At 41.9% G+C, this 144,179-nt stretch overlaps 3 protein-coding genes across 4 annotated transcripts in view; all 3 read left to right on the top strand.

Moving 5' to 3' along the window:
* Window positions 1–47,070: 47,070 nt before the first annotated feature.
* Window positions 47,071–102,705, top strand: trpc7b (transient receptor potential cation channel, subfamily C, member 7b). Its single transcript, XM_030397375.1, has 12 exons — window positions 47,071–47,552; window positions 55,236–55,998; window positions 63,326–63,508; window positions 66,781–66,945; window positions 71,695–71,911; window positions 73,360–73,593; window positions 76,560–76,824; window positions 93,933–94,128; window positions 95,562–95,783; window positions 98,386–98,466; window positions 99,293–99,368; window positions 99,727–102,705. Exons 1-12 carry the CDS (start codon window positions 47,071–47,073, stop codon window positions 99,864–99,866), a joined length of 3,024 nt encoding a protein of 1,007 aa, XP_030253235.1. The 3' UTR covers window positions 99,867–102,705.
* A 13,744-nt stretch (window positions 102,706–116,449) lies between these two features.
* Window positions 116,450–118,654, top strand: smim32 (small integral membrane protein 32). 2 transcript variants are annotated; one of them, XM_030395643.1, is made up of 2 exons: window positions 116,450–117,144; window positions 117,555–118,654. In XM_030395643.1, the coding sequence occupies exon 2, from the start codon at window positions 117,589–117,591 to the stop codon at window positions 117,928–117,930; it is 342 nt and encodes a 113-aa protein (XP_030251503.1). In that variant the 5' UTR covers window positions 116,450–117,144; window positions 117,555–117,588; the 3' UTR covers window positions 117,931–118,654. The 2 variants fall into 2 exon arrangements, with proteins under 2 accessions (XP_030251503.1, XP_030251504.1); XM_030395644.1 differs by having other exon boundaries at window positions 117,480–118,654.
* Window positions 118,655–121,779: 3,125 nt separating this feature from the next.
* Window positions 121,780–144,179, top strand: part of diaph1 (diaphanous related formin 1) — a 98,732-nt gene continuing 76,332 nt past the window's right edge. The window contains 1 exon segment of the mRNA XM_030396534.1: window positions 121,780–121,885. Coding sequence (XP_030252394.1) covers window positions 121,787–121,885 — 99 coding nt within the window. The 5' untranslated portion in view covers window positions 121,780–121,786.

Raw genomic sequence — 144,179 nt, 5'->3', positions numbered from 1 at the left:
TCTCCACAAAGCGTCCTCCGTCCTCTCACTTCCTCTATTTTTCTTAATTACTGCGTTAATGATCCCAGACAGGCTGGGTGAGTTCCTGTTTGTGTGAGATGAACTCAGCGTCATCTCCACACCGAGTGTCACCCAGAATGTGACTGTCTAATCTGTTACGTAGCGCGACAGCTGCCATTGTCGATTAGCTCTGCTGTCGCATTTTGACAACATTGTTCTCGAGTAGGAAAACAGTGGAAACCTAAAAACACGGCGGCTTTAAGCGCTGCAATTTATTACATTTAGTAATAGTGACCAATTTTTTAAAAAAAGTCTCAGGTGTTCAACATGACTAATTAGGATCAACTGATATCAGTCTGTGTTATCATTCTTTCTTCTTTTTTTCCCCTGACGGTTGATGTTCCAGCTCCAGCCTGCAGAGTGCAGTGTTGAAATGTGCCACCGCTGAGCTCTCCCACTCTTGTTTGATGAAGGAAGCCAATGTGTTAGGAACATAAACTGTTGAATAGCCTACACAACTCCATAAATCAGGCCTGATAACGTGCCAGTTATCAACCTCCTCTCACCCGCTTCTCCTCCTACTGTCAGTTCACTTTCCTCTCCCTGCCTCCTTGTAATTGTCTAGTTCTTACTTCCCCAACACTTCATCCCTCCACGCGCTCTTTCCAGCCCATTCTGCCCTCCCCTCTAACACTCTTGGTGCTCTCTCCATCTCTCTGACAGGTTTCCCGCAAACAGCTGATGGGGGGGGGGGGGGGAGCAGAAAGTGGAACAGTGCTGCTGTGAGTTTTAATGGCGCTCCTTGGTAATCCGTAATCTGACAGCTCATCAAAGCAGCGTGCCGCTCACAAGGAGATGTGTGTGTGTATGTGTGTGTGTAATGTACCACATATAATCTGTGCCTGGAGGCTTCTTAATACGGTTTATGTATATGTGTAATATACCGTAGCACATATATACTGGATGATACACTGCGGCACATGGTTCAAATCGCAAAATTGCAGATGGCAGGGTGTCGGAGTGTGTCGTCGGGGAATGGACAGGAAATACATGGCAGCGTTACAGTGTTTGCAGAAGTTATGACAGATTTCAATGCACAGTTAAGCCTCAGCCTCAGATTTACTGTAATGAAAGCTGACATGTGTAAACATCTGCATGTCTGCTTTCTGAACGATAACTCAAGACATCATTTTACATATGTCCTTGTTTATACACTTTGTTGGGGAACAGATGTACTGTCAGGTGGGGCCGCAACTAGTGACTAATCTGTCGATTACTTATCTCTGTCGACTACAAAAAATTACGTTAAATAGATATGTCAATTAGTGTTTTCCAAAGCCCAAGATGACATCCTCAAGTGTTTGTTTTTTTGTCTACAATCCAAAAATATTCTATACACACACAAAAACAAATCTGTATTTTTATGGAACTTTTTCACAGCTGCCATAACATCAAAACTGTTATTGACATGCTGTTGATGCTTTAAGTTAAGTAATGAATGTTTTCAGCCAAAAGTCTTTGACATTGCACCTTTAAACTGTTAGAGCCAAAAACCCAAATGTATCCTAAATACATGTAAAGTATGTGACTCCTGAAAACCAGTGACTTCCCAGGACTGAAGTATATCCAGGTAGTATGCATTAATCAATGCCAGCTGATGTACGTTTGCAGCATGTCGACAGCCGTGGTGATGATCAGCAGTATGTCGTGCCTGCTCAAAAATATGCGTATTTATCTGAGAATTTTGGAAATGCTATAGGATACAATATATGTGTCAGAACCATATTTGCTTCAACAAATAAAGTTTAACTGTTGATACAGAGATTGCAATACTGCAGCAAGAGTGAATCTATGAAACATTAATACTGAAGTCTGTAGAGGGCTGGGGTGGATGATGGGAGAATGAAGTTTTCCTCATGATGCAATTCACATGTGACAAACTTTTGTTTAGAACACAGGGCCCTGCATCATATCCATGACTAAGATCATACAAATTGGAACAGATCTCCAGACTCAACCTTTCCTGGCTGTAACTCTGCAGGCGGGGCAGAGTCAGACATATGCTTTCTACCAGACAGGAGCGGTGAGGGCGGCCGTGCTTCTTCTGTTCGACTGGGTGGATCACTGGAAGCGGCAGGAGAAAGTTTTGAACGTGGAATGCATGTCACTCATTCACGTTTTATATAAGTGAGACTAATAAGCATGACATTCACAGGCAGCGGCAGGACAGTTGACGGCAGAGGAGGATGAGTGAGTCTGACATCTCCAATCGAAACACCTAATTGGTGACGAGCCATACTGTATGTGAAACTTTCATGTGGAGTGCCAGTGCGAGTGTGTGCTGTGTCTCTCTGCACGTGTGCTCTGCGGCAATACATTTTCCCATCAGATATCTCCTCGGCCTAATGACAGTCTGTGTATGCCAGAGACCGGCTGCAGAGGAGAGGAAATGGAGACGGAGGAAGATGGAGGGAGACGGAAGGGATACAATATTATCTGTTGGTGGACAAGAGAAGTAGCCGGTGAGGTGAGTTGTGTTGAGAGTTTTGGACTCGGATTATATATTAATCTTACATGTATATATATGTTATAAATTAAAATGCGTATTTGATCAACACTGCGGACAGTGGAGGTCCTAGATTCCATGATAGATGTTAAAATGCCCCAGAAGGATAATCTGGTTGCTGCTCTTTTGGTCTGTCACTCAACGCTGTGACCTCTGATCTACCCTCTGTCAGAGGGAACGGTTATCACAGCCACGAGCCTGGACCATGCAGCATTTCTAGTTAAGATCACGACTTCAATTAAAAAATGAAATCCCTCGAGGGCCTGGATGGTGCTTGTGCTTGCAGCCTCAGGGGCCAGTCGACTTCACCAGTGTCACAGCTCAGGGGAGCCTGACCTCTTTAGTGTTTGCATTCTTGGATATAAGCAAACATTTATTAATTCATCTATTAATTTGTCTACATTAGACCTGGTTTCCACCGATCACAGGTGTCTGGAGGGTTAGCGTGCGATAATTAGCTAACTGCATCCTGGGAATTGTAGCTTCAATTGTGGGAATTTTACACCACAAGGACAAATCGTCATGTGAGAGTTGGACACCACTTGACATGTAGACCTTTCCAACCAAAGTACAGAAAGTTCCAAAGAAATACAACAATAATAGTTTGATATTTAAAAATAAATTATATTCTCTCAGCGACTCAATAAGGGGCACGCAATCTTTATTCAACTCACTGAACTGGAAGGAAATATCAAATAAGAGACTTGGGATGTACCCCAAAATTAAAAGAAAATATGGCACAACAGCAAATCTACCAAGTAGAGGTTTTCCACCTAAACTGATGGACAGGCAGAGAAGAGCATTAATCAGTGAAGCAACAAAGTGTTTGATAATAATTCTGGAAGAGCTGGAAAGATCCACAGCTCAGATGGGAGAATCCTTCCAAAGCTGTGCACTCCACAAATCTGGACTTTATGGAAAAGTGGTGGGAAGAAAGATGTGAGAAATCTTTATAGTTATTCCCCAAAAAACAAGACGGAGACACAAAACACAGATAGACTGGTCAAATGAGACCAATACACTGCCCGTCACCCTGAAGCTGCCATCCCCACAGTGATGGCAGCTTCAAGCTGGTACTGGGAAACTGGCCATTATTAAGAGCGAGATGGATCCAGCCAGTTGTGAGCCAGTTCTTCCTGAAACTGGGGCAGAGGCTCACCTTTCAGCAGGACAATGACCCTCGGCTTACAGCCAGAGTGGCACTGGAACGATTTAATACAGAGAATAATTGACTCGGTCAAAAAGCCCAGACTTCGTTCCAATTGAGAATCTGTGTCAAGACTTGAAAATGTGCTGTTCACAGGCTGCCTCCATCCAATCTCAGGTAAATTGAGTGATTTTACCAAGAAGAATGGGCAGAATTTGCAGCCTAGATGTGCAAAGCTGGTAGAGACAAACTGTACCTACTGCGGCAATTCAAGGTGATTTAACAGAGTATTGACTCAGTGGGGGGTGAATACTTACAACAGTTGTCTTGATTATTGTTTCTGTCAAAGCAAAATGGAATTTTCACCCTTAAAGCACTTCTCGTGTTTTTTTAATCCAAAGGTAAAAATCCCAATAAAACTAATCTAAATTTCAAGTTATGAATGCAAAATGTGGCCTAAATGGTGCGTGTGCTCACAGCCTCACAGCCTCAGGGGCCAGTCGACCTCACCAGGGTCACACCTCAGGGGAGGCCGACCTGTTTAGTGTTTGAATTCCTGAATTTAAGCAAATGTTATTTAACACATCTCTTAATTTGTCTACATTAGACCAGGTTTCCACCGATCACAGGTGTCTGGAGGATTAGCTTCCGATAATTAGTGGACTGCACCCTGAGAATTGTAGCTTCAATTGTGGGAATTTCACACCACAAGGACAAGGATAACTTGAATTTCAAGTCAAAATATGGAAAAGTCCAAGGCACAATGCTGAATGGCCCTCTTTTCTTTTCTTAGAAAAGTATATATATCTATATATAGTGTGGGTTATAAGTTTTAATGAGTTCCTTTGGTTCAACTTCTCTGGCACATTTGTAGATCAAATTAATTTCCAACTACCTGTAGCTATTTTATTTTCAAGCACTTTTTAAATTGTAAAATAAAAGAATCTGAAGTCTTGTTTACACCAAAGTTCCAACTAATTAGACTTAAGCTTTAGTTTAACAAAGTGTGCGTTCAGTGGAGCAGCAGCCTTTGTCTCGACTTCTCTTAAGGGGATTGTGTGAAAAGCCGCACACTGGCCATTAATGTAAAACAGTTCCAGCGATCCTCATGGGAAATGAGCACAGGTCTCGTGGGGATCACCCCGGCTATCGGACTGTCCGCCCACTGATTAGCCGGTTGTCACCAGAGGCCTGGTTGCCGAGGAAACCGCCCTCTGTCACCTCCTGTTCTCGTTCGCCACCCCGCCCCTCTCCACTCTCTGCTGCGCCCTCACGCTCCTACAGTGGCCCTTATCTTCTTCCATGCAAAGGGCAAGGGCTTCGCAAACTTCCTCATGCATGCATCTATGTGCGTATGTATGTGTGTCTGTGGGTGTGTATGACTGTATGAACGTGTGTGTGTGTGTGTGTGTGTGTGTGTGTGTGTAACAGTAACAGCGTGTCTGTGTCACGCAGGGTGGCCACTGTCTCCCCTGGTGATGGATTGTGATGCCAATCTGTTGCAGCAGCTCACAACAAGTCTGTCATTACTGAGCTGGAAAAACCAGAGAGAGAAAGAGTTGTTCTAAATTCACCCTTCCTCTTCCATATTGTCCTTCTTTTCCACATTGTTTTTTACTTCCTCCAATCTTTGTTTTCTTTTCCCCCTCAGTGTTTCCACCCTTTTTCCCCATCCATCACTTCCACTCTTTTCTCTTCAATGCTTTGCTTCCTCTCGTTCATCTTTTTCCTTCCTTCCATCAACCCTTTCGGCCCTTTGTGTTTTTGTCCCTTTCCTCTTTTATGTCTTTACATCCATCGTGTCCTTCCGTACTTCACTGCCTCCTGTTTCCATTTCCTTAATCTTCCATTACTTTCCACATTTCCTTACACCCCCATTCCATCTCCCTCCGCCTCTCTTTTACACTTCCTTTCTTGCTTATCTTCCCTTTCCTCCTCCTTAATACTTATTTCCTCTCATCTCATCTGTAGGTGGGGAGAGGAGAAATGGCAAGAAATTGCTGCAGAGGTGGAGAAAGAATGAGCAAGAATTGTGTTGAAATGGAGATGAGATGAGTCAGACTGTGGCACCAGCGGTAAGTATAACCGGAGAAGCGGCGAGGGATAATGGAAAGACTGCAGGGCGGAAGTTTGTGCAAACGACCTAAGTCACATCTGTCTAAAGCCAGTAAAACAGCTTAGACAAGTCCAAAGCTCCTCTATCCTAGTGGTGTAAACACCAAGATTCCGCTGGCAAGTCGTGTTCATCTGTAAGTCCGTTTTTACTTTTAGCTGCGTACCGTTAGTAGGCTGCCTTCAAATGCTTTCAGGGGTTCTTGAGATGGTCAGTGGTTCCGAGGATTCTGATTACGTGCAACTTATTGTCTCAAGCCTTTCAAACATCGAGGCTTTTCTATTTCTAATCTTTCTCTCCTTTAAGACCTCCAACAAATAAGTTGTATCAGACCACAGAGCAGTTTTGTTTTGCTCCCGCCATGTTATTGTGACACACATCATATGTGACATCACTTTTTTCAGCGTTTTTCTCCCTAGCTGAAATAAATATATTCTGCCTGCACATGTTCAGCCGACATGGGGCCAGAGAGAAAAACGATCTGAATAAGTGATTACATGTTGGTGAAGGTTCTCAGTCATTCAGGTCATGGTAACTCCACGGGCTAAATCATAGGCAGCTGGACTACCATTCAGACGAGATGAAGTGTTTACATGGTTATTATTTTCCTATTGATGAGAACATCAAAGGTTTGCACCTTCTCTCTCGGTCTCATTGGATCAGTCTCTTCTGACTGAGGTGTTAACACAAGGCATTTCTCTTCTGATTGTTCGTCTACTTTGATTTTCACTGGAATATTAGGGTCCATGTAAACGCTAACGAGATACGCATAAATGTATCTAAAATACCCCAAAACACAGAGCTAGTGTCGAGAAACTAAAGCACCAACAGTTACGATGGTCTGAGACAGAGGTGTAAAATATGGTCTATTTTGTTAGAGCAAAATCCACTTTAACGTCGGAGACAAATTGTACCAGAGAGACAGAAAAAAAAAGAAAAAAGATTTGTGAACCTGGGCACAGATAGACACCTGACCAGTCCATCTCCAGATGAGAGTGAGATTGCTTTCCAGCGAGCAAGGCACACTGCTGAGAATAACTGCAACCTGGAGAGAGATGGAGAATAAAGAGAGAGAGGAGCTGTGAGTTCAGACTCACACCCTTTCAAAAAAGCTCCAGGACATCCAGATCCAGGAGTGATGGTCCCTGACCCCCCCCCCCCTCCATCTGTGTGTGCCTGGCTGCCAGATGGATGCAGAGCTCTGCTCGGCCCGTAATCAGAGCAGCACAGACCCTAACTCACAGCACACCACTTGGACCTGTGTGCATTGCTGAATGTATTCCTCCTTGTTGGAGTCCTGCCGGTCGCTGCTCTTGTTCCGTTTCATTCTCACTAAACTGTTGTGTGTTGAGCTTATCACTGTGTTTGAAATGTAATTTGCACTGCTGGCTGTAAAATATGGGAGGAAATAGAAGTGACAACGTCAGCAATCTGCAAATGTGATGACAAAACGTAAAGAAAGTCGTTTTAAATCTGAGCTGTTGTGAATGCAAAGTGCAGTATGTGCTCTGCCCACGGACAGCCAGAGCCTTCCCAACACTTTCACCCTCCTCCATTGTTCCCTCGCTCTCTCCTTTTGCGTGTTCTTCTCTTAGCAGAATGGTAATTGGTGTAAGACTTTATGAAGGAAACTGGCAGGTCCCGCCGGACGGCCAGCTCTCTGTATGAGTCTAATTAAACACAGCTTTCTCGTTGGTGCCCCTCCTTCTTCTCATCCCTGTGTTCTTCCTCTCCTACCTCTCACGTCCCTGTGATGCACAGTGGGCTTATTAATTACTCTGGAGTTTACAGATCAGCGGGCTCCATCTCAATGTCATCCAGTGTGAGAACATACAAGCACACGTTGGAAATGTAAACTCCAGCGCTGACGCTCTGTTTCCATCAACACTGCTGAAAGGCTGCTGACTGAGCTATTGTACATGTTTGGTTTTTTTTTCCTTCCACCAGATGGTTTTCTTCTCGCACTTTCCCAGAAGCGGGTGTGCGTCACCGATGTAAAGCGTGTATCAAACAGGTAGAGTCGCCGTCCCCTGTTCTCTCTGATCGAGATACAAGTGCACAGCCGTCTCTCTTCTCTGACAACCAGCAAGATAAAAGGAGGTAGACGCAGAACAAAAAAAAGAAAAATGAACAAAGGCACCTGCAAATGAGCGATTCAGTGGCTAGCATGAGTAGAATACATTTAAGAGTGAGTCTTTGTTTCAGATGCTGCAAAGAATGCATGACAAGAAAAACAAGTGTGTACCAAGGACAACGCTGCCAATAGTAAGACAATAATGACTTTATAAGATTTGTTCTCACAACCAACAAAAACACAACCACTGTTTGGAGTTCAAACCTATTTAACTCCATGGAAACGTCAGAGAATTAATTCAAATATGCATCACTGTCTACTACCCCATTCACACCAACACTGTGACACAAGTCAGTCTTCTCATTGGCTGTGAGTGCACGTTAACCAACCCACCTCCTGGGTTCCACAGTACAGTACTGTCTGTACTGCCTCTTCAATCTATGTACAAAAAACATCAAGACAATATACTTTCAAATAATGCGCAGTGCGTATGCCAAACTACAACTGTGAGCTCAGTTGATGCGGCAATAATTTCCCATTTACTTCTGTTGAAAGCAGATCTATTGTGAGGTGACCTTCATCATTATGGTAACAGGATTGAGCATATGGTTAGGGCTCTGAGACGGTCACTGTTTGACTAGGTTCAGGAGAAGATCATGGTTTGGGTTCAAAGGAGTTCATTAACTTTCTTTACATGCATATAAAAGGCTCTATACCTACTGTGTGGTTAACAAGTTGGGTTTGTCTTGTAATTTGTGTGTGTCAGTGACAAAAGTAAGTTGTAATCCATGTGCTACTTGTCCTTTTACAATGCTTTTAAATGCTGTTTCAGGAGAATCTACTGCATGTGTGAGTGGATCGGAACCATGAACACTTACAATCGTTTGCATTAAAGCCAGTCAACAAAGTAATCAGACGTACTTCATGCTGTATATGTTTGGCTGAATGTCATTGTGTAAGAGTGGCTACCTCATATTCCCCTTGAGAATTATGTTAGCTGTATAACTTGCCTGCATGCTGGGCTAATAAGAGGAGCACTAACCAGCAAAAAGATCAGTGAAGTGTTTATATTGCACGTCAGGCTGTATACTTCTGTTCAGCTAATTGATAGGCCTGTTGCTTGATGTGCTGTACGTGATATATTACTTGGAACATTATTGTACTCATTAATTTTCTTTGTTAACAGAAAGCCACACACATAAATACAATCCGGTGGAGCCGTCCTTCCTTCTTGACTTTATTACCCTCTGTTCCTGAGCCAAGTCCTTGCCTGTGTTTGTACTCCCAAAAGTGCATCCCAGCCTTAAGTATCGATCTGGCTGACAATCCACTGATGACTTACAGTCAGCTTTAACAAGCTGAAGTCCAAAATCCAAAAGTGTGAACAAGAAAATGGCGGGTGACAAAAGACTGGCAAGGAAAGAGAGCAAAGAAAAATACAGAAATAAAACAAGACTGAGGAAAAAACTGGAAACTACGGGGAACAAATCAGGATGATGCTGGGACTGATGGCCGATGCTAGGACACAAACAGACAAAGCTTCATGGAGTGAGGGAACAACACAGACTTAAATGCAAACAAAACTAACAAGGGGGTGAGGTATAGGTGAGGGCAGGGCTAACAAGGCTGATGTGAGACAGATTGTGGGGGATAATGAGGCTGAGGAGGAACACAGGTGAGCTGGAAGCAGAATGTGAATACAAGACACAGGAGGACATAATTACAAAATAAAACGGGATGTCAACAAAACTAAGGACCCAAACCGTGACATTTGCTCTCCACAGATGATAACAAGAAGGAATAGCCACAATGTAAAAGTCTAAAACTGTGTAAAATGTACGCAGATTGAAGAGACTTGGCACACCAGGTACCGTCTGTTGGCTCAGGAGCAGCCCAGAAAGCCCAGGTGTGTGAAGCTGGTACCATGTTCATATATCTAAAGAATGTCCACAGCAGCAGGGCAGATGATAATACAGAAACATTCTCTCCTGTAAGCTGAAACAGAGTTATTTGTCTGTAGAAATACAAGTCTGTCAGATCACTGGACTGATCCAGCGGCTGCATTAGGGCTTGTATTCTGCAAGCTTTTTCGCAGTCAATGTGGGCAGTATCTCCTGACTTCTTGGAAACAAGGAAGTATTCTCCTTCAGGACTCTTTCTTTGTCGATACATTATTGTCTTGAGTGAAAGGGCGTAGCCTCATTGACGTTTTATGTGGTTTGGTACCACTGATTGATTCTCTCTCAGGGCAGCGATAAAAAGTCCATACTGAGACTATTTAAAGGATAAAACACATATGAAATAGAATCAGCTTAAACATACAGTGCCGTCACATCAACAAGCGAAGAGGTAGAAAACCTGGCCTGTTTGTTTTGCTCTCTAAATGTATTTTGTGTTTGGCTCATAGTTGTTTGGGCTGGGATTTATACCCTTATAATACTTATAATACCTTAAAGGAAAGCATCTCCCTGAAGATTAAAAGAAACAACTTTTAATTATCTGTTCGCATTGTCAAAATAATAAAAGCTTTGAGCAAATCTCCCGCTGAGAACAAAAAAGCATTACCGAGGTGAAAACCACCCTGAGCAAATTGCAAGTAATGCGTAAAGAAAATAATAAATGGACAGTGGGTTATTTCAGGGGTGAAGAGGAATAAAAGGTAAACTCAGGGGGGGAGCTCAAAAACACAATACCTTGAAAAGGCTGGCTCATGTCGGGATCAGCGGGGGACTACCCCAGAGACTTTGTCTGTTTTTTTGAAGTTTCTTGCCAGAGGTGATGTGCTAATGTGCTTCAGTGTAGCATCCGAACAGTCCTGCTGAGCAGAGGGCTCCTTTCACTCTGACACAATTGAGACATATAGGTGATCCTTGTACTGTGCATGCTGCTCCTGTGGCATTTAATCTTACTGAGCCTTTATCAAATATGTAGATCATAAAATGTATAAGATCTCTGCAATCAAATGTCCAAAAACTACAATGCTTGGATGAGCTGTGCACTTACATTGTCCCAGATGTTTCCAGCAGTGTTCGTATCCACATGTTTACTAAAGGTAATGGTATGTCTCATTCGGTCACCTGGTGCTGTAACTCCCAGGAGAGAGTCAGAGAGGATCCAAGGAAGAAGGCAAATTGGACTAAACTTAAACATTTGTATCTGAGTCATATTAGACAGTTTCTCACCAGCAGTGGTGGTTGTTTAATGGTGTGTTCGCTCAAGCATTTATCCGCCCCTGATAGACTAAATTGCTGTACATTAGCCGTACGATAGCGAGCGATGACTCACACAGAGGATGTGTGTGTCTGTGTGTTTCCATTCAGTTCACACACCAAAGACTCTGGTTTCCCTCCCTTCTTTTTCCCGTCTCTCCTCCGTAACGTTATGTTCGTGACATACAGGTAATTTCCCCTCAAGCTCAAGGCGGCAGCCAACATTGCGGTTCATAAATACCCATCAATGGAGGTCATATCTGCGGATCGCCGCTACAGTCAGGTTGATAAAAGAAGTGAAGTTGAATCTACTTTTTTAATCCCAAAAGTTAGACCCTAATCCCTTAGCCTATGTGAGGTCTTTGGCTCAGGATCAGAGCAGAATCCGATGTGACTCTGTTTATTCCTCCACCGGGTCTGGCTCTGCCCTCGACCACAGCAGAGCAGCAACTCTGCCGCCCTGCTCTGCTGACTTTCCCTTACATAACAAACAGCAATTCAGTTTGTTTTGATTGAGGGACCCAACTGGCAGATATTAAATATTGTGCCTTCAATGTCAGTAGTTACAACCTGAGCTTTTTTCTTGCTACGATGAGTCGACGTATCTGCAATGAAAAAAGGCCTGTGAAATGTAGCTGCTGCAAGTCATCCTCTTCACTCGAGAAGGTGAAGGAGGATAAAGAAGAAGAAAGTCTCGGGCATGTGTCAAAGCCCCCATGTGCAGCTTTTGAAATGTGGGAAGAAGGTGAAGGGTGAGGGAGTTCGAAAGTGACAGCAAGTGAGCCTGAGAGTGAGGAGATAGATGTTGACGGATCAAAGAATGACATGGAGGTGAACAGAAAATGTCAAAAGGCAGGTGACAGAGTTGGCGAGAGAGAGAAACTGTGAACAAAATGTGGGAAGTTTTTTAAAAGAGGATGTGTGTCCCTGCTGGAGGAGTTAAGAGACGAGGTGGTGAGTGTGTCTGTGTGTGTGTGTGTGTGTGTGTGTGGGGTGGGAGGAATGGAGGGAGAGCGTAAGCGTGGCAGGACATCGGCCTCTTTGAAAGCAATTATCCCCGGAGCAGGTGTCATCAGATTGGTGACAAGATTTGCCGGCCCTTGCCAGCACATTTCAGGAACAAGGGATCAAATCTGTGATCTGCCAATGCACTTCAATTTCAGGCCTCAATAAATAAAATAATACTGCTACCACAAATAAATGAATAAGGCTTGTATCGGGGGCAGACGGGAGCAGGTGGTGGAGTGGCCCGCCGGTCGTCCAAAAGGCAGGTAAGCAAAAAGCTTTCTATCCAGCAGTCGAGACAGAATTAAAGACGGAAAAACCCACGGAGGATGAACATCGAGTGGACTTGAAGGAAACTGTCAAAGTTTAAATAAGAGACTGGTGATAGCACAGGCGCATTCCCAAAGACATGATTTATTCATTATGCAGGAGATTGATCCAGTTGTTTTATATTCAAGGTCTACATAGTTGCATATTCACAACAGAGGATGTTTCCATTGATTTGAGCATGTAGTTATTTCAAAAGTAAATGGAAGGATACATCAGTGGGCATCAATTCACTCCGACGCAACATTTTCTATAAAAACCTGCCGGACTGGACATGAATCTTTCATTCATAATGTGCATCAACACTTCAGCAGCAACCGCAACTTTATCAAAGTTGCACACCAAGGCCACCAGACCTTGACTTCTTCTTCTTCTCTAAGTTAAGGGCTTCGATTTACACACATTAAATGGCATGACACATGACAAGGATGGTGTGTGAACCCCAGTCAGGCCAGTGGCTAAGTGACACGGTGAGATTCATCTTCATCAAACTATTTGTTAAAGGGCAAATCTGCAGGGAGTAAAGAGCTGAATGTCAGTTACAGTTGGGGGTGCTGAGGCATCAGTCTGTAGAATGACGTCACAGTAAATGTCGCGCCACATTGTTATTTTTTAGATGAATTTGAACGACCAGAATAACTTCATTATAACAGGACAAAGCAGCCACATCAACTATGGAGTGAACAACAGCAAGGAGATAAGCAGGGAGAGAAATTCCCCAGACCTTCTTAAATAACTCAGACTTGTGAGTTGTTGGGTCAGCAAAAAACTGGATAAACCTCATGAAATGCTGTCTTTGACAAATGTATAATTATTTGGGCCGTAATTTAAATTCAGCAAATCTGATACATTTATTTATTTGTGTAAAAAAATCATGTTTGTACCAGTTTACATGTTCCTTCGTATATAGAGTGGGAAAGTGAGATCCAATCACAAGTGGTCACTCGAGAAGCGTGTCGCGTGCAGTATACTTGTGATTGGACTGCCAAAGTCCCGTGTTTACACTTGTGATACACGGCCTCGCTGCTTACAATAATGCAGCCAGGTGAGGATACAGATGTTTCACAGAGGAGACAAGCGTACGTAACGCAGATCTGCCTGTTTGTCACTGTTAACAAAGACCCCAAGCTAAAGAAATGATTATATTATCAATCAGCGCAAATCCATGTCAAGACTTCTTTGTGGATTTGTCATGCAAAGTGCACACAGTTTCACACAAATCAATGTGTTGCTTTGAGATAGACGGGATCAATGCGCGAAAAGAGGCCGATTCTATCAGCATAATACGATCGATAACTAATTAGGTCTGAAAAAAAAGGTGTATCCCTGCTTGTGGATGCAAACAGTGTATCTTAAACATGCTTATAGGAATACTAAGTGAAGGTGAGACCGTTAAATGTGTTTTGATGAAGCTTCACGCACCCCGAGGAAGCAAATTAGCTCAGAATCAATTTATGCTTCAGGTAAAGTACACAGATTAACCGAACCTGAAGAATTTAACCCATTAAATCCTGAATAATCCCTTGAAAGACTTTCTACATGACCATCCTCTCCAAACCTTTAGTCATCAGTATAAGACAGAAAGTGGAGGAACAACATCAGCATCTGCAGATGAGACGCCGTGCTGCTCTGCACATCAATAGGGCTGACGTTTCGTATCCACCAGTGGATCAGAACTGCTGTGGCAAGTAGGAGGAGATGGAGACAGATTGCGTCGTTCCCTCGCCCAGCTCCTTATCACAACAGCCACACTTATCTACTCCCAGTGGAGTGATGTTGTTAGGGGGCTGAGTGAGTGACGGGAAGAGAGACAAACGACTGGAGACGCGGAGCATAAAAAACGATGAGGGCCGTTTAGATAAAAGTTTACAGCCGAAAGTCATGAATCAGGGATTAAGTGCAGATGGAGGGAGCTGAGACAGTAAATGGGGCTTACTGGAAATAAGTCAAGCTCTGGGTATTGTTCTCCAGGTATCGATTGTCAGATTGTCAGATTGTCAGCGCCAACTGAGGCAGGTTTGTTAAAAAAAAAAAGTGCAGACAAAAGGGAGAAATAAATCCTGACAGAATCACTGCTGTAGTGTTTCAGAGGAGAAACGCTTGCGTGTTACTGCCCTCGTCATCGCCGTTCTTTCTCTTTAGCATGTTCCCTCGATAGACGATTCGTCCCACCAGTGTTTCATGTAAGAACAGATCTATGGCAGAATCTTCAATCACATGTAGCCCGGTCAAATTTAAAATAACACAGGACACAAACTAATTTACGGGATCTTTATTTCTCTGAATACTCTTTAAAAAATGAGAGTAGTATTAAATTATCTTGGAGAGTTAAATTTGGTTTAGGTTTTAACAAAGATTTCATTCACAAACAAAAATGGACATCTTCAGGCATGAAGAATCTCACTTCACGTAATATCTTACTCTTCAAAACTCAAATGACTTCACCTATCTTGGTTAACAATATCTCTGACTGAAAGTGCATTAATGCCAGTGCATTAACAACTCATGAACAACTCCATGTAAATACATGCATCAACATGCATCAACAGCTTGATGTGAGTACAAGAACAACTGTAGCGGTAGCTCTTCTGTTAAACAAAATAAAAGAAATAAACAAAATCCACATAGTTATTTCCACAGAATATGAAACATTAGTACATTAATATGAAATTAAATCATACAGCTCATTAATATACTTACAACACTATCTCTGTGCTAACTCAGATGCACATCATGCGGCGACAGGCCGTCAAACTCATGCAGCTCTACACACGAAAATAAACATCATTTTCAGTAAAATGCATAACTAGTGAAAGTTATCCAGCATGAACAATGGCAAAATGTAACTCTGTAAACTGAATTTACAATACTTTGAGCGTGTATTAACTTTGCTGACAACTTAATTCATTTCTCCGCGACCGAGCACATGTACTCGAAATCTGTAAACATCTGAATAACTACGTCGCTATCTGCGGTAAACATTACATGTTACACTTCTATACGATCTCAAAAGTGATTATTTGTCAAGCGTTTCATACAGAAAGTAACATTTTAAACATATTTACCCTCTCGAAAAACAGCAAATATCCCTCCTGGTGAACAGGTGAGTCTCTCTCTAAGCGGACGCGGTTCATCACTTCCTGTTTCTGGTCCGCGATTCTCACTATCTCTCACGTGATCTCCTACAGAACATCTCACAGTCTGGGGCACAGCGCCATCTAGTGGCTTTAGTGTGAACTCTTATTTCCACTTGGCTACACACAGCTGGCTTCATTGAATCCACAGTGTCACCGGCTGAATCACTACCCCTTTGGCGGTGGACCTCCCCTGTTGTCATCTCAGCTGGAGTACACAGCGCACTGCTTCCTAGTTGAAAAGCGTGCCGGAAGATCACACATGTCGCAGAAAACAATCATAACGTGATAAGTCTGTTGTACGCTGCTGAGCTGCTGACCTTAGACAGAAGAGCTTGGGTGTGTCTGGATTTCAGCTCAACTGAACCGAACAGTGTGAAAAAAGCAAAAGACTAAAACACTGAACTGAAGTCAGACGGAAACAGCGCATACAATGTTTTTTCCTTGTGCGTAGTGATAATGCGCCCGCTCGGACTTGAAACAGTAGTTCGGATGAATTTGCCGGCTGACTTCTAACCATAACGAAATGGGCACGACTTTGAGGTCTATTTTCCATGCCAGTAAAAAAAAGGCAGAACGCATCAGTTTACATGGATGTTTCAAGCTTCTGCCTCTCACACACAGCTGCTCCTTAACTTTTCTGTATTCGGAGCTTAACAAGATACCTAGCTAGGATGCAGGTAGCCACACAGTGACTCTCTCAAAGGGACAGAAATGTGGCTGTCAGTGCTCCACCAGTCCCCTCTGTTTCTTTGTTTTTTTTCTGCAGAGATTCAGAGAGTCTGCCTCTCTGCCTGGTCGGCTCTGTAGATCAGCTCTGAGCGGTGTCTCCCCATGAGCCTCCAATATGTCCACTCTTCCTACAGTCGTTGCTCTTCCCTCACTCCTCCGTTGCTTTATTTAATTTAATAAACTTGGAGAAAGAGTTCCTAGGGTGTAGACGCTCATTAATATATATTGGATTTTGTTTTTTGTGCTTTGAAAGCTGCGGTGAAACTTGCAGCTCTGTGTGATTCTGCTGTTGACTGTGGGTCCAGCAGTAGACCGGTCTCTATAGTCTGACAAATAAACAAAAAAATCCTCAGATTTTCATAATTGAAATATAACTGAAGCAGCGGCAGCGCTCCGCTTCTGAATAGAGTTTTAAATGAGCTGAATTGCAGGACCTTCTGAGAGTGATTGGTTTTAACTTTTGGCAGATATTTGCGTTTGTTTTTGTTCAAGTGTGTGTCTGTTTGCGGGAATGTGAACCGAGGGGACACACCAGCCCTGTTGTTGATGCAAATTAAATCTATCCGCAGTGATTTCCGAAGTAAAGGAATAATAAAGTAGAACAACAGTGGAACGGCACACTGGCTGCCAAGTCGAATTGGAAGTGTGTAAGTGTGTATTAAACACGTGTGCACCTGGGGACTGTGCGTGTGCCTTGAATTGCTTCATTCCCGCTGATGCTAAAAGCTCATCAGTTGTGAACCAGGAGGTACACAACGGAGGGGTAAGTTCATTTTTCTTGCTGTCAGGATGTTAATAGAGTGGGAGGGCTGTGACAACAGAGGACTCATCAATCCAACCAACACTACACCCACTTTACAATATCTCATTTATCCACACAAAACACGGCAAAGGAAAACAATACAGCATGTCCTGTGGGGGTGTTTGTGTTTCTATCCTGCAGAAGGTCAATAAGGAGGATAAAGAACCTTATATATTATACTGGTGATCACATTTTCTAAAGGACCTTTGGAAGGCTCCTTACAGGTTAGCCTAACATGTAACACATACAACACCTTTCCTCTCTTTACATTTGAGTATTAAAAGAAATGTTTCTGTAGCACTTGAATAATTATGATATTATACACAATAGAAGTAATGAAGCTCAGCGTAAGTTCAATCAGGAAGACTATCTTTTCATTGACATCTCTCCCTGTTCCCTCCATTCACCTGACGTGGGTGTTTATTCATGTACTCTCTCTCCATTCAGCCAAACAGATTCTGCCTCGAACACTGTCAGCCAATCATGTCTCTGCTGTCAAACTTCAAATCGCTCTCCTCTCTTCCTTCAGCTGTCATTTCAGGCATTCGTGCGACCCTCCTCCACCCCATCCTCCTCCAGCTCTTCATCCAGAGGATACGTTCTTCTCTGCACAGAATCAACTTCCCCCCCATCATCAGATCTGCAGGATCTTCCTTCCTCCACCAGTTGCAGGCTTTACCGGTTGCTTGTCACCAGGAAAAGTTTCCCCCCGGCAAGGAGGCTATGTTATAACCCTTTTTCTTTCCTTGGTTGGTTTGTGATCAGGTTTACACCAAAACTACTGAACGGTTTTCCACGAAACTTGGACTGAGGATGGCTCTAGCCCCAGAATAGACCCCATGAAATTTTGGTACGGATCCAGACATTTTTTCTCACTTTCTTTAACATGCAAGACACTTTCCTTAAAGGTCCACTTTGTAGGAAAGATGATCTTTTCCAACTGATCAAATACTGATGCAGTATTTGGTGAGTTGGGAATGAGACTCAAAAAAACAACTTTATTACAGAGTGGACCTTTCATTTCTTAGGGAATCATGCATGGATCATGATGAGGCGCAGGTGACTGGTATCTGTGAGTGAGTATAAAAGGGGATCGTTGTAGTTCAGAATTTCCCTGTAAAACAGCAACTTACGCTTATAATGTTTTACATTTTGGTTTGATTACAGACTAAACAAACAAAATATATTGGTATGTGTTAATTAAAAAGCCTTAAAAGGGGTCATAGGAAGACATTTTCCATTTCACTTAGCCAGACCAGCTGTGTCCCTCTGTTTCCAGTCCTAATGCTAAGCTGGGCTAATTGACTCCTGGCACTCGCACCATGCACAGTACAAAAACACAAGAATGGAATCAATCTGTTGCAATCATCGCACTCTGAGTATTAAGCATATGAGCTTATTTCCCAATAACTGTCAAACTACTCCTTGATCTTAACTTTTGTTAAATATGAAAAAGGATTTTGTTGAGAAAAGTGTTTATATTCCTCAAAATAATGGATTTACAAAATGTTATTTTGGTATCCGGCCCTAATTTTAGTGGGGTGAGCCAACACACAGTCATAACCAGCCATGAATGAGATTGACTTCTACGTTTCATTTAACTGAAATTCAATACAATATAGGAGACAGTCTTAAAAGCTGCGGAGAAAATGAGGTCCGTGTTGTGTTCATTTCTTTTTGTTTTAATCTTGCAAATAAAGTCAGTGTCTATGAAGTGTGTTTGAGGGTGACTTCCTATTTGATAACAAACCGACACTTATATACTGTCGGGACCTCATACTTCTGTTTTCTTTAGCAAACTGTGTGTGTGTGTGTGTGTGTGTGTGTGTGTGCTGGGTACCTGACAGTGATAATGGCTGTCATAAATTACCTGTGGGTCTTCATAGGGCCTGATAGCTGGTTAATCAGCTGTTACTTTCATCTCCAGGGGGTTATGAGCACTTAGAGTTTATTATTGCAAGCGTGTGTGCGTGTGTGTGAGTTATGCATGCAAATAGTGTGTAACTTTTCCATAATGCAGGGTAATGACCGTAATATGTTTCTCAGTAAGTGCACATTACCTGCTAACCTTTCTGTCCTGCGCGACGTGGCTCGTGTAATGACTCTATTTCTTTGTGTCGGCCCCCGTTAATTAATTCCCGCTTACATTTCCTTACATTCGGCTGCGCATGCCTCCATTTTTCCTGCGCGAAAATGACGGAGTCATCAACCAAATCACTCCGTTGACGTTAACTTATTCATGAGTGGCCATCTGGAGCATGTAGACACACTGTAACACATCTGTGTGCCGGAAGGAGTCAATATTGGATATTAGATATTGTGCATTCAAAGTCAATTCCCCCTCATCTAACAAGTACTGTAATCTAGTTTAGTGCATTCACTGAACCACTGGTCTTCCTCCTCTGTCTCTACTCGATGTGTCTTCCTGTCTGTATGTGTGGAGTCTGCATGCACATACATCTAGTATCCAGAGATATATATAGACATGTGGAATCTCTTTTTGGCCTTTCACACAGTCACTATATATGTTGTGTGTGTGTGTTTATGTGTACTGTACTTCAGTCATTCTTGCTTTCTGTGTTCATCTGTGTTTATCTTGTTTTTGCCCCCCACCATAGCTGTCGACCCAATAAACTGTGGCAATCAAGACAGCCTACTGTTGTGCACAAGCTCCGAGCTACTCCAGCAGCACAGCGAGAGCGCCGCTAACGCACTTGCGCGAAATATAAAAAAGAGAGAGAGAACAACAGGGAGATCTGTTGAGGGACATGTGGGGTCTAAGTGGAAACACAGACAAGAGAATGAAAATGACGTGGTTACAAAAGCATGCAGTCATTTTATTTAGCATTTCGGTTCACGTTCCCAGTTTTCACATGTGCATTCGCTGTGAGTCATAGCGCAGAGACAGGCTTTTTTTCTGTGTGTCTGCAGTAAAACTAATGAGCAGTCAGCCCAACAGCAGCCGTGTCAGCCTAACTACCGAGCTGAGCTGACATTTTGTTTGTCTGTGTTGTCTAATCAGTTGATAGCTTACCAATACTTTGCTTTCATATTTCTCCCTCGGGATAATAAGTCATTACGCTGGCTTAACTAGGGGGAAGTGCCGTTTGTAGTTTCGGAGGCTTTGTTATGCAGAGCAGTTACATCAGTATGCGCGCCAGCAATGATCAAATATTTATTAGCTGGAGTGTGCAGGTACACATTTGCAAAATGATGCTAACACGCAATGACAGTGACACATGCAAAACACAGCCGTGCATTTGTCTGTTTAGAGATATCATTTATAAGAGTGAGTACTTGCGAATGCTCCCGCTCATTAGACGTAAAGTGCGTGCCTATGCACACACATGCACGCACACAAAGGGGCTGTGCATTCATTCATCTTCATTAGAGCTGTGATTAGGAAATGAGGCCTGGGGGTGTTATTGGTGTACTGATTCTGCTCTCTGATGTCTCTCACTCTGTCTCTTTCGAATCAGGAGATATTCCCCTTTCATCTCCTCTGTTAAAAACTGTATCTGCGCCTTCTGTCTCATAAAAACGGAAATCTCATCGAAACACGGCTGACATGAGCCCAGACAGACCAAGGCTCTGAGTTTCGCTGGGAGGGTCCTGGGAGGCTTGTTTTGATGCAATGCAGATGGCTGCAGCTGAAATCGACTTTTTTGTGTACTTTTGTCCATTACAGTTGTGAATGTTATCAGAAGGGGTGGTTATCAGGTGGAGCAGGCAGAGTCTACGTTGTGTGGGAACCTTTTTAAGGTGATTAATGTCGGCTAACTAACAATTCTTTACCTTTCTGCAGCCGGAGCAGATAGAGCTGTTTGCTCACAGGGTGTCTCTCTCCAAAACACAGTTCAACATTTTCTATAGGCTTATATATCTTCTTGCAGAGAGTTAAAGGTGCTGTTTGTGAGAAAAGTTGATTTTGAGTCTCATTTCTAACTAGTCCAAAACGGTGCTGTCTAAATAAATTGACTATTTTCAGGCAAATTTGAACAGTTTTGGTTGTTTGAGAGACGTCAGTGCTCCGATTGTCCCTGTCCTCCTCACACGGGTTTGAAGTTGGTGGGGTCAGCTGGAAAATGATGATGTCATATGCGTCTGTGCAACAACTCATGTGAAGATTTTATTCTTCTTCTACCACGATGGAAACATAGCACGAAGGCCTACAAGCACACAGTAGCTTTCAGCATCATTGAAGACACCAAGTATCTTAAATGTTGACAACTTCTTTTGGATCTTGAATTGAATGTTTTGTCTTTTTTTCCCCCCTTTTCAATAAGTAAGGGTTGGCATGAGAAAAAAAAACAGAGCACGTGTGGTTTGGTTATCCTCGTCTCTCTCTGTGGAGGCAGGGTGGCTTAAAGAAATGTTCATTAGGCTCACAGGGCACCCATGGTGATTTAATTGGATGCAAATGTGAGTTTTAATGGTCTGGTGAACACACTTGTTTGTTTTTGTGTTAAGCAGAATCCCGCACACATAGAAACACATGCATGTTCTCTATAAACACATGGAAACACACAGAGTAACTATGGCCACCAGTTTCACTGTACACACTGGTCTCGCCCTGTGTTAATCTCTCCCTCTCACCAGGCTGCCTTTCCATCTATAAACATGTTTTTAATATCAGCACACTCGTGCTTTGTTTGTGCAACACTGCCCAATTTCCCATTCATATTTGACCACTCTCCATGGTTAAATGATAAGGATAATTGAGGCTGCCAGTTAGCATTGGCTCTGATTCAGCAGCAGAAACTGGAGCTGCCGGCAGCAAAAAAACCCCCCAATACCGATCAGAAATGTGATATAAAAGCATGTTCCACCCACTGGTGCTGTCGAACCGACTCTTTGGGGTTGGCTTCATCACATCATCTTTGTTGAAAATTAAATTCCAAGGCTGAGGAGCGTGTACATGAAAGTACGACCGATGTCCAAGTCTGTTTGCTCAGGGTTCATAGAAAAGTAGACAGAAAATCAGCGTAGTGTCTGATTCCTTTTTCACTACATGTCAAGACGTGATAAAAAGCCTTGTGTAAGAATCTATGTGCTGATTGGGTGGAGCATAACCCAGCATTAATTCATGCATTGGTCAAATCTGCACACAGTATAAAAAGTCTAATTAATGCACTTGAGACAAGAGTAATCATAAATGTCGTACAAATCCAAAGGAAGCTGAATAGATTTATTCCATTTACTCAGAGATTTGTTTCACTGCCAAGCAACATGTACTGTGAGGCTCAATCAGAGAGTGAAGGCTGAGTAAAGAGGTATTAAGATATAAGATTACGTAATGATACACGATTCCTTTGAGACAAATTTGAAATTGAAAAAAAAAATTAAAAATTAAAAAAGAAAGCGATATCAATTGTAATCCTCGCATAGTGATTCACTCTCAATTTTATAATCCTGAGCTTAGACTCCATATCTATGTAAAACTGAAGCAAATAATCAGTCACCACTCCACACTGATGTAGATCCAAGTCTGAGTCCAAAAGCTTCAGTGCTTTTCAAAATCAATTGTACGGCTGCAGCTCCGTGATTGGATCAGATCCTCTCTGATTCTTACCTGCACCTCTACAGGTCTTAACATCGACGGTTTGTTGTTGTTCGTTCCTTTCAAACGTTTTCAAAACAAATTTTCTTCTTCGTTTTTCTTTTTTGCTCAACAAGAAAATGGTGATTGTACAATATAAAAATCAAATCATCTGTGTTTAGATTGGCTCCCTATAAACCTTTGCTTTCGTTGTGCCAAATCTGTCTGCCGCTGATCTCAATTTTATCCTGGGAAAACGAAGCCTGACACCTACTCTAGTGGCTTTGAACACTCTATTATAAACAAAGAATTGAATGAACTCATGTTTGGTCCTGTGTGGTTGGTATCTGCTGCTCTGGGGAAGATGGAAAGTGATCTCATAGTCTGATAGGTGCATTAAACCACTTAAAAATAACAGGGATTTAAACTTTAAATTAGCTGAATCTGGCTAAATTATTCTCCATGCACCCATATTTCTGTATATAAAGCGATGGTGCAGTTTAGTTTTATACTTGCAGCATTCTAATGAGGTCACCTAGGAGTTGAAATACAGGTTTGATGAGGAACAGTGTACTTGCCTTTATATTATGTACCAGTAATGTCTGTGCTGATCTTTTGAGTATATTTAATACGACTGTTTTACTTCTAAATCACTTTAGCATGAGGCCTCCTTCAGAGCATATGTAAAAGCAGTACACTTTAAACAACAGATCACACCTGTAAGAATGAACATTTCTTTGTTATTTTTTATTTTAAGTACAAATGAAAATAAATACAGTGAATAAAGAATGAAATTAAAAACACAAGCCTTACTACAGACTTTGCATAAACTAGAGTGGCACTCCACCAAGGCCAAACAGTCCCCTCTAATTCAATCAAGCCTAATCCAATATCAGAATCAACAGCCCTGCATCATCTTAAACCAACAGTAACTCTGCATCAAATACTACTCACTCGTAGATTCCAGCTACCTGAAAACGACTGATTTTTTTTCCTTCAAGATTCACGTTTTGTTTAATTAGAAATTAACAAAAAAGCTCTATCTCCTAATGTTAAAGACACCGTCCTTTTATCTAGAACCACACCTAAAATTAATGGGGTCTATTCTTGGTCGAGACCCATCCTCCACCCAAGTTTCATGGAAATCTGTTCAGTAGTTTCTGTGCAATCCTGCTGACAAACCAACCAACGGCAAACACTGACACACTGGTTGTACCTATTTTGGTATCAGTATGATCATAGGCATTTCTTACTCTTGTTTTTTTTTTTTTTTGCCCTTAGCTTTTTAGGGGCACTGTGTATTTGCCAGTAGATACACAATTTGTTGTAACGATGCAGTGAGAGTGGCAGTTAAATCCCAGACATGTCAGAAATAGAAACATTGGATAGTTTTTAACGAGGGGGTGCAGAGGTGACTTACAAGAGCTGTTGTATAACTCTTTTATTGCTCTCGTGTATAGCGCCATTTATCACCGTAAAAGGCTGTTATTGGCTTCTCCTCTTCTAGTACGTTTCCTGTCTCACTTGTTCAGGTGGTCAGAAGGATGATGCTATATATACAGTGCAGCCTCTCATCTCCCGTCCATCCTTATCCCATATGTTCTAAAGTGCAGGGTGGGGGTGGGGGGGGCTCCCACGCAAAAAACTATAAACGGACACGTCTCTTTTCTGAAGGGGCTGTTTGTGTGTATTTTCCCGTGGGAGAGCTTGTAGTTTTTTACTCGTTAATTAAATTTGGCTGAAGGAGAAGGAGAAATGGGAGAGGAGAAAGGACAGGCTCTGAGCGGCTGCGAGTTACAAGTTTGTGATGAGCGCTAATGAAATATAATTCCGGCTGGAAATAAGATCGGATGGGAGACAAGACACTGCAAGCGCCCGTCTCACTCACGTCCTCTTTTATCATTCCTCCCCTCGTCTTCCTCTCACCTCCTTCCTCGCATCGTCATAAAGTCCTTCCATTTCTGTCTTGCCCCCTCTCTCTGTCTCTCTCTCTCTCTCTCTTTCTCTTTGAAGGCTGCAACCAGATAAAGTGCAAAGTGGAGTCGGGAAAAGAAAATGAGGGTTCCCTAATACCCCTGAATGTGCTATTATATTTATCAGGCCTGGACACCAAGCTTGACAAATTGAATTAGCTGCGAGGAAAGACTCTGTTTGCAAAGAGAAGGACTCCACTTCTTCCTTTGATGGGGCTTAAAAATCTCCTCTGTGTCACTCAATGGGACATCTCAAATGGTCGCATAAGGGAACAGTGATCATTCTGGATTCAAATATGCTGCATGCTAATGACTTCGCTCGCAGGAATGGGGGAGGGGTGGGGGGCGCGTAGCAACAAGGTAAGTTCAATAAGGACAGAGGGTGTCGTTCACTGTGCAAGTCCCTTGAGGCAATTCTTTTCCTTCTGAGTCGTACAATTAATTGTCTCGTTTCATCTTGATTTTGTTGCCAGCGAGAGTCGACAAATTCGTCAAGTTGCATTAAGAGATGGATCTTGTAGAACTAATGTTGCAGTAACTGGAAGTGCAGCGAGTGAAACATCAGAAGGTTTCGCTTAATTGTATATTAATCGGCCCCCGACAGATTGGATCTTCTTGAAAAAAGGAAGAAGAGCAGACGTGCTATCTACAGGGACGCATCTGGAATAAATGGTTGATATCTACATCGCTTTCATGTCAACATGAATGAGTGGTTGGTGACATTGTGCAAGATTTGGTATGTTTTCTTGCTACTTGTCACCACGACGGTTAACACAGGCAAACATCGAGCGACCACAGCAACACAGTGGATAGCAGGTTAGCTAATATTTCTCACAGGGCCAGCAGCAAGGACGCCACCTCAGCGTCTGTCTGTTTCACATCGATCTTGCACACACTCACACTTTTATGGCAAAGGATGCCTGCTTACCTTCCGTAGTGTCCGGATTTGCCCATAATCCTTGAGGAAAGTGTTAGTCACTGGACGACACGTGTTGCTATCGTAAGTATTTGTAGGAGAGGCTAAGTTAACAAGTCAGGCAGTTCCCAGCGTTCAGGTAAATAGACATAGGAGACAGTCAATTATTCATTGTGTATACAGTGATTTGGGATTGCCTGGTGCTCTCGCTGACGTCCTGCATCAGACAGATCCAATAAGTGGAGCGTTATTTACCCTCGTGTTTCCTTGTTGCCTTGGGCAGATCATAAAGATAAGTGACATCTGCTGACGCGAGATTGGAAGCCTTATTCGAAATGTCCCGGGGCCTTTCATGTAACTTTAAATTGCAGTAAATAGATTGTGATGTAAAGATAATTAACCGTTGTATTGTGTCTCTGTCTCGCCCCCTTTGAAACGCAATATAATGTCAGCGCTTAACTTAGAGAAGACAAAAGAAAAAAAGTTTAATTTCCAGCTCAGCAGGGGCAGCCAGTGTTAATTAAACTTTGCGTCTTGTTTAACTCAGTTTAAATAATTCATTAAGGCCATTAGAGAGGGAGAGAAAGAGCAGGAGGAGGGGGAGAAAAAAAAATCGCTTTCGATTCATCATCCTGAGAGTCATTTGTTTTCTCTTTTATTGCCTTCAATCAAGGGTAAAGCTCGTGAAGTTAATGAAGAACAAGTGAGTGATCCTCTGAACTCACAATCAGATCTGACGTAGCCTTAGGGGGCGTGCGATCAATCGTTCGTTCTTAGCAGGTGAGCAGATGTTGGTGGAACCTCCTCATCTTTTCTTTAGTATTTCACATGCAAATATCCCTCTGACCACAAAATGAGCTGAAAGTGTGACTTATTCCAATCAAGTCTCTCAGTATGTTAATCAAAAGTCATTTGATGCATATATAAAACAGTTTTTGGTCTTTTGACTGTGGCCTCTAATTGTTTAAAATGTCATTTAAATCACTGGTTGGATCTTGTCCCAAACGAAATAAAATAAAGAAAATAGCAATTTCTTGGACAGATTTATTCAGTATTTTCAGAAAGTATAAATGATTGTATTTGTGTGCAACCTTGTCTGCCTTGTTTTGGGAAGCAGGAACAGTTTGTCCTTGATGAATGGTGCTGCGTAGTGCAGAGGATTAAATGAGCTCTCCTCTCCGTAGAGAAAAGACAGCCTGTATGCCTGAATGTGTGTGTGTGCGCGTGTGTGCGCATGTGTGTGTGTGTAACTGTTCACACACTGAACAATCTCAGAACGAAGCTTTTCTCTCTTAAAATGTCAGAAGTCTGACGTCCTACAGTGGCAAAACCTTGAGCATCATTATTACTTGGCTGCCGCCTCCTCTGCTGATCAATACAGCCTCTGAAAATATCACACTGTGTGCATGTGTGTTTGTAGTGAAATAGATGTGTTTCATAACTCGCAGCCGTGCACTTTAATCTCCCCCTTGCCTTCTTTCACCTCCTGTCTCTGTCTGACAGGGTGCCACTTGTGCTGAAAAATGTGATTTGAAGGTCAGTTTGGGGTCAATTTGTCAATTTGTTGCCTCCACAGAGGAATTATGCAAGATATGCATCAGTCAGTGTAGAACGCAGGGCTTTGTTTTGGTGCAGTTTTTTTCTTGCATATGATGTCTTGGTCTTGATTATAGTTTTGATGGTGTGTGGTTTATTGCTGAAACACTGAGTGGCAAGAGATCATTTTTTATGGTGATCAATTTTCAAATCCATGATAATGTGAAAAACATAATAATAATAATAAAAAATCTGGATTTTTTTTCCATGTGTGAAACCAAGTAAAAAAAAAAAAAGTAATATTTTTTTCATGAGTACAAAAAAAAAAAAAACCTTAGATTTTTTTCTTTTTTTCTGGTGGTCAGTTTGTCTCCAGACCAAATCTGTTTTTCTGTTAATCTATAGAAATACATACATAAATAAAATATCCAAAAATTAAAAATTAAAAAATTCATGTCACGTGTAAAACCTAGTGAAAAAAAGGCGATTTTTTTTCTTGAGTAAAAAGAAAATAAAACAAAATCTGAAATGTGTTTCTGTTGATTTATAGAAATAAATACATAAATAAAATCTCCCAAAAAAAAAAAAAAAAAAACTGGATTTTTTTTGTCATGGGTGAATCAAGTTAAAACACAAACGATTCATGAGAAATGTTTTTTTTTTGTTTGTTTTTCAGTTGCGTGAGATTTCTTTTCATGAGTAAAAATCATTAGAAAATGGATCACCAGAAAAAGAAATCTCCTAACAAACACATGAAACAAATGTTACATGTGTGTCCACAGATGTGTGTCCAAAACACAGGAGAGAAAAAATTTGAGACCAGCCTTAGAAAACCGATCACCAGAAAAACATGTGAGCTGATAACTCCAAGTCGAATGGAGGCCATGTTTCCTGAAAATGTGCTGAGTCTCTCGTGATGCGTGGTGAAAAAATAATTACTTATAGCAAATGGCTGTCCTGAAGCCAAAACCGAGCAAACTCACAGGCAAATATACAGCCACACATGGAAAACACACCTCCTTTCCTCAGATGTTCAATTTGCAAATGAGGTGAAGTGTCACTGAGAGACAGTGATAAGAGACAGTGGTGTGCACAAAGTAGAAGACAGAGAGGGAGAGAGAGACAATGACAGTCAGAGAGAGAGAGAGAGAGAGAGAGACAATGTGACAGAGACAAGTAGCTGCTCTGCGCCATGATAGATAAGCCACAGCAATTCAAGGCAGCTCCTCATAGCTCCTCTTACGCTTGATTGTGGGGACAGAATAACCTTTTCTGCAATAACCCCCCTCTCCTCCTCCTCCGTCTTCATTTTCGGCCTCTAATTCAGAAACACTGAATGTTTTAATACACCGGAGAGGGCTCTGGATTTTTAATTCTTCAGGCCTTGGTGCTGCTCTTCCATGCTCATTCCCAATCAGCCTTTCTTCTTCTTCTTCTTCCTCGTCTATTTAATTCTTTGTAAATGTGTTGAACCGAAACCACTAGAATCTCGGGGAGAGAAGTAATGTGATTGCGATGAAGGTGGAAGTGGAGGTGACTCGAGAGAGATGACAGGAATGAGAAGATTAGTTTTTGTAATTCATTACCGAATAATCTGCCTCCATTAATAGTAGGTCGCCGCAGTTTTGCTCCTCCCCCTGATGCCGTGGAGGAATATAAGACTGATCAGAGAGCTGCCTCCATTTCTGCTAATGTGAACTGTATTTCAGAAGATCAACACTTACCAATATGGTTTTCATTCTATTCACATTAAAGTGACTTACAGTGATTCATACATGCATTCATACACTGATGGCGGTGGCTGCCATGCAAGGTGCCGACCAGCACATCAGGAGCAGTTGCGGGGTTCAGTATCTTGCCCAAGGACACTTCGACATGCAGACCAGGGGAATCAAACCAGCGACCTTCGGATAACAAGACGCCAGCTCTCCCCCTGAGCCACAGCCCCCCTCCAATTCCCTTGTATTGCTTGTTTTCGTCCTTCTGTTTCCTCATTTTTCTGTTTTGCTTTTTCCTGCTCTGTATCTGTGCTTTCACTGCCCCCCTCGAAAAAACTCCAGCAGATCACAGTGTGTGTTGTCTGCATTAAGAAGTAAGTCTCACTTACTTGCTATGTCTCCCTCCCTCTCTCTCCCTCTCTGCCTCCCTCCCTCCCTACCCTCCACCACGTCTGGTGTCGGAGCTCAAATAATCCAAACCTTCACAGGGCAATCTCATCCATATTTCACACGACACGCCTGTCTTTTTTGGGGGGTGGGGCTCTGCAAACTCTCTCCTTTCAGTCCAGGGTACGCTTTGAGGAGAATGAGGAAGAGGAGGAGAAAATGACAGACCTGTATGCTGTGTGAATGTGATGGACAGAGGAGGATTCAGGGGGGAGCAGAATGGAGGCCGGCGAAGGAGGCGAAATGATTGAGAAAAGGATGGGGAGGTGGAGGCAGGAGAGTTGAAAGGAAATGTAAGCAAAATGCAACACCTGTGCGCGTGTTTGTCTCTTCGGGGGTTTACATACGTGGTGAAAGCAAAAGTCCTGGCCCCAGTCTATGAATGAGCACCTGAGCCCCATTAGTTGCACAAGCCGCCGTTTCCTATTTACCTCTGAGAGGAAAACACACACATCTCCTCTCTTTCAGCAACTAGCTACAGAGAAGCCGGTAGTAACAACAATGAAAGCGTGTACGTAGGCATAAATCTGAGCGGGGACATTTGTTAAAGTGATTTTTGGTGAATTGTTGTCCATTCTTTGCTCATTAAAGGTGCATTATGTAGTTATAAGACCAAAAATTTAATTGGAAGAGAAAGATCTTAACTGATTGATTTTCACTCTTAAACTAATTAAATAATCAAACTCTTCATTTTCCAAACTAATTGCAAAGAACAGCTTGTTTATCCAGCAATAGTAAAAAAATAATATTTTTTTAATTTGTATTATTACCTGGCTGATATTGTACATACAGTGGCAAGACAAATTATGTGAACCTTCTGAAATGTCATTGTTTTCTGAATAAATTTGTCATAACTGTGATCTGATCTTCATCTAAGTCATCAAACATTATCAAACATAATGTGTCTAAAATAATAACACAAAAGAATTCTTATCTTTCATGTCTTTATTGAACACACTCATTCAACATTCAAAATGGCAGTGGAAAAAGTAAGTGAACCCTTAGCAGCAATAACCTCAACCAGGCACTTCCTGTAGCTGTGGATCAGACCTGCACATTGTTGAGGAGGAATTTTAGCCCATTCTTCCTGGCAGAACTGCTTTAGCTCTGTCATATTCTTTGGACGTCTCATTTGTATGGCCCTCTTCAAGTCAATCCATAGCATCTCTATTGGGTTGAGGTCTGGGCTCAGACTTGGCCACTCCAAAAGGCGGATTTTGTTTTTCTGAAGCCACTCTGTTCTCACATTATCCTGAAGAATTGTCTGTTATACTTGGGATTTCATCTTCCCCTCAATGATTCCAAGCTGGCCAGGCCCTGAGGAAGCAAAGCAGGCCCAAACCATGATGTTTCCTCCACCATACGTTAAAGTTGGAATAATGTTTTCATGAGGATATGCCGTGCCCCTTCTACGCCAGATGTAGTGCTGTGTGTTTTTTCCAAATAGTTCAATCTTTGTTTTCATCAGTCCACAAAACATTTTTCCAACATCACTGTGGAGTGTCAATATGCTCTTTTTCAAACTTCAGGCGTGCAGCAATGTTCTTTTTAGTAAGCAGTGGCTTCCTTAGTGGTGTCCTGCTGTAAATACCCTGCCTGTTCAATATTTTACGTATTGTAGACTCATTAACAGAGATGTTAGACAGTTTCAATGATGCCTTCAAATTTTTGGCTGTCATTCGGGGTTGTTTCTTTACCTCATTGATGAGTCTTCAAAGTGATTTTGGTGTCATTTTGACTAGGGGCCCACTTCTTGATAGAGTAGCAACAGTCCCAAAGTGTCTCCATTTGTAGATTGTTCGCCTAACTGTAGACTGGTAGATTTTCTAACGTCTTTGAAATAACAATTCTTGATTGTAGATCCTCTGAAAGCTCTTTTTGGTGAGGCATGGCTCACATAAGCGTGTTCTTCTTGTGCAGAGCAAACTCCAATTGTTTGAGGGGTTTTTATCAGTCAAAGTAGCTGTAGTCCACACCTCCAGACTCCAGGTGTGCTAAAACCTGACTCCAATTAGCTTTTTTGAGGTCATTAACTCAAGGGTTCACATACTTCTTCCACATGCACCATGAGGTTTTTTTTGGTTGTTCTCAATAAACACATGAAAGATCAAAAAAATGTTGTGTTATTATTTTAGACACATTATATTTGTCAATACCCTTGACTTAGACAAAGATCAGATCACATCTTATGACAAATCGATTCAGAAAACCATGAACTTCCAAAATGTTCACATACTTTTTCTTGCCACTGTAGTCGAATTTCTTCGTCAAAACAACAGAATGCCCCTTTAAACATTTTTTGGAACCCAACAGAACTCAGAAAAATACAAGGTCACCTGACTTAACAAACAGCTTTTTTTGTAAGCACCAGGAAACATATCACTCTTTTAACAAATACAGAGTTTTCATCTGACAGCTACAATTTGTTAGTCGGTGTCAGCTCCCGTCTTCTGCTCCATGGGAAGACCGACAGTCGAGACAAACACACACACACACACACACACACACCTGTTTAACGAGCAGGAACCTGGAGCGTGCAGTGTGTTGGCAGGATAAACGACATTCGTGTTTTATGGTGGAGATGTTTGCTTTGGTACAGCACCTTGAACACACTGTGCAGATACTGCGCTCTCTCACCACCTCAGGCAGACGAGTCGTCATCATTAACCCTCACACTGTGCTCATAAAATAAGAAAAGTGCACACGGTGTAAACTGGCGTACACTTCTTCCCTTTCCTTGTCTTCAGCCCCTAAAACCTAAACTTTATCTACACACAGGGATACAGCTGTGCAACCTTGCATGCTTTCCTTGTTATCTGGCTGCCATTATAATTCCCAAATCCTTTCATCTAGATGTGATTGAACACTTAACCGTACACAGTATTGATTCACTTTGTGAGCTACTTGGTATACATTGTATATGATGAAAAAAACCTTAAAGGTTTGAAGATGATCCATGGGATAATGATGCTCTCAAGTGAAAGTCTTGCATCTGCAAAATGTCAATACTCGGGGTTGTGGGAACATGTGATGAACTCCAAGTATACATTTACTGTGTAGATCCTATCTAACACGAGAGGAGACGCATTACTTCAAAGGATGAGTTCACCCAAAAGGGAAACTTTAGTCTATAGCTACTCACCCCAGTGCGGCTGGAGAGTCGGGTGTCTTGTTTTAAAATCTAAAACAACCAGGGGAAAAAAATAAAATGTAATGAAATGTAATAAAATATACAACTAATCCCATCCCTAAATGTTCACCTTTGGCTGAAGTTTTTCCTTATTATAAATTATATTGTAAAACATTAAAAACACCAATACTTCAACACAGTGGTTTTAACCCTGGTCCTGGAGGCCCTCTGTAAATGTGCATATGTGTCCCTGCCCCAGAAACACCTGATTCAAATGAAGGGGTCGTTATCGGGCTTCAGCAGAGCTTGATGACGAGCCGATCATTTGATTCAGGTGTGTTGCTGCAGGAGAACGTCCGAAGCGTTTCCCTTTAGCAGACCAGCAGCTGTTCCCACCAAATGGATCTGAGTAAACGTTAGCGATAAATGGTCAATTTAAAAGACATTAATGCCACAGCATACTGTAGAAATTGGCTGAAATGTTTTGATTGATGCACAGTTGCACAGAGATGTCTTGTTATATTCAGAAAATATGCCTGTGAGCTTTAAGAATCCAAGAAACACGTCGAGGGATTCTGCAGCGGGCACTATATCCCCCACTGTTCTCGCCTGGTAACATATAGCTCACATACGGGGTTAGATTACATCTTGACATCATAGCATGGTGGCGGAGGATGTTGGATGGCAGAGGGAGCTGCAGCTATACTGAGGTTTGCAGAAATATTAGATAAGAATCCGTTTTTCCTAGTCAGCTAATAGCACATGCTGATCTGGCAAATAATGTAATCTCAATAAACTGATGCCTTCGAGCGAAGGAGAACGAAATGTAGCTCTCATCCAATGAGCCGGTGCGTGCAGAACATTAGAGATATGTTGGTTATGCTTTAAGAGGTTTTAGGGGTGACAAGTGCCTCGCTGTTGGGGAAATGTAGTGTTAGCTGTGGGGGAAGCAGACTCGACATTGGAGCGTACGATCATAACAGCAAGGCACTGAAGGTTAAAGCTAAACCCACAGCACAGAAACATGATATGAAATGCTCCATGGTCTCAGTGTTTGCATGCACCATTTCATAATGAAGCATGGCCCTTCACTTTCTTTCATTTAACTGCCTCGTGCTATACTGGCATGATCATTAGCTGACACTGAAAACCAATATTTCACCTCATTTAAATGGCTGAGGAAAAAAAAACAGACATCTCATTTGAATTTCAGCAGCCGCTGCGAGATAGTTTCTCAGTCTGCCAGGTAGCCAGCGGAGCGTTGGCTAATGCAGTCCGTGTATTTGAAACTGCTACTGAAGCTTGGTATTAATAATGGGATCTCCTGCCTGAATATTGGCCCTGCAGACTTTTGTCATGGTGTTGATATTTAAATGTGTGTGGTTATAAAAAAATGCGTGAAAGGAGGCTGAATTTGAATCTGTGAGCATTTGAAATTTAACAATTTTTTAAAGAAATGAAATGACTCATTTGATTTGATTTTGTATGTCTGATGTTTCATTTTACGCCTCGACTTTGAATTATGGTTACAGTGTCGACCTGTTTTATATGCTAATTAAACAGCTCCGCAGTCCGAGACAGCATAGAAGAAGAACGCTGAGAGAATAGCAGATTAATATACGCCCAAACACACAGTCTGTACATATAGTAAACCATGGAGCAATAGGGCGGTGGATGGAAGAAAAAAAAAAAAGCTGGCAGCCATAAAAATGTTTTCACTGACTAATGAAATCAAGAGATAGTCGTAAGATCAAACATTCATTTTAGAACAAACTTATCTAGTTCTGTTGAGTGATTGCTTTTCATAAGCTCCAATCCTGATGAAGCTATTATTCCACTCATCTAGGGAGAGAGCTGGAAATTATTAGAATTGATGCTCAGTTTTGTAACAGGTGTACGTGCACATCAAAACCAAGACCAAAATACAGGAGATATCAGTGAGCAGAGGGCAGCTACAGGCTGGAGATTGATTGTTTCCAATTGGTTGCATAAACCAACTACCAGTTGTGTTTTTTTTTTCTAAACTTCAGGTCAAGTTGAGTAGAACCTTTCATTTATTGTGAGAAACATAAAAAAAAGTTGGCTGAGTTAAGTGTGTACCTTTTGATTCATGACCGCCTCCCCTCCCTGTTTCCTCTCTGTCTACCCTAATTCTTTGAGATAAAATCACAGAAAAGAATCTCAAAGTGCAGTTTAACAAGACGCCCACACTTGCAAATCACCATGCTTTCCAAGCCATAGTGTCATCAGATGCCTGAACAGTAGTGGCAAACTTCTTTTTGAAATCTTAGTGTAAACTAACATGTTTTCTTTGACAAATAACAGAACTCCTTTTAAATTAAACGTATTTCATATTATTACAGTGCAACACAGTACAGACTGCAAGGTTGCAGTTCAAAGAAGGACAGCAGGAATTCTCTCATGCTTGAACAAATGACTGCATCACGTTCTCAGACTTGACAAAGCTCCACACAGATGAGCCACAGAGGACTATTTTCACAGGCTGAGTTGTACTAACCCTGACTAATAAACTGATATCTATGTGTAAAAACACTGCAGTGTCATTTTAAACAGGCTGGTCTCACCAAATGTTGTATGCATTTTAAAATACATTTATTTATTTTCATGTGTCTCGGTCCTACAGTTCCTTTATATGTGGATGTTCATACGCAGCATCGGGAATATCTTAATTGGATATTCAAAAAGCATTGCAGAAAGAAATTTTACTCCTCTCAACCATCTTTATTCAGCACTTCTTTTCCATGTCTGACCATCAACCTCACACTACACAATTTTGTGTGCAAGCATCAGGTTTTGCAGGTGACTCAGCTTCACATAGAAACCATCAGCAGGTCCAGTATGTGGTAAACAATGCAGTGATATTTCTGCAGTTGTTGAGGTTGTTCAGAGAAGGCCAAATTAAAATGTGGTCGATTCCAAGACAAGACCCCCTTCAAGAGGTCTAGAGACTAGTCTTGACACAATACTAATTGTGAAAGATTAAGATAAAGCTCTATAGTTGATTTGTTGTTTTTATATTTTCTAGTGTTCATATTCCCTTCTCATCAGTTAAATGCATTTAGTGGCACCACTAGCTGTCATGGAAAAGTACTCGCTCCTGGACTCACACGCCACTGCAGCCTTGTGACACTTTCACTGCTTTGCACAGAAGTGTGAAAAAGAAAATGTAGCCACTCACCTCATTCTCTCAGGACCTTTTTCAATTTACAGCCATGGATTTCCCATGGCTGTCAGGGCTGGGTGAGACTGAAATGAGGGGCTTTTGGCAAACAAGCCTGAGATGTAACAAGGCAGTGGGGTAAGGATTGTGTGGGTTTACCACAAGGCTGGCAGCAGATTTATCCTGGAGTCATTTACAGTTCAGAGAGAGAAGCCCTCTTTCACTGATGGGGATATTTTGTGTGGAGTTGGTGGAGTGGTACTCCACCAGAATCTGTCCTTTTTAGGATCAATTACTCACCACAGTGCGCTTGAAAAGGGGCTGTAAAAAGTTTGTTCTTTCACTAAGAACAGCAACTGGGGATTATATCTTGTGGACTGAAGCGCTGACAAGTTTTGACAAGTGCACAGACCTCCAAACTGTGATGGATGTACAAACAGAAGGGAGACGAGGGCTGAATGAGAGGATAGCTGAGTTTGTTCCTGTTGAGTGCATTCGGATGATAGTGAGGTACATTCAGGAATATAGTGTTGGAAATGCATCTAATATGAGTTTTTATATGAAAAAAAATCTGCAAATATTCAGCGTCAGTGTCCTCCAGTTGATTTAGCTGAGTAGGGATTTATTCATTGAGGTTGAGGAAACTTTTGAGACAAAAGCATCACGAAGGTAAAGTGCCAATCATCTTATGAAAGACTTTGCATATATTAATACATTTTTAGTGGACAAAATGAGACCTTCCCCGTCTCTCTTAGTTGCCTATTCAAGCTTGTGGACTGTTTATTGAAGTTGTCCAAGGGATGCGACTTTACGCAAGTCCTCAAGTCCCTCTCTGCGCTCCGCTAACAGACAGCAACAGCAGCTAACGTTTGTTTAGAAATGGAGGCCAAATGGCTTCCGGCACAACACAGAAGCTCCACAGAGCCCCTTTGAAGTTAGTGAAATATCACGCTCTCTGTTGAATATTGAGACAGACTCTGCCTCTCTGTGTCAAAATATTATGAAGTACATAAAGTCCTGCATCTGTTTCCTCAACTGCACTCCCTTACATTTACCTTCATTATAAGACTGTCACACGGCAAATATGTTTCACTTGATGACAATTGAGAGGAGAAAGGGCTGGTAATGCACCTCACTTTTAATGTACGATGCCATTACTGAAACAATCACAGATTTCAGTGATGAAATAGCAGCACAAAAGAGTGTCGTATCTGATTTATGAAATCCAGTGGAGACATTATAACAAGCCTATGTTTCTACATGAGAGATGGAGTATTCCTAGTAAATGTTAAATTAAATGAATGGAGAATGTGCCAGTTTCCATACCAGACTGGAAAGAAGGGTTTCGATGTTGGCAAAGGGTCTCCTTACCCAAAATAAAACAACTGAACATGTTTCATCCAATGTTGCGTGACAAATAATGTGTCACCAGCGCACAGAGTCTACCGTGGATCCTTTGTTGTAGAGGGTTTTTGATGACAATATCAGCCAGCCGCTTCCAGATTTTCAGCCGATCCTGCTGTGACATCAGCGCTGATTTGTAAATTAGATTCTCGTTCGAGTTGACACCAGTGCACATTCATTTAACTTCGACCCAGTTGGTTTGTTTACTAAGTAGGAGGGCTCTCATTCGATGCCTCTGTGACTTTAATGTTTTTTTCCCCCCCTCACATACAGCCACTGCTCCAGCTGTTTAGCCGAGGGAGCAGCCTCAGTCCCGGAGGTGGTGTTGATCCCCCCCAGCATAGGCCACTGGTGAGGATAATTGGTGGCAGGTATTACTCCAATGATCCGCTCTGCATGGAGGAAAGAAACCACTTTCCTGACTTCACGTGGACTACTAGTTGGAGTCTGTGATAGCTCTCACCCTCAGAGAGCAAAAATCAGCCGCCGCTCCACTGTGAAGACACTCTCTGATTGTCAGCAAAGTGACACATCAGTTTGCTCTCAGTTGGAAAAATTGATTGTCTTAGAATTGGCTTTGTGTTCTGATTGGCTTTGTGCATCCTAACAAGTGTTGGAATAGACAAGGATGTCACAATAAAGAATTCTTGATGAGAAGACGCGGCATCGTCTCCATTCAAACCATGTCACAGTTTTTCAGGGATGCAAAGAACAAAATTGTGATTTACTCATTGTGTCTAATCAGGGAATGACACACTAAATCGTTGGACTAAATGTTTACTAAGTCCATTTCTGCAAAACCACAGATAAGTTACAACTTGTCACAACACTGTATTAATCCTCTACTTAGATTTAGGCACAGAAAAAAACTCTTGGTTAGTGTTAGGGAGACAGCATGGTAGGGCTTGAAATTCACTACCTGTTTTTGGTCGCCACAAAACCAGCTAGAAATGTCCCAAGGCAGCACTTGGTTTTGTCACTTCCAAAAAAGCTGCAGATGTTTTGCCTGCTTGTTAAAAATAGCCAGCAAGCATAAATACAGCTTGAAATCTCCCCACTGATTTGTCTGTCTTCGGTTTCCAACTTGGCAGGTTTTTGGCTTGTGATAACACCACCACCACCCCTTTACCTCCCCCCTGTAAGTGAAAGTCAGCTCACAAGTCTATAATGTGAACATGACATGCCACGTTTGCTACTAATGTCAACCTCGGATGTATCTGTGGTTCCCCGAAACGTTAACAGCTAACATTATATCCGAGCGACTGGGCTGGGGCTAATTTAATTTTTCAGGTTGTCTTTCGGCCCTCTGGAGGCAGCATTCACTGGGCCGAAAAGGGGAAATTAATATTCACAACAAGCAGTGACTATTAGTTTTGGATGAATGTGACAAGTGTTGTAAATCACTTTTGGTAGTCGGTAGATTAGAAAAGCTCAATACGAATGCAAGTCCATTTACACCTCACCATTTACTTTGGCTGTGAGCAGGCTCAGGTTTTTTGATATGCGTTTTTGATCATCTTTTTTTTTTCATCCTTGAATTGTGCTGAATGTTCCCCTTCCAGGGCCAGGTACAATAACACACACACATTCTCACACGTATGTACGCACACGCTGCAAAGCCTGAAACACTTGCCATCACTTTCCATAATAACTTCGAGGCATGTGTCAAGGTGAATGCACCGAAGCAAAGGAGACACAAATAAGGGTATCTCTTTTTAATACCTAAAAGTCTCATATTAGCAATGCTCATTAGGTTGTAAATGAATTTAGACGCCAGCTGTGTGCATTTGGATCGCAATCTAATATAATGTTACTGCCGGGAGTGTGTTGTTGCCGTATGGGCACCCACGAGTTTGAGTGTGTGTATGCGCAAATAATAAATGCCAATTACTGTAAGCTGGATGGGGTGTTTGAACAATGCGTGCCATTTGAAATATTTTTGGTGCATCAGAAGTGGCTGTGAATATATTTCTGTAATAACGGAGGAAACAGAAAAAGAGGGACATTTTTCTTAGAGCATTTATTTTCATGGATTTGCATCGTTTTGTCTGTGTGTGTGTGTGTGTGTGTGTTTACATACTAGCTTTGGAGAGGGTCTGTGGTTCAGACGCCTGCACACGAGCCACACACAAAACCGTCTGTTATGTTTAATAAAAGCCAGTTGGCAGAATACCTCATTAAATGCTCTGTCACAAGTCATACATCAAACCCCGGCAAGGAGACATAATAAAAAGTTTCAAACCCTTCAACGCCTCTCCTGCTCTGTACCAATAAAATATGCATAGAATATGGATTGACTACAATATTCGCCCACTATTTCAAACCCAGCTGTGAAGGTGCCACACTGGCCGGAGTCGGAGGGAGAATTTAAACATACAAAGAGCAAATCTGTAGGGAAACATCGCTGACATCTGCTGTCCTCAGGGGATCGCGGCCCCCCAATCATGGCAAGATGTGCTATTGATTAAGTAACCAATAAAATTATCATGAGGTCGATGGAGGGTGTGACTGATTGGCTTACATGCCCTTCCTCCTCCGACACATTAACACTGATTGGCGTGTTGAAGTCAATAGGACACGAAGCCTTGTTGCCATGTTTACTGCTGATTGATGGTACCATGCTAGTACCAACTTAGCCTTATTCAGTCACTTAGACTGAATGTGATTACAGTCAACAAATCCTGATCACTCGCCACCATTTTTTTTCCATCAAGAAGCCATCTCAGCTAGATATTTGTCAACCAACAACATTTAGTAAAGGGTAAGATGTTGAAGCCAAATGAGACAGATGTTTCTAGCGTCTCCTGTGATTTGAAAACTTGAATCCTCTATTGGTAAAGTCTCAAAACCACTGGATTTGCATAATTTGGAATTTTCCAAGAATCTCCACATCAGTGTTTCCCCAAAGCACATTTTTTTAGTGAAAATACTGTTTTTCTAATCTATACAGGCTATAAAAAGTATATTAAATGTTAATTTTCAAATGAAACCCTGTATAATCCTGTTAGGCTTTGTTCAGCATGTGACCGACCCAGAAAAACTTTCGCCTCCAGACCTGATGGAACAATGATAAGAAATAAAACTGGACAAAATGAGGGGAGGGTGAGAAAATGTTTGACAGCTAGAGGACTCGAGGAGAGGGTGTGAAAAAGAGAGGGACAGATGCAGAGATTAAAAAAATTGACACTGGGGCTCAGTGGTGATTGATTTTTGTCACGCTTTCTACCATCTGTCACTTTCTCTCCGTGGGCAACTCTGTCTTCTAAAAATTATGTTCACATGCAGCAACATTTGCATATGCAAATATGTTTTTCAACCTTGATTAATTTTTTAGTAACACGACAAGGAAATGTTTGCATCAACACATCCTGCTAATGTTTAGGGCAACTCAAAGCACACAGTTCAGACTGGGTGAAGGTTGTGGTCTTATTCAGAGATCCCATCCAGACATGTTGCATATAAACGACTCCAATTTGACTAATAATTTCAACAACAAATGTTAAAATCAAATTCAAATAAATGTTTATTTAAATAGTCCACAATCACAATGCCTCAGTGGGCTTGACATTATGTACAGTGAACAGCATCCTCTGTCCTTAGACACTCGATTTGTGTGAGGAAAAACTTGCCATGTTGAGAAAAAAAGATGGATGGAGATGGAGGAAACCTCAGGAAGAGCCACAGAAGAGGGATCCCTCTCCCAGGATGGACAGACATGCAATAGATCTCACATGTATGGAACAGAACTACAAAATCCCTGTTTACAAGCTGAATTGACAGAGTATCTGATACAAATTATAGCATATGGAAAGTGTGTGGATCCAAGAGACGACTGAGACATCACCAACATCACCAACAACCTCCTTCCACCTTGGAGATGAAAAAGATTTCTAAAATTAGATCTACTCCATCTCCATCATTTAAAACTCCAACATATATGAACATGTTTTTCTCACATTTCGGATGTTTAACTGTTGGACATAAGATGACCCATGTTCCGTATTCAACATGTTGGCTTCCAAATTTCACATCACGCTTTTGTACGTTGAATGTTGGATATGACCTGTCTTTCAAACTACTTAAAAGTTTTCTTTCACTCAGAAATATTCCATTTTCTGCAGATGAACATGAAACTCTGAACAAACATCATTCTGCACAGTGAAACATTAAGCCGCAGGAACAAGAAGAAAAATACTTTTTGCAGTTGCAGGAGGCCTTTAAACATTCAGGTGGTCGGTGCTAATTCAAACAAAGAAATGAGAGAACATTTCGCCAAAACAACAATCTGTTCCTTACCTTGATCAAGTACTTTACAAGCCTTCCAACATGTTGGAAACAGGAGTCAAACTCTACTCTTCATTTTCAGAGCCAGTGATTTTAAGATTATAATAATATCTGCTGTGCGTCAACATTTTCACAATATTACTTGTTCAGTAAAGGACCTGTTTCTTTAGGTTGCATCCTTGTGTTCCATGTGAAAGCTTCATCTGACCTCCTGCTGTAGGTGAGAACATATTGAGCTTGAATGTACAGTGTCTGATCCACTGCTACCTTTCTGCCAGTGTGCAGGAGTGAAACAAGGAGATTATCTCTGTCACTTTATCATATGCAGGTGACCTTTTTTATTCTAAGAAACGCTTTCTGAAAGGCTGACTATACTGGATTTGTCTGTAGCTGTATGTAAACACACCTTTCAAAGGCGCAGTAGGCAATTCTGGACTTTGGGATGGTCAGCCACGAACCCAAAGAACCGATATTTGAGGAGCCGGGGATTGGCATTTTATTAATATCATTATAGTTTCTGTAATAAGAAACTATATGAAGCCCTGGTGAAAGTTCATTCAGGAAGACTACTTTTTCATGCTGCTGTTTTGAGTGTGCTGCGTCATTCATCAGCCTCTCTGTCTCCGAAGAGTCATCTGCCACCACCACCAGTGTGTGGACTTCATGTGGGGATTTTTCTTGCTGCTGGTCAGTGTAGACGCCCTTCGATCACAAAATGTCCCTATAGAGTCCAAGTGCCAGAGAGTTTCTGAAACAAAGGACTCATGATCACATATCATCCGCTGTAACAACCATTTTGTTCCCACATAGTTTTAGAGAGGCACAAGCGATGATTGAGAGGAATTACTTTTAACACTGTTTTATAGGAAAATCCTGCATAGTACACCTTCTTAAGACTTCAAATGTGTATTCTTGTGTGTATGTGTGTAAGCATGTAAAACTGGCATGTAAGTATGTGGCTTTACTTTTTAAACTTTGATTTAATCATTCAGCTTCTAAAAACATAAAATGTAACTGACACATCAGTTGCATCATATAATGCACAGACAATGTTGAAGATCCATTATAATCAGGGACACTTTCTGTGGTCAGAATATCAGTGGTGGAGACCTGCTGTTCAACCTACCTGAAGGGAATGAAGACCATGTCAACCTGCTGGGACAGCAGGGTTTCAGCTTTCGTTCGTCAGCCAACAACATAAACAGCTTAGGGCTTCATGGACTGTCAGCTCCTTCTGGTGAAATTTCTGCGCCACATTCGCTGACACCTAAACCTGTGAAATGTGATGCACAGGAGTGTGACCCTTAAAACCTAAAACCCTTTGTTTCCTCTGGAGGAAGTGATAGCTGGCATCAACAAACTGGCACATCTGCTGTCCGCTGTCACCAGAGTATAGAAACACCCCAAACAGGTTGTCCAACAGACTAGACTGACTGAGCAGCCAGAGGGGGTGACGGAGTGGGGCGCACAGTCTGTAAAGAGAAATGGGGTCTGCTTTGACACCAGATCTGTGTGTCTTTATATGTGTTCTTCTGCCATCTAACATGTGATGGCTCTATGTTTTAATATGAACAGTGAGAGGAAAGTGTTTAATGTTTGGGCTGCCAGAGGGGAATGGAGTAGGGTTTAATGCGACCCTGATAGACCTTTGTTCTAGAGATTTGTTTTTTTTAATCTCTGTCTTTATAGGAATACGATATCTGAACTCCAACTTCTGAAGCAAATGAACTGGTTGCTGTCTTTGCTCAGAAACTCACATACATCACAAAAAGACTGCTGCACCGTTTCTCTGTTGATTGATACTTTCAATCATGTAGCTTTTCCAAACACCTGCAATCAGTGACTTCTCAGCAGGAGTTCTGTCTGTGACAGAGTTTTTGCTAAAAAACTCCTACTGTGGCACCAGTGATTGACGTGAGACCAGAACATTTAAACGAATCGAGAGACCCTACATTATAGACTACTGATGAATCCTATTTCTGGGTGATTCCATTGTTTTCATCTTATTAACATTCCTAAAGGAGTGTGCAAATCTGCAGCGACTTACTTGAGCGAAGCAGGAAGATTAACCGCGTGTCTTGGACAACTGGAGTACTAAATAATTGTTACACTTACTCACAAAGACAAAGGCTCCCCTCTTCAATATTGTGCTTCTGACAATGGCACTTTAAATGTCCTATCAGCTTGGCTGGTTGTCAAAACAACAACAGGAAAAAATAGTCAGGATAAACCTTTTTTAAAAAGTATCTATTTGTAATGTAGCTCTGTAATCACACACATACACTCAGTGCAACCCTTTTCTACTTCTAAAGCCCAACGCAATATGACACTAGAGGTACAATGGCAGACCTTTACCTGCACAAGCAAACACACACACACACACACAAGGGTAGGAGCTTTGTACCTCTTGACATTCAACTGATTCCGGACTGAATGTACAGTGTTACACAATTCATCACCCTTATATTGGCTCAAACTTAAGATGGATTAAGGGCAAACCTCAGCACTAATACATAGCCATTAGATGTTCTTCCACTCAAGGTTGCAAGTTTGAATATTAAAGCCCGAGCCGGTTTCATTTTATATATCTAAATGAAAGCTTGCCAAAATCGAACCCACAAACTTTGGGAGTGTCTTGTACCAGGTCTACAGTATCATTAAAGCATTCATTATCATACATGTAATTAATCCTGCAGGGCTGCTTCATTGGTTATTTCATTTTAAGCCTTATCACTCTAATGTGCAGAAAATGTGAAAATCTGACATGAAATTATTTTATGGCTGCCTTGCTTTGCTCATTTCCTAGAAAAGAAATTATATATAGCTTTTATTTCCTGGAAATTACTTTGTCATTTAGTTGAGCAATTTCAAGCTGCTGGAGTGAGGCAAAAGTCAGTAGTGAAACCCTAAGGCCTAATGGTTAACAGCTGAACTCATCAATCTAAAAAGTTTGTCTTCCTGTGAATTTGTAACTTACAGCAAAGCAATTCAAGGAATATAGAGTGTAGATTTATATGGGTAATGGGCATTTGTTATTTAATAGGAACTAGTGCAGTACCATTCAAAACATGCAGTTTGGTATGGATTATCTAGTAACGTGATGGGTTTACAGAACCAATCTTAAGCCTCCTGAACTGCTCAGAGAGTCTTCAGGGTCACCCTGATAATATCAAACAAACATCTGAATCAAAATCTAGATGAATAAATACATACTCTCCAAACCAGACCCCTATAACCAATGATAAAGGCATCCCGGAGCAGTTGACAGTGCTGACAGGCAACAGTAATCATTGATCATTCATCCCTTGAGGATAACGTTAGCTAGCATACTGCTCTAAAAACCTCTCCTCTGGTTCTTGCTGAGCAGTAGAAAACCTGTGTTGAACATGTCTGACCACTCATCCAAACCTTCTGCTTTGTTTTTTTCAAGGCATTTCTACAGCAAATTGTTTCACCACGCTGATCTACGTTTTGTTTATGTCTGCTTCCCCATTAGAGAGGGATCATATGAAGTGGTGCATTCTTCCCACTGGTAGAATAACCTTATCTGTAGAGTAAGATGTTAGAATCTAGTATGTACATGTTTAAGATTCTATAGGAGAAGATGTGACTTCTATATGTGACACAACCCAGTTCTAAAATGGGCTTATTCAAAAAGTGCTGTAGTGTGAGTAGCTTCAGTCTGCAGAGTGCTGAAGCCAAATCCCTGCTGCTGCACAGATCGGTGTTCGTTGTTTATTCAAAACGTATGAATATTGAACGTGTAACATGTTCAAATCACACCAAATTCGACACTGCACTTCTCTATGGACCTCAGCAACACACCTGCCAGGTGTGAAGTAGATCAGATGAAGAGTTCTTGAGATATGCAAATAAAATACAGACAGACAGATATTCCTTGCTTTATAGTCAGATTACAGTATCAGTATGTTTTTAAGAACTGTATAATCATTTTCTCTTTTCATTAACAAAACCTCTTTTCAACTTTTTTCCCCCAGATATAAAACACTAGTGAAAACAGTCAATCACGTGGGATGTGTGTTAATTTGATTAGTTGTAATCTGTGTGTATGTGTCGGGTGTCTGTGTGTATGTGTGTATGTGTGTGTGCAGGGATCAAAGGGTTGGGATGGGACTGCTTATTGTCTGCGTGGGGGGTGCAGGAAGTCTCCATCGTAACTAATGGGTCTCTGACTTTAATTACAGGACTGCACACACAAGGATACACGCTAACAGAGTGACATTCAAACACTGCATTACCCTCCTCTTTATATCTGAAGAACAGGACCTTTAAAGTCTGTGTTCAGATTTGTACAAACCTGCCAAAGAGCAAGCAAGGGCTGAATGTATCCTACAACAAACCCACCCCTGACCTCAAATGTGGGTTACTTAATGTATTAATTGCTTGTTCTCTGAAGCAGTAACAACATTATGTCAATCCCAGTAATTGGCATACAACTGGCAGGCATGTTAGCTCCTTCACTTCCCAACCAACCTCAGACTATTTCAAATGGATTCCTTTTTTTCTCACCCCTGCAAATGGGTCTTACAGTAGAGTGCTACATGTGCACAGTAAGTCCTAAAAACCATAAATGGGTGAATTTTTTCACTTCCTGTACCGTGGTCTCAAAGTCAAATGTTATTTTGAATAGGTTTTTATTTAAATATCTGAAATAATGTCTGTGGTTAACACAGTATTAAGAGATGTTTCATGTTTTGTTCTATGAAATAAAATAAGCCTGTTTATACCCCATTAGTGAATTGAATTATGAAGAATTGTGTGTCTCATAAACAGTGGTTGCTAAGTGAGACAGCAGACATTGTCTGCGACGTTGATCATTATGCAGGACACGGAAACTCATCCACTCACTCGTCCCTCTTTACAGGCAGACATTAACTAGTTTATTTCTAATTTAACAACTTGTAGACTGATCGGTTTAAAGTAAAGTGTGTATACTATAGCCTACTAAGATGGTTAGTGGCGGCAAAGTTGAAGTCCTGCCACAGCAGTCTAGTTTGTACAGCCTAAGTTTGTTGATAGCCTTAACACACGTTAGCTTTTTAGCTACATTGTTCGGCTATATACGCTTCAAAAATCTTAGAAGTGCTGTTCATCTGTGAAGATTATTTTGCTGAACGAAACAATTTAAGCTTGAGTTTGTCACAGAGCTTATTTGTAATCCAAAATCCAGTTCAGTTTGGTCGAAGCAACCAGGACTTAGCTAACTTTCAGGTTTCTTCAAAAATATGCCATCTCTGCAGCACAGAGGTTCATCATTTTATATTTCCAGTGTTTTTGTTTGTTTTGTTTTTCTTATTTGGTAGTAGCCTAGCTCTCAAAAAAAGAAAGAACATAGAATAGTCAGTTATGTTTGCTTGGTCTTTGCAAAGAAGACACTTACATCAACTGGCCTCTTACTTTTTGTTAGCTAACTAGCTTAATTAGCATACCTAACCATACTCCCTTACAGGAAAAGTGTAATGGGATAAAAACCTGTGTTTTGAAAACCGGCTAAAGACTGAAAATTAACAGCCTTTTTGTTTTTACCAAAAGTAGTCTAAATGTACTAATGTGTGTGAGCAGGTGTGATGTGTACATTGAGTTAGGTTTTCATGTTGCCACTTGTTCGTTTCCCCCATTTTGTAAGGGGCTGGCTCCCCTGCGCGTGCTCTCTAATTGGCGCGCGCGCTCCTGTGTGAAGGTGGAGGCTCGGCTCGTCTCTGCTGCTCCGCTCAGGAGAAAACTTGTACGGTGGAAACTTTAACAAACACCGTTAAATGTCCGTCACATAGGTCAGATTATTTGAAGTATATGCTGGTCACGAACTCTTCCAATGTCTGACGAGGGCGAGGAAAGCGACAGCGGCGAGAGAGGGCACCTCTCGGAGACTCCCTCCCCGACTCTGTCCGTCTGTCTTCCCCGAGGATCTCCTTCCTCTGCGCGGCCCCTGGACCTCTTCTCCTCCGCCTCTCCGCTGCTGGGGGACACGGACCCGCCTTACCTCGCCTCTCCGGAGTGTCGTCACCCGTCTCCAGAGAACCGGGACTCCCCTCACCTCACGCCGCCAAAGTTACCCCATGGCACCGGGGACACGGCCGGCTCCCCGATTCGTCCGCGGCGGGATGTGCGGGTAGACGCGGTGTACGACCGCTGCGATGACCCGTACCCGAAGTGGAGAGGACGAGGCGGCGCGAACTCTGAGCGCATCCAGCACCACGGACAGAGACTCCACCGGGCTCCGGAGCTCTCGGACCACGGGAACCACCACTCTGCCGAGCACATCGACACCGAGTTCAACTCCGAATCCAGGCACACGTGAGTCACCCTTTTAATATTAACACACAACTTTTGTCAATTCATCCAGAGATGTGGTAAACACAGTAAAGTGACCATTTTCGTGGCCCTGTGTAGAGCCCATGTGCGTATTTAGCAATGTGCAGTGACGCAAAGAGGCTCCTGGGTGATAGATTTTAGAAATGGCAGAGCTGAGAGAATTTAATCAGCAACTAATCCACCTGGGATGTCAACAAGTAGAGGTTAGTTCTGGAGACAGGATTTTCACTGAGCGGGCTGCATCACCTGTGTGTGACACTCAGCTGTGCTTCTATTGATCACATGTACTGTAATACAGTAGACTGGACCATTACTGGATTTTCTTTCTTTTTTTCTTGCTGCATGCACTGATTCAATTACAGCATCGTGTAGGGAACATTTGCATTATGTGCATTAAGGAAATTAACTTTTTAATGTTATTTCAGCCTTGTGCTTCTCATTTTAAATATCAGCTCCTGTGACTGAAGCTTTCTCTTGCCCTCTCCCACCTCATCATATTACGCGGACTGTGTGTGGTGGTTGTGTTTGGACTGCAGTGTGTCCCCTGAGAATGCATATATGTACAGGAAGTATACATAAGGACGTGGAGGGTGTTGGAGATTGAATGAATTGGTGTGTCTGTGGGACTAACACTGGGTTGAAAGAAAGCAGGGAGAACTTGATTGGTTCCAGTGCATGAATGCATAAGCAGCAGTCAACAGGGATTTTGTGTGTGTGCGTGTGTGTGTGTGTGTGTGTGTGTGTGTTTAAGTCTGAGTAAGAGAGAGACACTGGGGCAAAAAACTATGTGACACTGAGCCGGAACAGACTACATAAATCAGCTTGCACAGTACGTCCCCACAATGTCACACTCATCTCAACACACAAAATATGCACAAACACACTCACAAAACTCTGATGAGGAAACCTCTCCGCCATTTTGCAAAATAACGTCCCATGTAATTTCACCAAAGCGTCCTGTACATTTAACCACTTTGCAGAGAGATAAGTGATCTGTAGACCATTTTGTAACCGATGCAGTCCGTTGTGTCCATGAAAGACACGTCCACAGACACATATTGGGCATAAATGGTGGTGCTTAATGGGTATTCACGTAGTCGTGCCAGCTTGGCTTTGACAATAAGATTTTGAGGATGGCAGGCCTCGGTGTTGGCTCTTTGATCTGGTCTGTCCCTTTGATACACCAGTGTTCAGCTTAAAAGGCCTTGCATGGGGAAGAAGCATGTATGCTCTCACTAATAGTGTGTGTGTTTGTGTGTGTGTGTGTGTGTGTGTGTGTGTGTGTGTGTGTGTGTGTGTGTAAGAGAGGGTGAACATGCCTGTTTCTCATTACCAGCAGAATATGGTGAGGGAAACTCACCTTTGATCTCAAAAATTGGCAATTTGCTGCTTGAAAGAGTGTCTGTGTCTGTGTATGATGAAGAGAGAGAGTGCTGAGAGTGTAACTCCTCTAAAATATTCCGCTCATGTCTGTGCACTGATAACGCACTGTCTCATTAGTCAGTTTCTGTAAATATTCCTGCTGAGTCAAAACTTCTTTTCAGTCATTATCCTCAAAATTTGACTTCAAAATGTATTTACTTTCTTTTCTTTGTCTCTAGTTCACAGACAGCCGACATAAACTAGAGTGTTTAAACTGAAAATAATTAACTTGGTGGGTTAACCTAAGAACATTTAGCTGGAGAAAAGAGGATGTTGTGATGAATCTAAACTGATTATAAAGAGTTCACAACAGAAGAGCACACGGTGAGATAATTAATTTCTATACTGACGCTGTGCTGAAAGTCCTTTGTCTACATTTCCACTACATATTCAGTGCTTTTCAAGTAATCTTCTCATCAGCAAAGTGTGGGGATTTTCCAAAAACAGACTTTCTATTTGCTAATATTCAGTGTGAAATAACTGCAAAAGTTGTACTGTTTAAAAGACCATGGGCCTGATTTATGAAAACTGACTTACCACCAAAAAAGCATAACTTTAACTGAAAAACACACATAATTAGTTATTGTTAAGGGTTAGGGTTAGGCTTACTTTGATGTGGACATAATGTTATCTTTCAACAACATTTAGGTGTGATTGAAGTGATTTCCCTGCTGGTTATATGGAGGTGTTGCAGTTTGGGATGCATCTGAATGTATCGAAGCCTGTGGAGAACTTTAAATGAGGTTTTTGAACGAATCGACCCCAATTGGTTTACTGCAGCTGCCAAGCTGCATGTTTAGATATGTTTGTCAACCCACTATAGACTCTTTCCATAGCAGACATTTTGACTTGTCAAGGCCAGACAAGCAGGGGTAGGATTTTAAACATTAATGAGGGCTGCATTCCATTTAGGTGAGCTTGTTCCAGAGCACTGGTATGGTGCATGCTCACTCACTGACATGGCCTCTTGGGACACTTAAAAGAATTGAACCAGTGTCAACATTATTGGTCAAATTTGTGTCTTTCCTGCACTGACAAGTCAAACGTCTCCTGTGAAATGGGGCTATTTAGTCCACCGAAAAACAGTGAATGATGTCTGGTTCAATCTCCTCTACCATCGCTGTGATCTTGTCTTTTAAAACATTTGATTTTCTCTTTTGGTTCGTGGCTATTCGTGACTAAACCCTCATTTATGCTGCCTTATATAAGGGGAAATAGGAAGGCAGGGACCATGGATTGAAGCTTCTTTGAGTTTCATAGATCACAAATGCTCAAGTTACACATTTGATTCTTTGATTTTATGAATCCAATGAAAGCACACCCTCGGAAATTATCTTCAGATCAAGTTCATGTATATATATATCACAAAACATGTCAGGGGTTTTGCTTGTTTGAGCCCACTACTCATCACTACTGCTGATTTCCGTAAGAAGAAAAATCAAAACACATTTTCAGATGGGTTTATTTATTATTTTTGCATGTAGTAAGGAATAGTGATCTTCTTGCATTGATACTTGCACTACACCTCTCTTAACTCTCAGAAATCAGAACTCTCCAAAGGCCCCATGGCACATAAAATTGAAGTCATACTGTATAACTCAAAGCAGAGCCAATTTATTTTTACCCTTATCAAAGGACAGCTTACTTTACATTAGTAATGCCTGCCAATATAACATAATAAAAAAATACATTATTATAGTAATGAAAGACTTACAGCTTGGCTCAATAAAGGACTACTTTTGTAATGGTGTGTTGTAATATAGCTGGAATCATCAGTCGCAGTGGTGCAAGATCGTTTCTCCCTTTTCTGACAGTTTAGTTTTTAATAGGAGAGGAAGCTGCTCGCTTGGACAGGGGCTGTGAGTGATCTGCAGCCACCTTTGACTTCGATACAGTAGCAAATGAGGAGCTAGTAACAGCTGAACTGGGGCAGTTGGTGGTTTGGGGATTAAAAAACTATTGACATTGAATCACATTACAAGTTACTTCAAACAGTCCATTAACATGAATCAAATGAACACTGCAAATCAAGACCCATTTCTACAATCCATTACAACTTTCACCGACTTCCAGCTCATTATTCTGGTTCTGCTTTCAGACAGGAAGTAATTAGTGAGGATGGTCAAATATCTAGAGAGCTTTATAAACCCAGATATGTTTTTTAGGTGTCAGTCAGGCAAAGCAATCAGTAAAGGTGGGTGAATATTGGACTCAACAGGTCGACAGAGAGACAAATCTACTGAGATGGGATGGATTAAAATGTAGCTGTATTTTGGGAGCTCTTCCTTCGCTGCATGACATTATGATCTGCTAGAACCATTTGGCAAACAAAGTAATGGTTCCAACGATGATAATGTAACAAATCCTTCAATCTTAACTTATATAATAATGTATTATGATGTTCGAAATACAATCACAATCACTAGGTTTATAAGCAGATACACAAATATGTCCTCCAGTTGCTCATTTGTCTCCTCTGTCAGCTGTTTATCTCCATCCCCTCTCCCCCTCTTGCACACACACACACACATACACACACACACGCTCTCTCTCCATCCATCCATCTCCATTGTGTCTGCCTCCTCCTATCTTTGTGATTGTAATTCCGCACAGAAATGATGCAGGTAAATTCTATTTCAGATCAGAATCCCAAGCAGTCAGAGATGGATGGAGAAGAAGATAGAGAGGGATGGAAAATGGCGATTCATTACTCGACTATGAGGTTATCTAAATGGGCTGGCAGCCAGACTGTCCCGTCATTTATGACGATTCCCCCCAATGCTTACAAATATGCCTGCGTTTGTGTATAGCTGGGGCGGTTTGGGGATGATATGAGCTCCACCCTACAGCATAAGGCATTGTAGTAAACCACCAACACAAAGTATTTCCTTAAGAACCAATAACTTTATACATACATTTATGTTCTTGATGCTTGCTGATGGTTTTAATATTGCCGAACGCGGGTGAACCTTATGTCTGCATTCGTATTCTTATGTGTGTGTGTTAATTTGTGGGATAGATATCAGTTGTGTGTGTGTGTGTGATGAAAGAAAGAGACAGAGGGAGACTTTGCCATGTGCCATTGATTGGCAGCCTGAGGCACACACAGCTGATTGTGTAAATCGAAAATCAATCAAGAGCTGCAGACCTTTTAAACCCTTTAAAACACACTGGGACACACACTGTCTCTGTGTCTCTTGCACACACACACACACACACACACACACACACACACACACACACACACACACACACACACACACACACACACACACTCTCTCCCACAGTGATGTGCCTTGGTGAGTTCTCTTCGCTTTCTCCACATCCTTCACACCCCCAGGGGAATCTTTTCACCATGTACAGGTTTCCATTTTCACCCCCTTCCTTCAGTGCCTGGTCTTTTGTGCATTCACACAGACAGACACACATACCCACACAGACACACACATACACACTCACGAAGTAAAAAAAAGAATTTCAAATAGCCTGAACCACCAAATAACCTTACATTTTTGTTTTTTATTTTGGTGGCAGGTCTCATTGGGAAGCTGGAGTCACACCGAGTCATTTTTAATGTCACTGGGCCAATTCAGAGAACACAGTCGTTCTATTTAAGTTCGCACGTTGGTGTTTTTCCTTTTAGTCCACTCAATAAGACGCGCTTCACTTGTGCTCTGAGTGACACAGTATCATGGTAACTTTTACAAATTAAATCTTAAGTCTAAATTGGTTATTTCACACTGGAGAACTAAACTGTTCTGGGTAATTTTCCCGCAACACCACTACTAATTCACCCTTCTCACTTTCCCCATTTCAAAGCTTACCCACATCCAGTATCTCTTCCTCCACTCCCACACGGTCTCTCAGTCTTCCTCCAATCTCTTTTGTCTTTCCAGCTTTGGGGAACATCAAGGCTTTTCTCATGATGTGGGTCACAGTGTCAGGCCAAACAGCAGACAATGTCACTGTGATAGATCTTTGTGTTTCTGAATACAATAGGAGGGTGTACAATGGTGCCAGTAAAATGTGTTTTCCAGTAAGAGGGGTGATTACCAGTGGTTCTGTGAAAGGTACAGCTAGTTATAGATTAGTATTGATGAATCCAGCATGTTCTGCTGGGTTGAACTGTGAGGCACTGTGAATAATGCTCCATTTAGAAAGAAAAACAAAGGAAGACATATGACGTGTGTTGCAGCGCACTTTTAATTTCAGGAGTCAAATATCATTTGAATTGTAAAGAAAATAACACTCATCAAACGTTTAAATTACTATTTGATGGGCTGAAGTCATGATTCGGTGAGTTCTGTACAACAGGAAAAAAAGTTACAAAATCTTCCAAACACAGGTCTTTTAATTTATATTCAACAGACAGCAGTGTAAGTGAAGTTTGTTCCAATTAGCGTCAACCTAGTTCCACTAGATAGTTCGTACAGCATGTAGGCAAGATGAGGCAACTTACTTATACAGCACCGTTCAGAAACAAGGCAATTCAAAGTGCTCTGCAGGGGCATAGCAATGCATTAAAAAAATAAGACATCAGAAAATGTTTAAAACTGCATTTAAATGACAGTAAAACAAAGAATAAAGTCAGCAAATGAATAGTTTCAGATTAAAAAAAGGTTTTATATTATTGGAGAGCGAGGGTAAACAATTATGTTTGAGGCAGTTTCAGCAGACCTTGGGTGTTCAGGTAGCTTGTTCAACAGGTGGGGAGAATATAAAATGCTGCTTAACCTTGCTTGGCAGTGCAGTAAGCAGTAAACATTGGACAAACACTCTCACATAGGTCATATTTTTATGCAGGGCTGTTAAAAAAAAAATAAAAAATGTAAATGTGATGTAAATGTAGATTGCTTTGGTGATGTCTTTGGCCCCGTCTGCTGTTACATCTAGAGGCTGCTTTAAAAAACAACAGGGATACGCTGTTCGACTGCTGTTTTCTTGTTTGTTTTTTGTTTTGTTTGCTGTTAGATGTGTTTCCACTTGATTTAAAAGAAACGGGTGTTTTCTAGCTCCAGCATTGCGCTTGAACTCATTATACCATCACAGTATCCTTTTCTTTGTCAAGTTTTTTGTGTCTTTATCTTATGTTTTTGTTGTTTAATGGTGGTTGGAAGACATCTTTTGGGGAACACTTAGGGAGAGCTGGAATGTAGCACTTGTGCATTAAGAGAAATGCTGAATGTGTTTTTTGATAAACATTAGCTCGGTAGCTAACTTAATGCTATGATAACAGATAGTTGACGACACAGCTATGAACAAGCTTACAATACCGAGGGTGATAAAAACGCAACACTCAACAATGGTCAGTGCCTGAATGGTCTGCTCGCACATATGGACTTTTATAGTCTAAGTTGCAATAATGTCGGGCCTACTCACATTTGAAAACAAAATGCTTTTGTTATGTCTGATGAATAATCAAGTCTCTGAATCACAGTCTTTATCAGCGGCCTCAGGTAAACCTTGATGGATGGTTTGTGACACAGAACCATTTGGAAAGAAGCCACTACTGTTTTGATAAGGGAAATGGAAAAACACTTGGTAGCTGATTGAACAAACCATCTGAATTCCCCCCCATTGGACAGAGTGTATAACAACTACATGCTGAGAGTCTTTGTATTGGCAATGCATAAGTCTGTGTACACAGTGTGTAGGCTCATAGTAAATAATCATAGGCTAAATCTGAGCATTAAACTTTCAAATATGAAGATATTAAAGATGATAAACAGCATTTGAATGGGATCATAGTGGAAGAAAGTCAGCACTAGTGTGTTGACAGATAAAGACGATGGCTGAAGAGCTTCGCTGGATGACCACTGACTCATAGTGTGAGTTTGTCATACTGGAACCAATTAAGGCGACAGCTTCATCTCTCTCTCTCGCCAATCAAAGCTGTTGACCTTTGGTGGCCCTGCATTGAGTTTTGACCCTGGTAGAGGGTCATTGATCTGGCCAGGGACAGATACATCATAAATGTCATGGCGGGCCTTTCTCTGGGGTCATGGGAGAAGTCTGTGTTAAGCACTGCTGATTGTATTTGACCAGTCCCTGTCCGCGTAGGACGTCCACATGGAGAGACAGTAATGATTTTGTTTGCCTTGTTACACCAGTTTGATGTAACTTATGAGCCTGTCTTATCCTCTTGCCTCTGTCATTTGCTCTCTTGCTCTCCACATTTCTTACCCGCACCTTTCATCACTTCATTACTCCTTCACCGACTGCTCTCCTCTTTTCTGTCACCAGGGTGGAAGCCATGCATCGCCGGCACACCACGCTGAGAGAGAAGGGGCGTCGCCAGGCAGTGCGAGGCCCGGCCTACATGTTCAATGAGCGCGGCTCGCCCCTCACTGCAGAGGAGGAGCGTTTTATGGATGCTGCAGAATATGGAAACATTCCCGTGGTCCGTAAAATGCTAGAAGAGTCCAAAACCCTCAATTTCAACTGTGTGGACTACATGGGCCAGAATGCTTTGCAGCTGGCAGTGGGGAATGAGCACCTAGAAGTGACTGAGCTGCTTCTTAAGAAGGATGGTTTGGCTAGGATTGGGGACGGTCTGCTTTTGGCTATCTCTAAGGGTTACGTTCGAATTGTTGAAGCCATTCTCGGTCACCCCGCTTTTCGAGGAGGCCTCCGACTGGCTTTGAGCCCACTGGAGCAGGAGATGCGTGACGACGACTTTTACGCCTATGACGAGGATGGGACACGTTTTTCACATGACGTCACGCCCGTCATCCTGGCTGCTCACTGCCAGGAGTACGAGATCGTCCACATCCTTCTGACCAAGGGGGCCCGCATAGAAAGGCCACATGACTACTTCTGCAAGTGTTTAGAATGTGTGGAGAAACAGAAGAAAGACTCGTTCAGTCACTCACGCTCCAGGATGAATGCATATAAGGGCCTGGCCAGTGCCGCTTACCTGTCGCTCAGCAGTGAAGACCCTGTACTGACTGCCCTCGAGCTCAGCAATGAACTGGCAAGACTGGCCAACATCGAGACAGAGTTTAAGGTACAGTGGTTTCTGTATATTTTTCCTGACATCTTTGCCAGTTTATCAGTATTTTACTTTTTGAATCTTCCCCTTTTTTAATGCCCAAACATAACAAGATTATTTTATATGGGTTGGAAAATGGTTGATTTAGCAGAGTGGTATATAGAAGGAAGGTGAAAAAGAGGAAGAGGAATGATAAAGCACAAATACTGTAAATGTAAAATAGTGTGATTCATCACCTCAAGTATGAGTACAGTTTGACATTTCTTCTTTCTTTCAGGGGTTTATAGACAAACCAGGCCTCTTGCTGAACGGAAAATTGCAGCTCCATCTCTGCCAATGGTTTAAAACTATCACTTGAATCTCATCTTGAATGCATTTCCCACTGCACCCTCTTATTACTCTTCTCAGTTTCTTGTTACCAGTGCAATCTTTCCTCAGCCTGTGGTGAAAAAATAACTTTAAAGGGAAACACTTACCGTAAAATATGAGATGTGTACATGCTCTTACTGAGGAAAAAGAAAGCACTCTAGATGATGCAGTCACTAAAATGAACCTAGTGTCCATGATAACGCTGGTGATGGAAGAGTGTGCGTGTGTGCGTGTGTGTGAAATGAAATTGCTCGTCTGTAACAGTTAATGATGTTGTTTGAAGAGGCTTAATCTAAGGCCTTTACATCTTTGACTCATAACAGTCCACATACACACACACACACACACACACACACACACACTTTGTTTTTTTCTAGAAATCAAACCTGCCCGGATGTGATGCTTCCGTCCTGAGGCAGGTTGATTGGCTCGGCCCAGGTGCTCACTCACGATGTGTGACAGGTCTGGGCAAGCTTTATGTAACGGCCTGAGGTGGAGAGGGAAATGATTCTCACCTACTGTGCCAGCTGGTACACCTGTCCCAAATCAGTTGGATTGGGATATTAGGGCCAACGCACTCACTGACAAATTAGAACCACTGAGAAAGAGGAGCAGCCTCAAAATGCTGGTCACTGCAATCAGAAACATTATAACCTCCGTTTCCTGTTTGTTTGTTAGTTGGTTGGTTTGTCGGAGGGGTTACTCAGTCCCACATAACTTTTGGTGCAGATGGGGAAAAAAGGGCACTAATCCAATTAATTTCATTCATTTCTCAGGGAATAAGGCAAAAAAAACAGGCATATTCAGTTGGCTGGCTATGATTGAGTACAATTTCATGCAGATCCTTGATGATCCTGGTGAGTTTAAGTTACGGTTAAGCAGTCATGGGTGGTGTCAAATTTAGAATTATACAAGGCTATTGAGTTTGTTATCCGATTAGGCTTTATTGAATTAAAGGGGAGTGTTTGGCTTCAGTGGAAATACTGCTGAGTGCCATGAGTTCTATTTGATATATTGATAAGGATATGTTAAAAATAGCAAATCAATGCAAAATCCCACAGAAAAGTGAAACTGGGGTTGTCCTGAACGCATGGTTCTGTAGGTTGTAGTTAAAGAGTTCCCGATCTTCTGACAAAGAGATACACCATCACTTTCTCTACTATCTGTCCACACTGCTTTGGTGATAATGATATGAGATTTGTGACACAGAGACCTGTTAGAAGCCACTTTACTGGCTCTATGGTGCTGTCATTCTTGACACTCACATGAGAACATTTCCCCTTTCCTGTGTATCATCCCTCAAAGCCAGCAGAACGATCCCCTTCTATCCCAAAACAAATAAACGGTGGACAATGTTCACTGTTAAGAATACGCACTATTTATTGTTTCAGATTTCGTGGTGTATTCTCTTTCACGATTTTCTCTTAAGAGTGTTTATATTACTTATACCAATGTAAAGTTGTGAGTGATCACTAAAACACTTATCAGATAAAATACAGGTATATTTGACCTCTGAGTTTAACACACTGCTCTGCTTTATGTCTTCTTGTGTCTGCCCTTGTGTTGTTGAAATTCTGAATTTCTGTTTCTCTCTGTCTGTCCTTATTTCTCCATTACTCAAATGTTCTGCCCTCCTTCGTGTTTGTCATTCCACCTCTCTGCTTGTCACTCTGTTTCCCATCTCCAGACACGTTAATGAGACCGGCTCACCTGAGGGACCAGAGTTGTGTTGGAGCTCATCTGTCTCATTACCATCTCATTATCACCCACCTGTCTTCTCTCTTTATTTGACTTCCTGTCCCTCTTCACATCACCCACTCATTAAGTTAAAATATCAAATAATATTAAGACGGCGCGCCAGCAGCCCGAGACGGTCATGTTCCATATGGGGAAATCAAACATGGGGAATGAGAGTTAGGGCATGTCACTGAATGTAACATGTAATGACACCTTTATGAGACCCAATCCCTCAAAAAGGTTTCAAAACAATATGAGATTTTCAATCCTGATGAGAACGCCAGGAAGTTTCTTGAAGTATCATATCAATATCAAAAGCCACTGAAGCAATATTTCAACCATGACAGGGCCATGACATGTTTTCTAGTCTTCTCATTTTTTTAACAGTTGCCCAGCAGTTAATTCTCTTTCTTGAGTGAAAAGCTTGATGAAAGATTTTCTGGCAACTGATAACGCCCGGCCCAAAAACGCTGTCTCCAGGCCTCTGACACTGTCTGTGACCCTGTTCTGTGGCATGTGCTGCGGTTCATTAATGTGCTGTGTGAACGTCAGCCTTTTTTTCATGATGGAAGCTTCCGAAGACACATCTTAATTATGAAAGTGATGTTTCCTTCTTCTGTGCTAGCTGCCCGATTGGTACTGCATATGTACAGCTCTCAACAGAGATGAGAAGGAAGTGAGACGGCTCACTTATTAAGCTACTTCAATCATCATCTTTGGAAAAAACAATATGTTTAATTGGCAGCCTCAACAGCGCCGGCTAATGTTTTCACATCATCAGCGTGTGTCACCATCACAAAATGTGGGCCTGGAGACACATTTTGTAGCAGCAGCTAACACAGAATTGGTTTTAAATACTTTGCCAGGTGTTGATATGTCTGTCTCTCTCAACATCATAGCATCTCAAACACAAGATACCTTATAAAAACTTTACAGCTGTGTATAGTTGAAATTAAAATGAAGATGTCTTTAGTTCCAAATGCCATTGATCAAGATTTTCAAAACAAAATTAATTGTCTGTGGTTGCTTATTGTTTATATAATCTAGGTGTAATATTGAGTGATCCATCTCGTTGTCTTCCCTCTGCTGAAAGTTGCACATCACAGTACTGGGCTGCCATTATTGTTGACTCTTTCTCATCATCATCACCTTGAGTGTTTTTGCCGTCTGAAAGAGCAGTCTAAGGTTTCATCGCTTTTACTTTTCTTCCTTGACATCATATCACACATGAAGTAGTTATCTGTGGTGCTAGATAAGGTTGCTAGGTGACATTAGCTTGTGAAAGTAAAAAGTGTCACGTTGATACTCTGGCACAATGAGGGTGTTCGCCTGCTGTTTTCCTATACTGTGTTCACGTTTTAGCCAACAGATGTCTCTGGCTTTTCCAACCATTATATCTGTTCCCAGCCGAGCCACCCTACTGCAACTAACATCTTAAAAATAGGCTACATTTTGTAAAAACATTCCCTTATCCATAGCCCGACGGGGGGTAAACTCAGGCCCGGCAGGCAGCACACTAACGGAAACCCCCACACAGTCAAGTGCAAGCAAACACCACGTTCTCACACATATTCAACCTGTCAGTGTGCAAAGATAAGAGTGCTGCTCGTGCTGCACATTGGATGTTTATGTGGGGACAGCTGAAGGCATATCAGGGCCTCTTTAACAGTCTAACATTTATCTTCATACATCTTCCTTCTCAAGACAGCCCATGAATTTCTCAAAAAGAGCCTCTGGTCACACACACACACACACACACACACACACAGACGCACATACTACACACACCCTCCACATAGCCTAAGGAGAGACAGAGCAAAAGAGTGAAAGAAAGTAAAATTGGAGGACGGTGTTGTTTAATTTTTTAAAACCACATTTTACTCTGCGCTTATGCCATTTTAGTTTGATTTAATTTAAAGGAACACAGCCACAGAGAAAGCAAAGCAAAGAAGTACACTGATGGTGGTGAATTTCCAGTGAAGTGCAGTAATAAATACTCTCTCTGTCCTTCTTTTCTTCTCACCCCCCTGTCTTACATGTCCCTCCGTCTGCGTCTGATGCTCAGCTCATGTCCCCCCTCAGTCCACTCACCCGTAACCATTCTCACTCTGCTTCACGGTGCTCCGTCTCCATTTTCAATCGCACAACATCATTCCCCTTTTTCCTTTATCTTGGCCCGCGAGGCACACACCACCTACACGCACCTTGAACTGTGATTGGATTTTCACATATGCTGTATGTGTGTGGTGCCTGTGCACGTGTGTTCTTGATGTGTGTCTTATAATCGTTGATTAAGATTTTTTTTCTTGTACACGTACTTCCCCGAAGCCTTGCCTTTCTCTGAATGTAAACATGAGAAAGGTAATTGATTTTCATTTTTCACTTCAACCCTGAAGGTAAAATACACCACATGGTGCCTTTTCCTTCATGTCCCAGACAAGCTGATAGATGCTTTAATCCTAGAATTTAGTTTTTTATTTGGAGATAGGACTTTTGACAATGCATGAATGAACATGCAGTTCAGCCTTTTGGGTTTTTTTCCAAATCCAAGCTAAGCTCCAAGATATTGCAGCTGTTTGGTAAGAGTCTGAACACACCGTGACGGAACTAAACTGATTTTGTGAACTATTTTATATTCAAGACAAGCTGTACGCAGCAAAATAGAAAAATAAAGTACACACTCTACGTTAATACTTTATAATTTCTGATTACAGCAAAAGTGTGTGCTAAACAAATTCTTATTTGGAGAGACCTGTGTGAAATTTCTGATGAGAGTGTGCATCATCTAACACACTTTTACGGTATGTTTGCGCACAGAACAAACGCTGGTGAATGCAAAATGAAAATCAGTCCATTGGGACTCCGAAGCTGGCAGAAGCTCCAATCTGCTGTCTGTTTACCTTCTCAGCTGACTGTTAAGGAACAGAACAAGGGAGCAGAACAAGGGGAGGTGGAGGAAGGGGGAGAAGTGAACTGTGGTGGCCTCAAGACAGAGGGGCAAAGGGTTGAAGGTGTGTGAAGGAACAGGAGGAGAGAGTGTTGGAAGGTCTGGCAGGAATTGTGAGTTGTAGTGGAATGGACAAAGCCATATTCGACCTGCATATTGCCGGAGGTAAAAGGTCAAATTACATATTTGCATTTAATATTGGTAATCACCACTTTGAGCAAGTTTTTTCAACAAGTCATTATCTTGTTCACAGGTATTCTTTCAAGGAGTTGGGGGCTCCCGATGTTGCAGTGCCGATCACCATCATCAAATGCAAATAGAGGATTTGGTTTTCACTTCTGGGACCCTCGTAGTCACTCCAGCAGTTTTACACATTAAAGTGTGTTAAGAGTTTTTGGGGAGTACTACTGCATATGTGAAAACGAAAGTAGCATAAAGCCCTTTGGGGCTCCAGAGGTAGCACCCTGTAGTCTGTTAAATGTCTCCAGTGATGTCACTCAGTGGCTGTGTGTTATGCAGAGACCAGGTTTTAAAAGGGAAGAAGTATGAGCAGAATCATACAGTACACACATCAGACAGTCCAACAGTGTTATAGGAGTGCAATGCTAGATCAGTGGATTGCGTACCCATAATTCAACTTAACCACTGTGTAAAATTACTGGAGGCAATTTATCAGATTACATGCAGCTTCCTCTGGATCCTCAGAAGGCTTTATACTATTTTTTTTTTTACAAGCAGTAGTACTGATCTGTAAACATACTATATTTAAAATGGTGGAATTACCCTTTAGATATGACTTTGTCCACTTCACTACAATTTGCAATTCCTGTGACCATTCAACTCTCCCTTCTCCATTCCTTCACACTCTATCAGCCCTTTGCCCTTTTGTCTTCAGGCCACTACAGTTCACTTCACACACTCCAGTCTCACACTGCCTCCCCGGATGAGGACAGAAAATTAACCTTATAGATCCTGAAAGATGTTTTTTTTTTTTATCTGGTGTCCACGAGTCATTATCTTGTTTATCCACAAGAGAAAAAAAAATGTGTCTGTCAGGACAATGGGGGCTCTGGCATCACTGTATTCTCAAAAACTCACAACTCTCAAATGTGCAACTTCAATTTATTCTTTATTCCACCAGTCAATCAAAAGGTGTATCGATAAATAATAATAGGGATGTTTCCATAACAAAACGTGGAGGAAAAGCACACACACCTATCCTGATGAAGTGCTTGCATGTCTTATATGGACTCGTGTTAGGCCGTGGTCTGGCTGCATGTTTATTGCCTTCATCTGTAAGTATATGTGAGCGTAAATGCCCATCAGGTCACTGTTATTATTCTGTGAGAAAGTGTTTGCCCAAACATTAGTGTTTATAACTTTAAATAAATGCATTGCCCTTATAGATATGCAGAATTACCATTATCTTTTTTTCCCTATTCAAGTAATACACATTTACTGAATTTTGAAAACACTGGTTAATTAAAATGCAAATCAACAACTGTTATGCAAATGTTCTTTAGAGAGTGTAACAAGACTGCAACAGTAACTCCTGTATTTCTCTGCTAAATGGTGTTCCTTTGTTGTCTCCCACCGAGGAAGACAGTTATTTGAAATTTCAGGCACTTACATTGAAGTTTTTCTTTGTTGTGAAAATTCAAACTGTGCATAAACTCAGGTGTGTGGGAATGTACTTAATGAGCCTTTAACATTAGCATAACAAAGCACATGGATCCCTTATTTCAGTGCATTCTGTTGTGCCTATGACTGTTTCTAATGATGTATGAAATCACGGAATGTAACAAAGACTATTATTGTGGAATAGATTGGCTATTAATATAAAACAAGTGAAGCGGTCTGCCTCCAGAGACAAATATCATTTGTGCTGATAATCCAGCTTTTTGCATTAGACATAAGGTCAGACATACACCCGACTTTTTTTTTTTCTTTTTTGCAATGTTAAGCTGATTTATTTCTAAATGGAAAGGTCATGAACAGCATCACAGTATCTCCCCTTCAGTTTATTACACTGTAGCCAAATTATAATTGCAAATGAGAATGAATGTCTCCACGAGGTTGACATTTCTCAAATCCAAACTCCAAGGTGAGGACCACCAGGGGCAACTGAGGCGCAGTCACAAGTTGATACATATGTTCCATTGTCTGAAACCAGCTATCTGAATGATTGTGATTGAAGTCAACGTTCTTTTCTCCCTCCTGTCCTTTCTTCCATCTTCTTCCCTCTCTCCCTGTCTCTTTCTATTCACATCCACACCCTTACTCGTGCAGAACGACTACCGCAAGCTCTCCATGCAGTGTAAGGACTTTGTGGTGGGTGTGCTGGACCTTTGTCGGAACACAGAGGAAGTGGAGGCCATACTGAACGGTGACGTGGACCTGTGCCCTCCGAGCCCCTACAACCGACCCTGCCTCAGCCGCGTCAAACTGGCCATCAAGTATGAAGTCAAGAAGGTGAGACATTTTGTTCACATTCAATGAAACTACACATGTAAAGTCTAAAATCGTGTTGCAAGAATCCAGTCCTCCAGGACCATCAACAACCACTATGATGTAACCATGGATTATTTGTTCATGCTTTGGTAATTTCCTCCAAAGCCAAAGACATTTTATAACTCTTTCACATGCTGAGTAGTACTCCCTTTAATAAGTAAACCTGATGTTGATGTGTAAAAATGGCATAGTGGCCCTTTATGATCAGGAGGGAGTAGATGATGGCCGTAGGATTTTAAAAGCACTGACCAATAACCTGTTTTGTGGTTCTGATATGAGGCGTGGTTGGAGGATCTACACATCCACCCTGCCAAGAATCCCTGAGCAAGACACTTAATCCCTGCCAGGTACTTTAGATGATGGTCAAATGAAGAACATATTAAAACATATTAAAAACATTGCAACCACATCCTGTTCTCTTTAGGATTATTTGGTTTATTGGGTTCATTATAATCTGTGGGTGCTCTTAATTATAACTTTAACTTGAGCACATTATTAAATGTTGGCTCTAATTATTTCCTCAAAAGTCAATTAAATACAATGCATGCCGTAATCTAATAATACATTTTGGGGAGGATTACATGTGTTTTATTGCAGTGTTTAAACGTTTACTTTTTGTAAGCTAGTGTCTTTTAGACATTTTATGCACATGCACGCACAGTATGTGTTATTTTCATGCGTGTGGCCTCTGAGGGACCTCTGTAAACAGCAAACTGGCCTGTATGTCAGAGAGCTAATCCCTGCTGAGCAGAGGTGTTCTTACAAAATGTCAAACCAAATTCTTTTTTCCCGATTTCTCCCTACAACACTCGCTCTTTTTCTCACTCATCTCTGTTTGACCTTCATGAGCTAGATATTTACTCTAAACAGGTATATCCCAGGTGTGTGTTCCTGTGTGTGTGTGTGTGAGTGTGTGTTTTCATGTGTGTGGGTTGGGGGCTACACAGCCTTTTCGAGCTGTGTTTTTATCCTGTACAAGAGAGCGTGACCAATACACAGAGAGCTAATTATACAGGAGGCAAGCCAGAGGAGAGGAGGGGCAGATCGCCATGGAAACCAGGTGGAGACTGACTTCATGTTGATATGTTGATGTACTCAGGCAGGGTTCATGTCATGGGTCAGTGGGTTTATAGACCGGTCACTGGGCATCACTGGAAAACTACACTGTTAACCACGATTTGGTGTGCAGTGTTTATGGTTTCCCTCTGAATGCAGAAATGATTGATTGGGTGCACATTATCACATCATGTGTATGCCTTTTGATTGGTGGATGGGAGCAGAGGATGTCGATCGTCAGCTTAGATAAATGCTTCCTTTTATGCAACGACCATGAAGGGTCGGTGATGGGTGGGGGAAAAAATTGATAAAGGGAGAAAACAAAGGGAAAATGAAGAGAGACCAGGTTTGACCAGAGCAAACCTGTTGCCCAGATCTTAGATATGATTGATAAACAATACGCAGACTCAGAGTTTGATTGTTACACTGGTCGACCTCCTACTGAACATCGATCGCTCTGTCGTCCACATCCTTCCTCCAGCTGGAACAAAAACATCTATCCTTTCCTTCCTTAGCAGAGCAGCGGAGGCTTTCATTTATCACGTCCTGTCATGGAGTGAAGTCGTCAGTAGATCCTGAAATACCAGACCGAGCCTTATTTAATAAAGCAAACATGTTTAAGTAGCGAATACAAACACTCAGTGCTTCTCATTCGCTGCCTGCTCTCTTTTGCGTACTGTATGTTAAATGGATTTTTCCCAACCTGCTGTTGATATTTTTTCATTCTAAATGAAGTCAAGTGGCAACCGTGAGTACAAACATGTTGTGAGTAATATACTTTGATTGTAATAAATACACAACAGATGTGAATATAAAAGCAGCCTGCACACTCAGCTGTGCATGAATATCTTTATTATTAACATAGAGAGGAGCCCCAGAAGACCACTTCATGAATATATAGTTAATCTTTTAACCATATTACTTTTATTGTCATTGTGGTGACGTAATTCAAAAGCACATGAAAGTACCTTGTACCTTTTCATGGTTAGTGTAATATTTTATTCAGCGATTGGCAGTGGTTCAATTCCCCTGGTCTGCATGTTGAAGTGTCCTTGGACAAGATACTGAACCCCAAACTGCTCTTGATTTGCTGGTCGGCACCTTGCATGGCAGCCACCGTCATCAGTGTATAAATGTATGTATGAAATACTGTAAGTTCCTTTGGACGAAAGCATCTGCCAAATGCCCTAAATGTAAATCTCTACAGAAATTTAGAGAGTACATTTAATCTGCTGCTTTTTGCATTAACATCCAAACAGGATGTTGGAGTGGGACATAAAGAATGCAGCGGTTGCTCAGATGCAAGTAGGACCATGAAAAAAACAATACTTCGAAGAAATAAACAATCCTGCTCTGTATAATAGAAGACAGAACAATCAACCATGTTATATAAAAAACACAAAAAACTGGATTTTCAGAGGAAAACAACAAAAAAACTGCATCATGTTCCAACTTGTACAGCTCTGCTGAAACAACCACTGGTGTAATTTGTTTACACTGTCCCTGGAGTGTTGTTTCCTCGGGTAAATCCAGTGGTGGTAGAAGTATGAGATCATTACCGAGATGTAGCAATACAAATACAAATGTACCTCCAAAGCAGCAAATTCTGAAGTATGAAACATAAATGCACTATTGCAGAATGACCCCGTTCAGAATGTCTCATATAAACTCTATATTATTGGATCATTATTAGTGAAGCATGAGCCTGTTAAGAGCATTAAATGTTTGTGTGTACAAAGGCTCCAGGATAGTTTGTGAGATCAGATTGTTATTCTCAGTATGTTGTTTATCCACAGGGTTTGTTTTTCTTCTTTTTTTTTTTACAAAATATTGAACCCGAGATAACTACGCCCGCTTCCAGCTTGTTAAATAATCCTACCTCTTCCTGTTTGTGACCACGGGGCCATTTCAGTGTAGCTGCCAGAGATGCAGCTTCACGTTGTTTTCTCAATATTCTGCTAAAGACATTACACACCCCTGAAAGGATCTGTAAAATATTCTGAGCGAATTAGTATTGCTTCTCTGTGAATGTCCTCACTGATGCTGTTATGGCTGTTCCTCTCTCTACTCTCTCTCCTTCTTTCTTTCTCCTTTCTCATCTTTCTTGCCCCATGTACCCATCGCCTTGCCCTTCATTCTGCATTGATTTTTATGTCTCTTTCTGTCTGTCTCTCCAGTTTGTTGCTCATCCCAACTGCCAGCAGCAGCTGCTGACTATCTGGTACGAGAACCTGCCTGGTCTGAGGCAGCAGTCCGTTGGGGTGAAGTGCTGGACAGTGCTGGGGGTCGCCGTAGGTCTGCCTTTCCTGGCTATCGCCTACTGGATAATGCCATGTAGCAAGGTATGAATCACACATGTGCACAGGGAGTCTAAGAACAGATGGTGTAGGTGGCTATATAGACCAAAATGTACTTGACTTGACATGGATACAAGCAGAAGACAGCAACTCCCCCAGGAGGTAGTTAAAACAATCGCATACGGTTCCCTCCTTAGTTACCATTCAGAGCTTATATCGTCTGAGCTTACTTCATCGGTGGCCTCAATTACATCTCCATGTCCAGCTTTCGTCAAAACCCTCCAGTTTCAAAGGAAATGATGCCATATGTGACACCCAGGTGCTGCACCAGTATGTCACTCTGACAGTAGGCAAAGATAAACCTTTTCATCTCTGTGTGTCATAGTAAGATTTTAAGTAATGTGCTATGATGATACAAAAAGACAAAACTTTATCGGCTACTCATAATAAAAGTCTAAAACAAAGTGAATTAACAGTTTTACATTCCAAAGGTCTGTAACTTTGAAGAGAAAAGCCTTTTAAAAAGTTTAAATGTTTTTTAGAATATCTTTTACATTTACAAACTAGAGGACCGAGTTTAATGCTAAAGTCCTGAGTCGCTTAAGAACCAAGGTAAGCATTTAAAGGGTTAGGTGGACCTGTTGCTGTTTATGTACTATGACTTCTAATAGGGATGCTCTTATGCTTTAGCACGTTTTTCCACAACATGCTGTGTATATGCCTGTGGCAATAATAATGAAAGTCAATTGCAAGTGAGCAAACCTTGGCAGCTAAACAACTCATTATACATCAAAAAATGATTGTATGGATTTAAACCCGAACACTCTAAGTGCAGATGTGAATTGGGGTTAATGCTTGCATGCTAACAGTCCCATTCCAATCCTTTTACAGCGTCTATGAACATGCTACCAGTAGCCATTCTAGCATAGCTTTATGCTCAAGTCATATTCCATCCAAACTCTACCATCTGTATGAGTCAAAGACACATTCTGTACAGGTGGCTTGTTGTTTTGTACCCAGATGTAATGCTAATCCATCCAGTAGTTAGAGTAGATATTTAAGTCTAGACCAAAGTGTTAGCGGGTCAAAACAACAAAGACTAGCGTGGCACACACTACAGATCTGCGACTTAAAGAGAGCCATATAATCACCATTTGATTATGTGGCCCTACAGCCACATTTTGTTAATGCTCCATCAGGGAAATTATAATCTTTAAAATGACACAATATAAGAGAGGCCACACACACACATATACTCATACAGAGACTGTGTGCAGATCTGCTCATCAACCTGGATAATCCTCTACCTCGTCACCAAGTGCTGTGTGTGACTGTGTGTGTCTGTGTGCGCACACTGTGGTGGATTTAGAAACAGTATGGAGGACTACTGAGTGGTGTGTGTCAGGTGCGACTGTTGAATTTGTCATTTTGTAAGCTAATCACGAGAAAGCAGCTGATCTTAAGTGTGCGAGGGAGAACGGGGAGCAGTAACACTGAGAGCATCTCCACCATCCCATGCCACGCACATCCATGCACACATATGCACATGCATACATGTGCATGGATGTGTGATTACACTTGATTAAAATGATAAGCCTGTGTGCAACAGTCTGTCATTTTGTGATGCAGCTGAGAGAGCAGAATGATAGCAACGTGGAGAAATGAGGAATAAATATAAGTTTCAAAGCACCTTAAAACTGTGTATTGTTATTAGCAGTAGTAGAAGTAGTATCATTATTAAAGACCAGCGCATGACTGAAAATACTGAAAATAGGCATTTAGGATGATGAACAGGCCCAACTTCAGACAGTGGAATAACAATTTAATCAAACTAACAAACGAGAGACAAAATTAATGTTTATTCATGCTCTAATAACAATGTGACAGAAGCTCAACAGAGACACAAAGGTATATTAAATTATTCTGATAATGAAATAGATAGAGACACGATGACGGACACAGAGAGAATGCTTTGATGTGTTTTGGTTGACTGTGTGCAGTGTGTCCCCCCCACACCTGCCGTTAATCATGCAATTTTCATCTGCTCATCCCATCAATTGCTCATCTCTTACAGCTCATAATATTCTCCCATTTTTACGCCACAGCAACAAGCCATTATCAGAGGCCCGAACCATATTACATTTCATATCAGCAGGGGAGATGAAGAAGATATTGGTATTTTTTGTTGTTCAAAAACAAATAGTAAGCCATCAAAGAGATAGGCTTTGAGGGTTGGTGAGAAACAGATGCGTATTTGATACTGAATGTTTCTCATTGATTAAAAAAGGTGACAAGCGATGAATACATGCTGGGAGATGGGACACATATTGGTCGGATCTCACTGGGGTAGCTGATTTCTGTCACTCTTTCCTGTGGGACAGAAAAGAGATGAAACATAGAATAAGAGAAAAGAACAAGGGACTGGTAAAAATAAAATAAAAAAGTGTTGCCTGGGATTGGCCGGCAGGTTCCTCTCCTTCTAGACAAAGCTTCGTGCTTACATCAAGGAAAAAGTCAATAATCTCAATATTACATTAGATATAAACTGCACAGCTGCTTACCTGGAAGAGTCAACTTGTAGCATTTTATTATTAATGGACAATTATATTGATTCAGTCAGTGACTAGAAATAGGCTAATTAGACCTCTAGTCAGGGTGAAATTTAATGGATGCTGGAAATTAAATGAAGAAAGAAAAGAGTAAACAAGAAAATAAGAGAAAGAAAAGGGAAACAAAATAAGAAAAGAAAGGGCAATCCAATTAAAAAAAGAAGGAAACAAAGAATGAAATGAGGGAAACAATTACAGTCATGAGGAAACAAGGGAAGAAAGATCTGAAATAATGAAAGAATTAAGGGAAGGAAGGAAAGGAAACATAAGATGGAAACTAGCAGTCAAGAAGAGGAGGAAGGAAGGAAAGGACTAAGTAAAGGAAATTGAAAGAAAAAAGAATGAATAGGAGAAGGAACAATATTAAGTAAGGAAACAAGTAAAGAAACAAAGAAAGAAAGAGAATATGAAAAAGAAAGGAAAGATTGAAATAATGAAATTAAACAAGGACACAAGAAAGGGGTACAAAAGTAAAACCAGAGTGACAGGAAAAATGGGATGGACCCCACTGTTTATGGGTTGTGATTATTTTATTCACATCTTGAGTTTTCCTTCGCTACCTCCTGTGTGCTTCCTCTGTCCTTCTCTTGGTCTTTTCTTCTCTAGTCTCTTGGGGTATTCAAACCGAGGTCACTATGAGAAAAAAAAGTCCAGTCGATATTGATACACACAGGAGAGGCTCACAATTCATTTATCATTAATGCAATGACATCATTGAATAGTCCTGCAGTATATTAACCCTTGTCGTTAAGGATTCAAACCTAAAAGTGATTAAACTTGGTAAGAAAAGCAAAAGGTTTATGGATCTGAGCTGTAATTCTGTGTGATTGGAAGTCAGATCGAATCACCATTTAGATAATCTATGTTTGTTAATAAGATGGCGTATCTGTGTGTGAGGATAACGAGAAAAGAGACTCAAAAGTGACACATTTTCAGGAGTGGACATGAAATATAATCCACAGTATGCGCACAGTGTACGTCAGGCCTGATTCTCCCAGGTGAAAAGATGTTAGGGAATAATAAAGGACACAGTGGCTCCATTCTGGCCTGGTGAGATTCCCATTTTCACACCAAACCTCTTTTATTCAGTCCGCATGCGTCTGCTGCCGGCAGCCAACATTTCGAGAAGATCAGCTCTCGTCACCATCACAATGATAAAAAAGAAACCTGTGGGGTTTGCAGTCGTCACACCGCTGCAGGCCTGATCTCGGAAGACCATCTCATTTAAACTGCGGGTGGAATGGATCAGCCTTATCAGCGGCGCAGATGGGGTAAATGGAGGAGGCAGAGTCATCTCAGTGGCAGGAGGAGGTTTGGAGGAGGGTTTGCAGGGTTAAGATTCACCAAACAACCTCTTCCCACAGGGGATAGTAGTGTGTGTGGCATGGGGACAGCTACTGAATCTGATGTGTTAGTGTGCATGCAGAGAGTAGAGCTATCCTGTAGGTAGTTAATATTGAACACAGCAGGCTTAGAGAGTGGCAAATGTTGGGATCTCAATGACGTCTGTACGGGGTTTGAAGTATGTGTGTATGCGTTTCTATGTGTGTGTGTGTGTGTGTGTGTGTGTGTGTACGTGTGTGTGTGTGTGTCTTGGCATATTTTTGTGCAATTATAAAAAGGTCCCTCTGTGCGGCAGCGTGTTTAACGCTCCTTGTGCAGCACCACCTCGCGTCACGTTCTCCCCATATGGTTCAGTTCCACAAACTCTGCTGATTGTTTGGCATCGAGTTACTCTAGCATTATGTTGCTGCGAGAGTGATCGGTGGTTAAGCACATCCATGAATTACAACAGATGCTGTTTTCCCGCTATGATGGTTGTGTAGTGGTGCTTTACAGATTTTGATCTCCTGAGGGGCGAAATCTCAGAAACTCTGCAAAAAGCATGAACACAGTTATCTCTGAAATAAAAACAGATGTTTTGTTTGGCTGCTCTTTTACACTTGTGTATAGTCATTTCTGTAACTGATCGAGTAAATTACGAGTCTAACATGTATCTTCAGCCTGATTCCCCCGCACAAAAACTGATTTTGCAAGCTTGTGCTTTAAGGAGACTTGTTATTGTACATAGAGCAGCGGTCCAGATATACATTTGAATACAAATGATGCTCTGTGTCAACAAATATTCAAATAGAAAACTCTTTGTCAGCAAATCAACTTTGTAAAATTATCTTTTGACCTCCAGATTGGTCAGATCCTACGAAGCCCGTTCATGAAGTTTGTGGCTCACGCCGTCTCCTTCACCATCTTCCTGGGTCTGCTGGTTATCAACGCCTCCGACCGCTTTGAGGGTGTCAAGAACCTGCCCAACGAGACCATCACGGACCACCCGCGACAGGTGTTCAGAGTCAAAACCACCCAGTTCTCCTGGACAGAGATGTTGATCATGAAGTGGGTGTTGGGTGAGTCGCCTTGCCACACACACGGTGCACACACACTGTGACGGTGTTTAAGATTCTGCACAGTTACAGCCCATTAAAAAGCAAATAGATGTGAGATATTCGCTGTCAAGGCAGATTCTCCATCACGATAAGGAATAACCTTGATATGGCATAGAAGAGAGTTGAGACAGGACATTTCCTGGAGGGTTTTTCTTTTAACATTTTCATTTTTAAATCAGTGTTGATGTACTCTTTCAGTGTGCAGAAGATTTATGTAGATTTTTTCCCACCAAGGTTTTAAACAGTTTTTGATGCTAACCCAAAGGAGTTTTTCTACAACACAACACCTTCTGCACAAATTGATAAAAAGTAAAAGAGTCTGTGACCCTTCTTGCACAGCTTTGATATGAGGGAGAATTAAAAATTAACACAGCACCATACTAACTGAGTGGATGAAAGCCAATGTTTTGGCAATACAACAGTCTGTTCTCTTTTATCCTCCAAAGATCAAATACAAGTTTCCTAGGTGGATGCAGCACAGCTCAGACTTGCAACAGTGGCCATACTGCGTCCTTAAGATAAACCTGAGGCGAAATTTGGAGGTTGACTTGAGATGTGGTGCTGAATTAACGAAAGAGGGAGGGATGAAGACAAAAGGGAGAAGATGGGTGAAAGTAAAGGGAAGGATGGAGCATACAAGAAGGCAGGCCTGAAGAAACAGGGAGACACACGAGATGTACAGACAGACAGAGACAAACACAACAGATAAATAGCCTATGGGCAATATCTGTCAGACCTCAGCTGCTTCCCATCTGCTGATGTTCTTCCTTTCATCTACACACACGCCCATGTAATAACATTATGTGAGTGGTTTGTGTATGTTGGTGCACATGGTTCTGTTTTTATCTGTTTACGTGTAATGGCACCATTCTTTTCCCATCCGCGGTCTTTTTTGGCAGCAGGTGCTTGTCTGTGTGTGTGTGTGTGTGTGTGTGTGTGTGTGTGTGTGTGTGTGTGTGTGTGTGTGTGTGTGTGTGTGTGCGTGCGTGCGTGCGTGCGTGAGTGCGTGTGTATGAGCAGTGATTGGTGGCTTAGGTAGAGCAGGGTAATTGTAATTCCAGCAGCATGTTTTGAAGGCTCAGTAATTGTTATAGAGATGGTACTGATCAGAGGGCTTTTTTCAGTAAACAATTTTCTCCTTGTTTTGGCTCCAAATAGAGAATGACATAGTCGTTGTGTTGGAGGAATTAGTTGTGTGTGCACCCGAGCTATAAGTAGGGTTGTTGGAGTGGTTTTGTTTGAATTATAAGCTTTGTTGTCAACATTTGTGTCGGTGCTTGTTGCTTTTGTGAGTGTGTCTGTGCAATATAACCTTGTTTATGATTGTGTTAGAGCCTGTCAGAGCCTCTTCAGCTCTCTTGCGTTTTCCATTTTTGTGCACGGTTACATTCATGTTTTCTATTCCTCAGGTATGATTTGGTCGGAATGTAAGGAGATCTGGAGTGACGGGCCCAGAGAGTACATCATGCACCTATGGAACGTTCTGGATTTTGGCATGTTGTCAATCTTTGTGGCGTCCTTCACGGCACGCTTCATGGCGTTCCTCAAGGCTACCAAAGCCCAGCAGTATGTGGACATGCACGTACCAGACGAAGACCTCAGCAATGCCTCGCTGCCTGACGAAGTCGCCTACTTCACTTATGGTAAGTAGTTACCATCTAGTTGATATTTGAAAATGTATTACACGATTAAGGTCTGGTACTGAAGTCAGTACTCTGAATTATGATGAGATTTAGAGTATAGAGAAAAAGAGAGAGAGAGCGAGACGCCAGCCCTGGAACAAGTCACAGTGAATCAGGCCAACACACGCTGCAGTATTTGTAATGCTTTAAGAAACACCTGCTCAAAAACAAAATATGAAAGCTGAAGAGGGCACCGTGTTTGATTTGATGTTTGATCCAGGTTCTATGCAGTAGCCACTGCTGATGTAATTGTTAGCACGCCTGCAGCCATTACTGCACTCATTAATGAAGAGTGAAACCCCCTCATGAACAGTGAAGCTTTAAGTGTGGTATCGATAAGTTCATTGACATCTTCAGGTCATTAATTTGCTAGTTGTTTTGGGTTGTAGATGGAGATAACTGGTCCTTTTCCAATGTTGATTGATGTTATTCTAGCATTTTAATAGCATTAGCCAAAACTCAGCTACTGGCTGCAACCGAAAATGCTCACCATTAGTTTGGTTGCATAATTTTACAGGCAAATACTAAAGTATACCGCTGTAGTGACAACAACAACATGACCGACAAAGCTGGTGCTTCTTCTTCTACTTTGGCTAAGGCTGAATCGACGTTGCAGTGGCATATTGCTCCCCTCTATTGTCACAGTACTAGTGCTAACGTTCCTTTTGACAGTTATCTCTATTTTTCTATTAACTCTTTATTTTAGTCAATGTATCTAGGTTGGGTTAAGTGCACAGAGTAAAAACTGTTTATCCAGCTGCTTTCAGGTCCCCTTTTGGCATACACTTTGGCAACACACAAAGTTTCACTGCTGCGTCTCGTTGGCTCGTTTGTCATAAGCTTAATCTCTTTCCCGTCAGGATTTTAAATGTGCATGCAGTGCCAGGCAGCCAGAGTTAGATAGGTTACCTTGAGGCAAACGATCATGGGAGTAAAAAAAATTAGCATTAGTATTCCAGTAGTTTAAAGATGTTTTTTCATGAATAAAAAAAAAATCATTCAATCATTAGTGAATTATTTTAACAGTATTTGTGTAGGAAGGATTCTGTCCCAAGTCTAAAATACGAATGTAAGTGATGTTTGCATTTGATTAGGTTTTCAAGATTGTTCTGTCATTTCTCCAGTGTTGTTGCACTCCATTTCCCAAAGATTACAAATGTGACAGTCTTTCTCTTTGTTTTCCGAGCCATTGTGACTATTTCTATTCGTGATAACTGTTCTTATCCACTAATCTTCAGTCTTGAAAACACTCACTTAGTCTGAAAAAAAACTCACTTCTCATCTACCAGCACAATGTTTCCAAAAAAACAGGCCCGTTTGACACCATATAATAGATTGTAAAGGCTTTAATGAGGTACTTGAATCACTGTTGTGCTACATCAGTCACTGAGAAGGAATAACAAATCAGATGAGTGTTTTGTGCAACAATGTAATGAAAAACTAAAACCTTGAGCTGCAGCACTGGAAGATGGAAGTTTATTCATCGTTTAGATAGAAATGTAATTGTTGCATATTTATTCTGACCCTCAGCTTGATGGCAACACGCCAAATTCAATGATTTCACATGCACACACTTAAACACATCCACAGGTTTGAATGATATTCTCACAATTACAAGTAAGCATAGATATAGATATATATACTACACAAGCAGACATGAACTCCACCGCTGAGCACAGTCAGTAAAGATCACAATATATTAAAGCTCAGAATACTAAGAGGAAAATTTAGATTCAAAGCCCACCTCAGAAAGTCATTAATAACCAAGGCAGGTATTAATAATTGTCCCTGAGTTATTTTAAAAGAGAGAGTGAGAATTTTAAACAAGTCTATAAAACCTGTAACAAATCGTGTACGTTTTGCTTCACTTCCACAACAAAAACTCCTCTACAACATGTTGAAACACTGCTGCGGGCTACATGTTACTGGACTGTACACTTCACAATGGCCTACTAAGGGAACCTTCATCAGTGCTGTCATCTGGTGGACTGACTCTGTCATGACATGTCAGTGAAGTGATGAAGGTGTATATTGCTACAGTGTCTGTTCATATAAGCTGTTCTCTGTAGCTTCACTTTAAAGACGTGCACCTACTTTCCTAGACTTTCACAGTTTATCGGCAATCTTCAAATTAAGTCTTTCATTCTTTTACTACATTTTTATCTGTTTTTGGTCTTTGTGTTACTTCATCAATCTCTTTTGTATCTCATTCCTCCATCTAGCTCAATTTTCCTTTCTATCTAACCTTGTCTTTCTTGGTGCCCCTCCTTTACGTTCCCTCTCTCTCTCTCTCTCTCTCTCTCTCTCTCTCTCTCTCTCTTTCTGTCTCTCTATGTCCTTACTTCTCCTTGGACACACTATCCCTTCATCCCTTCTCTTTGCAATGGCTCCCTCACATCTCTCCCCATCCTCACATAATCCATCTACTTACTGCGTCTTCTCCTCCATCGGTGTTCCTAAAAGCCAAGATTATGTTCTTTAGGGACATCTCTTTCAAACACTTAGATCCTTCTTTAACCAACAGTCTTTTCTGCACATAACCAGAAAAAAAAAAATAAAAGTGTGTAACATTGAGCTGAAGGTATGCAGAATTTTATAAATAGGATATTATGGCACAGTAAAAAAAAAGAACTGCGATCAAGTGTTTCAATTTGATATCATAAAACTATTAAAATTTATCCTAAATCCACAGATAAAGCTGATGATTACAATGGTTATTATTGTCCTTTCATCATTCATTTTACAGCTATGCTTGCTTACCTGATGTACCAGATTTTATTTAGTGTGAAAATGTCTGCTGACCTAACTCCTGTTTTACTCAAACAATAACACAACCATCTCTGGTTTGACTCTGCAGGAGTTTATTGAAATGATACATCAACAGCTGTTACTCAGCCGCTACCATTTCTCTTTTTCCTCTTCTACAGCCAGGAACAAGTGGCGACCCTCCGACCCCCAGATCATCTCGGAGGGCCTGTACGCCATCGCCGTGGTGCTGAGCTTCTCACGCATTGCCTACATCCTGCCGGCCAATGAGAGCTTTGGCCCCCTGCAGATCTCACTGGGGCGCACGGTCAAAGACATCTTCAAGTTTATGGTCATCTTCATCATGGTGTTTGTGGCCTTCATGATCGGCATGTTCAACCTGTACTCATACTACCTGGGAGCCAAGTACAATCCTGCCTTCACCACGTGAGTTCCTCCTGCTGTCGGAGTGATTTGGTAAATGTGTGTGACTGTGTGATTAGGTGGTGGTTGTGTGCCCTTTGAAAAGAGGTCGATCACAATGTAGCTGCGTGACGGCTCTACTCTGGTCATTTCCTACAAGAATTGACTGCAAAGAAGGAAAAAGAATTCATGTCAAAAGTATCTGATTTGGCCCGCGTTTTGCTATAATTGCCAGACAAAGCCAAGGAACAAGGAAATCCCAGGACAATATTAACCGTCATATATCCTCCTGATGAGACTATGCTGGGTTCATTAAATCCATGGTTCTTTATCAGTGGCGCAGATCGAACTTTAATCTTCCCTGAGGTATAATGCAAGCAATCGGTCTATTTTGTTGAATTTAATAAGAAGAATAGTGAAGGGGATGGCTCGCTAACCAAAATCTATAACAAACACTGGTGAATTGTGGTTTTGTCTCACAGCTTTAACAAAGTTATGGGTATTCATTTGGGCTTTTCCCCGGCACCATTTTATTGTTCACTGTGTTGTAGAAGAGAGATCAACTCTGCTGTGTCTCTCCTAGCGCAACTATGTTGGACTAAAAATGAAAATGGAAGTGTCAATGAGAGATTTGCAGATTCTGTCTGAGCCGTGGGAAAAATGTATCAACATTGGTGTCCTTTAAATGTCTCATGTTTGACATCGACATTTAATTTTAGCTCAGTCTGGAGAAGCAGAGGAGATTTTGGAGATGTTTTGACAGCATCTCAAAACAGTCAAACCATTTGGTGAACTTTTTCTGAGGCATAAGAACTTTCCCTACACTGAAAAGAGACATTTTGGGGTTCATAATTTTATTTTGGGTTACTACTAGAATATGTTAACAATGCTTATACCATGGTCTGGGGGAATACTCGATTCTGATTGGCTGCAGGGTGTCCATTAACCCCTGATATATGGACACCTACTAAGTAGTTCCAGTCAAATTGACTGTTCACCGCTGTAAATTAATGCGCTAGCTGGCGTATCAAATCTGAATATGTTATTTCCAGCACTGAGTTCAGTCCGTCAGTCCTTCAGTGTCTTATCCTCTGAACACCACAGGGTGGCGACTGTAACACACCGGCTGCAGAAAGTTCACTTCCCTTCTAAATTTACTGATAGGCGAATAATCTCACATCCCGTTCACTGTTCAGCTCTCTGCCTCAGGCTGCCGTCACAGTAACGTTACACACGGCCGGTCATTTGTTCGTGAAAATCTTGCTATTGATTTGGGGACAATGACATGACTGGTTAGCGAGCTAATCGTGTTAGCTAGCATACTGTCAGATTATATTTACTGTTTGTCAACCGTGCGCAATTTTATTGACTTTGAATCTTGCTAGCATAGCGTTAGCTTTCTGGCTCATCGCTAAGCGGACTAGAATATCTCCCGTTGCCAAGTCGTATCTATGGTCCGTCCTATTTACTGGAGGAGTGAACAACGTCTCCGTTGCATAAGAACCTTATGGGAGGGTAATGATTGTTCCAGGTATTAGTCAAACCCTCAGGCGTTACCAGGGAAACTAAGTTCCGGCTTGTAAAAAACTTTATATTTTGACTGTAAAATGCAAGAAAATGTAAATTAATGGTCCGAATTTCTTTTCTTTGGCAAGTGACCATGGCATAAGCGGGATAATAACCTTCGAGGTGTCCATAAACAGGAGTTAATGGACTTCGCGGAGGCAACTTAGGCCTCCCGCGTCGTCCATTAACTCCTGTTTATGGACACCTCGTCGGGCATTATCCCTTACTTAATGCTCCAAAAACACATCAGTTTTGTCATTCTGTCCATAGCTGCAGCGCTGTATTCCTAGTCTGTCTGACCTGCTGTGTTTTAGCTCCTGTCTCTTTAAGCCCCCCCCCCCCCACCCCTCACAAATACCCAGTCTGCACTGATTGGTCAGCTCACACATGCAAGACCCTGCAGCACTGAAGACAACAGAGCAGTTGTGCTCAGTGGCGTTTTCTTGCAGAGGCCAAGGGAAGCCAGGCTTCCTCACTTTTTTCAGAATATAACCGTCATTTAATAAAAATACTTTTTTTAACAGTTTACGTAATCCTTCTGTGTTTTGTCTGTCGTCTCCTCCTCGTCTCTCTTCATTAATTATTGAGCGTTTCATAATGTGTAAAACAGCGCCCCTCTAAATGTTACGTGGTGAATGAGCGTTGAAAACATGGTACTGCACTCTGTTCTCTGTGAGGAGGCCAAGCTGAGCTGGCCTCCCTTCGTGAAAAAAAAAAAGAATGATTGACCAATCAGGTGAGGCGTTTGGCACGACACTGCTCCCCTGTGATTGGTCAGGACAGTGTTAAGGGAAGCCACAAACTCGTTGGCTTCAGGCCAATCAAATCACAGTACGTTAACGTCATTGAATGAAATGACGGAAGTTGTTGTTTTGTGTCAATACTTGGTAAGCTAGCAAAAATATTAAGCGCAAGTATGGAGGGTGGAGATTTGGAGTATTTAGTAAACAATAATTTTACTAAACTGCCTCTACAGCAGCAACTCAAATCCGAATTAAATCTGACGGCAGGCTAACACCAAAACTAGAGCTCCTTACTGAGATGAAGAAAAGTTTTCGGACTTTTAATGAGGAGAATTACGTCCGCACCGAGTGGCTAGCTGGTAGCGCCAAGCTTGGATTAACGAGGCTCTGGATTTGGCAAAAAGTCTGAGCACAAAGAAGCACAATGAGCAGGTGAAGAAAAAAACGGGATATTTTAATGAGACTCATCGTTGCAGCCCTGTACCTTGCGCGCCAAGAGCAAGCGTTCAGGGGTCACAGTGAGGCCACTGGCAGCGCAAACAGGGGCAATTTTGTGGAGTTGGTGCATGCTTTTGTGGAGTTTGACACCGAGGTCTTCAAACTGCTGCAGCGTATGCTCACGATTACGGCGACCAGCGCATCAGCAGAGCGCTCATTCTCCTTTCTAAAGAGGAACAAAACTGAGGAACACATGTGGACAGGACAGGCTTATAAACTTGACCAAGATATCCATTGACTCTGTTGTTGTGGAGGACCTAAAAGCCAGTGGGAAGTTATACGACATGGTCACGATCACTTTGCCACCATGAGAGACAGGAGGATGGACTTCCTCTACGAATAGGGTGAGGAAAACGCATTTATTTTTTCCATGCGCATCACAAAGATGTGACTATAGTCCGTATTGTGTCTTGCTTGCTTTGATTAAGCAGCATGTGAGTCCACTGAAGTTGTTGGTTATTGTTTTGTTTATGTGGAGAAAATGAGCACCACGAGGCCGGGCTGTCTGAATACATGCACATGTCAGGTGTGCTGTTTACAGCCACTGGTACTGGGTTGTTGTGTTGCTGTATAATGAACATTTACATTTATTATTATGTATATAAACTGAAAAGTGAAAAGCATTTGTGTATCTCACATAGAGCGTACAAGTCGTGTTTGACGTGGACGTAAAACTTAACGGCTTCTGATTGAGTGTGTGAATGAATTCGCATCTTTCCAATATCAAATGTGTGCTGTGCATTAAGTAGCTGGTTGTGCTTTTGGGAGGGTGGTTGCATATATTAATGAGACGTTTGTCAGGACTGTGTGTGTGTGCGTGTATGAGTGACTGACTGACTGAGGGACAGAGAGAGAGAGAGCACGTCGGTGCTCAAAGTGTCGGTCAGATAACAAGCGTGTGTAAGTCCTGGTAAAATGATGCTGGGCGCTCTAATAGTTCATCCGACTACATGAAATAGCAACATATAAATTGCAACATACGATTTTTTGACCCCACCCCCGTAAAACATACACAGCTTAGAGGTTATGTCTCACTTGGCTTCCTCGGAAATTTTCATCACGCCACGCCACTGGTTGTGCTAAGTCAATTCTTACATTTCAAAATAGCTGCGAGGCATCAATCATGCAAATGTGTGACATGGTGTTGTAGTGTGATGTCAGGAAGTCACAGAATTAAAGGCAGGAGTACTGATGAGGCGTTTCAGGAGCAGTGTTTTCTGTGGGAGAGAGGAGCTTCTGCTGGTGTAGACAAGAATGGATATAAAACACTGAAGGAAAAGAAAAAACTCTTTATAAAGCTCCAGGGTACCAAAGCAGGATTTAACAAACTCTCTTCCTAGACAGTTGTTCAGGCTTCAGCAGTGTGGTTAGAAAAAAAATCAGGTCAGACAATATATGATAATTGAAAATCATCCAACTGAAATTGCAAAGGCAATCATAACAACACTCACAGTACTCTAAATGCGTTTTACCTGCTTAAGTGCTGCATTTAACTACATTCTCATTCATTTCAAATGGTCAAGTGCACTTTTTAAATGATATGCAGATTGCACGTGAAGGCTGCAGTGCATAAAAAAACAGCCATACATTGCTTGGATATGTATTTGAATGTTACTCTCATAGACGTTCAAAGTCTATACATTTTACTTTGTAATCTCTACAGACATGTTGTGTTGTTATGCATCAACCTGCCTGTAAAGCAATCAACCTGTCCAACAAGTCCTGCAACACATCAATCTGAACAATCCGCTGCCTCCCCTCATTTTATCTTATCGGCGTGTCTGAGCGCTCATTCTTTCACACGACGGCAGATCTCTCACTGTCATTGTCTCATATTTGTAGGAAAGTTATCCATCTCTGGCCGCTGACAGAATCTCTCAGCAGGTCTGTTTATCATCATTCACGTCGAAATGAAAACTCTCTCTGCGGTCTCTCGCTGTCACATGTCATTATTCATTTTCTCAGAGGGCGACATCTGCAGATTTAAACAGATGACATTATGCCAGTTGTGCTCGATCCAATAGAGCAAAACATGCTTTACAAGTTGGTCTATGATAACTCTATCACACTCTGTTCTTTCACTTGCTAAACAGAGTAGTTTATTCAGTAATGAAAACGAAGAGAGTTTGATTATTTAGTTTGTTCAGCCATAAAAAAAAAATCACTCAAGGAAGTTAACATTTCTTCTCCAAAACTATATAATGAACCTTTAAAACTAATGTAACGGGCCTGCTTTGAAAATGTAGAGTAGAAAGTCATTTAAAGTACAGATATATGAAATGCCTGGACCAAAGAAGAAGTGACCTCAGTATATTTCTCAAGATGGCATCAGGTTAGAGCCAGGCTTTTGTTTTTTGTGGAGCACGATGGTTTATGTTCTTTGTGATAATTCACCTGAGAGGCTTTTGCACACATAAAAAGAGTGTGACTGTGAATTCTTCCCCTTAGTTAATTTTGCATCCCCAGACTTTCCAACCATGACAAACAACCACCAGGCATCAACATCTGTCTCCTCATCAGCACAGACCCTGCGCTGTCATCGTCTTTGCTGTCGCTGGTTGGGATTTCTCCCAGTAAACCACACGGTAGTTCAATGCACCACAGATCTTTTTCAGATTCTTCTTCTGGTCCATTAATTGGCTTCCATACATGCTTCCTCTCTGTAATAGAACCAAACTGAAGGATTAAATATGAAAAAGTTGGAGTGACCTGGCAGCGTTGACACCACTTTGTCATTTGGAGTTGTTTTGGCGAGTTGCACAGCGAGTCAGATTTAGTTTCGTTGGCAGACTTCATCGTGCAGGACCGCTTGTCCATCTGTCTGGCTGCCTGTTCTCCTTATCTGGTTTCACACCTGTCTGTGCACCTGCCTGCACTTGAGTCTATATGTCCACATGATGCACAGGCTTTACTCATGGTACTGTAGGTGTGTGACTGAGCTCAGCCTATTAACACAACTTTGTTTCAGATAGTAAGTCACATATTTACAGCTATTAAGGCACATATGAATATCTACTGTATGTTACAGCTGTGCAGCCCTAGTTGTTTAAATGCTCCAGATGTTTGACCGCCATTATCCTCTGGTATTGCCGTCACGTGTGAGGTATGTGACGCCTGGGAGCAATTTACAAGCTAATGACCCGCTGAGCCTTCACCTTGGATAGAATCACTGATGATAAAGGTGTGTGATTGGACTTCTAGTGTGAAGACTTGAGTTTCCCCGTGCAGACTTACCCTGCACCACTGTGCTGTGCATATACAGCAGCTCCTCAGCTGAGCCCCAGCGCAGAGAGGGTGTTAGAGGCTGTGAGTTCTGCTTGGCTGCCCACACGGAGCCAAAGATCCAGGCAACGTGATGAGCAGACGGACGGAGCAGTGGCATGAGATGGACTTAACAGACAGAAAGGAGGGCAGATAGACAGGTAGAAACAGAGCCTAATGGAAGTTGAGGTGGACGGTGAGGAAGATTGTGGTCACAACCCCTGAGTCAGACATAATGAAGACTTCTGAGAAAGCAAAGGACAAGTGCAGAAAAGACCCTGGGCCTTGCAGATGGAAATGCCTTATCGTCTCCATTACGCACCCATTTCCATCATGAGTCTAATAATCCAGCTCTCTGTACATTGTCCCTCCATCACTTTTCCTCTCTGCTTTAGAGATCAACATCAAGGCTGACTTCAAAAATCAGCATTAACACAGCCGTGCTAAAAATAGAAACTACTTCGGCTCAGCTGGAAAACCTCTGACTGCATTTCTTGTTTTCTGGCAAGAAAATGTCCCTGAGTTCCTCCTTCTGGCCGACAGTTTTTCCATTGCCTACCTCTGATGGTGGGAGCTGCATAAAGATGTTCTAGCATGACAGACAGCCCTTTAATTCTCTTGTTGTTGTCAGTCTCTCCACCAGGGGTCAGTCTGGTTCTAAATCTTACCCTCTCTATGATGGCTTACAGAACAAATGTCTGACTGAACTGTGCAAAGAGACATTTATTTTTTGTGTCAATCCAATCAACCCTTTTCTTCATTAATATGTCTGTAAATGTGACAGAATTTGCTGTCTCTGCTCATTTTTGTGTCTCTTTTGTGTCCCTTTGTGCATGTTTATCTTTATGTGCCGCTCAATTCAGTTACGAGGTGTGACTACAACGTGTTTGGCACAACTCTTAATAAGTCTCGCCTGTGGTTTGCGCCAAAGAACAATCTCCCGTCTGTCTCTTCTCTTATCTTTTCTCCCTGGTCCCCCCAGCAGATGTGCCTGTATGGATGTGAGCTCTGTGTGTGTGTGCGTGGGCTGTGTGACTTCAGCTATCTGACAGGGCGTGTTTGATGGAGGGCAGAAGAAAGGGCTGGTCTGATGGCTCCAATACAGGAGGATGAGGAGTGAGCCAGGTGGAGGTAGTAATGATACCCCAGGGGGGGCCGCTCGGGCTGGGGGGGACGGAAGGAGGGATGTGAAGGGTAGGATATAGTGAAAGAGCGAGGAGGAGGAGGAGGAGGAGGAGGAGGATGTCAATCTTTTTCATACATAGACTTAACCACACAAGCTTAAACTCACACTCACACATACATGCACAGCTGGATAGGGCTTAATGAGGACTGAGCAGTAATAGCCACACATGCCCCTGTCCCCAGAGGACTGGATATCAGATTCACACACTTCCAAAAACACACACCACATGCTCTTTGTTCAGCGCCCGCACATTAATGTTTTTCTCAAACGTGCAAACACACTTAAGTGGCGACACACACACACACACACACACACACACACACAAGGGGCACGCACATTCACACATCCTCGCCCTCGCTGTTTGTTTTTTGCATATGGTGCTGCTGAGGTGGGCAAACAAACATTTATGTACAGATCAGTCCACACACACAGACGCTTATCAGGATTCTGATTTGGACAGCCTCGGTCGGGCCAGTGGACCTGTCTCCATGTTCTAGTCAACCATGCATGACAACACTGCACAGAGAGACAGGCAGAAAAGGAGTGGACGGACAGGGGAGGTAAAAGCAGAAAAAAAGGAGAGATGGATGAAATAGGAAAGTGACGCTGCCCATGTTTTGGGGCAGAGTAAAGGGAAAGATCAACGTGGGGCTGCAAGGACCTTGGTAAAGCTAAATAGTGATAATGTTGATGCTGTAAATATGCAGAAATAAGACGATTAAACGATCAAAAGAAAATTAAAAGGCAACCACTTTGAGGAGTCTTTGATTTTGGTCTTTAAAGATGTCATCTTGGGCTCTACCCTAAGAAATTGGAATGAGAATTTGGAAACATTTTGAGAAATAGATCAAACCATTAAACACTTAATCGTTAATTATTTTCAAACAACAATGAAAATGATTAGAGATGCTCAATATGGATTTCTTTCTTCCGATACAATAACTGATAATTACCTGCTTTTCATGCCTGATAACAAAAAGATAAACAATAATTTTACATTTTCATGTTTGAAAGTAAACTTCCTAACCTGAATCTTATGCACAGGTGAGAATTATTGAGAAAAGTCTACTTAATTTTCCATATTCCGAAATGTTTTTTGTTTTTTTTTACAATGTAGACTTTATCACTCCTCCTAGAACTCGTGCAGAACATGTATCGCAAATTGTAATGCATCCAAATGTCAAGACTTCACTGCACTTACAGACCCATGGACCTTGCAGGTACATTCACTGGAAGTCTGTGAGTCTTGCTGTCCAAACTCACAATTCATCCAATCATCTCAAGCTTCTTCTTCTTCTTCTTCTTCTTCTTCTTCTTCTTCTTCTTCTTCTTCTTCTTCTTCTTGTGTATTGGCAGTCAGCAAACCAACTTGACTAAATATTATGTGCTTTTATTATCTGACATTGACACGAATAAATGACGGATAATATAGATACTCCAGTATAGGGCCAACAACATCAGACCAGTATATATTGTGCATCTCTAGAAATAAGCATTACTCATAAGTGAAACAGTGGGAGTGATAGTGAATGAATGCAGAGCAGCATAGCTGCATAGCGACCGGTCCACTGGCAGGAGGAGAAGGGTGGAGGGAGATGGAGTGAATGGGATGAGGAGAGGCCCACAGGGAGTGATGCCAATGCAGATGGGGGTGTTTTTGGCTCGGATGTTTGTTCAGGCAAAATGTGGTAGAATGGCCTGTATACATATGGAGGAAAAAGAGAGAGAAAGTGAGTGGATGAGAGAAAGTCAAACAGGCAGAACAACAGACAGCCACACAGGCTTTGGACAGATTTAGAGTCCATTCATTGAAAACAAAGGAAACAAAACAACTCATAGTGTTTGCAGTATAAAGATTTTGCCGGTAGTTCTTTTTTCCAGCAGTAAGTGAATATTATCTGTTCACTTCCCGCTCTTTATGTACCATAATGTGCTAATTTAGGTTACGTTGGTTTGAGTCATTAAGTTACTTTGGCAACATGGGCCTTCTTTTCATACCAGCGAAACATGATTGAATTAAAAGACACAATGAGCGCCGAGACGGTACGGCTGAGATCGGAGGCATATCAGATTAAAGCCAAGGACAAAGCCATGTAATGCAATGTAAATGGAGAAAGACAGAGAGAGAGAAAGACAGAGAGAGGGTAGGGAAGCAAGAGCAGACACAAAGGAGAATGGTGGAGTGGATAAAGGATGGCACATCGAAATGCAGAGATGAAAATGCGAGCTTGAACTGAAGTTGAGGCTGCAGTGAATTCCGAGAGAAAGTGTCAGGAGGAAGAAGAGAAAAAAAAACAAAGGGTGTGAGCTGTTGAGTCTATTGATGGATAGAGTTGGAAGTTGGTGGCAAGACTGAGATCCTGGTGAGAGAGACGGGTCAGAGAGGACGATGAGAGGCGGCTGAGAGAGCAGAGCTGGGTGAGCAAATGAGAGGACTGATTAACTCTGAAGGCAAGGCAAAGGTGCCATGTCAGAGACACAGATGAGACAGAGAGACAAATGTAACAGAAGAAGGTAAAGCATCCTTGATGCATGACAAATATGGACTTTTGAATGTCAATGCTTTTTCAATATTTTTCTTTTATAATCATGACAAATGATGTCGAAAAATTCAGTTTTATCCCTTTGAAAACACTGAGGCTGTCATTTCACACAAATAAAATTCATCCCTTGAGTTGAGTTAAGCTCCAGAGCATCATCACTCCACATACAGTCATGTAAATACATCATCACTGTTAATTAAGCGATCACATGAAGAATTAATTAACTATGGGCACATGAAATAACATAACAGAGTCATAATTGGCTCATTCCGTTCACCACTGGAGGAAAAAGAAAGTCTGCATTCTGCTAAAGTAAATTTATGTGACAGCTTTTCTTACTTGTTACTTGTCAGATTGCAATTTTTCACACCCATTTGATTTTGAATGTGAGTGTTTGTCATCAACCTAGGGATGAAGTTTTCCTTTCCCCAGCTTAAGCTAAATACGCTATTTAAAAATCCTTGAGGATGAGCTTTAAAATGCATCCTCACAGCGCTGAAAACAGGCTGCTACTCTGAACCTATGAAAAGTTGAGATACGTGGTTCTTACAGGAGACAGCAACGCTATGATGAAGTGAAAGAACGTGATGCATTGCTCTAAATCAAACTATCCAAATACAGAGGTTAAAAATGTGCTCAACCTCCAACATCCACAGAAGTAAAATGCAACAAACACATGAAGGCTGCAGTAATTTAAATCCAGAAACACCAACAGTAAAACACTGAAAGGGAGCGATTTTCTGCATAATGAGTACTTTTGATTAAATTCTGCTGAGAAAACTGAATCATTTTGAATTTTTGAATAATAACAAAAAAAAGTTTTGAATGCAGTTCTTGTATTTTCAGTTCTTTGAAGCTGAAATAGACAGTTTTTCAACAGTTTCCAGTTGTTCCTCTGGCAGATCATTGTCCTTTTTTTTTGTCAAAGAACAATCTCCTGTCTTCGTCAGTAAGCTTGTTGTTTGGCAAGAGTACCTCTCCGGTAATTATAATTTATCAGATTTAGCTGGAGTTGCCGGAATGATCATTTCCCCAAATCCTTGATTTTTTTGGTTTTGTAAAGGCTGATAAAAAAAAAATCACCTTCTAAACCCCCCTGAATATGGTCTTACTATAGCCCCATGCAAATGATGGAGAAATCTGAAGCTTGCCTGGTTAGAGGTGCTAAGCTATAATTGGACAGTTTCTGTTCTGGGTGGTGGTTTGACAAATCTTTACGTTGACAGTTTCATTGGTTAATTAAAAGTGCAAAATCAAATACATACTGTACATCATCAGAGTTGTCAGGCTAGTATCACAAATAATAGTCAAAATAATAGCAAAAATCAGTCCCAACACGTTGGTTTATTCGACAACACAGATGACAGAGAGACAGAGAAGGAGACAGACAACGAGGGAGCAGGCAAATTAAAAAAAAGTTTCTTGATGTCGAGCTTGATTCGGTATCAAAACACTGCTAATTGCTCATCTTGTGGTGCTGTATTCCCCGCTTAATAAGATTTCTCTCACAAATTGCCTGAAAACACACAACAAAACCGCTGCCTTCTGCATTGCTCTCTTTCTGCCTCAGTTTGTGTCTCGCTGTCAGTCTCACACACACACACACACACACACGAGACACACATCAGTTTTTGTTCAGTTCGCCCTTTCGCTTTCCCTGTCTTTTTGTCCTCCTATCAAACACAGGCACACACACACACACATGCAGGCAAGCATCTCTTGGGAGCAGCATTCATTCATTCATTCATTCATTCATTCATTAAAAGCTGAGGTGGGCAAGGCCCTTGCTGTCGCCATGGTGACAGCTCCTTTGGTGTGAGAAATAGAAAGTTAAACTCAATTTAATATTTAAAGATGTTTCGTATATTCTCGCCTGTCTGTCTGAACTCTCGTCTCCAGGAGAAGAGGGGAGAAAGAAAACACACAAGAAGTGATCAAGAAGCAGAAATGTAATATCTCGCTGATGACCAAAGGGCAGAAAAGAGGGCGACAGAGCAGACGACCGACCGCAGACGTCACAAAGTCTACATTTGCATTTTGCATTTACATTCGGCCAACGTGAGAATATTGCTGCAGATTAAACAAAGACGAGAGAGATGTGAGAGAGGGGCGGAAAATAATGGGAAAAAATAGAAAAGTATAAATCAAAAGAATAGATTGAGTGACACAGAAATAGCTAAAAGCTGTTGGGATGAAAGATGGAAAGAGTGCGAGGGAGGGAGGGAGGAAAGGGAGGGTGATGCGGAGAATAGATATAAAAGCAATGGCAATGGGAATATAATGAGAAAATGGGTGAGAGAGATAGAGAACACCAACAAGAGGCAGAGATTATAGTGGGGGGGGGGCTAAACAACGGCAGAGACAAACATAAATCGAGAGAGAGACTGAGAGCATGTCTCTGGGGGGAAGCGCTTGATTTGGGCCTTTCGGTGATTGGGTTTGGACTGCTCCCGCGGTGCCGAGGTGACTCACCAGACTCCCACACACACACACACACACACACACACACACAGACACACACCAGGCTGTATGTGGGGTGAGTGTGTTAATTTGTGTGTGTGCTAGAGAGGAAGAGTGAGTAGTTCTTTACTGCCAGTGTCCTGCAGGGCTAAGAGTGAGTGTGTGTGTGTGTGTGTGTGTGTGTGTGTGTGTGTGTGTGTGTGTGCGTGCGTGCGTGCGTGCGTGCGTGCGTGCGTGCATGCGTGTGCGTGCGTGAAGGCGCCATGTTGCGTTCAGCCTATTGGGAGCTGCCAATCTTAATAACAGATAATAACACACTGTCCGTCTCCGTCTGCAGATGCCCGTCGTCCCTGCTGATTCACTGCCAGCCGTACCGCTGTTATAAAACACACACACAGACACACAGGTTCGATTTGGATTAATCTTATTCCTAGGTTGTTGTTATTGTAATTCTCCCATTATCCGGGGCACCGAGCGTCTCATTTGTCTCACTAACAGCGTATTGCATAATACACACATGACCAGTGCCTCGGCTCACAGGAGCCGACAAACAAATTCTAATTTATCAATGTTGGTGATCTCCAAGGATACATTTTGGATTTTCAGTAATTGCACTTCTTCCCTGAGAGGCATCTCACGCTGATTTTCGGTGAATTAAATAAGCAGAAAACAAGGTGAGCAAAACAAATGATTATGCAGTGCAGCACTGGCTGCCCATGAGTCAACATTATCCAGAATGGAAGAAGGCCTTCCACTCTCATATATACACCTATCCATATTCATCTTCACCTGTGTTAGTGTGTTATGAATAGAAGCTAGGAGGCAAGATGTATGTATGTACTTGCTCAACTCAGATGGTGCTGTCAGGACGGCGTCTTTTATGTGTTGCCAGGATCACCGCCAACATAACGTTTGAATTTGCTTTATAGTCAACTGTCAAGGTGAACAGATGAAGAGCGTATATGAATAGTCCACAATGTGAGTTTAATTTTAATTGTGTGCGTGCATTTGTCCCTGCCAGTATCTGCTTTAATGGCACATTAAAGTTGCCTGGAACAGAGCCCTCCATCCATGTCTGCGCTCATATTTTCGGAACATGAAAATCTAAATCGGGCGAGCGTTTCACACGGGTGGGAAGGGAAAGCTGGATGACTCAATAATTTGATTAGAAAGATAATTAGGCTTTAACACAATCGTGACCAGATAATTGTTCCCCTTTTCTATTTAGTTTCTTATTTCAAAGCCGCGAAGAAGCATTTTTTATCTTGTAACAGAGGCTCCAGATAAGTGATGAGACTTTATTTAAAGAGGGAAGGCTTGAAATAACAGGTTTTCGAGGCAAGTCTACCAAAATCACCTTCCACAGCTCTCCTGATTGCACGATAGGCGGCTGGATGTGTGTGATGGGAATAGTGAGTGAGAAGGCTGTATTGCTGATAACAGCCCTTCGGTTGCTGCTTTCTCACAGCAGTCTGATGCCTGGTGCCACCTATTACAGCAACACAAAGAGGAAAACCACTCGAGAAAAGCTACTATTAATGCTTGTGAATGGTTTCTGTTCACACAAACAGGTACCTCCCCTGCCCGATGTTAATCTGATGTCTTGGCAATTTTGATAGTGATATTGATTATATTGTGTATGCCTCTGCATCCATGTTCACTACCAAAGAAAGGCTAATTTTCTCAAAATAATAATAACAAATGTTTCTACTTTTTTGTGGTCGGAAGCACATCAATGTTACTTTTAGTCTCAGTTTATGATTCTTGCTGTGCCTTGTTTAGTAAAACTTGTGTTGCACTTGTTTAAAGCAGCTCCAAAAATTGTGATTTCTTTTTGTTTATTTTGGCGTCCCCTGTGGACAAAAGTAGTATGAACATCACCACCTCCTTTAGTAAAGATCTTGATCTGGCTAGTGTGTGAATTAGTTTTTGGAGCAGGTGTAAGAAAGATGCAACTTATTTCAGTACTATTTTTGAGCCTGACTTGGAAATGTATTGCTTTCGACAACTGTACAGCTAAAGTTGATATGACTTATCAATCACAGATTCAACTTTAGCCGATCATCATTGTTACATTTTTAGCAAAAACATACAATTTTGAAGTATGAGCACAAAATGTAGTTAATTGTCAAAAAATATTTTCAAGGGAATGACAATGGCAAAATACTCTGTAGTGCGACTTTAACCTGTGGGATATGACCCAGTAATGCTTTAAGAATAACTACATAGATGTAGCAAATCTTCTCGCTGATGGTTGTTTATTTATTTATTTATTTTGCTTATGTATCCGTATCAAATGGAGACAGTCTTACAACCAGTCAAAGGTTCTGTGTGGTATGTGTGAATCATCTTTTCCTTGACAAGACAAGATTAAAACAGAGGTCAGGGGTCAAGGGTTTAAAGGGATAAAGAAAAGGGCAGTAATCACAGCGTCAGCTCAAGTTTTCATTTCCCCTCTATAAACAGACACTGCAGGTCACAACACAGGCTAACATGATAGGCTAGTATTGAATGGATGTAAAGCAATATGTTCCCAAAATGTTAAGCTGTACACTACATAATGATTAGAACTTCTTAAAAAAGTACAGTAAATAAACAAAAAATGTGTTGATCATGACGGTAGCAGAAAAAAGAAATGGACTGGAGGTGATAGAAGAATTTAAATCCAAACTCAAAACACTGACAGGTGAGTTGTCTAACTATCCTTCAAACTGCAGCGAGAGTCTTGCCAAAGTCAACTCGTAGCCAGGAATAATATCCACAGGCGGACAAGCATGAATCTACCACGCCGCCTGACTCTAAACAAATTTGGAGAGTCCTGAATCCTCCGAACTGTCTCTTTTGTACTGTTGTACAGGAAGTGTTGAAAGAAGCAAGTTAATTCAGAAGATGGTCACAGCAGCAGCCGAGTTGAGCCAGGACGACTGAAGTTAAAAAATGCTTCATGTGAAATGTGAAATAACAAAAAGCTGTTGTAACAAAATTGTGTTTTGAAACATTTTCACGGTCTTGAGTTTGTGTGTGAAGAGTCTTCTGTAATTTTTAATAGCGACTGACAGATTTTTGGTCAGAGCAGTTGGTTATTTGCATAATACGTAACACAATGTGCAGCACTCGGGACAAACCTTTGTGAATAACCTCCACACATACACCAAATATTGACTAGACATAATATCCTCAACACATCAGTCATGTTAGCAGGTGAGCACATTGGCAATACATGTTAACCAGGAGAAATCGATGAAAACTTGAAATGATCTATTCAAAGGTTAAAAGCTGTAGACACATGATATGTGCTGACCATCAATCATACTATGTGAGGTTCAGAGATCCACAGGGAGCAGTGAAAGGAGTGACAGTGAACACGGTTGAGCTGAATGCTTGATAACATGCAGAAGACAGCAAAGGGTTTTTTGTAATATTACAGAGTTTAGACAGGGCTATTCTACCTGGAAGGAGCCATACTTTCCAATTTCAAAAAAGATGATTGCATTCTGTTTTTATCTACATTTTTAACATGGCATCCAAACTGTTTTGGAATCAGTGTTAGTAGGAAGCAATGTAGTTTTCAATAAATTATGTTGTGTAAGGGCGCAGCATATCTATCGATGCATTACACCCGAGTTAGAGCGAGAGAACACACACCGGTCTGGTCTTGAAGGTTAAAGAGTTTGTTTTGGTTTCCTCCTGAAAGGTTAAAACTGCAGCATTCAGAGGAGTATCTGCTTGTGTGTTAGGGAGAAGAAGAATGTATGTGTGTGTTTTTAGTCTGTCTCTTCTTTCTTTCGTGTGTGTTTTTTTTTTTTCTCTCTGTGCCTTAACCAACTCTCTGCCTGCCAATGAAACCATGTCTCTTTGAAAGAATTTAAGTTGGAAGACGCCTACAGCTCTAACCAGGAGCCCACAGATCTTCTCTCCCCGCAGCCTCCTTCCACCTCCAGCCCCTCCAGCAATCTGAGCAGGCGGCTCCTTCCTCCCTACTGAGCCCACCCGCCTCTGTCATCTCAAGCCCATGCTTGCAAGCTCATGGAATATTTAACAACAGACATGCACCTGAATGTCAATGTTCATAGGTCTTGCATCTTTGTGCTGTTTTACCTCAGCTTACACACCGGGTCAGTGTCAGAGAACGATCTTTTTGGCTGAACCGAGATTTGACTGTGGACCTCAGGAAAAACACACATCCTTTTCTTTTTAATCGAACAACAAATAGAGTGCTTGATTTGTCATATATTGATGGCCGGGGGGGGGGGGGGGGGGCAAGTGTTTCTGCTGTCTATAGTCTCTACAATGAACATTCTCAGAAATTTTATTCACAATGACATTCAAATGAAATTGAATTAAGTTAATTTCGCCACCATAAGTTTTTGAAAGTGTTCCGTGAGTTTAATGAGCCCTGGGTTGAAATGTGTCTTCATTTATCTTTTTAAATACAGACGGAAAAAACACCACGGACACATTCATTTTAAGCTATCGAGTGAAAGCTTTATTGTTTTTCTCATTAACCACAGCGACATTTCAGTATCAGCTATGCGTAAAGGTCACCACAGGGCGAGGCTACAGACTTAATTAACTTTGTTCTATAAACCAAATGATCTCTCAGATGCTGAAGTTTTGTAACTTCCTGCTCTTTCTTTGTCTTTATGTGTATGTGCAGTAACTGTACAAGTGGGTGTATGTGTTTTTCTATGTGTGCGTGAGTGTGTGTGAGAGATAAAATTTGACATGACTCATCAGGTATTTAATCAGTGCCACCTCATAAACCTAACAACATTAAACTGCCTTTTGTGTGTTTGAGTGTAAGAGCGATTAGCTGCTAACACGCTGGTCCTTTATGTGTGTCATGTGCCATTTTCTCTCTCTTCTTGCTCGCAGGGTGGAGGAGAGTTTCAAAACTCTTTTCTGGTCAATCTTCGGGCTGTCTGAAGTGATCTCAGTGGTGCTGAAGTACGACCACAAGTTCATAGAGAACATCGGCTACGTGCTGTACGGCGTCTACAATGTCACCATGGTGGTCGTCCTTCTCAACATGCTCATCGCTATGATCAACAGCTCGTACCAGGAGATAGAGGTAGATAAATAAGACTGCCCTTCAGTACAGAAAGGGTGTAATGCCGTCAACAAGTCAATAAGGATCATTGTTTGATCACCTCTGTGGCTGCAGGAGGCTTAGAGAGCGAGATGAAAATGCCACAAGCTGTAAAAATCAATGCAGTGGCAACCAATAAAAACACAGAATGGGAAATTAATGCAGGAGTTGCATTGCAAAGCTGTCACCACAAAAGTAAAAGTGTTTTCACCACATGGATTCTCACACAGAAAACTGTCACTTTTTCGCCAAAAATCTGAGCTGTTTTGAAAACCAGGGAAACAAACCTTCTTTTGTTCGTGCTTCATCCCAGTAAGACAAAAAGACAGCAGCTGAAAATCAGTGGACAGATAGATGTTCAGTTGTTTATCTTCAGCACATCAAATGGATGTCATGTTCATTTCTCCTAGACAGAACAATGCTGTCTTTTGTTGTGAGTTTGATACTTACTCTACATAGTTTCTGTCATAACTGTCTAGGTGTAGTTATGGTAATTATAAATTATTATAAAACAACAATCATTTGTCTAAATTTGCAAACATCCACATGAACTAATAGAACACCATTTTAAAGATAGCGTTGGTAACTTATTCTTGGAGAAATGTTCTTCTATTCTTGAAGAGGATCTCTTAATATCCCAACCAGATTCTTCCACAAGGCTCAGCAGATGTATTGGTAAATCTCTTAGTGAGCTAGTCACACACAAATGGCAGAGAAAGTGACCCAAATTTTCCAAACACTGTGACATACTAGCTTGGTAGCTGTGAGAACTAACAATAACAACAAAGGCCATGCTTGTTGTTTATGTTCATTATGATAATGTTTAGCGTGTTCTTACATGTGAGTAAAGACGTGAGGTTGTAAGATATGGTTAGCATTGACAACAATGTGCTACCTTAACAGTTCTCAGCCCCTTAGCCTAGTTGTTCAGCTGGTAACTCAGTAGCACAAAGCACACATCCCCTGAGAGAAAGAACAGAGCTATTGATGTCGTAACGGCCTCCTTCGGCGGCTAACATTAGCAAAAAGCTCTCTGCGCAACCAGGTGTTTCGAAGGAGTGAATCTGGAGGAAGGCCTGAAAGGTGGAGGTTGGACTTTTTCAGTTGGATGCATTTAAAATGTAGACTGGACTTGATGGTTTCTACAATTTTACCAATGGCAGCTTCAGTCTGAACATATGTTGTTAAATCTTGATTAATTTGCTCTCAAGTAGCTTTGATTTAATTTAATTTGATAAATAAAATAATTGATAAAATAAATAATTTGATGATTAAAAATGTGTCTAGTCCAAGAACTAGAAGAAGGTAAGTCTTTTCCTCAGTTTGATGAGGTTTCTTCAGTTTGATGAGTTTCTTCAGGTCTTCACCCATTACCAGCCTGGCTTATTTCTGTGTCTGCCCGGCTGTCTCTGCAGGAGGACGCCGACGTGGAGTGGAAGTTCGCCCGTGCCAAGCTGTGGCTCTCTTACTTTGACGAGGGCCGCACCCTGCCCGCCCCCTTCAACATGGTCCCAAGCCCTAAGTCTTTCTACTACCTGGTCCTCCGCATAAAGAACTGCCTGATCCACCTCTGCAAGGCCAACAGCCGTCGCCATAACAACGAGCTGGAGCTGGGCATGATCAACTCACAGGCCAAGGTCAGTCCGGGGAGCTCTCCTGACTCCTAATCTCAAGACAAATTACAGACGCAAAGTAAAAAATATGTTGCTATTTTGCATCTATTATCCTGTGTGACAGGGGGACAACTACAGGGCTGACATTGTTTTTGACAGTGTGAAAAATGGCAGATTAATGATTTTCCGCACCAAAACAGTTTTTTGTCATTCCAGTAGGATTTTTCTTTTGTAAGTGATTTGATTCAATTATTCTGACAGTTCCAGGAGCTGCAACAGGAGTGAGTAATTACAAGCTAATTACTGACAAAATGCAACTTGTTTCTCTGGCCTCCCATTCGGCATATTACTGTCAGACAACAGGAAATTGGCACTGTAAGGTGGCAATTTACACCGTAAAAGCTGCAACCAGCAATTTTGTAATGGTGTTTGGTTCAGTTCACCTTCAATTTGCTTCCTTTGCTTCTGAGTTAGGTGGACATACTGATTACCATGAGTGTGTTTGCCATCTAGATATTCGCCTCTTGCAGGTTTCTTCCCACCTAAATGAGGTTATGTTTTGCTTCCCATGTGGCTTCAGTAAAAGGACTGATGAAACTGCAAAAGGGAGCAAAGGACAAGCTCACTAATTGGACTTGCTTTCTTGTAGAGGCCTGGGTCAACTGTTTGTAGCATCACTGTCTATTTCTGAAACGTCAGCAACTATAATATTTCTCGTGTGTTCGATTGGCCTTGTGGTTAACTCACAGGAAAAACATGATATTCCCACCGAGGGTCTGGGATGAAGCTTTTTCACACTTCCCCCCCCCTCTGTCCATAGCATTCGCCATTTAACAGAATCAATCTTAGCGCCGGCCTCGTCCGCCCGCTTTTCCTCCGTCTGATTCCTCAGCTCAAACGGCTCACCTCGGCTAAGCTATTAGTCAGGCCATTAGATCTGCCTGCGTCTGCTCAAATGCCTCGGCAGGCTGCAGACGGGGACAAGAGGGGTTACACCCTGCTGCCTCTGTGAGCTCCTAAAGTTCTCTGCAGCCCTGACAATGTAACTGCAGAGTCAGGCAGGTGAAGCGAGCGATCGATACGTAAGCTCACCCTCGACCACAGTGCAGCTCCAGAAATGTCAAGTGAGATTCAGCAAAGGCAGCGTTGGCTTTCTGAATCAATTTATCTTATTTCAGTCATGTGGTCCATGTGTCTCTCATGTGGGACTTTGAGAAAAGTTAATGCACTGAATGAAAGGTCATTATGTGAGTTTTAAAGCAGCATATGTTCGGAAAGATAACCAAGACAGTGGTTGGCAAAGTTTTAATGACTGAGGCTTATATGTTTGAGGGAAACTGACTGAGGAGCTTCTGTTGATATATTTCATAATGAAAGTTTGTATGTGGCATGATAAAAGTTGACATATTTCTGTGTGTGTGTGTGTTTGCTCACATGCTATTAGTGGATGCAGATGGCAGATGCCCTGTGGTGAATATGGCAATATTTCAAATATTCACAGTACAGGAGACAATTAATTTCTTGCCATAAGCAAAAAAAACAATAGAATATAAATTAAACAGAGTCAGCAGAGGCCAGCAGAGCAGGTTATTGATAGGGCCTAGATCAAAATACACAACAAAGACCATTAAGCTCTGTCAGCGGGGCTTTGGCAGAGCCTCTGCATAAAAGATTCACACGAAGCTGAAACAGTAGTTCCCATCTGGTCGTGTGGTTCAATAAAGCAACGACTTTATAAAAACGCTAATTTGCCTCTCTTCAGCAAATCATTGGTATTAGCGGTAGGTGTTCTCTGTCCTACAAAGTCCTAAATCAATTACTGTACATTCAGTTCTTTCAGGGGAACAAAATGAGTTTCCCTGCAAAACAAAGAAAAGAAACATAATTCAGGAATATGAATGTAAAATCAATGAGAGCATACAGCCTGAATGGTCTCTACTGTAACTGACATATAATTCTATATTATGGATTTTCTGTTCAGTGTATAACTCTGGGAGTTGTTTAGAAGGAATCCTTTTTTTATTTATTAAGTGCAGACACTTTCAGTGTTTCATTTATAAATGCACATTGTTTATGTTTTACATTCATAATTGAGAAAAATTCTGCTGCCTTCCGAGAGAAATCGAACAGTTCTTCAACATTAAAGAAAAAACACCAGGATTTGTCTTTGTCAGGGCTTTAAACTTTAAGGCTTTATATAAAGCATTATTCATTTTCAGACTGTTAATATTATTCAGCCATTATGTTTGGAAATCTCCATTCGTCTGCAGCTTTTGTGCGCACTGAATAGCAGACGGTTGCGTGTGTCCACACTTCAGTTAGAAACTCAATTTGACGGTGCAGCGCTGAAATGACACACAAGCTCCAAAGCAAGGTCGTGGAGTTAGAGCTGGAAGTCAGTTGATAGAGATTCGCTCTGGTCAAGTGTTGCTGTCAGTCCCGTTTGAAGGCATCTGTGAGCGCTCGATAACAAACACACAAAGCCCTGCCTTCCGTTGTTGTTTTGTTTTGGCAGTGCATTGCCTCCTCTAGCATGGTTTTCAAACGCTTCCACTATAGAGGATCACTCGAGCCTGAAATGTGACGTTAACTCTGGACTCTGTTCTTTGTACCACTGTTGCAACAGGATGAGCGCTTCAGGTCTCATCTGCGCCCGGGAGAGGAGTTCATCCCCAGAAAATCTAGAAAACACCCAACGAGATACCAGGTAAGAAAGAGGAAGCGGAGGATGGGTGGAGAATCTCAGGAAAGATCGAGGAATGAAAAGACGCGCATGGAAAAAAAGACCAGGACAAAAGTAGAGGTGCAGAGAGCAGGAGAGACGGAAAGAGAAAATGAGAGGGGTGGAGGAGGTACAGAGAAACCAGTATAAACGATAGAGGTAAAGAGGAGTGAGGAAGGAGACAAGAGAGAGGAAAGAATTTAACAAGCGCTGGGATGAAAGGGCAGCAGCTGAGAGGAAGGCAGGATTGAACATTTGATTGCGAGCGAAAGGGGAAAGAGGAGGAGTGGCAAAAAGAGAAAGAGAGCGTCGGGAGTGAAGCTGAAAATGCCTCTAATGAGCTGTTTGAAGGAGACTGAAAGCAGACGCTCTGTAAATGAGCTGAAAATATCACAGTTAGGAGCTACGAGATGCTCTCCTCCTGCGTCTGCCCTTCACCTTTTGCCCCGAGGGGGATCTTAAATTCTTTCTCTGTGCTTTTCTCTCCCAGTTTGTGTGTTTTTTGTTCTTTTTTACAATACACAAGATCACTCACACCATGCACTCACATAGATGTCACTCGATTGGACCTTTGTATGTGCGCTGTATGTGCAGTGACAGATATCGACCAACATCCAGATTGCCTACATGCAGAGCTCGACAGCCGGAGGTCGGTAGCAGCTGTGGGACGTCCCTATAGGCTGCAGATCAATACTAGACATTTCACACACAGTCTCTGAGACATTCTGCTGTTCTCTGTGCTGCCCATTGTCATGTCACACTTGTCACCTTCTCCCTATTTAATCTTCCTCCTTTCCTGTCCTCCTCGTAGAATATCATGAAGCGTCTGATTAAGCGCTACGTCCTGAAGGCGCAAGTGGACAGAGAGAACGATGAAGTCAACGAAGGTAAAAAAAAAAAAAGTTCCTCTTCATTAAGCGCCCTCTCTCACTGTGTCATTATTTGCTCAGGGCATGTGTGTGCACGAGTTAGTGAGAAAGAGGTAGGACTTAGTGTGTGTCTGTGTGTGTCTGTCTGTGTGTGAGATAAAGTCCACGAGAATTCTGATTCTCAGAATTCTGAGGAAAAAAGTCCAAATTCTGAGTTTAAAGTCAGAAGTCAGGGTTGTGGAAAAATAAAAGTGTGAACTCAAACCTCCCACTTCAACTGTAGCACAGTTTCATGGCTCCGCTTACCCGCGCACACGTCCATGTACGTTCATGTTCACGTGCCCCGATTGAGTGTCCGTGTTTGACTGTGTTGCAGGCGAGCTGAAGGAGATTAAGCAAGACATTTCCAGCCTCCGTTACGAGCTCCTGGAGGAGAAGTCCCAGGCCGCCGGGGAGCTGGCTCTGCTCATCCAACAACTTGGCGACAAGTTTGGCAAGAACACCATGAGACACTGACAGGACTCGCAAGAAGGAGAGAGAGAAGGAAGGGGGAGAGGAGGCCGGAGGAGGTGCGCACAGAAAGCGGGGTCAGATTATTTATTTTCAAAACAATGATAGGTGAAGAAGGGGGGGGATGTTTGTGAGATAGAAAGAACACACTGGGTAAAATGTGCTAACTCAAGGCAAAAGACAAGTGTTTTGTACATGCAACGACCAATTAGGGGGGAATGTGAGAAGAAGATAGCGGCGGCTGCAAGTGAGCGTGAGGTCACGGGGTCAGAGGTGAAGTAAAGGCAGTCGGAGGGGGGGTTTGTGTTGACAGCTGAATTCTAATTAAAGGCAACATCTTCAGGGAGTGAGAGGGAGGGGAAGAAGACAGCGGCTCGCAGGCTGGCAAGGGCGGCGGGGGGGATAGAGGGAGACGAATGAGGAGGAGAACACAAACGCCATGAGATATGAAGAGGCACCACAGGGCAGAAGACTGAGGCGGCGCAGCAGTGAGGGCCCCCGCATCCGCTTCTAAGAGATATCAGCGCATCACCCACTCGGAGGAGAGAGAGGGAGACCCAAGTGAAGGGGTGACTTAGAGGGAGGGCTGGAGATTGGTGGTGGTGGGGGGTAGATATGAGAAAAAGTCTTTTACTTTGTCAGGACGAGGGTGGCCATACCTGTTGAGATACTGTGCACCCCTTTATACACCAGGCTATCTAATTAATGCATTTCCCTCCAAGATGCACAACTTACGATCAGGAGTCGGATGATTCAGGAAAAAAAGTGGGAAACAAGTCATTAACGACCACCGAGAAATGTAACGTTATCTGCTCATTTTAGTGTGTATCACAGACCTTTGTGTGTTGATTAGACAAACGGTACTGCAGCTCCGTGTCGAACCGTCTCCAAGAGATCTGAGAGATTATTAGTTGCAAAAAAACAAGTTAAAATAACATTACTCCAAGCAGCATGTCTCTCATCTCACTTAGAATGAGATGCGCAAAACCAGTAATAGTCCAGGTTTCATGCATATTTGAAAAACTCCAAGCCAATTAAACATATTATGACCTTGATCACTGCTTTGGATATTCTGCTTTTCACTGTGCCCTTGCAGCGCACTGCGTCGGCGTGGCCAAAAGTGGCGGTGGAAAATCACCAAAAGTGTCTCCATGCTACACATTTTTTATGAAGTAGAAAACAAAAAGCGACATGTCCTCGAGGAGTTGTGTTCACAGCTGTAAAAATGCATGAGGTCAGTGTTTATGAGGTGCACAAGAGGGAAGTAAAAGCTCCTCCGTCTGACTGCTTCAGGGCGATCAGACATTTGCGAGATTAGAAAATGTGGCAGATGGAGAGATATGACGAGTGATGAGAGATTTTAAACTTTTGGAAACAACAGTGCAATCATTTGGCTATAAAACGCAGAGGAACACAGAAGCTGTGTGGAGTCATTTTATGGTCTTGTTTGTGTCCTGGAGACTTATTAGGCATCCAGCTGCAGTACGAACCGAGCTGTGGTAGACTTCACCAGTCATTCTGATGACATGAGGATGAGTTGAACTGCTTTAATTGGAGAGAAAATGTGATCCCAATAATAATACGCAGTCTGTTTATTCTGCCCATTAGAAATGTGTCTTTTTTATCGTGCTAAGTGGAAAACTTTCTCAACAAACAAACAATTTACAGATGTAGATACAAATAGGGTGCTAAAGTTGACCTGTGGGAGCAGCCACAGTATCTGTCCTTCCTGTAACAGCAGCCTATTCTTCGATTTTGTCAACAGAAAACAGCCACTAATCCACTGTTTATATTCTGTTCAAGTTGCTGAATTCCAGACACAGTCAGGATTCAACAACTTGAGCAAGATTCTGTCAGATTGTTTTTATTTCTAGTTAGAATGCTTCAGTCATTTCTTAAAATCCTCTCATGTGATGGCTCGCCATTCTGTTTCTTGCTGCCTCTGGGAAGCGGTCACACAGCACTGGTCCGTGTGTATTGTCATTTTAAAAACATTGTGAGACAGATTTGGTATTTTGAATTTAATCAGCAGATTGAATGGGTTCCTCCAAGGATTGAGATCATTTAAATGCGTCATACGAGCCCCTACATCGCCTTCAAAAACAAAACATCAAGATAAAAAACCTCAGTTTTATTATTCTGTTATTGTATGGAATCAGCAGGGGCCTACTGCACCAATTAGCACATTTAGAGGGCTCTCATTATACATCAAAACAATTCAAATCTTGATTTCATTATAACATCATCCTTTAAGACTTTCAACTTTCAAGACTGTGAGATAAGTCATTTATTTTACAACAAATATATCCACATTTCAGTCCTTAAATGTATAGTTTCTAGAACTTAAAGCCTCACTAGCAGGTGTAGTAGGCCCGAGCACACTTCATAGCACCATTGAAGTTGAGTGATAATTCTACATCTGAAGGCTTTAAACCATTATTATAATATTCGTCTCTTTAGACATATGAGGTTTTCAGCGTATAGTGACCGAGTTCTGTTTCCGATACACAAAATGTTGTTTAGAGTCAAGTTTTCGTTTAAATAAGTAGTGGGACTTGAACTTGTGTCTGTTTATTTGTTCTGTGTGTGTGTATGTGTATGTGTATGTGTGTGTGTGGGCGTGTGCGTGTGCGTGTGTGCGCACGTGTGTGCATGCGTGCGTGTGTGTGTGTAAGAGAGAGAGAGGAAGAGCAACTATTTTCTGTGTGCACAACCAGGCTACTGCTGAAAAGACTCCTAAAGAGGGGTTTAAGTGTCCCACCTCCTGTAAGACAAAATTACCTGAAATACTGTATTTTTAACTTGTGCGCAAGAAATATTGATTAAAGCAAAATCTTGTACTGTATATTGTCATATTTTTGATCCTGAACAAGTGCTTTGATTTGAGTAGCTGGGAGGACCCAAACTGCACAAAACATGCACTTACACACTGCGTTAAATCACATCGTTTCTACACAGTACTGCAATCATATACAAACATTTTCATATTCAAACTGTTTTTAGAGTAGTTACAGGCATGTCCGTGTCGTTGATTTAGTTATTCAGACAGATCTTTTTTTTCAAACAAACACTTAACACATGCCTAAAAAAGGTCAAATGCAAAAAAAGTCTTTCTGAAGATGCAATAACAGCAGGAAGCATTACAGAATTCGTGTTTGAGGTATTATTGATTTTTACATTTAAGAGCAACTCTTAACACTGTCCTACAAAATCAAAAGATGAAAACAAATGTGCAACATAATCCTCTAACAAAATACAAAATACACGACAGTACAGGATAACGGAGCTGTCATGAGGCCTGAGTGTGACAGAGTAACAAGGCAAACACCACTCTTTTAGCTGCTTCACTACGGCCAAAACTTTAACAAGGTTCCTGGAAAGGTAAAAGGTTTTGCAGACACTCAGGAGTGCAAAAAACAAATAACAGCATGACAGAATAAACTTCAGTTCTGCACAGTGGTTAGCAAATGAGCGGCTGGGCTGGACAAGCAGGTATTCCATCTTAACATTACATCCCAAACACCAACACCCCTCCTCAACCCCCCAACGGAAAAGTCCAAACCCTCTCATGTGACGAGGAGCTGCGCTTCAGGAGCAATCCCGTAAACAAAGTACATTCCCGCTACTCTACTGCAGACTCAACATACAGTCTGTGGGAGAGTGGCACTGCCTTTAAGAGGATCTTCAAACCCCTCTGTGACTGAGAGAGTGGGTTTTTTTAAGTGCGTGTGTCATGCACCTATGTGTGTGTGTGTGTGTGTGTGTGTGTGTGTATATGTGTGTGTGTGTGAGCATGTGTGTGTGTGTGTGTGTATATGTGTGTGTGTGTGTGTTGACCTTAAAAACACACATGGCGTGTCAGAGACATCCTGAAAGCTGCCCTCTGCAGCACCGGTGTAAACACTCCATCGTTCCAACATGTGTCCAGATATTTATCTGTCCCCACTTAGTCCGCACCATTCATTCACACTTTCTCTCTGCATTGTTTCAGGCTGTTGGCTTCCTTTTATTGTCTCGTCTGCCATTACACAAAGGTCATCGACCCCTGCAAAGGCAGTGAAACCCGCCTTAAAATGTTCATCTTTCAGGCCATATATGACGAGGGTCAACAGATTTCTAGTTGTCTTTGTTTTCAGTGCAATTTTCTTTGTGTGTCAACTTTATTGAAACAGTACTGGGTTATGAAGAAAGTGTCCTTTCACCGGGAGAGGTATGTTAATTAAAAACGGTTCTACATTAATTTCAAACTGACAGGTTCATGCCCTAGGTATTTGTTTTGTGGACTTTGTTAAGCATAAATCACATTATGTGGATCTTTCAAACGCACAGACCTTGGCTTTTCTTCTCCTGTGCAAGTGCTGACGATGAAGGTGGAGGAAAATGGGCTTTGTGCGAGTTCAGCCTCCATCTGCAGGTCCTGCATCCTCTGGATGAGCTCACACATGGAAATACTGCCGTTTCAGAATAAAGTTTTGGATTCATGGAATAATAAATGAGTAAATCAATCAATTCGGGGGGGGGGGAGCATCCTTTCCTGATCACGTTGTGGCGTCTGGTTTATAACCCTTTGTCACATCCTCTCCCTCTGTTTCCTCCACTCTTCCTCTCTACCCCCCATCACTCACTGCTGCACTATATATGCAGGCCAATAAAGCAGAAATGCCAAAACACTGTCTCAAAAAGAAAGAACATGTAATTCAGTCCGAGAAATGCTGCACAGCACAGTCACACACACATAAACAGAGCTGTACTGTAGCTATCACTGAGGACACTGAGGTCATGTCCTCAGTATTTTTTCTGGGTCTTTAATTTTTTTTATATATTTCCTAAAATGTTAAGTGATGAATTGCTAAAACTACTGATTTGTATAGTGTGTTGTGAACAGAGGTTGGCATCCTCTCCCCAGCAGTCACATACTGTATTTGTAACAAGTTGCACATCAACAGTTTGTTCCTGTCGTGCACTCTGTGGGGCGAGGGGCCGTATTTCACCTAGCCTACAATACACACAGGAACAGATGCAGGAACAAGTTTTCAAGATCAGAACTCACAAACTGTAAACCTATATAAGAATATGATGTGTCCAAACCTTTGCATGCGGAATCAGTCAGGAGCTTCTGACATTTTCTGTGGAAAAAAAATATTCATGGGGGTAAACAGGCTAACACATGATAAAGAAAACACAGTAAAGTTTAGTTTACCTTCGCTGCAGTCACACTGTCTGTTAAGCCAGAAGTGTCCCTTGCAAGGCTTTGTCACGGCGTCCGAGCATGTAGACCCAGCTTCAGTGCAGTTTTGAGGAACTTGTGCTTTACTTGAGTATTTCCATTTTCTGCTACTACTGAGCGTCCACTCACCACATTTACTTCGAAGAGTACAGGCTGAATCAGAGCTAATGTAGTGCATTTGCAAATACGCTTATTTTACTGTCAATAGAAACAACAAATAAAGAAAAAAGAAAAACACTGATTCCAAATCACACACTGGATAGCTGTCATTAATGATGTGTTAATCAGACGTGTTGTGAGTGACTGTGTGCGGTTTACAGGGAAACCACTGAGAAAAATCAGGCTATGCAGTGAATATGACTTCCATTAGTAACTATATAAAACAGCATAACAGAGGAACAGAGGATGGCACATGCAGATTAGTGATGGACTTTACCCTTCTGAGGATATTAATGATATGGTTAATGAACTGCAATTACAGAAACACTGAGTCATACTCCGTACTCGTGTTTTTTTCAGGGGGCGTACCACGTCTCAGTCTACTCAGCCTGTCAAAAGCGAGTCAAAGTTTTTCAGCACCTCTTTCTTCCCTCACTGCAGCAACCTCTACATTTAAAATGAATTATTTTCCATCCCTGCCTGAAACCCAAGAGTAAAAAAAAAAAAAAAAAAAAAAAATTACAGTCTGGACAGAAGGGTACAGTACATCGGGTAAGTGGCTGCTGCCCGGCATGTAAACAGCAGACAGGATCCTTACTGGACTATCTCCATAGCAACAAAGACGGTCCATGGGAGATGTTCTTTTGGAAGTTCACAGGAAATTATCTCTTATCTGATTTCACTGAGTGCTCTCCGCCTGACTCTTGATATGAGTTTTGGCCTTAAGGGTGTCTGTCTGTGTGTGTGTGTGCGTGTGCGTGCGTGTGTGTGCGTGCGTGTGTGTGTGAGTTTTGTTTGTGCATTGGCTGTTTAAATCACAAGATGACATCTTATGGAAGTCTATCTGTTCATGATCAGTTGTGCATGACCTGTGTGCTGCTTGCATTGAATAATGTATGTGTGTGTGAATGTGTGTGTTTCTTAGAGCACACACACGCACACACACACACACACATACACACACTCACAGTCTAACTGACATCCCTTCTCTGGTGTAATTTGTCCCAGAGGCCCAAGGCATGGAAGTGTTTCCAGCCCACCCTCCCTCTCTGCTCCCACACTCCCTCCTCCATCCCTCTCGCCTCCTCCATCTGTCTTTCTCTGTTTCTGTCTCTCCTGGCAGAGCACTGAGCGATGTGACCTCCTGCCTCGGAAAAGACAGAGATTCCAGGGATTTGGAGAGGGAGAGATTAGACTCCCTCTCCAACGTGCCTCCCGCCTACTTGCCTGGAAGCCCCCTCAGGAGACAAACTTAGCAGCATGCACACATGTACAAACAACAATATGCTTACTTGCTTGTATAAACACACACACACATAGCAGCTTACCCGTCCACGTATATATTATTAGAAGCTTGAACAAACGCACACGAAGGTGGGTTTACACTCCCCCTCACTCTGCCGGAAAATCTGCGCACATTACGCACTTACTCAGGCGAGAACACTCGCATATGCGTGCACGCTCACACACCAGACTGTCTGTCATAAACACTCTCATTTAAACAGTGGAGCGCTAACTTGTTTGAATACAAACAAACGAGAGCTTACACTCACATGTTAATGGAGGCTTTAACACAGAAGTGGGCTTAGACTGCAAAGTCCCTATGTGGTTCTGACTCTCGCAGACAAATTATGTGTCATTCATCATTTTTGCCACTGGTGCATCTTCCAATCCGAGGCATCAATCTCCTCCTTGAGCCATCTCGGTCTCCTGCAGTATGTCATTAGAAAGCCCTCCGGTGAGGATCTAATCAAGACACATCTCTTGTAGAACATAGAGATCACATAGAAATGCAACCTTTGTCACAGTCATAAAGAATATAACCCAACCTGTTCTTTACTTCTCTGACATGAAGATCATATATCCCTTTGTCCCATCATTCATTCATTCATTCATCACTGAAACGCCGATGTCTAATTTCTGGGGTAGGCGGAGGGCTGATGGAGTGGAGTAGGAGGAGGAGGAGGAGGAATAGGGCTATCGGGGGTCTATCAGAAGAAAAAGGCCCGTCGAGTGTTTACCAATTCTTCAAAGCAACAGCGCGTCAGATCAAGACAGATGGAAGTATTGATATGACAACTCCTTGACAGACCCTCCAGGTGGCTCCACCGGCCCTCGAGGCCGCGCTGAGGAATGGGAGTGCACAGCAGCGATGATTGCACTTATAATTGCGAGTGGAGGGCTCGGAACTGCACGTAGGCACCAGATAACTGTGTCAGGTGTGCGTCTCGCATGAGGGAGGATTATTTTTTTCCCGAGATAGCATCATCATCATCGTCTCCACCATAAAAACAAAGTGTCATTGCCGTTTTTGTTTGGTAACTGATTTCAGTGGTTTGCAGAGCAATTCACAGAGCCCGACTGGCAGGAACATTGATGCTTCTTGCTGTACAAGGTAGCTTAATCAAGCATGCAGCCTTTGACCTGCAGTTTCACCTAATCTGAGGGATGGTCACGCCTGTGATAATTCCTTCCTCTCTAGTGGGATTCAAGATTTATTCTGCTCTTGAATTCTCCCTCAGAGTGAAAGACCTGCTTAAGTGTCGCTGTTTCCCACAAAGTAAATCCTCAGAAACCAGTAAGGTTTACCACGAAAAACCACAAGATACATCAGAATCGTAGCTTACGTTACGAAAAGTCCAAAGACTCTCATTTGACGGACGGATCCAAATCCAACTGCTGATTATTGCCGCTGATGTCATCAACAGAGATCATCCAGCATCTTAAAGGGAATCTGTGGAACGTGTGTTTTGCTTTGGAAGCGAGCTGTTGGCTTATGTTAGCGGACTCCATTTCTGAACCAACATTAGCCGCTGTTGATCTCTGTTAACGGAGCTGAGAGAGGCAAAGACGACGCACTCCAGGACATGCACAAAGCCGCACCCTTTGGTCTGTTGAGGAAAAAAATCTGACCCAAGTTATTAACAAAGGAAATCTAGTGTCCAGCAGCATTATAAACAAATCGTCCACAGGCTTCTGCAGTCAGCCAAGGACTCATTTTTCATGTCATGTCACAATCTGCTCACATGAGGCCAATAAAAAAGTGATTGATACATGTAACTACTGCAAATCGTTACATAGAGCATCTTTAAAAGTGTGGTTCACTCCAAAGGAAACTGGTGACATTTCCCTCTTACCTGTAGTGTAATTTATCTAACTGGATTGTTTTGGTGTGAGTTATGAGTTCTGGAGACAGCGGTCATAGAGATGTCTTTATCTGTATTTAAAATCCATCCATCCATCCATCCATTTTCATCCGCTTATCCGGGGCCGGGTCGCGGGGGCAGCTGCCTGAGCAGGGACACCCAGACCTCCCTCTCCCCGGATACTGCCTCTAGCTCTTCAGGGAGGACCCCAAGGCGTTCCCAGGCCAGCTGGGCGACATAGTCACACCAGCGTGTCCTGGGTCTTCCTCGGGGTCTCCTCCCGGAGGGACATGCCAGGAACATTTTATCTACGATAAAAAAAAAAAAAAAACTGCTGTTAATTTTGCACTATATCATGTAAATATGTATATATGTCTATTTCTTCCCTTTTTAATTGTATTGCTTATTTTTGCTATTGCTTCTGTTCTTGTAATATGTTTCTGTTTTTGTAATATTCTGTCGCTGCTGTGACAAACAAATTTCCCCATCTGCGGGACATTAAAGGATTTCTGATTCTGATACTTCTTTCTTTCTAACATAGTGAAACTAGATGTCCCTCAGTATCAACTTTCCAGCGATCATCAGACTTTGTTTCGAGCAGTTTCACAGAAGAAGCATTTACTCATGGATGGGAGGCCATGCTAAGTAAGCTGACTAAGCTAACTAACATTACAGCTCAGCTGGGAGGATGTCTTCAACGTCAGCATGCTGCACCGTCACAAACACAAGCCATCCACGAGTAGATACACGTGTTCTCTGCGGTGATACAGTTCAGTAAAGGGGATAGTTCTGGCATGAAACGGCTTCCAAGACGGTCTGTGAATCAGCGGTCTGTGAAAGAGCAACTGGGTCAGGATTTCTTCAAGCAAAAAAAAAAGATGATTAACATCTAGTTTCATGATATTCAAGAGCAGGCAGTCACCTCAATAGAGACAAACTCTGACTCACACCAAAACAATCCAGATGGATAAATAATACAACAGGTAAGAGGAAAAAAATGTATACTTTCGACTTTGGGGTGAACTGTTCCCTTAATACCTGCTGAACCCTGCAGCTACCGTTGGAGCACATATCAAACAATATCCCTAGAACGAAAAACATGACAGCGCACTGCATATCTGAATGTTTCTATTAACTTGTGTCTTAGTGTTTAATTGGCATGTGCGAAAACAAAGAATATGCTCGTTCAGCTCATTTTATTTGACTGATAGAAATCCACTCAGAAAAAAACATCTTATTGTAGAACTGCAGCAATTCTGACAGCAGGCATCATCATCATCATCATCATCTTCATCCTTACAGTCCGCATTATCACAGCTTTGTGCCGTAGCATCTTCATCATCCTTGGCGTCACCTTCAATTCAGCGCCAATTGGTTCACCGCCGCAGGACTATCACCGGTGCCCTCCTCTGTGTTCCTGTCATATCCACTGTCCCGTCTCCATCTCAGCATCGGTGACAGCTGTGAATAATGGATATGGAACCCAATACAGGAACCGCCACGAGGGTTCCTGGACTGCAGATATTCTCCCATTCTCTCTGCGTAGGAGCCACTGCGTGACTGTGAAATGAGTGAGACGTGGAGAGGAAGTTATGTTTACAGCAGCCTCGGCGCTGCTGCTCGTCATATACAGCAACATTTCCCCTCAGTGTATTTATGTACCTACAACATAGTTTCCCTTTTATGGGCCAGCCATAGCTGTTACTCCTCCATTCATCTTCTGACTCACTTTGCCGTTTTCTCTCTTTGTTCTCCTCTGTGTGCTGAGCTTTGTTTTGGTCATTTCTCACATTCCCTCTCACTCAACTCGCTCGGCCGCCTATTTTCTGTTTGTCTCCTCGTCTTCTTTTTAATCTGCTGTTTTGTTTCTGTCCACCTCGGCAACTTATTTCCTTCGCAGCCTTTTTGTTGAACCTCTTTTTCCTGTCACATTTTGAATCACAGGTGTCTGTTGCCTCACTCTGGAAACAGGATGTTACTCAGTTGTTGGTTTGTTCCTGTCTGTTTTTCCTCTGTCTCCTGCTGCTCTTAGCTCATTCTGACTCAGCCAACAAGCAGCAGAGTGTCACACCACAAACACATGCACGCTCACAGTGGGATCAGAGCTAACCTTTGCGTGTCTGATGCTCTTGGGGTGAGTCTCAACTCTATTGCACGGCTACTGGACCAGAACCGCTCTCTCCCGTCCCCTCCAAAAAAAAAACAACTCCTTTGCTGATACTGAGCACAATTTCCCCGAAAGGATTCACATTGAAATGCAGATGAAGAGGGATGTAAAAAGTGAAGCTGGCTGAGCCTCAGCACCTCCACTCCTCTCTTGTTGTTTGTTTACTGTCCTTAAAATCACACTTCACATCGCACAGAACACCCTGGTGGCCTCAGATGGCGGAGTCTGCTTTGTTTGCTATAGAGCTGAGAGGCCACTTGACCTGCACTGGGATCTGAGCCCACGCTGTGTACATAGTAAAATAAATGAGTAATTGATCCCATCTTGCAGTAAAATAGAGAATAAATAAGGAATACAGGCTGGAAATATGTGTCACGTTTGCAAAATATGTGTTGTAATATGTTAATTTTACTTTGATTTTACTGTAGACTTAAACTGTAGACATGTACTTTACTTCACTCTTTTCTTTTTCATGCCACTTTCTGCTTCTACTTCATAAGTACAAGTACAAGTTAGTTACACATACATACATACATGTATGTATACACTGTATGTATACACTGTGTACTCACAGGTAGACAGATTATCAACATGGCTGATCAGGAGATCAGACATTCATTTTTCTGATCACCAGGATTAGTGTTTCTTGTCCGATTGCGGATCAAATAAATGTACGTATAAATGTTCTACTTTGGCTCTGATGCAGCATGCCATCTGCAAAGTAACACGTATGTTAAGTTGTCAAAAATGTAATGGAGTATAAGAGTACAATATTTGCCTCCAAAATGTAGTGGAATGGAAGTATGAATTAGCCGGAAATGGAAATACTGCATTTACTTCTATTTACTATTTAAATAACTGAATGAATGTAATATTGGCATTGATATGGCATTTAAATTACGGATGTGATGCTACACTGTCCGTCAATACCAGTCTGCATTTCACGTTGAGTGTTTTTGCATTGTTGCCTTCAGTAGCCAGGCTTTGCCCTTTTGATGCACTTCATATGCCGATGCTAGACTGCCTGAAATCGCATGTTGAGGACTGTTTTAATACATGTCTCTTCATCTGAGCCCTGATGAACACTTTTCAACATAAAACGACGCCCTCGTGGGTAAAACTGAGCAACCATTTCGATAATTGCTTCCAGTAAGTCATTTATCCAGCCACAATCATTTCAATAAAGAAAGCCACAAATGTACCTCCACTTTAACCAACTAAAAAATTAAAGTCCTTCTTCCACATAAATGCATGAGTAATAGTAATCTACTAATCAGTCCTTTTATTTTACAATAATGAAGGTCTGCTTTCTTGATTATACTTACATACTTTTACACTCTGGGGTAACATTTTCTTTGCAAGACTTTGAATATTTTTACAGTGTAGAACTTTAAGGATCTGAACGCATCCTCCGTCTCTTCGGTATTGTGCATTTCCATGTTTTTCCACACAGAAAATGATTTGAATTAATAATGTGTATAATTGAACATGTGTTAGCGTGTGTGTGTGTGTGTGTGTGTGTACTCAGGGGTTAGACGACAGCTGCTGCTCATTTCGAGTATCTATTTGTCATTTTTTACTGCGATGGGAAAGTAAAAGCCTCTCCTTTTATGCCTCCCTGAGATGAGAAGCGGCGTTTGGTGTTCTGGCGAGATAATCAAGTGACTAATTGTGGAACGTCTGATTTCTGCCAATGGGGGCGTTTGATGCGCTGGCAGGGAGAAATCCTATTTTGCCAGCTGATTTTCTTCCACAGAGGTTGAGGTGGAGGTGGTTGGAAGAAAATGGAGACAATTACAGAAAATGAGAGAGGGGAGACATTTGCATGCCTTTTTTTCCCCTTTTTTTTAAGGGTTTTGTTTTGTTTTGTTTGTTTCAGGTCCTTGTTGGAAATCAGTCAGACAGAAAATGGAATTGTATTGACAGAAGAGATAAAGGAGTCCAAGCTGCTTGTGTCGCCATTAGTGATCCTATTGACTGTGCTATGTGTGTGTTTGTGTTTCAGTGTGACTGCATGTGTCCTCTCTCTCTCTCTCTCTCTCTCTCTCTCTCTCTCTGTCTGTCTCTGTTTATATAAGTGTGTAGCAGTGTGTGTGTGTGTGCGTGCGTGTGCATGTGGTTTATACATGTCAAGCGTCTCCCGTGAGTTTGTCTGTGTGCGCAAGACTGGAGCGTCCGCATCAATGTTCACATACTCTGTCTCGCTCTGGCTTTTGTGTGTTTTAGTCTGGAGGGTCTGTCTGGGAGAATCACCGTTATCACGTGTCTGCGCAAGCAAGAGGGGACAGTAGCATTGTTTAGATATATTGATTATAACTGATTTCACAGCTTCTGGTCACATTGTCTTTCACGAACTAACCTACCAGCGAAAGGCAGAGATGCACAGAGTCTATGCACGGACTCCTTTCCTGGGAGCCAAATGACTCCACTGCTCTGTGGAGCTCATGCTGAGGAAAGCAACAAAACATTATTACTCTTTCATGAGGCAAGAATAAACAAAACTCAGTAGACCCGAGCAATTTGCTCTCCGAGGAATTAGCAGTAATGGCCAAGGAAAAGCACTGCTGTGAGTGCAGATTACCGCCGCTTTTGTTGGCACTCTTTGCTTCACCCTCACTTGACATGGCATAATTTGAGGTGACTGAAACTTAATGGTGTTAAAAACAGTGGCAGAGGGCTGTGAGGGGGGATTTTAAAAAACCTTGATCCTTTTCCCCTCCTGGAAATAATGGGAAATAAGAGTAATAAAATAACAAGCAGACCCAATTCTCCAGCTAGCTGACTGTGAAGAGGGAGGGGGTATCGCTGCATGTGTTATCAGTGTGTGTGTGTGTGTGTGTGCGTGTGTGTGTGTGTGTGAATATGACAGTAAAGGAGAGGCTGGTTTGTGTAGGCTACACATACATAATCCATGTTGGCTTGCATGGCGTGCCATTCGCTATGGTTATGTCTCATCATCAGGAACATTAAGCTTCTTCAAGGTACTTCTCCGTCTCTCTTTTTTGTCGTCTTGTAAAACAACATTATTAAACTCGGAAAAATAAATCCCCCAAAACTTTTGAGTTTTCTTGTTTATCTCAATTTCTGTGCTCAGTGCTTCATGGATGAGTTGTCTTCTCCCCTCCTGTTTTTATATGGATTAACAGGATTAAAAAACAGAAAAGAGATCGAGAAAGGAGTGTGGAGAGTGAGAGAGAGAGAGAGAGCGAGAGAGAGAGAGAGAGAGAGAGAGATGGAGGAAAGGAACAGACCACACAACAGAGAAATGGAAAAGAGATGTGTGGGAATTAGAGAGGCAGAGACAAGATGGAAAATAGCCCAGTGATGCACAGCATTTGTGTTGTGTGTTAATTTCTTTGTGTGTGTGTGTGTGTGTGTGTGTGTGGGACACAAAGGGAGAAGACAGGAACAAAGACACAGGAGGACAGAGGTCATTGTTCTGCACAACACTATGCTCGATGGTGTCCAGGAAGATGAGAGGTGCTCTGATTGGCTGAGAGCCTTAATGAAGTCCATAGAGGTGGAGAATTACAATTCACAACCGCTAATCAAAATTCCATTGTCACGGGTTAAAGCTAATGAGCAAAGCCTGATAACTCTCACAATTAGTCACAGGGCGAGGCATCAGTCAACATATATATCATGGTATATCGCCATCACATTACCTCAACTCTCACTCTCTCTCTTTCTATATATATGAATATACACACGCACACACACAAACACACACACACACACACACATATATATATTTTAAAACATAATTGAAATACTGTAAAACGCTTATGATGCATAAACAGGTGTAATTTCTGAAGTCGATTTATTGCTCTGTCCGTGTCCCACAAGGCTCAATTCTAGGACCTCTTTCGTTCAGATGAAATCGGAGCACACATGTATGCAGATGATACTGTCATTATTGCACATGAGAAAGACAGACATGCAATAGCAGCCAAATTAACATCAGCAATGGATTTACGATTGGCCCTCAAGGCTTTTCGACACCAAGTCAGTTTTATGTTGAATAATAAATATGACCTCGTATTGCATCAATCATGTTTACACATTGATTCGAAACTTGGGTCAGTCATTTGTTTTTTGGGGGAAAAGGTGAGATTTTCTGTGTTTTTTGCATCCTTTTTTTAATGTGATATGTGTGTGCGTGATGTGCGGGTGCATCACTACCTAGTGGTTGTCTTGCTGTTAAAGTTGTTGTTGTGCGGTTGCTGGTGTTGTGGTTTTATAGTGGATTTGTATTGTCTTGTAACTGTGTGTATATATATGTGTTATACTATAGTGTTTGATTTTTTTTTTTTTATAACAGAGATGCCATCTCTGTCTCCTGCCCAGGGACAACAAATGTAAACCAGTTTATAGCTTACTCTTACAAAGTTAAGAAGCTGCGCCCCGTCCCTCTCAAATAAACTAACAGATAAAATAACAAACTTATACTCTAGAGCCTATCTGTCAATATCAGCTGTGTCAAAAGCCTTTGGCAAATCAATACAAAGAGCTGCATAATATGTGTTGCACTTCTTTGTTTTGCCTTCAACTAAACCACGACACCTGGTTATGATGTGTGAGTGCGGTCTGTTAGCACCCTCGCAGTGGAGTGTTGCAAATCTAACACTACAATTCAGCTTAATCACCACTTGAATGCACTCACATAGTTTTAGGAAAAATTGGTCAAATTTTCCTTTGTGGGCCTTCAGATTTGCCTTTCTGTGTGTGTGTGTGTGTGTGTGTGTGTGTGTGTGTGTGTGTGTGTGTGTGTGTGTGTGTGTGTGTGTGTGTGTGCGTGCATGCGTGTGTGTGTGTGTGATGGGGACGATGATAGCGGCAAGCCCTTAGCAAAGCAGGAATTGGGTGCCACATCCAAAAAGCAATAATAAACAGTAATCTCCTTAGCCGTCACAATTATTGCCGTCCCTCAGTGTATGTAAACAAGGCTCGAGGCTGTTTTTAGATTTCCCATGTGGCGTGCACATTGCTACAAACTCTGGTCCACTTTAATCCCCTAATTGTTAAATACAGAGTTGATTTGGGACACTAGAGACCGTTTGGTATTTGTCTGTTTATTTGTCGCTTGCCTCTAACTTTTTTTCTTCTGTACATGTGGCTCCAATGTCATTTTACAATTTGGGGATGGTTTTGCTGCAATGTGTGTGTGTGTGTGTGTGTGTGTGTGTGTGTGTGTGTGTGTGTGTGTGTGTGTGTGTGTCCCTCTGTCCTTGCCCTCCCCTCTATGCCTGCCAGCCATTCTATTGTGACAGAACAGGTGCAGATGAATATGAAACAGATCGGCAGAGCTTTCAGGGCCCCGGCCCCTTTGTATGCACGCTCATGTCTGAAGCATCATATAAGCGCAAAGTGGCTTCCAACCCTCCAGCTTTAGCGCCTTCTTTTTTGTAGTGTCAAGCACCGGTGACAAATCCGTGTCGGAGAGAGCAAACACATGGGTGCTGCTCTTCAAGTCTCTCCTATAGGGCCCGTGCTGACAGTGGTGCCGGATGACTCAGGAGCTAAGATTCAGACAATAGCCTGCAGGGTAGAGGGACCCCTTTTTAAAATGTAACCACAACCTACCAGTTCTGACACGCACTCACCAATCTCACACCTTTTCCTTTTCTCTCATCACCCCAGTGTGAGACATTCCCCACACCACCCAGAAGTGGGTCAGAGTCAATTTTTTCGAGATAGATAGATAGATAGATAGATAGATAGATAGATAGATAAATAGATAGATAGATAGATAGATAGATAGATAGACTTATTACACACACACCTATCCTGATCTGTAATTCTCTCTCTCTCTCTCTCTCTGTAATTCTCTCTCTCTCTCTCTCTCTCTCTCTCTCTCTCTCTCTCTCTGTGTGTGTGTGTGTGTGTGTGTGTGTGTGTGTGTGTGTGAGTGTCTCCCTCTCCCTCTGTCACACACACGCAGCCCAGGACGAAGATGGGAAGCTGTTCACGACCCTGTCTGCTGCTGTTTTGCGCGTTAAACCCCCTCTTTCGTCCCATTTTAGTCACACTGAATCGATGATCCCATGAGGGCAGAGCGTCTGTAGGATCTATCCTCCACTGGATAAAAGAGCGGGCAGAGCTGCGCCCTGTACGCACGGGCGAAGGCGAGCTTGTTCTACTGCGCACCACGACGCACAAGGAGACATGTGTGCGCACCACGGATCGCCGTTGAACTTCGCCACCCTCTCACTTACCCTAGAGTCATCTTGGATACAGTAGCCTGCGATAAAGCTGCCCGTGCTCGACCACACGCGCGGCAGGACCGTTTGGGATTTAAACGCCAACAAGTGGAATTGGTAATGTGCACTTTAAACTGGGACAGTGATCTCCGCTGACACGTTTGACTTGATCAGTTCGATTTAATGTGACAGGAGACGGCGCTTTAATATCCCTCTCGGCGACATATGGTCTGCAGGCGAGCATTTAAAGCCATCGACCCGACGCGTCTCCACAGCGCGCCCTCGGCGGGGCTGGAGCGGACGGAGCCGGGGACGCTGAGGAATGCGGAGCCGGGATTTTGTCTTTTCCAGCTCACCTGCGGAAGTCTTCGCAGCGCACACCAAAGTAAGTAATTCTCTTGACTAGAACCATGTGATCTGGCTTCGTATAATGTTGTTTTTGACTATGCACAAAGAGCCCGAACACAAGGTCCTGAGGCATTTCTAGGAATCCAGTGTTAACAGTGACTGCAGCCCACTTTATGATCTATTTATGATCACTTCTGGCATGACCTGATTTGTTTTCCGCAAACAGTGCAGATTATCTGTGTCACTGGAAGAAGTGTATCGGTGACCTTGTCCGGCAGAGATATATTTCATGATAACTTGATTTGTTCTAATGATTCCTGTCCTGCAAGCTCGTTCCAAAATCTGTCCCACACTTCTTTTTTGTTGCATCAGAAATAGGACGCGCAGACTGAACGCAGACGGGGTCAGTAGGCCACCTAACCTTCTCCGTGTCTTTCCACCCTCCAGCCGAGCGACGTAGCCGGAGAGCCCGCTAGGCGCCATGCTGAGGCAGATCCTCCTCAACTCCACCGACACCCCGGTCTTCGATCTGGCGCTCATGGCCCAGTCCTCCACGCACGCCCCCTCCTCCCTGAACGCCTCCCACGGCGGCTCGGTGAGCGTGGCCGCTCTCCTGAGACCCACCGCGGGCCGGGGGGGAGGTGGGCTCCGGGAGGGCGAGCTCCACAAACCGGACCTGATCACCTACATCGTCATGTGCCTGCTGCTCTTCCTCTTAGTGCTGCTCATTGTGTTCTTCATCAACTGCCAGCTCCGGAACTCTTTCTTCGCCTCCATGCCATATGACAGGTCGCTGAGAGAGGCCAGGACCTCATACAAGTAGGCTACACCCCCAAGACAAATCTCTGGGACCCTGATAAGACTCTGTGGGGGGGTGGGTTCAAGGACTGGTCCCCCCTGAACTGCTGCTGCTGCACGTACCGGACACATGACGATGTTGCCTTTATTAGCTGTCTTGGACACATTTAAAATCCTGGACTCCCCAACAAACCCTAACATGATAGGCAAAGTCTTTACGGGCCAAATGTTTCCCATAACCCAAGGCCCACAGCCCCATCCATCCCAGAAATAGCGCTTCAGTCCACGGGGAGCTGTTTGAGTAGATGAGTGTGTACGGGCCCGCTGCAGGTGGAGAGATAACAGTGTAACACCTGATCAAATTAGTGACTCACAGCCTGTGTTTTCTGGTGATTAATGAATGAAATGTGAAACAATCCATCATCACCTGCAGCCCCCTGCTGGCCCCCGCAATGCACTTTGGACACAAATGGTTTATTCCTTTACATTTTACTCCCAGAGTCTAAATTCCCAGTAATCTTCACCGGGACTGACAAGATGATTTTTTTTTTTCATGGAAACGTGACTTAGGTCGACACAGAAAGAGTCTACAGTAGTTTGTATATAAAATATTTTGTATATCTGTAACTTAACTGTCTTGTCTTGTAAAATGATGCAACCAACGCTCGGTCCCCCCCTTTGGTCCATTGTAAAATGATGATTAAATGACATACTGAAGGCCTATACACACATAAAGATATTCAAACAGACCTGGAAGTCTTTCACCTGTTTGTGAATGGACGCTGAGGATGATGCTGCAGCTGGTGCGCAGGGCCAACTGTAAATCATTTCATATACGCGCGCAGAGACGTTTTCATGAGTACCATAGGGCCGCAAGCCGTGATGCGCACTTTCTCTTTTAATTAACCTTTCCCCCAACAATTTATCGCGCCGACGTCCTGCAGAATGAACACTCCAGGCTGAAGTTTATGACGAGACCTGTGCGATAAACCAAACTGTTGTCGGTTTCAGTGCCACCGGTGGTGCGCAAATCCTCTCCAATCTTGTTGTTGGAAAACATCTCTCACATACCAAGACAGACGGATGAGCCTATCTCTGTAATCCTGTCCCCGTGTCTCATTGTGTGTGTGTGTGTGTGTGTGTGTGTGTGTGTGTGTGTGTGTGTGTGTGTGTGTGTGTGTGTGCAGGATTGTCTGAGAGGTAAGAAAACACTGAATTTCAAGTATCGAAAATTATATCTCCAAATGAGTCAAGCCGGGAGAAGTGGAGTCAGAATGCCTCTGATATTCATTCAGTGACCCCTGGATGCTTCATCCGAGATGTAACACTGATGAGCTAAACGCTGGTGATTATTGTTTGTCTGTGGCGCGTAATCAGAATATCTTCTGGATCTGAGAGGAAGCATGGAAAATCGCAGGAGGGAGACAGGAGGCCACATCTGCCTTTAGTCAGCATGTTCAGAGGACTGCGCATTCTTGATCCCATCATTTGCTGCGATTGCCTCGTATATGTTAACATAATTTCCTTTTGAGTGCGAGGAAATCATTTTAGGGGACATTATAAAGAAGGCTGCGCCGCAACTGCTTCCTATTGGTACATTAACTTTGCCTGGCACGCTGTGTTCACTCTGGTGACGCAGTAGCGCCTGTCACCGCACGGTGGCGCCCCGAGTCTGGTTATTATTATTATTTGTTTTACTTGCTGTGGTAACAGTACAAAATGTGCCCAAGACAAACACGTTAAAACATCATCTATATACAAAAAAAACTGCACAAGACAAATGAAGCAGCATCACTTGTGTTGATAGTTCAATAAGGAAGGAAATGTAACTGCAGCACTGACCTCTAACCATTATCATGACACTTGCACAACTAAGGTATGGCTCGGCCCCCTCTGTCGAATTCCTCTCCAGATATGTGAGATAAGATAAATTGCCGGCGTAATTATTACCAAAGATGTCTGAGCGGACATTCTCTGGCGAATCTTACATCTAGACCTTAAGGAGTCGAGGAGACAGAGATGTGTGTCACAGACAGAAGGGTACAATGGCAAAGAAGAGATCACATCTCACACAAACCTTCAAAGGACAAGTTCACCAAAAAATGAAAAATCAGTTATTACCTACTCACTCTATTGCAGATGGAAAGTCAGGGGAAGTTTTATGAGAGAGTTTTATGGTCTGGACAACTGAAGTAGACGGGAACCTGTTTAAATTGTGAAAACACATTCAAATGGCTCCATACATCCACGTTTCCAGACATCGTGAGATACCAAATTAACTTGAAAAGACAACAATTACACTTTTTAAAGTCGAAGTCTTCACCGTAACTGCTATGCTAAAAGCGTTAGCACGCACTGAATGTGGATGCTGAATGTAGATGGGGACTTGTTTTTTTTTTTTTTTTTTTTTAAAAACAAGTCTCTATCTGCTCCATTTATTCAGGAGAATACTGCAACACTGAGGCTCCAGAAATGTGTGGTGGATCGCCAAACTTCACCTGACTACCCATCGGCCTGAGGCTGAGAAGATAGTGACTTCATTTTTAATTTTTGGGTTAACCCATCCTTTAATTACAGGCAACATAACCTCTCTTATAAGGTAGGCTGCAGCCTTTAGTTAGGTTATATTTTTCAAATTGCTCAGGAAACTTTGTCTCCCTTTCACTGATTTATTTTTGCCTGAACTACTAGATTAACTTCAGTGTAGTCTTTGAGGGAATGGTGCCAGAAGTTAGTGTTCATTTGGTAACTACATAATTCAGCAGTAACTGTCAGGTTACCTGGTCTGTGCTGCCTGCTGCTGGTGACTTATTCTACTGCAACACTGTCCATTTGAATTGACCACCTGTGTGTCTTTTCACCTCTTCTGTGTGGATTCTACATTGTGACACAATTATGACACAACACATGAATACGCCATTTCCTGTGTGGTCCTGTAGCCTAGCATCCAAAAGAACAGCGATGCCACGGTAACAGCAAACATACAGACATACTAATCCTCATTTTTTTTTTATTTTTTTTTTTTTACCGTAACTCCTCCACTGTGCTGGGATGATCCCTGAGCCCCACAGATCTGTGCACTGATCACAGATCTGTGCACTGATCACAGTTGGTGTCAGTTAAATCCTCTCAGGTGTAGCAGCAGCCTCGCGCAGGCTCCTCCCCCTGCAGCTCTGAGCGGACTGTCAGAAGAACAGGAAGACTCCTCCAGCGCTACAGACGCAGTCGCTTCCCCCCCTTCTGTCATACAGGGGTTAAAAAAAAGTTAACTAAAGTTGTAGCAGTCATGGAAACTAATCTGGGAGACGCCGTCGGGACAACTCATCCGTAACAACAACTCCTCAGCCGCGTTGTACTCACCGAAACAACTCGTGGACGTGTTTTTTTGTTTGTTTTGTTTTACCTACTGTAGCCAGACAAGCTAGCCTAGCTAAAGCTAACGTTAGCACAGTTGGTATCTCATACTTTTCGGGACTCAAAACTCACACTGTTAAAGTTTCGGGTTGTGTTAGACGTGTTTACAGACGGGATAAACTTCTCGTGTGTGGTTTACGAGCGCAAACGGGCTGTTTTCGTACTTTTCGCCCCGAAGACTGTCGGGCTGGTGCTTTGAATTTCCCTCCTTCACTGACACAGACAGGCGGCTTAGCGAGGGGGTTCGTTCGGTGTCGTTGGCTTCATACCAAATCATTAGCCACACAGTGCTAATTGTGGCTAGTTAGCCAGGGGACTAGCGTAGGCCCAAAGGAATTTCACAGTTGTCTTTTTCACACCGTTCCGAGGAAACATTCGGCTTTTTTTTTACGTTTTCGTGTTGGGAGATTACCGCCCACACGGGTTATTTTGACACCTAATTCAAGTAAACGGATTCATTTATAAACATGGATCCCAACACTGGGAACTCTGCCTCAGCTGCTGGTCCCAAGAAGGACAAGAAGTCAAAGAAGAACTACGAGGATGGAGATGGGAAAAAGAAATTTGTGAGTATCCCACAAGTTGGAAACCTGTTGCACGTCGGTGTTGGTCGGGGGGACTAGGGCTCAAAAGTGTTGCACCAACTCAACTTATGGTTACATTTTGTTCCTTTCGTGTTTCAAGTGAAGACACAAAGTAACCAAACCACCACCATACCTGTTTTTAATTTCACCCCTGAAAGCTGTGCACTAGCTGTCATACAGGTTGCAGTGCTAGCCCCGTAGGACTCATGATTCAGTTCGAAGTAGATGTCAACACATGAGGAAGTAGCTGTCCCTCCAACTTTGTGGTTATGCAGTGCTGACATTGCAACACGTCAACAACTGTCGTTCATCAGTGCGACCACATATACTATGTCAATATTGATTGAATGTTTTTTTTTAATATATGTATATCGGGAGGACTTTATTTTAAACAGATGTTAGTTGTGTTAGATGAATGGCAGAACCTTCTATGGTAAGGTGTGGCATCAAATTTTCCCAAGGTGACTTAATCACTATGACATCATGTTGTGTTTACCTGGCTGTGTCAGCATGTGTGATTCAGTGTGGTGTCTTGATGGGAGCAGTAAGAGTCATCACCAACGATGCCTGTCACCAGCCAGTAAAAAATGTTGCGTAACTTAAGCCGTTGGCCATGACTAGCAACAGGTGAAAACTGATATTCCACACACTGACAAGCCGTAACCATAGAGGATGCACAGAGGACACATCTGGTGCCCCCTCATTTTAAACCACGAGGTGTTTTATAACCTGCTGGCAGAGATGAACGCAAACTGTTTCTAATAACAGTGCAGTACAGAACAGTTTGTTTGAGCTTTATTTGAGAACCTTTTCATGTAAATAGTACCACCAGTCAAGGAGCCCAAAAATAGCACAAATGCCAAGCAGGAGTGGTGGGGATTGTACTCTGTCTTTGTTAAAGACATGATTTTGATGACAAGAACTGGCACATTATACAGTCAGGCTACACTGGCATACAGACAGGGTCAGTGGAGTATTAAAAAGCGATCCACACTGTACTGTAACAGCATGACAGTCTTGTCTTTTTCAGCCTTTTAAAGACAGAACAATCTTAATTTAAAACAAGTATTGTAATCAATGGTGTTAATGTGCACGACGGTTTAGGTGAGGCAGTTAGTAAACATTACTCATAGACAGAAACCAATTGTGCAATGTCCCAAGATAACACTGCATACATGAGTCTAAGGGTGATTGCATGTCTGTGTGTGTGTAGCTAGACTGCCCACCTCAGAGTGAAGTATGTCCTTGACAACAGTACACCACTAACTCTGCAATTTGAGCCCATTCAGGCAGAATATTTATTACACCGCGCACAGTCAGGGTTCAGAAAGAGTTTAAGGAGTGTAGAATTATGTGTGGCATGCTTTGTCTGCGGTGTGATGCCATCCTGCTTAGCTATCTTGTCAATGGCATTAACTTATCACTCTTGGCATTTGCCTCTCCTCAAACATACCAGTGATGATGTGCTGTGATATGTATGATTTCATGATGTGTATGTGGTGTCCTGTTGTTTTGGTATTTGTTAAATCACACTTCTGTGAATGTCTCTGTATTGTGATGTCTGAGACTGAATGAAGAAGTGAGTGTTATCCAGTTTTAGTCATCATCTATTTTTCTGGACATAGTTACTGTTTTTGGATGAATCTAAGACAGATTTGATTACTTTTTATACAGTATGTTGGAATAATGCCATGGAACTGCCACTTCAACTAGGTTTGGCATTCAGACAGATACTGGACTGTTTCCAGCATGCAGAATTTATAACAGATCGACATTTTTGTCCTTTTATATTCTACCCCATCCTCGTTCCGTGCATAAAATTTTGCCTACCCCGACATCAACCCCTGTTGGACTGCATGTATGTCAGTTCACATGCACGCTGTTTTTTACTCAGCATATCTAACCTGTAGTTATGTTTCATAGGAATGCTTAACATGATTTGCTGTGCTTATATGTACCTCTGTAGCTGAGGATGATCCATGTATTTGATTTGAAGCCAAAAGCAGGTCACATTAGCTGTGCTCCCTGAAGCACTATCTGTATTCCTCAGGCCCACAGAGACAGAAAAGATCAGCATCCATGAATGCTGTTGACATAAAAAGGCTGGCTCATCCCAGCAGGCAGGCGTATGTGTGGATTATCCAGGGATCACTGCCTTGGGCAGTTGTTTGGAATACAAGGTGAATTGTAGATCACAGATTCTGGCTCTGGGACATCTTGTTGAGTTTGGCAGGTTATCTGTTTTTAGCTGGAATGTTTGCTGAATTTTCCCAAGTAGCTAGACTTTTCTTTCAGTCCCTGACAAGAAATATTAGTTCATGAGAAGACCGATAACCAATATTTGGAATGAGGTGTGTAACTTGAGCATGCTTTTCTGGGGCTCCTGGTACAGCCTTGGACTTCTCTCATTGCTTATTAGGTTATTTACTAGCTATTGGCATTTCTTATTACCTCCGTCAAAGATGGAGGATGGGTCTTGGACCAGAATAGACCTGATTAAGTATTGCTTCAGATCTAGATAAAGGGATGGATACAGGAAATACTTTTTTTTTTTACATTGTGAGATACTTTTCACTTTTCAGGGAATAACACAAAACAAATCAAGTAAATATTAGTGGCTGCTATCTATGAGTGAGCACAAAGGGGACTGTTGGCCCTTGGCAGAGGAATGCGGTCTGCTGAGTGCCATGCTGGTTGTCATTTCAGTTTGATAATACCGTGGGTTGGATTTTGAGCCAGAATGATTGCACTCTTCTTTCAGATGTATGATTCTGTATAAGGGATGGGTTGCTTGCATTACCTACAACTGAGCTCTAACTGAAAAGTATAGAACCAGTCCTGATAACTGGAAAAGTTATAATTTGTGTCATACAAGCATTAGAGCCAACGAGCAGATGCACATTGCATTTTTCCCTGAAACTGGAACCTGTTGTAGTTGATACCAAACAGAGAACCCCCAGGCAGGTATCTTAGCAGTACATATTTTTTTTTCTCTTGTTGAATATCTATACAGCTAGAAAATAGGCCGGCTTGCTCATGAATGCTACCTCAGCCTATACCATTGGGTTTCTTCTGTCATGTTATTAAAAGATAATGGTAGTGATTTGTATTGATTTCCTTTATGACATTAATGGCTTTGACATTGTTAATGTGGATGTACAATTGGATTTTTTTTTATACCCCTCCTTATCTAAATTTAAATGCATTTATGTTGCAGCTTCAGAGGAAAAACCGCAATACACTTAAGCATGACCAGTCACAACAGTAATTAACAAAAACCTTCAATTAAAGTGTGCAACTTTTATTTCTGTCTGATTCTTGTGTGCAGTATTGCATATGGAGCTGCTGTCCAAATAGTTGCCGGTGAGAACATATTTTGACATGTTGATGTTAAACATTTGACATCTGATTAATTGCAAAGCTAAGTGTGCATCTCGTCAAGCATAAACTCCTGCACTGCCTGCATGTGCCTTTGTGCAACAGTGCACCTACTTCCTGGGGGAACCACCTCAGCAAATGCTTAATTTAAGATAACGCCATGAATTACACCAGTCAGGTCACAACTCTTTAGTCACAGAGTCTGACTCAAGTCGTCCAAGTCAAGTGGAGTAGTTAAAAATTTGCTTTGTGCACAGTGGGTCTCTTTTGCCCTTTTCCCTTTTTTATGTCTGTTCTATTCCCCCAACACATACGCGCGCACACACACACACACACACACACCTCGAAGGCACACACAGTTTCCTGTTCTCTACATCTCATGGGGAAGAAGAGCATACTGTGAGCTGAAGAATAGGATGACTGAGTGCCAGCGTGAAACTGGAGTGGTTAATGGACTGCTAGTGGCATGGGCCTCTTGGCTCGGAGTGAACGGGAGTATTTTAGAGAGAAGGACTGAGCAAGGGAAAGCAAGTGAGCCATCAATGAGCAGGGACTGGGGTGGAAGAGGGGTTGGGACGAAATTGAGAGGGAGAGAAGAGAGAAGTGTTTGACGGGAGGCAAAAGAAAGAGTGGGAAAGGAGCCAAAAAAGAGAAATGCAGATAAGGAAATTAAGGAAGGCAGAAAATGCGCACGAGTGTGGGTGCAGTGTGTGATAATAACATGTTACAGGTGGTTTGATGGGTATGGAAAGCTTAAATTACTGAAGTTGACTCTAAAAACACAGCCAAAGGGTAGAGAGGTTTTGAATCACCCAGAGCAGGAAACCGTTCTGAATTTCTATCTATGGTTAAAAATTTTGAAGCACATGACACCTGTGGTCACACACCCTAAGGCAGTGATTTAATGGCAGGTGTTTAGCTGTCAAAGATAAAATTCTTGGTTGCAACATCAGTGAAAGTTTTCACTCACAGGGAGCGGTTCTGCTTACTCAGTGAGACATTTGATAGATTAACTTGCAGCGATTTTTATCATTAGATTCTTTCAGATTGATTTCTAGCAGTAATTTTAAATGCCTGGCTTACTGCAATTGTCATTCGATCTCATGTTAGACATATATCCTGTCCACATGCCAGTACTTAGACGGAATAATGACACTTGTTGGAATTATTAGCATGATGCATGATGATTAACATGCAGTGTGTTCTCTGCTTGCTCTGTCGTTACTGTACTCTACAAATAAAAACAAACAGCTGTTGGCTCAGCTGAGGGCTGTGTTTGGTTTGCTGAAGCCTGTTCTGACTGGATATGAGGGCTGAGTTGTGTAATAAAAGTGCCGGTGACCAATTTGTCGGGGCAGGCACACACAGGAATGCAGAGTCACTAGAGCACTGAAATACCATACTTACAAAGTAATCTCCTCTTCACCTGAATGGCTGATTTATTCAGATGGGTTTATTTTTATCTCAGACTCAGACTGCACAGCTGACTTCATGAGCCTGTGCCAGCTCATTACAATGCGTCTAGTACATGATGACCGTATAGTTTTGAGACATCTCATAGATGAGTAGTCAGTGGATACCATCTAATGGTGGTGGTCCAGCCTTGCATGTTGTTTCAGGCAACAAAGTCTGTTTTGACTGTTGGGCTGACAAGGTATTAATATGATTAACCACCAAGTATTTTGATAAACGGTTTCAGTAGTAGTAGTCAAATTTCTTTGATTCCAGCTACTTCAATGTAAATCTTTCCTTTTTGCTTTACTCATGTTTGAATTTAAAGTGATTAAATTTAAGTTTTGTGGGCTCTGGAAAACACTAGTCGACTTTTTTCACAATTTCCTGACATTTGATAGACTGAACAACTCCTTGATGAATCTTAATTGAGAAAATAATTGACAGATTATCGACAATTAAAAAATTAATAATTAATCAAAAAAATAATTTGCAGTATATTAATGAAAGTAATTGTAAGATTAAGCCTTAGTGAAATTACACATTTATACATTATAGACGGATGCAATCCATTTAGCTAACTCCCGATAACTACTGTACTTTCTGTTAGCAGTTGCTCTCCTATCCATCTAATTGACTGACTGTCTAAAGGAGAAGCTGTGGAGTTGATAAACGATGTTGCTTTTCTCTTTTGAGATACTATGAACAAATTCACAGAGAGCAGAGTTGTTGTTGTTGCCTAAATAGTCCAAACCCCTGAGAGAGCATTCTGCAGGCTTAATGAGGAACCTTTTTTTGTTTTAGATATTACATATGGTATTTTTAGGCTACTGTGCAAAGGGTGATGATAAGTCCTGAAGTGACAATGCATGACATTGAACACCGGTACAAACAATTAATGTGTGTTGAAGAGTTAGGTCAGTCAACAGCCAGCTTGCACTCTGAGGAAAAGCTGTCAGTGTCACAAGTGTTGGTGCAGATGGCTATTTTGTGTTACTTGTGTGTTGTTTGAGCATAACCTCATGTCTTGTGGTTTGTGTTGATTAGAGGCCTTATGCTGCAGCCATGCATGTCTCTAAGTGTGATACAGAGAGGCTATAGAGGAAATGGCATTCTGTTTCTCTGCATGTCATTCTTTGTCATGCTCGTTTCCCCTTCCTCAGAGAAGAACTTTGAACAAATGCATCTGAGCATACAGTTTGTTGCCCTGAGCTATTGAATATTTGCCACAGTCAGTTTCACCTGCCCAGATGTTTATCAAAGGCCTTCACTAGTCTGTTCAGTGAAAAAAAAACTTATCAAGACAGTGGTCTGTCAAACAACGTTTATTGTTGTGCTTTTGATAAGAATAAACTGCTACCACTGTGCATTCCTGGCATCAATGAACGTCTTCAGTGAAAAGACTGCAATGTAAACTGACATGAAATTTGTGTTTAAACTACTCTGATCTGGGTGTTCACTTATTGTTCACACACTCATTTCATCATCTGTTCAATCTTACTTCTCCTTCTTACTTTTTGTAGTTGTGTTTGTATGCATGCATGCATGCGTGCACAAACACATGCACACAGATATGTCAGTGTTTCCACCCTGTGATATTATTTCTTTAATTTTGAGGGCTTTGTCAGGAAGTTGTACCAAAATAACGAACAGGATGCTTCCTTATTCGTTCCCATTATTACTTAACCATATCTCTCTCCTTCCCTCCTTTCCATCCATTGTGCAAGGAGGTGCCAGTGGTCTAATAAATATGTTTACACACATATACACAGCCCACTGTCAAACCTTTGGAGGCCTGGATGCATTAGAAGCCTGGATAATATTAAAACATAGAGTGGGGTTTTATTATTGGAGCCTTAGTAGACAAGATTGAAACAATCCAGACTGGAGATGGATAACACTCACTAACTGTATTATCCTAGGTCAGGGTGATGTTTCTGCTGTTGAAATTTTCCTTTTAAATCCAACATTCAACATTTGGGCTGGACCATTTCACTTTCTCCTGCATTCAAATAGAATCAGAAAAGTAGTTAAGATAGCCTGTCCCAAGTCTAAGATGTGACCCTGCCAAAGCAGTCGACCTACAGGGAAACACTGAAATCTTTTACTATCATTTGCACCACAATTAAAATTTCATTCACTGTAATCAGAAAAAAAACAAAAAACATGTCGTGGTAATGTGATCCTACCTCAAGTGTAGTGGCTTCAGCCTAGAGCAGTATTTTTCAGTCCTGTTCTTGGGGACCTCTTGCCCTGCATGTTTTACACGTCTCCCGGCTACAACACACTGACTACAAACTACAACCTAGTTTTGAGGCTTCCATGGAGCTTGATAAGAAGTTGATCATTTGAATCAGGTTTGTTGTGATTGAGAGACATGTAAAACATGCAGTGCATTGGGCCCCTAGGAACAGTAGTGAAATACACAGGCATAGAGTGTGACTTAGTTTGATCATCAAAATGTCAAAAAATAGTTAGAAATGTCCATCATAAGTGTACTGTTGTATTTCTCAAAGAAAGGCAGTAAATTATGATATATGAAGAACTCACAACAAGGAAATGTTTGGCATTTGTGATTTAAAAAATGACTAATTTTCTAGTCTAACCACTGCTTTACCAACAGATTTGCCTGCCATTGGCTGGTCACACAGAAGTTCCCCATTTTATGATGGTGACGTTTACGACAAAATTTCCTTAAGTGTTTTCCAGCTGCAGCATCTCTAGCCATTTTTATACAGGGCAGCAAGTCAGACAGCTAGACAGCTAACCCGTCCTTTTGGTGGCTAGGTCCGCGGTTTTAGACAGAGGCTGGCAAATTGGGTGTCTGTTTTGGTCCGCCGATTTGCTGCCTCGGAGGGTACACTTATTTCCGCCTCGCCTGCTATCTAAATTCGAGGCGTCAGTATGCCGGCCCCTGCATAAGATGGGCGGAGGTGTCGATGACCTGCACTGTTGTGCGACCCACAGCTGGGGAGTTTTAAAACCAGGTAACAGCTGATAACAGCAGTCAGTCCATCACTTCATCCGCTGACATTTAGATGAGCAACTGGACAGGCGCTGAGATCCAGGAGATGCTAGCGTCTCCTCGGTCTCTGTAGCTGTTTGGTTGTGTCCGTGTTTTGTTGTAGCGGCAAGTTAGGAACGGTCGCTACTTTCAAATTAAAAGCCCCTGCTAAGAACCCAGTTCTAAACTCCAATGGGTGCAATGTGAAGCTCTTATTTTGAAGACCAATTCGTTGTCACCGTTCACAGCCCAACTTCGTGCTTCACGTCATGTCACATGTTTACACCTACCCCGGTGGTGGCTTTTGGAAAAGGAGGAATATTACGCCTCCGTTTTAGAAAGACAAGGCGGCACATTGAACTGTTTCGTTTGTGTGTGTTTGGAAGTGTGAGCATGAGCCCGTAGTTCTTGTTTATGTTGTGAAAAAAGGCTTACTGAGCTGGCTATGATATGATGTTGCTTACTCAGCTGCTAGTATGCTTGTCGAGTGGTCTAATAGCTCTGAAATCCTTCCCCCCACACCTTTCAAAATCTCTGATTATTTTTCTGCAACTGCATAATTTGTTGTGTCCTCTCCAGTTTCTACTAAGTTTGAGGGAGGTAGTCTTTTCTGTCAATCTTCGTCAGAGAAGGAGGTGGCAGTGTTGTTTCCCCAGTTTGTACGTACGTATGTATTTATGTATGTACTGGTACTGTTTGCTTGTTAACAAGAGGAGTACACTTGTAAGCTGGGTAGACGAACCTGCAGACTGATCCTTACAGATATGAGTGCTCTTGCTTCTACGTCTGACACCTGTGTTGTGTATGGGGGGCTTAGTTAGGATTACGGTGTCAGTCCTTCTCTGTGACTCTCCCCAGTCTCCCCCTGACAGATTACAGCTAATCTCAGACTGCTCTGTGTATCTCAACACCATGACTGTAAACAGCATGGGCCTATGTGTCGCACAACTGAGTGTGTGTAGGATGGCAGTCTATGCCTGTTGCCAGGATTGGAGCACAACGTTAAGACATTTAAGGCTGTGGGAGAAATTTAGCTGCTGGACACAGATGCACACCCTGCTGTGTCTTGGCGAGAAGTGTAGGAAACTAAGATTAACCTGAAATCTGCTATTAGTTCACATTATAATCACTATGTGTGCTGAGGTATAGCAGAGGCTTTAGTAATTATAGTCCAATAACAGGTAGATGGAACGATTTCAGACCACAGGTAATAATAATGTTAAACGTGGATAAATCCCAAATGATGCGTAGAAATATATATGTGAGGCTCTGTTTTCAACAGAGCTCTGTGGCTTTAATTTTCATTGACTGTGCGCACATAGCTTCATAGCTCTTCATGAATAGTCTGCTGCCATAATTGGCTTGGGGAAATTATCCAAGGAATAATAGGCAATAACAATAGGAGATATTGACTTAAGTCACATACACCATATGTTTGACAATATATGGGATTCTTCTCAGCTCCCCATTAGCTGAAGGTACCTGACAGGTATGGTCGATGTGTTGGGACATCACTGGCACATAAAAATGTGTCACATTCAATCATTATGTGAATATCTTTTCTGCCCTGTCTAAGACCTGTGAATACTACATTCAAAGTAAGAGTAGAAAATTAACATAACTAAAAGCTAGTTTATAAAATATTTCCAATGGTTCATAAAACATCTTCAAATTTAGTATTTTTGTTGTCCTAAGGAAAAAAAACATACTTCAAAGAGGCTACAGCTAGCTTACCTATAGCCTGCAGTTGCACTTTCAGACACTTCTCCTATATGCACTGAGACTATGAACTGACTGATACCTGATGTAACCCCAACAGAGCTGTAGATGTCGAGTTTATTGTCTTTTTCAGAGATCCTTTATTGATGGAGGGTTTGCTCTTAACAGATTTAACAGTGGTACTTTTTCGAATTTGAAACTGTGTTTATAAGATAACTCAAAAATTAAACTATTGCTATGAAAATTAAAGTGTACTTTCTAACATTTTACTCACCTAAGCCCACAAGCCGGGGATTCATGGCATTCAAGCATATGAAGGCAGAAGCCTGAGACTGAGAACCTTCCTGTGCTCTCCCTCCTTCGCTTTATGCACCTTCATTATTAGGCAGTTCTCATTTCTTACAGTTATTCTTATGATGGCCTCTCAGCCATCACTGGAACAAACCCTGCCTCTGTCTCGGTTGATTTAGAAGGCTTTATTCATCAGTAGGAGCAGTCACTGATGCATGCATATCAGCCAAGTCTCTGTGTGCTGGTACAGTGGACTGAGTATGTGAGGATATGAGGGGGGTGGAGAGAATGTGTGCGTAGGTTATACGTACCAGTTCTTGTGGTAATTTGGTGGTGAAAGTTTGAGATTTGTATACAGTAGATGAACTTGTGCTGTGTGTGAGTGATGCTACCGCAAAGTGCAAAGTATGCTGATGGAAGCTCCACTCCGCTCCTGAGCAGACGATCTGTGTAGGTGGATGGGTTTAGATGGGCTGTGTGGCAGCATCATCACTTCTTAGATGCTAGACATCAGGATACAACCGTTATTTAAATGACTCTGAAGGCTTTACACCCCACAGCCAGAGTTTCTTTTTTTTTTTTTATAATCAGTATTGAAGTAAGAAGTGCAAAGTAAGCTGTGGTCTGGGAAGCGTGCAATCATGAAACATACTTGCAAAAAGGTGAAGTTTGTTGGGACATGTTGCAGCATCAGGGTAGCGACAGCTTTGGCAGTGAACCTAGCACACTAGCAGGAAGTATGAAAATGACTGTGGCATATGAAACTAAATTAAAAGGAAACTGCACTCGCTCTAATAGTCTTGATGGCTTCAACATTTGTGGAATTTCACAGAATGTATGAGGTTGTTCTGTGGGTTATTACAGTCATCATTGTCATTGAATACTTATTGTTGCTACAGTTTGGTATCTTGTGAATGGTGAGAATAAAACTTGTCTTTCATGATTGCATTATTGATATTGTAGTGAGATGGGGATGTGGGTGGTAGTTGGGGGTGGACAGTAGTATTTTAGTGCTTTTGTTGTTTTTTCCTGACCCGTATGAACAAAAACACCGCCTACCCCCTTTCTCTCTCCTCCCAAGGGCACAATTGAGTTGTGTGCTGTTTGCCTTTAGTCATTCCTTTAAATATCTCTGTTTCTGTGAGACCCATTCTTATTATCCCCCCCAAATTATAGGCTTATTCTTTGTTTCCTATGCACAACTTTGTACAGTTGTTGGTGTGTGACGTAATTTCCTTGTTGTGTTTTTTCGTGTGCATGTGTGGCTGTCTCCTTGGTTTTGTTCCCCCACAAGCAGTCATGTTAAGGATGACTGGTATTACTTCAAAGCCACATAGGGGTTTATTATTATATTTTATCAGACAATTTATATCTGAATGTTTTTGCTCTGGTGATTGAAAGGTAACACAAGGCTTTGTGTTTGTAACTGCAGTACCTGGGGCTGGAGAACCATTAATATACTGTATAGTGATTTCATACATGGGGGAAGTTGAGAGCTCAAAACACTGCAGAGCCTGCCTGCTGCACAATATAGGTTTCAGGTGATATTTTTGTGACATTGTTTTACTTATTGGTAAAAGTGACAAAGCGGCTTGTCAGGGGCCTTGAAGTAAAAGCCCTTTTCATTACTTTCCTACACAATATTTTAGTATGTCTATTTTGTATCGGCATATCTGTCAGTACAATAGATGAGAATGGTTTTTGGTTCATGTTGTCAAAAAAAGTTAAAGCCTGAGGTTATTCAGGTATGAAATGCAAGCTGTTATAAAGCCTGTGTGTACAGCTGTATTGATTAGAATAGGATGGAATCTTTTCTGACAGGAGCAAGTTATAACGAGTGAGAAATTCAGCTGAAACACCTCCTGTGTTGATAAACCTGTATCCCTGTCATAGACCTTGAACCTCTCCTGGGTGCACCTCCTGTCTTACTCATGGATTAGGCTCTAGCCCTCTACAGTAACTGGGCTTTCACACTGAAAATAGGGCTGGGGCCAACTACTGGTTGTTCAGGTACTGCTGATTAATCAATGACATATGATCTAGGAAGTTCAGTTTGAGATGTGGAACTTTTAGATTTATTGCATCTAATGCCACAAAACTGCACAATGGTATATAATGCTGTTAGACAGGATTTTGTAACTCTTGAAAGTCATCAACCCAGGTTAATCTGACCCCCTCCCACTTGGCCTTTCTGGTTCTTCCAAAATCATCTCAAACATATGATGCATAGCCAACAGTGCCCTGTCAGTTCGACTCTTTTGCCCTGTGGGAGATCAGCCCTCCTTATAACATCATCAGCCCCATCTCAACGTCAGCTCCGGCAGCAGGCCTATCACTCAGTTGTCTGTGAGGTGCTGCTTGTGACCAATGTTTAACATCCTCATCAAAGTAGAGGCTATATATCTGGTATCCAGTCAGTCTCTATTAATGTGGTCTTTGTTGTTTTAACACCATAAGTAGCTTCCAAAAAACGTCTCAGGGCTCTCACCACACCAAGGAGAAAACACCAGCAAATGTTGGAGTATCTTGCAAATTGCAAGTCGCTGATCATTCTCAGAGACGGTGTACTACTGTCATAGATGGCTGACATTTTCTTTGTTATTATTCGTAAACAAACCACAGCACTTTGCCAGAGTCATTGAGAAAGTAATCACTGCCATCCCAGGGAAGGCAGTGCATATGCACAGCACAGAATTAATGACACAAAACAGATAAACATCGACCACTAGCACCAATGAATGCTGATAAACTGTTGCATCTGTAGTGGGTTTATTCATTTTGAAGTTGTCATTGATCAGTTTCTTAATGTATAACACAGTATTTAATTTAACAGGACCATTTAATATTTCGCAAGACCTTTGAAGTCCTTTATAGGGCACAAACACGGATAAAGCATTAAAGTTTGTTCAGCCAGTTTTAGAACAGACAGGCTTGTATAGAGACACAGCGACAGTGTCCTCCCTTGTTTTAAGTGGAGGCGGGTGGTGGGTGGTGGGGTTTGTGTCTCCATTAACAACAGTAGACCTTGGACCATGAGCAGTCATGCAGCAAACGTGCCCCACTTGGACTGACATACAGTCGTAATCTCTCTCATACTCAGCCAGTGCACTCAAATGCACCTTGAGTCAGTAGGTCAGTGAGGCGTGTCAGAGCATTAAAAAGTGTAGTGTAGAGGAGAACACATGCGAAATTCAGAGTGGAGTAGTGGAGAAGAGACATTGACCTCTGGGCAGTAGACCTCACAGTCTTGATAAAGTTTGTGTTTTTTCTGGACTCTTTAATCACGGTTTGTTTCTCTGTTTCAGAGGTTGCTTGAAAGTTGTAACTAACTAACTAAGCACGTGTCAGGCAGGGTTCCTGTAAATGGTGACTACGTCATTATCAGACCCTGCTCTTTTACTGCCATGCTCAGACGAGCATTTGATAGATGATAATTTTGTTTTTTCTTGCTTTTCAAGGCTTTTTAGGTTGAAACCCTGTTAACCATAAAGCTTTGAGTGTGTGCAATATACCAGCGCTATTGGTAATTTCCTGCTTAGGCTGTATTCATAGGAAAGTTTTCAGCTGTGTTTGGGTGTGCCGGCCTAAGCACTGCTTCCCCCTGTAAGATATTATCAAGTACACTCGGTATGTTGCCCTGGCAACACTGTAAGCAATGTTAACTCAGCACGGGTAACAAGATGACATAGACACACACACCAACCCTTTTCTTCTACTTAATGTACAGTGGTCAGAGACTTTTTTAAGCATACAAACTGATATTGTAATCATCTTTCACATATACAGTAGGAATAATTTACATTCTCCTATATTCCATTACCCTCCCTATCTGCACCCTGTTTCCCCCACCACTGTCACCCTCCATACACTCAGCACCTCACCTCTCCTCTTACTCCCCTCCCTCATCCAACTCTGTCTCCCAGACCTATTCACACAGTGTTAATATCTAGAAATGTTACAACCCTAAGACCACATTACCTATTTCAAGTCACAGAACACAGAAATAACTCCACATCCATCGTCACAGACAGGTCATTTGTTTTCTATCTACTTCTATAAATAACCAGTGAAGGCATGAGAACAGTGATTTCTGTGGTATTACTTCATGGTTTATGCATTAGATAGTCAGAAAATAAAAGGTTTTAAGTTTGCTTAGAGTCTATATGGTTTGTATAGCATCTGTAGATTCGCAATGACCTAACTACAAATCTTTTGTAAATGAATTTCTCTCATATTACAATTCAGCACTTCCTGGTTTCTTTTGTCAGAGATATTTTTTGGCACGTTGCCCTGGCAAGTCACTGGCTCTGACTTTTTGTGACTGGACAATGGATGTTTGTTTGTGATAGTAAGACCAATTTAGGAACTAAGTGAAACTGCAGACAGGGCAGAGGCAGACTTATAACCATAAAAATGTGGTAAACTAATAGGCAGGGCTTGACACCAAATTTGCCTGGTCATGACTGATAAGTTAATCATGCTGACAAAACAAAAATAAATGTAGATCCAGCTTAAGTTTGACTTTTAGATCTCATCACCATTCAGTTGAACATAGTGGATTGCAGAGGCAATGTCCTAGTGCTTAATCATAGAAAATGTGAATATTCATATCTCTACTAGTGCTTTAAAAACAACTTTTAATTGGTGGATATCCCAGTTCAATCTGTGCTGGCAACATATAGTGTACAGTGTATATTGTTCATGCCATTATGTAAAGGCCTGTATGAATAATGGAAAGCTGGTGCCTGCACACCGGTATTGGTATTTACGCCAGCAGTATTTTGGGTGCTCTAATGACAGGTGAAAATATACAATAACAGTGGAATGTTGTTCACTTAATATATGAATTTAGCATTAAGACAAATACAAAACAATATTTGTTGTTTATTAATACAAAATGTCACATCCATGGTGCAAAATCAACTTTGTCCACCAGCCAAATGGCTTGTAAATATTCACATTTTACCAGCTACTTTTTAATTATCATTGTCTCATTTGGTGTGTTAATGCAACAAGTCTACCAGCCAATTGCATATTTTAGCAGCATGGGATTGGTGCTTATTTGATGCCCAGGTCACATCCTTTGCAATTTGCATCTTACAGAAAAATCACACGATTTCCCTGTTGTAAAGCCCAACCATTAACTGAGTGTGCATCCATTTTGAATGATCATCTGACAGAACTTTGGATGCTTCACTCATTTGCCTCTGAAAGTGGCCTCTCTGCTTTCTGCCAGTCTGCATCTACTTAGTTTTCATTCTTGCTTTGATTTACATAATCTCGCTCGCCAATCTCAGGACCTGCTATTCAAATTTGTATGCACAGGCAGGTCTAAGTACAAGTACAAAAAGAAACATCAGCAACAGTTTGAGACTAAGTCATTATATGGCTGTAATGAGCCAAATGCATCTGCTGATACGCTCTCTTCAGCGGTCTGCTCTTACAGACAGACTACCAGACAGAGTGAACCCATTCTCTATCCTCCATATTTCTGCTGCTGCCTTCAAAGCGGTGTAACTATGCTCTTTTTGGAGCACTCTATGGTTGTCTCTCTGTATATGTGTTTCATGTACAGGGCTTTTCAAGGGCAGTTTTTTCCTGCACAGAAAATTATAAACCAGCAAATTGTGTATTATTGTTAATTTCTTGCTTTCGTAAATATTCCTTTACTTGCAACTGTGTGTTTTATTATTTTTTTTTTTTTTATCGTTTTTCTTTTAAATGTATATACTGGTCTCCAGAATCCTACACATTACACTTTTAGGTTCACTTTACACATCCATACTCTTACTCAAACATAGCCCTCATAGATCTTAATTTCATATCATGCATATCACAACTTGAACAGTTGAATTTGGGGAAACTACGATGCTGTTGCATATTGTTTTGTTTAACCCAATCAAATGGATGAATTGTCCAGGCCTCCGATTACCAATTTCCTTGGGGAAACCCCAGTATTATTTAATAATCGTGGTGTTTTCCTACTTTTGTTTATAGAATATGCAGTCAAACACGCCTATTGTGAAACATAAGAATTACTCTAACATTGAATAAAAAATACAAAACAATACAATTCCAACAAAACAAATATCTGATCCGTCCCCAGTGCTGCACTTGAATTGGCTAAAAGTATTGTAGCAGGGTGATTTGTGACATCCCGTAACACAGATTGAATCGCTACAAGTCTGTCTGGCTCTGACACTTTTAACAAGTGGACACAGAAAAACAGTGTGGCATTATTTTGCAGGGGTCATGGGTCTGCACTGAAAACCTCCCTGGAGCAGACACAGGCAAAAGAGGCAAGGTCATAAAATGTCATTTTTAATGAGGCGTGGAGAATCAAAGAAAATGATGCGCAACTCCCGTGATTGTTTAGTTTACGAGGAGACAAGCTCATTATGGCTGATTATCTAAATCAGCTCATTTAGCTGGCAGCCTGTGCTTGGGGAACCCTCTGCATTATAATCAAGTAGTTCTGTGAGTTTGGTTTAAATTTAGAATTGGAGAAAAACCTCTATAGCTCAAGTAGTGGGAACTCTAATTACTGTGTAGTCTGTAAATTAAGAAAAATACATCTAATCATTTGGTCTATGAAATGTGAAAAAATGTCTATCACAATTACCAAGATCTGAAGGAAATTTGTTCAGATTACACCCCACAGGTGTTTAATTTACAATGATGTTAAACAGTCAAAAGACAAAATTGTCAAAATTGAGAAGCTGGAACTAGCACATGGTGGGTAGTTTCGCTTCAAAAATTACATTGCGATAGTTGTGATTAATATTTTTTGTTGTTCCACTATTAGATTAATCAACTATTCATTTAAGCACTGTTGGATAAATTGAGAAAACGGTGAATCACTTGCACTGTGACAGAAATCATGATGTGTAGATTTAGCGCCAAACATTATTCATATTCAGGCTGTGTTATTTACTTGCCGGATTAGGTTCAAGTTAATGGCAGGCCACAAGATGTCTCCTACTTCACTGTCAAGTCCAATCTCAATGCATGTGCACTTGGGGCTTGGATTCCCCACATCAAACTTGTGTATGTTGAATATTGGACCAGGATTGGCCACCGGCGCAGAGAAATTTAAACTTGAAGCGATGAATGTGAAAACAGTGTTCTAATGTCAAACAACGCACCTACATTTTACTGGAGAGGGACTGTCCAACAGTGGAAAACATCCACCCTTAAGCTATATCCGCTATATACAGCCAGGTTAACTTGGTACCTGGATCATAGCTGGTATTGGCTCATCCATTTAGTGGAGGCTGCTCAGAGCTGTTCTAAAAGTGGTTGTGAAGGAGTTCAGTACCGCTTATATGGTTCTTCTCAGATGCAGAGGCAGTACTTAAAGGCCCATTTGACCTCTTCAAAAACAATTCTGTCTCAAACACTGTGGTAAATTATTAGGGGTGTGCATCTATACCTTATAAGACAAATCGATAAGTATGTAGATACATTGGCTATGATACGATTCAGACACAATTCTTATTATGGAACTTTTTGGTGCGATGTGATACAATATTTTTTTCATGTAGACCCTTTATTTTCATTTGTACATTAGAACAAGCCAATTATATAAATGTGGCATTGATTATCTTTAAATAAATATTTCATAAGACCAGGGAAGCCCATGTATTTTACTTACTATAATGTATATCTAGCAGTATCTGCTTAGACCTCGCTGTTTAAAAAATGTACCTGTTGTCTCATCCTGGAACAATTATCCTCTCGATCTCCATGAGCAGGATCTCTCTAAGCTGGATCAGTCTGCTCTGGACCTCTCTGAACTGGATGTCCCTGACTGTCTGTATCCTCTGCTTCCTTGTAATGATCAGTGTATAAAATCACACCTGTGATAAACAATCAGACAAATGTTTACAACTGATAACAAACTCAAACATTTGATTAATTTAACATTGTGCACTGTGCAGCAACTGTCAGTAGACTGTAAACAGTGTGCAGTATGGTTCAATTCAGTACATAGTTTCAGTAGACAATGACAGTTTACAGTGTGCAGTACTACCAGCAGCTGCAGAATACAGCTAATGATAGCAACATGTTCAAAAGTAGAGATGCACAGATCGATCGGCAATCGATCGCAATCGGCCGATAATCGGTTTTGATCGGAGTTCTCAAAATAGATCAAAGCAGGCCGATCAGATGACGTTTCAATATAGAGTGCATTGACTGCATGCAGGGTGGGAATTTCACGGCGGCAACGGCAGCCACCCGCACTTTGGCCTTGATGCCACGTGAAAAAAATCTCATCGTACGGCCACGGTGGCCTTTGTGCCCCTGGCCCGGTCAGCGTAGTGGGCTTGCCTTGAATTACAGCCACCTGAGTGCACAGTAGTCACTCACAGTAACTTCAGTGAGTTCGTGGTTCGCACAGCTGGAGTCTCATCATCACATCGATGATCTCACGTGAAAGCCACTCAAACAGCAGCAGCGTCTCAAAACAGAAGAACGAAACTTACAGCCCAGTGAGCGAGCGCAGCCGGTTTTGACATGATACATAACTGACTTATGTGGTAGGATTTAGTTTGGTAAAGTTGAAAATATATTCACAGATTCGAACTTACTGGATCAATAACTCATAAGTGAAACCTTGTTAAAACACAAACGACGGGTCTTTCCTACCGTAGTAAGATAGACAACGAGCTACAACCGTATTTTTATCAAAACCAGCGGTCCTCCGGGTCTGTATGGTCAGCCGTCTGTGAGACGAGTGCGCAGGGACCGTCTACAAAGTGCAACACAGAAAAGAGAAACTACAAAAGATATTCAATAACTTCACTATTATTCAGAGTGTAGTGCCACCAAATTCACTCCACCCATCAGTGGTCTGCTGGTTATTCTACAATTTTTGGTTTGGGAAAAATGTGCTTTGCCATAACTTTGGGGAATTTCTATTGGGAGAAATATTCAATAACACTGATATTCAGTGTGGTGTCACAAAAATCACCTAACCCTAACCCTACTTAAAAAAAAACTGTTTGTAACATTAACTTGATATTGGTATAAAAAAATGTTTTAATACATAATCCATGTGAAGTGAAGGCCAAATAGACTTGCCCCTAAAATGACGAAATTCCCCCCTGACTGCATGCATTCCCACTAGTAAGCTACAGTTACTCTATGTAAGCTGAGTCCAAGTTGTCTCTAAGAGAGTCTCGAGAGTGTGAAATATTGCACATTGCCTCAGCCTGCAATAAAACGGTGGTCAATTCATGATACTTCCTCATCTCCTAATTTTTATACTTAATAATACAATGTCAGTGTTGTATAAGAAGAATCATTAATTAAATATATGAAAGTTACACAAGACAACAATATAGAAGAATTTATGGATTTGACGCTGTGATCGGTGATCGGCAATATCGGGATCGGCAGATACTGCTTTCGGTGATCGGTGATCGGCCCCAAAAATCCTGATCGGTGCGTCTCTATTCAAAAGCAGACAGGTCGTAAGTCCTGAGCAATATATGGGGCTGTATATGTCGTGATTACCTTAGACCTTGCTGAGTTGTGGCTGTGTGTTCTTGCTAGTGCTAGCTTTAGTAGCATCCTCATCATCTGCACAGGTTTCGCCTTACCATCTCACCAGGTTAACGCTAAGATAATTGTACTTAAAGGCTGTTTACTTGGAAACGCTATGCTAATGTTTCTGTCGCATCTCGCAAGATTATCGCACCTTTGAACTTTTATGGAGTTTAAATACACTGTGAGGAAGTAGCAGCATAGCAGCTTCACCCAACCGATGCACAGCTTTGAAGTCAGGACACTTACAAGTTGATCGATCCAGGGATCCGTGTATCGGTGTATCTTTAAATTTACAGATTTACGAATCATACCAGTTCATTTTACACCCCTATTTCCCATATGTCCCCCATAACTGTACTTGTGGGTTGAAAAGCGGAACCTTACACTCACATTTTGTTAGATTCAAGAGTGGTTTGTCTCTTCCTTCCCCATCTATCTCTAGTGTTTTCATGCGGACCAATCCTATTAATTACCCAGAATTCACTGTGCCTGCAATCAGCTGTATGTTTCCGTTCTGTGGGCTAATACCACCACAACATTTGTGTATGTGTTATTTTCTGCCCCTGTGTGCGGCTCTGTGTGTGTGCATGGGTTGAGGGACTGTTATTTAATGGCAGCTGTGTAAGCAGAAATATCCTTCTCTCGACTGCTCTCTGAATGATTAGAGTGCCCTCTCTCTCTTTCTCCCTTCTCTCTACCTCTTGTTCTCCTGCTACAGAAAAATGTTCAATGAACCTGTGCAGTTGTGACATAGTAAAGGGACAAACAACAAAATCTGTCGAATAAATGGTTAGAAAAATACATCAGAAGGCTATAGTTGTGCAAGGCATACTTTTTATATTTGTATCTAGAGACGGCTGTTGTGACTTTTGGCTTAAAGCTGGAAGAACAATTGAACATGAAATCAGTTTTTGCGACATGTGGCCCTAATTCATTGCCATATGACATGCTTTTTTTCTTTAAACTAAGATGTGACTTTCGAAGCGTAGACAAACACATTATTCAACTAATGACACTCTTACAACCATATGTGAATTGTCTAAAATTTCCACCAGAGATAATAAGGAAACATTTTTGAATTTTGCTGAAATAATGAGGCTTCAGTTAGGCGCAACCATATTTTGTCATAATTTCAATAGTTTGAAAGTATATCTAGATGTAAAGTGGTTGTGCTTGCAGATTAGCTTCTCATAGAGGACTGGACTGCTGGCCGTGGTAGAAGTCTGTGCTCAGAGCAGCCCACTGTATGTATGTATGTGCTCTGAAACTTTTTATGGGAAGTGTGAAGATTTGCTGAGATCTGAAGAGCTGCTGCTGAGTTTCCTAGAAGGACATTATTGTGTTTAGCCTGAAACCTAGATGGAAAGACACGTGCAGTCACGCTAATTAGCATTGTCAACGAGAGACAAAGCAGACATATCCCAATGTATGGCAACAGTATTTTATTTAACCCACTATTATTCTGCTCTTTAGTATTTCAAGATAAATTAGCTGTTAATCACACAACCCATTTTGATGTAGAGCTAAAGGCCCCCACACACCGCCCAGACGTCCAACTGCCTTCTCCGACCACTCTCCGACCACTCCGTTGCCTCTTGTCTGACCCGTTCGGCAGAAAAGGTGCATTGAACACACCGCTTCGACGTGCTGCCTACGCCACAGTAGCGTGTACGTTCTGCGCTTGCGCGAGATGCAATAAGCGGGTGGCGCTTGTGTTGTGAGTTGTAAACGAGAACCTTATGCACGCAACTCTCTTTACTTTCGATCAAAACGAAACTTAACTATTTCCGATAAAAAACAGCTGCATACTAAACATGCAGCAAGGCATTACCAAACTTACACAAATTAATTCGTCCTGAACGGACATAACAACTAGTCTGGTGCCACTACTGCAAAACATGAAAACGGGGAATGACGGAACGGAGTGCATAGAAAAACAATGCGCACACAGTATTCCGTCCCTCCCACACGCCGCGCTGATTCGCCAGCACACCGCCAATCAGAACGGCCATTCAGCTGGCACACAACCAATCAGAGAATCCAATGGCTCAGACGTCCGACGGCCCTCCTCCTCAGACTTCGCATGCTCAGTCGGATCCGACAACGTCCGCGCGGCTCCGAAAGCTTCCGACAGAGCCGAACACACCAAACAGAAATGTTCCCGACCTCGTCCGAGTCTCTCCAAACGCTTCAGACGTCCAACGGTTGGGCTGGTGTGTTCCTGCCTTAAGAGGCTATGAGCAACATGGATGTTAAGTGGATGTTAAGTGGAGTTTTCACTAGATTTACAAATAACTGAAAAAAAATCAAGGTAGAATGATGGTCATGGATTACTGAATAGTGTCACTTTATGTTGTTGAAAAGACGTTTTTCTCAGTCTTCGTTTATATATTTTACCAGTAATAGAAATTTTAAGAAGGAGCACACTTATTTCAGAAAATATTGCTCCCAGCACTTGTTCTCATTGCTGTGGTATTGTATATGTTTATACCGACGGCCTTCACATACTGCCTAACACCTTTCACTAATCCATTGGCAAAACTGCTTTAACAATACAGTGACATTCCTTTATTTTTGGATGTATTTGGTGTAATATTCTTTAATCTAAGATCTGAAAGGTTGACATCCCTTGAATTACTTAAGTTACATATATCTACAGTCATAGTGTCTGTACTTTTTAGATTTATAATTTCCTGTCTTTGTCCAGAAATACAAATCTACTTCTTCAATGTGCTTTGTCTTCATTCAAATTTGATTTATTACATAGATTTTTCTCTAATCAAACTGGCTGACTACACTGTATATTTGTATTTGTCTAGAAGCTTGGATAAACCTAGAGATGCTAGTGCACCTCCCAGCCCCAGGGCTTAGCTAACGACA

Source organism: Sparus aurata, chromosome 18 (assembly GCF_900880675.1).
Source record: "Sparus aurata chromosome 18, fSpaAur1.1, whole genome shotgun sequence".
NCBI lineage: Eukaryota > Metazoa > Chordata > Actinopteri > Spariformes > Sparidae > Sparus > Sparus aurata.
The sequence above is the reverse complement of the archived record's forward strand: the minus strand, read 5'-3'. Positions and strand labels throughout refer to the sequence as shown.

What these genes read in the sequence shown, in the direction of transcription:
- trpc7b (XM_030397375.1), top strand. Translation starts at nt 47,071, where the DNA reads ATGTCTGACGAGGGCGAGGAAAGCGACAGCGGCGAGAGAGGGCACCTC. An exon ending in ACATCGAGACAGAGTTTAAG is followed by an intron (nt 55,999 to 63,325) that starts GTACAGTGGTTT and finishes TTACTCGTGCAG; the next exon opens with AACGACTACCGCAAGCTCTC. An exon ending in AGTCGCCTACTTCACTTATG is followed by an intron (nt 73,594 to 76,559) that starts GTAAGTAGTTAC and finishes CCTCTTCTACAG; the next exon opens with CCAGGAACAAGTGGCGACCC.
- smim32 (XM_030395643.1), top strand. Translation starts at nt 117,589, where the DNA reads ATGCTGAGGCAGATCCTCCTCAACTCCACCGACACCCCGGTCTTCGAT.